This window comes from Mirounga leonina, unplaced genomic scaffold, assembly GCF_011800145.1.
Source record: "Mirounga leonina isolate KUSES-001 unplaced genomic scaffold, KU_Mleo_1.0 Mir_53, whole genome shotgun sequence".
NCBI lineage: Eukaryota > Metazoa > Chordata > Mammalia > Carnivora > Phocidae > Mirounga > Mirounga leonina.
The window spans coordinates 79,166,160-79,310,338 of NW_023270807.1; the positions used below are offsets into that span (position 1 = coordinate 79,166,160).

General features: G+C 38.8%; 2 protein-coding genes across 6 annotated transcripts in view; both read left to right on the forward strand.

The window, feature by feature from the left end:
- HINT3 (histidine triad nucleotide binding protein 3) overlaps positions 1–5,910 on the forward strand; it is an 18,149-nt gene extending 12,239 nt beyond the window's left edge. Inside the window, exons 4-5 of the mRNA XM_034990534.1 lie at positions 1,053–1,179; positions 3,815–5,910. Coding sequence (XP_034846425.1) covers positions 1,053–1,179; positions 3,815–3,847 — 160 coding nt within the window. The 3' untranslated portion in view covers positions 3,848–5,910. The remainder of the gene's footprint in view (positions 1–1,052; positions 1,180–3,814) is intronic.
- A 7,771-nt stretch (positions 5,911–13,681) lies between these two features.
- TRMT11 (tRNA methyltransferase 11 homolog) lies at positions 13,682–68,746 on the forward strand. Of its 5 annotated transcripts, none has more exons than XR_004676527.1 (14): positions 13,850–13,963; positions 19,371–19,436; positions 21,279–21,352; positions 24,500–24,581; positions 24,670–24,762; positions 24,965–25,099; positions 26,072–26,228; positions 35,198–35,278; positions 38,039–38,203; positions 39,774–39,846; positions 39,969–40,100; positions 48,635–48,755; positions 64,845–65,788; positions 68,177–68,260. XR_004676527.1 is itself a non-coding variant. In XM_034990536.1 (14 exons), the coding sequence occupies exons 1-13, from the start codon at positions 13,892–13,894 to the stop codon at positions 51,514–51,516; spliced, it is 1,302 nt and encodes a 433-aa protein (XP_034846427.1). In that variant the 5' UTR covers positions 13,850–13,891; the 3' UTR covers positions 51,517–51,539; positions 68,177–68,246. The 5 variants fall into 5 exon arrangements, 4 of the variants coding, with proteins under 4 accessions (XP_034846426.1, XP_034846427.1, XP_034846428.1 ...); XM_034990536.1 differs by lacking the exon at positions 64,845–65,788 and adding an exon at positions 51,466–51,539 and having other exon boundaries at positions 68,177–68,246; XM_034990535.1 differs by lacking the exon at positions 64,845–65,788 and having other exon boundaries at positions 13,682–13,963; positions 68,177–68,746.
- The last annotated feature ends 75,433 nt before the right edge of the window (positions 68,747–144,179 follow it).

Here is a 144,179-nt window from a genome sequence, read left to right on the forward strand (position 1 = left end):
GAAAACTCAGTCTCTTTTTTCTAGGCAGTGGTGGAAGCTTTTCAATATGTGTCCTGTTTCTGACTCTCCATTGTCAGTCCTGTGTTGCTGCAATAGACCACTTCTCCTACACCCCCTTACACTTCCTCTCACTGTAGTCTTTTTTTTTTTTTTTTTTTTTTAATTGAGACTCACTTCTAGTTTGAGGAGGCAAATATTTCTAGGCTTTAGGCTTGGGTTATTGTTACAAGTGTGCCTTGCTCCACTCAGAATTTCTAAGTGGACTTACAAAACTGTAAACTGATTTTTAAGAGAGAGAATCATATTTAAAAAATTTCTTAGTAGAAATTTGTTAGTAGTCAAAGGAATTCTCTTATAAATGTTTTATAAAGCAGATAATTATTATTATATAACGTATTTTCATTATTAAGCAAGAAATTCGAGTGATGATAAAGTTTTTTTTAATAATGATATAAATAATCTCACTATGGAAAGATGGGTTGGTAAGGAAATGACTACTTTATTAAAGGAGAAGGCACACCATCTACTGGCTATGTCTTGGAATAAAGGAACCCTTCTACTTGAGTGTCATGTAATTTTTTTTAAAAGAAAAGGGTGGAATTTATGCCAAACATAGTACACAACCAACAACTTTATGCCTCAGCTGTACAGTCTAAAAGTTAAAGGTCCCAGGAGTGCCCTGTAATTTTTTTTAAAGGATTCATTGCAGAGCCATATCTTAGGAGAATTAAAGGTTAAAATTGATAAGGACTGAGGTGATAAAACATAATGCCAACTCAGAATTGATAAAGGTTTACCGAGACATTATACGCTCTTAAGCCCTTCCTTGATGAAGAGTTTGTTACTGTGAACTTCAGCACGAAAAGAGGAGAAAGTGTGTGAATACTGAGAAGTGTATAAAGAAAGCGGTAAAAGTGATGTTTGAGTGGCAGTCTGTCTACCCTAGGTAACCTGTTTTGGATATCTTTAATGGTTATGTGTTTTAACATGAAAAAAAGCTTTAAACTCTTGTAGAACTGACTTGCCAACTATCTGTAACCTTTCTGTTTTAGAATGGGTTTCCACATGCCACCATTCTGTTCCATCTCCCACTTGCACCTTCATGTGCTGGCGCCTGTCGATCAACTTGGCTTCTTATCAAAATTGGTCTATAGAGTGAATTCCTATTGGTTTATCACAGTAAGTGTTATTATTATAGTAGCAGCATACAAAAGTATTTAAAATATTTGTCCTTTTGTTATAGTTCTTTTCTTGGCAACAGTAGGCACTTAACAGCTTTCATAGGCTTGATCCTCTCTTTTAATGTACTGCTCACACATATCCAAAGTAATATTTTTAGCTTAAGGGATTTTCCAGGGTATCAGATCTGTAGGAAGAGAAGTTATGGCTATGTCTTTCCATTGTAAGCAGAGGATATGATATAGAAGAACCATGGAATTAGCAGTTCAGAACCCAGAGTCCGATCTACATTGAAATTGTGGCTCAGTTACTTGAGGTCCCATGTGCAAGTTACTTAAATGTTTTAAGGACCAAATTCTTTATCTATTACCTGCCTATAAGGAATACTGCCCACCTGTAGGGTTGATAAGAGGATTGATAACATAATTTACATATAAAGCACTTAAAACTGTACCTTGCAAATAGTAAGTACTAGTAAATATTACCTCCTGCCTCTGTTATCATTCCCAACATTATTGTAGAAATTGAATTTCTGTAATTTTCTAGTTTAGAAAAGGGCTGCCTTGGTAACATTAACTGTCAGATCTGAGGTTGAAGCCATTGAGCCTAAAAAATTACAGAATTCTGCTTTGCTAGGGCAAAAGTAGAATAGAATTCAAGCTGATTACAGGCCTGTTGCCTGACAGTCAAGCCTTGGTTATTAAGTGACTGTCCTTCCAGGGCCACTTGCCTAGTAATTTACCAGTCCCTATGTGTCCATGAGGGTAAGGAGACTTATAGTTGCTATTTTAAAATAATCACTGAATTACAAATTAAATAATTGCTGTTAATGCATATCATTATTATAGTCATGGTACCCAAGAAATTAAAAAGCATGATTTCTAGAAACTTCATATTTCAAACTTAGTATCCCTCTCTTCAACTTGTCCAGATGATTTTATTTAATTTAAAAATAATTTAAGATATTTATGTGTGTGTGTTCTAAATAAAAATTAGTAGAGTATTCGATAGGGCAGTTGGTGTGGTCTCTAAAAAATCAATGTGATTAAAAAAGGGATTTCCTTTGTATTTCTAATTTTCTTATTTGTATTCTAATAAGAATTAGAATTTGTATTTCTAATTTTTTTTGTATTTCTTATTTGTATTTCTAATTTTCTACATGCTCCATGCTTTTATAATAAAGTAAGGAAAAATACATTTTTTTGTAATTTTTTTTTTTTTAAGATTTTATTTATTTATTTGACAGAGAGAGACACAGCAAGAGACGGAACACAAGCAGGGGGAGTGGGAGAAGGAGAAGCAGGCTTCCCGCTGAGCAGGGAGCCCGATGCGGGGCTCGATCCCAGGACCCTGGGATCATGACCTGAGCCAAAGGCAGACGCTTAACGACTGAGCCACCCAGGCGCCCTTTTGTAATATTTTTAACTGTATTTCCTTACATGACTTTTTAGTTAGAAAAAAAAATGAATGAACAAAGTTATAAGATCTGTTAATGGTTCATTCTGTGAATCTGAACTCTCCTTAGATCTGTCAGCATATATTATGAGACTTTGAAAAAAATCAAGATAAAGATACTAAGATTTAGGGCGCCTGGGTGGCTCAGTTGGTTAGGCGACTGCCTTCGGCTCAGGTCATGATCCTGGAGTCCCTGGATCGAGTTCCGCATCGGGCTCCCTGCTCGGCGGGGAGTCTGCTTCTCCCTCTGACCCTCCCCCCTCTCATGTGCTCTCTCTCTCATTCTCTCTCTCTCAAATAAATAAATTTAAAAAATCTTTAAAAAAAAGATACTAAGATTTATTTCAAAATCTCTTATATAAAGTTTCAGATAGAGAAAAGTATTTGAAATAATAACTAGAAGACTTTGGTTTACTTTTTAATTTTTTTAATAGATTTTATTTTTTAGGGCACTTTTAGGCTCACAGCAAGATTGAATGGAGAGTACAGAGAGTTCCCATATACCCTCTATCACCCATACACTCACTGTCTCCCACTATGGACATCCTACACCACAGTGATAACGTTTGTTATAATCCATGAAATTACAGTAACACATCATTTTTACCCAAAGTTCATGATTCACACTAGGGTTTATTCTTGGTGTTCTGTATTTTATCGGTTTGGACAAATGTGTAGTAACATGTATCCAACATTATAGTATAATAAAATCCTCTGTGCTTTACCTAGTCACGTCTCCTTCTTCCTTAATTCCTGGTAACCACTGATCTCTTTAATGCCTCCACAGTTTTGCCTTTTCCAGAATGTCATATGGTTGGAACAATACAGCATGTAGCCTTTTCAGATTGGCTTCTTTCACTTAGTAATATGCATTTAAGGTTCCTCCACATCTAGTTTACTTTGTAAAATGTTAGTATTATATTTATTTTCCTTTTCTTATTGAAGCTTTTTAAAGCAATGTGGATAAAAATCTGCCTATTATATACAATGTGGAATACCTTTACTATAGTTTATAAAACTATTATATTGAGAAATTTTTTATAAGATATATTTTAGGAACAGAATATGTAATAGCCAGCTCTTCTGCTTTGACTTAATATAATAGGAATACCAGTAGAATTATTTCATATAGGCTCTAATAACTAGAATTTAAAAATACGTTGTGTTTTCAAAATTACAGGCCGATTGTTTGATTGAAAAACTAAGAACATGAAAATGTCAACAGTGGAAGATTCTCCTAATCTTGGCTCAACATAAACTAATATTTTGGTCCTTTTGAAGTCTGATTACAGTTGTAAGGTTCATTAGGTTTTATGAGAGGCTATTCCTGGCTAGCCTTAAATCTTTTCTGAATGTCTGTTTCCTGAGATATGTGATACAATCCCATGGATACTTCGTCATTGACTTCTTTGTTTTAATGGTTACTCATTTAAGGTGTAAGATACTATAGGTAAAATTCCATTAAAACAAATCCCATTAATCAGGAAGGGCTATTTTTTTTCAAAGTTTAAATATTTTCATTTCTCCATAGTCTATTATAATAGTGACTTACTCATGAAGAGTAAACTGGTATAGAAACTACTTTATTGGAGCCTTTGTTACTGTGAAGGGGAAAAAGAAATTAACCATTTCTTGACAGTTATATAAGTTTACACACAAAATTTCAAAATGAAGAGTACCATACTACATAGTGATTTCTGTTGTTGATGGAAAGAGTTGTGTATGTGTCACTTTTTACTCAGATTTCGGATGCTGGTTTTCACTTCTTGAAGCCTGACATTTTTGTGATAAATTGTTCCTTAAAGCTATATAATTAATATACATAAGGTAAATTCTAATGGTGAATTTACAAGAACAAGCAATTTGGCAATCCAAGAGAATTCACTGTAATGCCATTTTACCTGTAAGAACATAAATGGGGAAGAAACATAAAATGGTCATAGTAATATATTAAAAACTGGTGGAAATTGTTGTTTTATGGTTTGTATATTGTACCAAAGGAAAGGTAGAATTAAAAAGTGATTAGGCCTGGCTTTTATCATGAAGAAATCCTGATTTGAAAGTAGAGACAGATAAGCTGAGATGAGAAAATTTATTTTAATAGCTCAATGTTAGCATTACTGATATATATCATTTCATTAGACACATTTCCTTAGGGATTGTGCTGATCTACACTAACAATAGTGAATGTGAATGAAGAGTAAGGTACTGAAGCTGATCCTACATTGTGCCAATGTATAGTAACACCCTGTGCATGAATATAAATGAACACAAAGATGAAAGTTAGAAGTAGGCTGAGATGACTAGTTTTCTTTCTTATTTTTGGCATGATATTAAACATAGTTTTAAGCAATGAAATACTTATTACAATGTTTAATTACAACACCTGGGATATTTAGTTACGACATCTGAAATAAACATTTATCCATATAACAAACATTTGCTGAGTCTTTAACATGCGATGATCAGTAAATGTAGGTGAGAAAGAACAGTCTGTCTTCAGATGCTAATACAGGGGTCAGACAAAACCAGCTGCCCTACAGCTTAGTGTGTTAAGTGCTGTGATGTCCACAGAAGAGGCTGTGGAAAGGAACACGATTTTGAGAGCCAGCGGCAGTAGAGCTGAATATTTAAGACTCAGTGTTTGGCAGGCTGACAGTGGGAGTTTAGGCCAAGAGACCCACATGTGCTTCTCCTGAGTTCTGCTTCCGTTATTACTTACTTTACGATTGAAGTGAATGTTCACGTTCCATTTTAGTCACTGGAAGTGGAAGTAGGGGTTTTGGGCTCTCAAAATTAGATTTCCAGGCTTTTTAGCACGGCTTTGTTAAGTAGCTCACTGAGCCACCTACACAGATTAGCAGTTACAAGTTTGTAGAAATCAGCTCAAATATGACCAGCTTTGGAAAAGGAATTTTCAGTATGTACAACATGTTGTACTATGTGAACTTGTAATGATATAACTGACAATATTATGATAATAACATGTAAGGTATTTAAGGAATTCTCAAATGCCTTATGGACCTCTTCAAAAATATGATTAGCCAGTTGATTTAATTTATATAGGTTTATACCCTGTCATAGTTAAGTTTTCCTTCTTACTTGGAAAACCCCTGATCCTCACATTCTTAGCAGAATTTCTCTTTTACTTGTAAAGATTAATAACTTACTACAATTAAAATTCACTCAGCTTTTTCAGTAGAGTATTTGGTAACTCAGTAGCTACCCATAACAGTAGCTAAACACAAAACCAATTCATAACTTATGTTAAAGTAGTATCTAGAGCATTATTCATGCATGTTATGATATTGTTTGTAACTGCAGAATTGTAAAATTAGTGAGTTGTTTCAAACTGTGCTTACTTAGCTAAAAGAAAGCTAAATAAATATGGAAAAATACTGTCTCAAGTTTTGCCTCTCTGGACTGTGTGTGGTGTGTGTGTGTGTACGTGTGTGTAAGACTTTAATTTTTAGAGCAGTTTTAGGTTCACTGCAAAATTGAAGAGACAATATAGAGATTTCCCACATAGCCTCTCTCATTATTAACATTCCCCAGAAGAGCGGTACATTTGTTGCAGTTGATAAACCTATTCCTACGCTGACACATCATAATTACCCAAAGTCCATAGTTTATCTTAGCGCTCACTCTTGGTGTGGCACATTCTATGAGTTTGGGCAAATATATGGTGACATGTATCCATCTTTATAGTATCATGCAGAGTATTTTCACTGCCCTAAAATTCCTCTGTGCTATGTCTGTTCATCCCTACTCCACCAACCCCTGGCAAGCAGTGATCTTTTTACTGACTGTGTAGTTTTGTCTTTTCCAGGATATCATATAATTGGAATCACACAGTAGATAGCTTTTTCAGATTGGCTTCTTTCACTTAGTGATATACATTTAAGGTTTCTCGTCTTTTCATGGTGTGATAGTTCATCTCCTTTTAGTGCTAAATAATATTCCATTGTCTGGATATACTACAGTTTATCCATTCACCTACTGGAGGATACCTTGATTGCTTCCACATTTTGCCAATTATGAATAAAGCTGGTGTATGCAAGTTTTTGTGGGGACATAAATTTTCACTGCCTTTGGGTAAATACCAAGGAACATGATTACTGGGTCACATGGTAAGCATATGTTTAGGTTTTTTTTTCTTAGATTTTATTTATTTATTTGGGAGAGAGAGAGAACACACAAGCAGGGAGGAGGGGCAGAGGGAGAGGGAGAAGCAGGCTCCCTGCACAGCAGGGAGCCTGATGCGGGACTCGATCCCGGAACCCTGGGATCATGACCTGAGCCGAAGGCAGATGCTTAACCAACTGAGCCACCCAGGTGCCCCAGCATATGTTTCGTTTTATAAAAAACTGCCAAACTGTCTTCCAAAGTGGCTATACCATTTTGCATTACCACCAGCAATGAATGAGTATTCCTGTTATTCCACATCCTTGCCAAAATTTGGTGTTGTCAGTGTTTGGGATTTGTCCATTCTACTAAGTGTGCAGTGGGAGCTCATTCCTTTTCTCTGATGACATATAATATGGAGCATGTTTTCATATGGCCATTTACCATCTGTGTATCTTCTTTGGTGAGATGTCTATTAAGGTTGTAGGCCCATTTTTAAACTGATTTGTTTTCTTATTGTTGGGCTCTACACTCAGTACGGAGTCTGCTTGTCCCTCTTCCTCTGCTCCTCCCCCTGCTTGCATGCTCAATCTCTCTCTCAAAGAAATAAAATCTTAAAAAAAAAAAAATCAGATCCTTGTATGATTATTTAAAGACACACAGGTGGGGCACCTGGGTGGCTCAGTTGGTTAAGCGACTGCCTTCGGCTTAGGTCATGATCCTGGAGTCCTGGGATCGAGTCCCATGTCAGGCTCCCTGCTCAGCAGGGACTCTGCCTCTCTCTCTGACCCTCCCTGCTCTCATGCTCTCTATCTCATTCTCTCTCTCAAATAAATAAATAAAATCTTAAAAAAAAAAAAAAAGACACACAGGTGAAGATGGATCCACAATCAACCATCATCCATTAATTAAACCAATCCCCAAGTCAAATATTTTCAGGTAAATGTATTATATTTCCTATTGATGTAAAACAGGCACCTCAAGCTTATTTCCCCCTCCCCTCCCCATTCCTCTCAGTCTTCCCCATCTTTGTTAATGGCAACTGCAAACTTCCAGTTGCTCAGGCCAAAAATCTTGTAGTCATCCTTGACTCCTGTCTCTCATACTTCATATCCGACATCTTAGCAAACCTTATGAGCAGTATTCTCAAAATATATTCAGGATTTGACCACTTCTCCCCACTTGTACTTCTGTCTTCTTGGCCAAATTCTCCTCGTCTCTTGTCTAGATTATTGTAGTTGGCCTTCACACTATCTCTTTTGTCTGTGTCTACCCTCCAGTCTATTCTCAACACATTTGTACATTCAATATGTAGAACATGTATGCCTTGATGTTCTCTTAGCCCACAGTTGCCAAACAATTTGCCCTCAGACACGAGGGACCTGAAACAAAAATCAGTTCATTCCTCTCAGTGCCCAGTGTCTCTCTGCCTTTTTGGACACTCCTCTTCTCTTGCTTTGAACGTTGCTGGAATCACTTGAGTAGCTCCATTCTTCCAGTTGCTTCCTTCTAGCACAGCATCCATCAGAATATTTTCTAAATTATGACCTGGCTATGCAATTTTCTTGCTTGTGAAAACCTGTTTTCCCTCAGAATTACTCACCAGCACGTTCACCTTAATCTCCTGCACTTGTATCCCATTATGCCAACCATTTTTACTATTCCAACTAAACTGAGCACAGCTTTGGAAATCTGTTCATTTTTTAAAGCTGGGTTAAAATGTTATCTCCTCTTCAAAGTCTTCCCTGATACTCCCATCCACAATCACAGCAATATTGTTTCTTTAGCTCTAGTCTGTGAGATTTGATTTTCCCAGCATAGACCTTACACAGTCTAACTGGGAAATAGGGGGATATCTCTTACCACTGGATTTTGACCTTTTTTATGAGCTGGGGGATCTAATTTTTTATCTTGTATCCCCATTGCCTTAGTTCAGTGACTGATTTATATTAGTGGTCAATAAAGATTTTATTTTAATTTCTGAGTCCCTTAAAATGTTACCATAACAAACCAAAATCTAATTGAGCACCATGATAACCCTAATTCCAACTACTTTCAATCTAAAAATCAGGAGTATAACCTAGACGTCTGTTGAATCTCCATCACCTTATGTTCTTCGTGGCAGTATACATGACCACTCTAACTTAGGTGTAAAACCTCTTTGAGTTTCAGAAGAATTCACCCACACCAAGCATTTCAAGCATTTAATAACCAAACTTGTTGGGCAACAGTAAAATAGCACCTAGTTCCTGCCATCTTTCCAACTCTCTTTTTCTCTACTTCTTCTCCCTTTGCCTTTAGAACATGTTTCTCCTCTTTTTGCATTAGAATTTTTAAAATTCTCTGTAAAGCCTTTCTTCTAGCCAACATGCGTGGCCCATAGGAAATCCTAACTTAAGTAGGCTATTCTAGATATTTTCTCAGCTAAGATTTTCTTGAGATTCTCAATCTAGCTGGTAAGAGAGGAATATTTTCTTCTTGTTACACCTTCTGCTGAGAAACATATTTGCAGCATTTTGCCAGTTTATCATATAAGTTCTCTCTCCAAGCATGGGTAAGAGGAAGGCAAACGTGCTATTTATCTGTGGTATTGGTACTCAAAGTCTATCTATCCATACTCCTCTCTCCCAGGCAATGATTCTCAAACCTCAGTGTGCATCAGAACCACCTGGTGGGCCTGTTTAAAACAGACTGCTGGATCCCACCCTGAGTTTCTGATTCAGCAGGTTTGGGGATAGGCAGGACTTTGCATTTCTAAGTGGTTCCCAGGTGATGATGTTGCTGATAGCTGCCATCAAATTAACAACTGACGTGTTTTTAAAAATATGTTTAGGCCACACCCCAAATTAAATTCAAATCCCCAGGGATAGATTTTAGGCCTCAAATTTTTAAAAATTCCTCGGGTAATTTCAACGTGCAACCAAGTTTTAAGAATCTGTGCCCTGTAGGATTGAGTAAAACTCCTCCTATGGCCCTGTTAAAGTAGTTCTGAGGAAGATGCCTTTTAGGGATTTGAGACCATTTATTTTATATGTAATAATTTTTCCCCCTGGAAGCAAATAAGATCAAGAGCTGGTGATTACTGGGAATTATGCTTAAATAAGAATCTGTGGGTCCCTTCCTAGAAGGTAAGTTGCACACTTACTTTGGGACTGTTAATACTTGCATGTTGCCAAAAGCCTTCCTTTGTTTAGAAGTCGTTTACTTACATTTTAGGAAGGAAAGAAGAAAGGGAGAGTAGGAAGTGGAAAGCAGGGAAGGAGGAAGGACAAAAGATTTGGCTCAAATGTGGCAAATGCACTGTGAACTTACATCACCTCTGCTTCACGAGTTCTGCCCAAGAGAAGTAATAAATGGGGTCCCATTCAAAAATGCGCAAAGCTGGGTGACTGGGTGGCTTCAGATGGCTAAGCATCTGCCTTTGGCTCAGGTCATGATCCCGGGGTCCTGGGATTGAGTTCCGCATCAGGCTCCCTGCTCAGTGCAGAGCCTGCTTCTCCCTCTCCCTCTGCCATTCCCTCTACTTGTGCTCTTCTATCTCTCTGTCAAATAAATAAATAAAATCTTAAAAAAAAAAAAAAGGGCACAAAGCCACATAATTTACAAAGCTGAAGCCTGGAGCAGTGTGGATGATATCCAGGTCTTGTTTGGCCTTGTATTTGGAGTGGAATAAAAGTAGAATGAAAGATTTTTTGGTATCTTATGATCTCGAGCTCATGCAAACAAAAGAATTAAATTAAGTACCAGCCCAAGGAAGGAAGGCATCCCTAATTTTGGTAGGCCCTAGGTTAGGCTCCTTTTGGAAAACTGTTTCTATTTCAGCCAGTTGCTAAGATATGGTGAGAGTTGTTCTCTAGCCTAGCTCAATCAGGCTGCCATATTACCTCTGTCTGGAAATGTATGGCTTTTGATTATTTGAATTTTCGCAGCATTAGAGTTTAAGGATGGCCAGGACAGAAGGCTGAATCTCCAGCCCATTTTCCTTCACATTTTTTCTATGCACAGAACCTACTTCACAGGAAGCAAATTAATAGGTCTAGTTTATAACTAGGATTTCAGGTTTGTTTGGGGGGAATTTTTTGACCAGAGGACAAGCTCTACTTTTCTCCACTTCTGGAGATCTTGAGTCATATTTAAATCAACTGCAGCTGCTTAAGTTTGAACTGGTGCCGTATCCTATCTTGTTCAATTTTGTTTCCTGAGAGCCCCCAGTGTTTGTTCTCTCTTCTCCTCTTCCTGGATTATCTTCATTTAGATTGAGGATACTGGAGACCCTTCTGGCATTTCATGAAATTAGAAGTTGGTCAAGAATGCTTACCATAGTGAAGTCCCCATAGTTGTTATATAACTTGTTCCAATAAAACTTTATTCTCCAAACTGTTCAAAAGCCCCTTGTTTTTTACTCATTGCAAAAATCTTCTAGTCTTGGGACACCTGGGTGGCTCAGTCAGTTAAGCTTATGCCTTCGGCTCATATCATGATCCTAGGGTCCTGCGATCGAGTCCACGTTGGACTCCTTGCTCAGCGGGGAGGCTGCTTCTCCCTCTGCCTGCCACTCCCCCTGCTTGTGCGTGCTCTCTCTCTAGCAAATAAATAAAATCTTTAAAAAAAAAAACTTCTAGTCTTAATACATATGCAGAGAAGTTTCCTACTTGGTGCACAAATGTCTATGGCTCTCTGTGATACCCAACCCCTTTTCAAATGTTAGATGCTCAGCCTGAGACAGATGCATAGACAGTTTTAACGTTACACATGACTTCTGCTGCTGGGATCTGTTAACTCTCTACTCATTTCCTTTCTTCACTGACCCTGCCCTAATACTCTCAACAGTATAAGGGCCTGTTATAACAGAACTTAAGATTCTCCTACTTTCGGGTCCTAACTATCTAGGAATGATTCTGGTTTTCAGTCATCATCAGGCTAGACCAGAGACTCAAATGCTTACATAATAGTAATCTCACAGGAGGAGCCAAGTTTCTAAGAAGTCTGCCCTGGTGGATGAAGCATGGATGAAGCTTTGGATCAGTTCCCAGAAGATGGACTATGAACTTCCTTGCCCCTTCCAGTACAAATTAAAAAAAACAAAAAACAAAAAACAAAGACAATTGTGAGTCTTTAGATGTTAGTTTAAATACCAACTTTCAAAGTCCATACTCTCTTGCTGCTCCTTAAGGACTTTAGTAAGCTCAAAAACATGGAACAGCTCTGGTGTGACTTCTTCAAAGGCAGTTTAATTGATCTCACAAATAGTTCCACACTAACCCTAATGGCCTGGCCTGTGCAGGGTTAATTTCTACTTCCCCAGACCATGTAACCAACAGTTTGAGATTCTTGATGTACGTGACCTCCTGCTCATTTCTGGAGTGGAGAATCAGTGGGGATTTAGTCATGAACCTTAGCTTTAAGGAAGCTAAGGACGCTCATGTGAAAAATCAGTGAACCTTGAATTTGGGTTCTTGTAGGCCATGTATTCTCATTTGATATCTCTGCACAGCATCCTATTAATCCAGGCATGAAAATCACCACCTCTATGATATCCCCTATAAAGTTACTCCATTAAAATTTAATGTTTGGTAATTCTGACAAGCTTTGGGGATGGGGCATATCAAATACTGCACATCATTCCCCTAATATTTCATTGGTTCTCTGTCCCACCTTGACCTCTCTTTTCATGTTTCATACTCTTACCCCTTTTGAAGCCTTGAGGCCAAGAGACATCTGCTCCTCAGAGACTCACTTTATTGCTTATCTTTTTTTTTTTTTTAAGATTTTATTTATTTATTTGAGAGAGAGAGAATGAGAGACAGAGAGCACGAGAGGGAAGAGGGCAGAGGGAGAAGCAGACCCCCTGCCGAGCAGAGCCTGATGCGGGACTCGATCCCGGGACTCCAGGATCATGACCCGAGCCGAAGGCAGCCGCTTAACCAACTGAGCCACCCAGGCGCCCTTTATTGCTTATCTTAAGTGGACTTAACCAAGATGTCTTCCTAACAGACAGATTGCTTGGAAATTTTACTTTTTTTTTTTTTTTAAAGAGAAGTCTCCTTAAATTCCATTTATTCGCCCCATACAATATGCCAGGTGTTTTATTAAACACTTTATGTACATTATTCCACTTAATCCTAACAGTCCCTTGAGGAAGGCAGTATTACTTCATTTTAGATAAAACTGCTGTCAAAGGAGGCTAAGAAATTTGCTTAAGAGCGCATAGATTGTAAATAGTGGAATTGAGATTTGAACCTAAGATTGACATCACAGCTTATGTTCTTAATCATGGCTATGAAGTATGGAGTTTGTTCCCAGCACATGGTGCTTGGAATATGTAGTACTCTCGTACTTTGTGCAATATTATAGTGGGATGCAAAATAAACTGCTCTCAATAAGGCAAAAGCAGTAATGTATATACATAGACTATGCAAATTTTTAGAATTTATGATATGCTACTTATTTTATGTGCTACAAAATCTGTGCCAGCGTGAATAGTTAGAAGCAATTTCCATCATTGTTTTAATATAGAGTTGGCTGTGGACTGGGCCTGTGAGTCTAACATCACAACCTCCTAATAACTGAGTAAATTATTGAGGACGACATTGTGTTTTCTGTGAGGTACAGAATGAACCGTTCAAGAGCTTATTCTAATTGGCTTAGAAGGCATGTATCCTTGAAAAAGTATTGCAAAAATATAAAAAGTATAATAGATATTAGATGAGTGGCCCAGATTCTCCAAGCTTGGAGTGGCTAGAGAAGTCTGCACGGAAAAGATAAAATTCCAGTCCTGTTTTGAAGAACTAGGATTTGAAGCGTTCTTAGAAAAAGTTGGAAGCACGTTCCTGGTGGGAGGATCGATGGGAACTTGTTTTACCGCAACCTGCTACTGAACACAACACGCCCCTCACACCAGCTACTTGTACTTCCGCATTTCAACCAGAACGTGCCTCGCAGCGGACGTAGCCCCTCCAGCAGCGTCCCGGCTCAACGTATCCGTGTGAGGAACCCAGGGACAGCACCCGCCTTGCCCAGCTTCCGCTTCCGGTCGTTCAGGCTCCGCCTCAGCGGAAAAGGCTGTGTGCGGGAGGGGGGAGAAGAGGTGGGAAACTGCTCGCGCCGCGCAGGCGCACCGTAGGCGGCCGCAATGGCGCTGTCGTGCACCCTGAATAGGTATCTGCTGCTCATGGCGCAAGAGCACCTGGAGTTCCGCCTACCGGTGAGCCCGCACTGCCCTCCGCAACTTCTTGACGGGAGAGGACGGCACGGTGGGGGCTGGTGTGCGGGCGGCGGAGATCTCAGCTTCAGCAAGCAGGGATCGGGTGTGTGTGCTTGTCGGGGATATCACGCGTCCCCAGTCCCTCGGTCCCTGGGAAGGATCCGAGCTCGGCCGAGGGTGTGTGAGAGAGAAGTCCAAGACAGACTCTCACAGACTTGCCAAGCATTTTCATTCATTCTTCTGCCCATGCATCAGGTATTGGAGTTAGGCAGGTGAATATGACCCGTCCTCTCTCTCCAGGAACTCTTGTCTAGCGGAGAATAGAGACAGCCAACAGAAATGCTCAGTGCCGTGTTTTAAGTGGCAAATATGCAGGTCATACCCCGTGGAGGAGGGTGGGATTGCTGGTGGTGGTGGTAGGTGGCAAGGGTTAGATGATGGAGAAGTTGGGAAAAGTGTTTCATTCATTCAAGAAACATTTTCAGAGTACTTGTAATTACATGTGCTGGACGCTGGGGATATGGAGATGGCAAAGACTGTTTCTGTCTTCAGGGAGCTTACTATTTAGGCTAGGGTCCGAGCAGATGTATAAACATTAAGAAATAACATTTGTAAGTGCAATGGTAGATGCGTAGGGAAAAAGGAGAGCATAGAAGGGGAATCTAATCCACCTGAGGGGGTGAGGGATGTTGGCCTTTAAGATCGCTTGCATGAGGATATGACACTTGAACAGTAACTAAAGTATGAGTAGGAGTTAGCCAGGCCAAGGATATAAATAAATTAGAATTATAATTCAGTATTACTGGATTATGAAATATGTAGCTGAGTGACAAGAAGAGAGCAGGAGAGGTAGATAGGGGCCAGAAAATGCAAAGCCTTGAATACTCTGGAAGGGAAGAGAAAATGTATTTAGCTTGTAAGGGAAATTTACTGAAAGAGTTTTAAGCAAAGAAGATTTTTCCTTAAAAATCACTTTGGCAGCGATAATGAGGATAGATTTGAGAGGAATAAGTCTGCAATCAGAGGCCAGTTAGGAGCCTGTTGGAATAGTCTTGTTAGTAGATTAAGAAGGCCTGAATTAGGGTAGGGGTAAAAGAATGGGATAGACTGGGAAAATATTTAGGTGATGAAATCATCAGGACCTGATGATCGAATATGGGGGGAACAGGGGCCAGTCAAGGATGACTCCTGGGGTGCATATAGGCGCATCTCCATTTAAAATGTAGAGCACAGGCAGATGAAAGATTTAAATTTTGGTTATTATGAATTTGATGTGTTTGTGTAATATCAAGTGGAGATGGGTGGGGGGGCAGTGAATATAGGAGTATGCATGGAGTAGGATAGAGTGGTCTGGACTGGTAATAAATGTTTTGGAAGCTTCTGCATTTGAACTAGGAGAGAAAGTGAAATTATTCAGAGAAAGCATAGTATCGAAAGAATGGTGGGCCAAATACAGGAGCTTGGAAGCATTGGTACTAGGGGGAAGTGAGAAAAGAGGAGGTAATAAGGAGGATTGGCAAGTGTCAGAATAGAAAACCTTTGGGGGCACAGAAATGAGGAGGGTAAAGTTTTAGGAATTTTGCTATAACTGTTGTGTAGAGTTTTGGAGTGGGGTAGTAAGCTAGATTGCTTGATTTAATGGTCACTGGAAAATGAGGAAGGGGAGATAGACTGCTCTTAACTAGAGCATAAGAAGGGAAAGTAAGAGATTGGTTAACAGTTTGAGGGAGGCCTAGGGTCAGGCAAAGTTAAGAGGCTGAAGAGAAGGGGAGAATGGATATAAGGGCATGGTGGGAGGTGTTGGCCTTTCACTAGAAGGGGAGAGTGGGTAGAGGAGAGTTAGGCTGGATGTGGGGTAGCTGCCCGAGGGTCTGTTTTCTAGGTTATGAATGAGTCAAGGTTGTTTTTTTGAGAGATCAGGGACCAAGCAGTTGAGTGGAGAAATTGGGAAAAATAATTAAATTTGAAATAGTCATTGAGAGCAAAAGAGGGAGCTGACAAGTTAAAAATTGAGAACACAGGTATTAGAGCAATGCTGGAAACCCAGCTGAGGGTGATCATGTATTTGTAATTGTGCTGAGATTCTCCGATTTTTTTCAGTTGTGTGCAATTCACTGGCCTCAGGAGTTATGAAGGAAGACTGTGGCGTTGATTCAGGATTAATGTTTTGCTGAGCAGGTGCATTGGCAAGATAGGGGTGTAAGGGCATAGAGTGTCAAGGAGGAAGTAATATTTTAATGGATCTTAATTGATAAAGAGCTGTTTTGTGGGTAAAGAGGACTGGAAAGCCCACTTCAGTGAGAAACAAAAGCAAGTGTAAAGGCATGGAAGGAGTTGATTATGGTGTTTTGGGGTGTGGGATGTGTGGGGAGTGAGGATGAAGTAATGGGCAGTGGGGCTAGAGAGGTGGGTAGGATCAGAGTTTGAAATGTTTTGAAACCATTGCAAGGAATTTGGATTTTATTTTAGATTTAATGGGGAGCCATTGACTCTTCTTAAGTCAGGAAGTTACCATTTTTTTTCTTTTTAAACCAGTGGGTGACTAGTAATCATTTGTGTTTTAGAGGGAGAATTCTGGAATACAAGAGAAAGGATACTGGAGTGGAAACAAGCCAAGGAGGGTGTGTGCCTCTAGTCCGGCAGTGCGGTGTGAATGGAGTGGCTAGGCTGCAGTCTTCAGAATAACATCCCTAATACTTGGACATTTTACCTGTTTCTTCTTCTTAAATTATTCTTAGTGTTTACCCTGGTGCCAGTTTAATCTCCCAAAAAGCTCAGTTCTCTTTTACACCCTCATTGTCCCGAGGCTGAAACTTCTTAGTCTGGCATTAGCCCACCATTGCATGGTTCTTTGCTCTGTCTCCTCCCACCTCCCACCTCATTCCGTGAATGACGCCCTCAGTTTTCATGCTTTGGCCTGTGCTGCCTTCTGCCTAGTTGGGTCTTCCCTATTCCAGTCTTCATTCTATTGATTTTACATAGTCAATATTCATTGAGATTTATCTCAATTTATTGGGCTTATTTTTTTACTTGATTCTTTTTCAACTCTGCAATTTCCTTTTTAATGGGTTTTTAGTCTTTGCCAAAATTCTTATGTCTTTTATCCCCTTCAGTATAGAAAGCATAGTTAAGTATGACAAACTGTAGAAAGCACACATATTAAATATGATAAAAGAAGTCCTGTGGGCCTGTTGTTTTTGTGTATTGTTTCTCTTGGGTCTTTTTCCTATGTGTTATGGCTTATTTTTTAAACCTACACTAGATATATTTGGAAAGTTATTTGAAGAAATAACATGAGGCCTCGGGTGATATAAATCCTCTTGAAGTAGGATCATTAATGATCTAGGATGACTTGAACTCATTTCCAGGTATTAAGTTTTGTTTCCGTTCTGATTCATACATGTTCCTCTGGTATGTAGCTTTTGGGGATCCCAGTCCAAACTGGGTGGTTTATCAAGCCATCTTTCTTTTCCATGGATGGCCCAATATTCTTTTTTTTTTTTTTGATTATTTATTTATTTGAAAGAGAATGAGAGAGAGAGAGAGACAGAGAGCACGTGCACATGAGATGGGGGAGGGTCAGAGGGAGAAGCCGACTCCCTGCCGAGCAGGGAGCCCGATGTGGGACTCGATCTCAGGACTCCAGGATCATGACCTGAGACGAAGGCAGTCGCTCAACCAACTGAGCCACCCAGGCGCCCCTGGCCCAATATTCTTTTTGTTCCTCTAGCTCCATTAAGCTGTCAAAAGGACCATCCACCCTCACAGCTGCTTTTGGAATTGGTAAATACCCTGGGAAGCAAGTGGCTGCACCTTGGGATTTCTGGCTTCTCCTGAAGTTTGGTTTGGTAATTCTTGTAATTGCTCCAAGCATTCAAGCAGATGCCAGGTTTTTCTAGTTCTCAGCAGAAGGCTCAATCTGCATTACCTAGTTTGCCATCGCTATAAGTGGAAGTCCTCTTTCATCTATGCAGGTTCTCTCTGTATTCCAGGTCTTAAGTCAGTTTCCATGAAAACTTTTCTTCTGAAACTGAGGTAATCTTTTCTTCCTTGAACTCTAATATAATACCTTTTTTGCTTTTACTTCTTTAAGAGCACTCACTGTTTTACAGCTCACATTTCAGTTACTAGGTTGAATGTTTTGTTCTATTAGACCATAAGCTCCCTGAAGATAAATATGTATTTATCTTTACATAGCTCACTGCCTTGTACATATTAGTTTCTTAGTTAAGTATTGAGAGGATCCCTTTGGGGAAGGCAATCGAGAGGACAGTCTACACTTTTGAGTCCATCTACTGTTTTAGAACTGCTAAGCAGGAAAACTGTAATGAGTAGCTGCCTTTATGATTTAAAATGAGAGATTAGAAATATAATGTGGTACTGTTTTACCTTTGTAGAGTTAATCAGGGCCAGTTTTAGTTGGTGCCTGCCTTATTGTACTAGAGTTTAGACACCTGGGTTTCATTGCTAGCTCTGAAACAATCTAAATGGATGAAAAATTGAGTGGCTAAAAGAACTGAAAAGCTCACGTGAATTAACGCACGAGGCCTGCCCCAGATCACGTGACCGTTTCGGTTACCGTCAGTATTTACTGATCATGCAAGTTTTTGGTCTGTCCATATAATTCAACTGAATTTAGCCCCTTGTAAATCCAAGGATTAAAAAGAAAAGATTTGTTGCCCTTCTCCTAGTTGGGATGAAAGGGGATTGGAGGCACCCAGCAGAGGGTACCTATCTCTGGGTTACCTCCTCCATAAGACCTACAGAGAGGAGTGGGATTCTACCTGCTTTATGTTATTTGAGGAGACAGAATTTGTTAACAGTATATATTGTAAAATTTGTATCGTCTTCTTGTATTTATCAGTACAAAGTGATTGCTTCATAGAATATAATATTATCTGAACAGATTTCAACTTTGCATTCCTGATGTTTTTAAAGTAGCTATTGTGTTCTCTTTCTAGTTCTCTAACTTCATCCAGAAAGAAGAGGTTAACTTACTATAACTTCTGTTTAATAAATCCACAGTGATGCTTCCTGGTTAATCACTTATTTCTTGTCTAAACATCCTCAACTTACCTGTTTAATAATTCATTTTATTTTTATTGATCAGTTGTCAGATTTACTAATCTATAGTTTTTGTCATCCATTTTTTCCCAAAATCAGGGCATTTTCTGAGCAAGTCTTTTGGCAGCCTTCTTGTGTAAAATTTCTCAGAAATTACTTAACTGTGGTTGTGACTGTAAAATTTTTTCAGAACCTAGAGTTGTAACTTGTCGGGTGTTGAAATTTAAATGCCTCAGGTAGGTTACTTGCCCACTCTTAAAAAAATCTTATTATACTATATCTGTTAGTAGACTTTGAATTCCCTGTGTTAAAATATGTTCTTTCTGTAATATTTTCAATGTAGGAAATAAAGTCTTTGCTTTCACTTTTTGGAGGTCAGCTCATCAGTAGTCAGGAAACTTATGGAAAGGTAAGTTGAATTTATATTTTTCATTAGACTATGTGTAGTATATTTATAAGTAGAATCTTCGGGAAGAGAAAAATGGCAAATCTTAAATTTATATTTGTGTGGTTACTTGTTTCTGTTTCTCGGGGCAATTGAATAAAAAGGTTATTTTTGGAAAAAAGTTGTGGTTTTGGAATGTCATTTATTTCCAGTGTTCAATTAGTGTACTAGTTTTAATTTTTAACTCAACACTTGCACCACAATTGGTATCTGTCCCTTAATTGAAAAAAAGGGCTGTTTTGTGTTGATGAGGTATGATTAGAATTAAAATTTAGAATTTAGTGGAATTTCAGACTTACATTGGGAATTATTTAAGCATTTGAAATTGCAGATGTGTAAGATTATGAATTTATGAACTTTGTATTTTGTATTTGACAGTTTATCAGTGTATTAGAGAAGTTTGGGAAGTAGAAAAAGTCATTCATAATTCTTCTTCCTTCATGTGACTTATAATTTGAGGGTACTGCCTTCCAGTCTTTTTCATATACTTTTTTTTCCCTTTAGTTCTAATACTACTTATGAACTTCTTCAGTCTCTTTTTCACTTGATAATATTAATATAGGCACATGTTGCTACATAGCCTTCATCACTAACAGGGTTGTATAATAATTTCTATTGATTAGTTCTATCATTATTTATCTAATGATCTCATTTCCTTCAGATTGCTTTTAAATTTTTCTAAAAAAAAATAATACTGAGATAACCATCTTTTTTCTGTTTGGATTATTTTGAAATTTTCTTTAGAGTAGTGTAAATAATGGAAGAAGAAAGACTCACAGGGAGGATTTCTTCCAGAAGATGAGAGAACTTAGTTGAAACAAGTCTGCTAAGGTTGGACTTGGACTCCTAATTGACTTTCATATACTGAGGGAGGAGAAAAAGAGGGAGAGTATAGATATAATTGGTTGAGGATGATGAACTGAGGTCAGGGTTCTGTTTTGTTTTTCTGTATTCTGGCAAGGGGCTATCTGGGTGGAGAAGAAAAGTTCCTGTAACAGGGGTGCCTGGGTGGCTTAGTCAGTTAAGCGACCAACTCTTGATTTCTGCTCAGGTCATGATCTCAGGGTTGGCAGATTGAGCCCCAAGTCTAGTTCCGCACTCAGTGTGGAGCTTGCTTAAGTCTCTCTCTCTCTCCTCCCACACCCATGCACACCTCTGCATGCTCTGTCTCTCAAAATAAGATAAGATAAAATAAATTGTAAAAAAGTGCCTATAATCTTGATGGTTGAGACAGAGGATTGGTAAACACCTCTGATGCACCTGAAACTTTTTCCTTAGATAAAATAATAAAAACTAATGATAATATAATATACCCTATTATTTTCCATCATAGTTATTTCAAAGAGTTCCTTTTCTACCCCTCAGGTGGCCACAACTACCTAAAAAAAGAGGGATCATTCCAAGAAATACATTACTTAGAAGTTAAAATAGCTGTATTATCAAGAATGATTATTAATAATAAAAAATTCTGAGATTATACTTTGGGGTAAAATATGCATTAATTATTTTGGTCAAAATACACAAGGCAGTCAATACAAAATTAATCTTAAGATTAACCTTATATTTGCTGATATTTGCATTTATGGTCATTTATAAAAGTGTTCTGATGTTGTACTCTATTATCCTAACAGGTTACCTATTAAAATTATTTTTTTTACTATTGGAGCAATTTTTATTTTGGTTAGAGTCAGATCAGGTATTCTTACATAAAAGTAACAAATAGGAATCTCTCCTTATTGACTTCTTGAATGGAAGCATATGAGGCCGTAAAACCAGTTACAAGTTGTATATTGTTATTTTTTTCAGTCTCCTTTTTGGATTCTTAGCATTCCCTCTGAAGATATTGCCAGAAACTTAATGAAACGAACAGTGTGTGCCAAGTAAGAGAAACTTACAGTGTTTTCCTGTAGATTATATACTGTACTTCTCATACTACTCTGTCCTTGTATATTGGCGGAGAATTAGAAGGGCTTAGTTGTTGTGGGGAGCTCACTTTAGCTTGCAGATACATGAATTTGCCACTGGGTGGTGGTGGTAGAACAGGGAGTTCTCTGCTGAAACTGAGGGTGAGGGAATCTTAGTGGTGAAATGCATAAACACTTCTTTTGGGGTAATTTTTTTAAACTTCTATATTAAGCAGGATTATGGTATAAGATGTAAATGCTGTTATTACATAGGATAAATGCCACATTTAATTATAACCAAAGTATTGAAAATCTAAAGATGTTTTTGTAGAGGGCTTTAGTTGGATGAGCAGATATGTGTGAAATGACAAAAAGTGCAGACTGCCATGAAATATGTTTTGCTGTTTTGTTAGAGAATGAAGTCCTGATTATCATATCTTGTGTGGATTACTGTAATGATGCTGTTCATAGTTTATCCTACCTGTTTTCTAGATTTTATCATTGCTATCTTTTTTTCATTTCTTCCTTCTTTCCCTCCCTCCTTTCTTTCTAATCTTTTAAGTTGAAACTTGCTAATGGGTTTCACTCTTCAGCAAAAATGACTATCAGACAGAAATATAACCGAAAAAAAAAGTCTCTTGAATAATCATTACTTTTGATTAGTGTATTAAAATTTATGGCTCTAAGAGTTGTTTGATTTCAGCAGATAAGGCTTATTAGGTTTAAAATAGCTATTTGAGGACCAAGAACTTGTACACTTCCTTCAAACCTCGTATCTTTTCCTACATTTGCTTAATGGTATAATTAATAATTATGTAATGATTGTATAATATTATATAATTTCCTTGACTACTTTTTATTTTCTGTATATTTTGAATAGCTTAGGTTGGGTATACTGTCAGTGATAGCTAAGTAAGGGTGGTATTACTGTAGAGGTCCTCTGTCTATAAATTTAATAGAAAGCAAAGGCGGAATTCATTTTCAAATGATAAAACTCACAGTCCTAATTGTAGCATTAATTGTTTTGGAAATAAAATAGACTATTATAAGCATGGATTGAAAAGTAACTTAAAATTTTTTTTGTGGTAGACTAGGGACTGAAAGTTAATTTTGTTTTGTTGATTTATCTTTAAAATGGAATATCTTCAGCATACCACAAAAAGAGTGAAAAATATAATAAACCCCTACGTATCTACCTTGTTAGATCTCAACATTTTGAGATACTTGCCACAGTTGTCTTTAAAAAAAAAAAAAGTGGTTTACAGAAACCGTTGACTCTGTGCACCTTTCCCAATTCTGTTCCCCTCCGTCCCCAAAGGATAGTTTCTTAAAGAATTTTTGTCAAAAAAATTTCGTTATTACTTCCATAATCATTAAAATATTTGAGATTATTGTTGATTTTATATTAAGTTGATATCCATGCTTATTTATATAGCACCTATGAGAAATGTGACAGCCTATATAAGCTTTATAATCTCTAAATTATGGATCATAATAGTTAAGTCATATATATGAAAACTTTACTCTGAAAATCTAAATCATAAAAGATATTATTATAAATTAATGTTCCAATTATAGCTGAAGTTTTTGGTGTTGTATGCCTAATCTTTATTTTGACTATTTAAAATATAAATTTATTAATATATAAATTTCTGAAAAAGAGGATATGGAGTCATATTTTGTTGATTCTAGGTTATCATTACAAGCATTAGTTCCTATGTTATACTGTATAATAGTTCGTTAGGGATAATTATGATCCGTTAAACTGCCTTTCCCTGAATGGCCTGGGATTTCTCTTTTCTTTTTTCTTTTTTTTTAATTTTTGAGAAGCACTATATTATAGTGCATGTAGTCATGTGTGTCGTCTGGAGTCTGATGGATTGGAATTCTAGCTTCATTAATTACTATATGACCTGAAAGAGTCATTTTATCTCATTGTGCCTCAGTTTCCTCATTGGTTCAATTGGTGATGATACTGGAAGCTACCTCATAGGGCTCTTATGAGGAACAATTATGAATCCATATTAAATGGCTTAGAATAGTCCCTTGTACTTTGGTTATATAAAGTGTTAGCTTTTATTATTTTTGTTTTTTAAGGTTTTCCTTTTCCAGAGGTTGAGTTATATATGCTTTCCCTCAGCTTAAGCTTCCAGGAGTCTTCTCCCTTAGGTTTCATGAAGGCAGTGAGCTTTGTTCTGTTGTGTCTTAGTGCCTAGAATAATTTCTGGTATATAGTAATACTTAATAAATATTTGTTGAATAAATGAATTCATCAAGCTTATTATAATTTCTAAACATTAAGAAAAAATCCTGAATACATGGAATTTGGGGACATCTATTTTGAATAATTGTGTTTGTTGCTTTTTACTCTTTGTATATTTGTATAGCTGAGGTCACCCCTTTAGTGATGGCTAAATAAGAGTAGGATTACTATAAAGGCCCTTTTTCAATAAATTCAGTAGAAAGGAGAGGAAGATTTTCAAAGGATAATATTCTCAATCCTAATGGCAGCATTAATTACATTTATAAAGTAGTTTGAATTTAGATGCACAAAACTATGCTACTATGTAGATTTGAGTTCCATTATAATGAATTCTTGTTTATAATGAAATTTGCTTGTAATTGTTTAAATGTTCCTTGAAATTGGTGGAAGCTTGAGGATTTTTTTTATAGTAAGAATTTTCTTTTTTTATAGTGGTTAGAAAAGTAACTAACAGCTACTAAATGTAGTAAGTAATAGCTAAATATTAATTGTAACATTTTTAGCTGGTCATTTTTGTTTTATGGAGAAGACAGTGGAAAAATTGGATTTGCAGCAGCTTGTCACCCATTTTACTAAAATAAATGATGTTACTGCATCATTTGTATTCTAGTATAAAAATATAATAATGAAGACTTGGAAAAGTCTTGACTTACGTTAAATTTCCTTCTGTGTAAAGTTAAACTTCTCTGTGATTTGGACTTATGTTTATTTTTAGGACACATTTCTCATTTATAGCTTAGAAAATATAGGCAATAATTGTGTAAGTGGAATAAGAATAAAGGACTAGGGAAGTAATTGTTACATATTACTGCATGAACTGGTTTCGTTACTGAGGTTAGTACTGATCATTTATTTTCTAGGTCCATATTTGAACTGTGGGGTCATGGAAAATCTCCGGAGGAGCTGTATAATTCTCTTAAAAACTACCCTGTGGAGCAGATGGTGCGTAGTGAAATGTGTTTTTTATAGGTATATCTACAGATACTGTAGAATTATGAAGCTTAAAATAATTTATTTGCTTTCATTTTAGGTTCCATTTCTGCATTCAGATTCTACATATAAAATAAGGATTCACACATTTAATAAAACCTTGACACAAGAAGAAAAAGTCAAACGAATAGGTGTAAGTGAATTTAGCAAACATGAAAAAACCTGTGAGAATAACGTGGTCTGCTGCTGTTGATACGGAATAATTCGCGATTCTGTTCAGTGTTTATTTGGTAGCCCTAATGCTGATACCAAACTTACAAGAGAGGTATTGTTATATAAGCCCTGTTTTTCCTTTAACATTCTGATGGGACATGAGAATCGCTTTTATTTTTTAGGCACTTGAGTTTCTGCCATTTGAAGGGAAAGTGAATTTAAAGAAGCCACAGCATATATTCTCTGTTTTGGAGGATTATGGTTTGGACCCAAACTGCATCCCTGAGAATCCACATAATATTTATTTTGGTAGATGGGTAAGCAAGTGTTCTTTTTACCGATTTCAGGTTGTTTCTTTAAAAGTTTAAGGTTAGGGCGCCTGGGTGGCTCTGTAATTAAGCGTCTGCCTTCGGCTCAGGTCATGATCCCAGGGTCCTGGGATCGAGCCCCGCATTGGGCTCCCTGCTCAGCGGGAAGCCTGCTTCTCCCTCTCCCCTCCCCCTGCTTGTGTTCCTGCTCTCGCTGTCTCTGTCTGTCAAATAAATAAATAAATAAATAAATAAATAAATAAATAAATAAATCTTAAAAAAAAAAAGTTTAATGTTAGACCTTTGTATAGGACTCTTTATATGTAGAATTCTAAGACAACTGAAGACTCAGAATTACTGTATGAATTAAAATGAGTGAAAATACGTGGTTCTGTGTTTTGTTTTGTTTGTTTTTCCAGAGATTCCTGGGAAGTGCAAGAGGCTTGCTAGATAATAGGGCCTAGGTAGGAGGTGGTGTACCAGGAAAAAAATAACATAAGACTTGTCAGAAAGTCTGGATTGCTTTTTAAGCAGAGAAAAGGCAGAGTGCTGTGGTAGTTGAGGGATCTAATTTGTGGAGTTCTTGAATCTGAGCTCATATTCTGAAAAGAAATAAAATTATTGCAGAGCAGTCCTGCTCACTTCCCTAAGGGTAATGGAAGCTGGGCTTATGTTACAGGTTATTGTTTTTAGGAGAAAAAAGAGGTGGGTAGAGTTTACTCACCACCAACCTCTGGAATTATTGCATTCAAATTCAATTCAAATTTAATTTGAAAGGTCACAATAAATTACAACACGCTAAAAAAAATACAAGGTATTTGTCCATAATTACCTCAATCACATTTTTTTTTAAAGGAACAAGTTTAGAGCAATGGTAAGTGGAAAGATGTTTTTATCATCAAGATACTCTGGTTTTATTGTGAATGGTTATCTTCAATCTGTTTTATACAGTTAAACTAATTTGAAGAATCTCTCATCTAGATTGCAGATGGACAGAGAGAGCTTATTGAGTCATACAGTGTCAAAAAGAGACACTTTATTGGAAATACAAGCATGGATGCTGGTTTATCATTTATCATGGCCAACCATGGAAAAGTGAAAGAAAATGATATAGTCTTTGATCCATTTGTTGGAACAGGTATTTTTATTTAACTGTTAAACTAGTGCATAGGTGTTACTTGTTTATATTAGTCAAGGTCATAGTAATGTTTTTGCTAGAAGATTAGTAAATTTGTACAGAATAATCTTAATTATCATGAGATAGTGGCTAAGAGACAACCACATATTTGTGTAATAGCCCAGTATGCAATACTTGTGCCACTTCAAGAATGATACGATTTAATTTTGTGGGCTTTTTCCCCAAGTAAACCACTAGGTGGAGGGGCATACCATACATTGCAATACTGTGTACTGTGGAAATGTTGTAAAGCTATACAGTTTATTTAAATAGGAAAACTTGGGTGGAAAAAAGGCTTGAGTGACAAGGTAAAAAAAACATGTTCATCATTTAACATTGATAACCATATACTTACATGGAAAAAAATGGGTAATATGTCTGATCTTTGATTTGGTTTGTAGAGGTTTATAAGTTAAGTGTGAAGATAAGGAAAGTGATGTAATTATCAACGGGCTAGAGCCTGGCTGCTGAGGCTGCAGTCTGTGTTTGTACACACTTGATTAGATGTCCTTGTAATTAACTTTGTGTAGAAGTCCTAAAATTCCACGTTTACCTCCTCTGATTCCATGAAGACATTTTCCTGCTTTGCCCCATTTTTTGCTGGATCTTACTCATACCTAGGGAGCATATTTAGGTTTGTCTGGCTAAATTAATTGTGATTCAGATTGTGTTGGAACAAATTGTGTTTGTGGTTGGAGTTTCTCCCTGTAGCTGTCCTTACCCATCAGAAACTTGGGAAGCAGCGTTGCCACAATAACTAACACTGTTGAACTAAAAAGAAAAAAACTTCCTGAGGAGATTATGGCACAGAGAGAGGTTATGTGACTTGGCCAAGGTTATACAGTGTGTAAATTTCATGAGATTCAAACTCAAGCAGTCTAACTCCAGAGCTCCTGCTCTTAACTACTATGCTAGAGCTGTCTCTTTCTGCATTAGGATCTGTCGGCCAGCTGTTATACCATATACTAACTTGAGGAATGTGACCACATGTGATTAGGAAGAAATAGTCAGAAATAGTCAGTCAGTCAAAAGACTTCTGATTGTTGGAATGATTTTCTGTGTTTGTTGTTGAATTAATCTGCTAGTGAGTTTCTCTTCTCCCACTCCACCAGTGTCTCCATATATCCCACACCCAATATTCGACCTATTTGTTTCTTTCCTATCCTCCTTATCCTTAGTGCCTCCTGCAACTTTTTAAACTTTTATTGGAAATAATGCCAAACTTATAGTTAAGATACAAGAATAAAAATAGAACAGAGAACACTTGCATGTACTTGACTCAGATTAAACTTGTTAACATTTGGCCTCATTTACTTTATCATTTGTTTTCTTTTTATGTTTATTTACATAATTTTGTTTTCTTTACCATTTGAAAGTAGGTTGCATCCATCCCGTCCCTTTACCTCTCAAATACTTCAATATATATATCTTAAGAATGAGGATATTCCCTTATATAACCACAGTACAGTTTTCAATGTTAGCAAATGTACTATTAATACAATACTTTAATGTTCATATGACATTTTTGTTAATTGACCCACTGATGTCCTTTATACCATCTTTTTTTCCTTTCCAGTCTAGCATCAAGTATTGTATTTTGTCATTGATGTTTCTTTGATTCATTTGATATGGAACAAGTCCACAGTCTTTCTTTTTCTTTTATGAAATTTGCACTTTTGGAGAACACTGTCCCTCCTCTCTTTATTTTTTATTCAGAATGTACCTCATTTGGGTCATTTATTTCCGCATGATTAGATTCAGGTTATACATTCCTGGCTGGACTACTACAACAGTGATTTTGTGTCCTCCTCAGGGCATCTGCATAATGGTTATCTGCCCCTCATTGGTAATATTCATTTTGATCAGCTGGTTAAGGTGGTGGGTGATTTTTCCATTGCATGATTGCTATTTTTTCCTCATTGCAGTTAATAGGCAGTCTGTGGGAAGACTAAGCAGGATGTAAATATCCTGTTCTGCATCTAAATTCCCCTTCAGCCCTGTCAAGTTCTCAGGTTTGGCATTCATTGATGATTCTTGCCTGAACCAGTCTTCACTTTGGTCACAAAGGGATGATTTTCCAATAATAGTACTCCCTCCACAATTACCACTTGACACTCATTCTATTATAACCAAGAGCCCTTTTTTCTCTCCTATGTATTTATTATCAATATAAGCTTGTGAATTCCCCCTTTTTTCCCCTGAGTGGTCTATAATTCATTACTTAATTATTTGTTGCTCAAATTGTCCCACGTTTGCCAAGTGGAGCCCTTTCGCACTGGATCTGTCTTTGTGACCTGTTCCTGTCTTTTATTTTTGAGGACTTTCTTACTTTCTCGCTCATCTTTTACCTGCCCAAACCCTGGAATCAGTCATTTCTCCAAGGAACCATTGTTTCTTTAGTGGGGAATGGTATTAGAGACCAAGATCTGGGTGCTAGGTATCTTTATTTCTCGACCCTTTCAGCAGATAAGCTAGGACATTTATGTGCATATGTGCACAATATGCATGTAAATGTGAATGCACGTACACATATCCCTATATATGTACTGTGTGCACATGCATGTGGATATACACAGATATTGTAGAAATTGTGAATTTTCATATATACTACAAATTCTAGTCTATCCTGACAGATTTTGTTCTTGCTTATCCCCATTCCATTTTTACATGTGCCTTCTTCCACATTGAGAATCCTGTTTTCCTTAACCATCTACGCATTTATTCTTTTGCTCATTCCTATAATACCTTTAAAATAGTTTCAAAATTGCTTTGCACTTACCACCAAAAGGAAAGCAAAACAATACAAAAACTCTATTAAAAGGATATGTTTTAAGGCTATGTATTGAGTTCTCTACCCCACCTAAAGGGCAATAAAGTCAAATATGTCAAATATTGTGCTTTCTTCTTTTTCCCCCTCATTTAAAAATCAGTTCAGAGTTCATTTTTTTCAGTTTGCCTTCAGTTTTAGACTTTTACCTCCTTCCATCCTCGTTGATATATTTTTAAATATGTAGAAGATCAGTTTGCTTCCAAAAGTCAACTGTACAAGAGGTATACTTAAACAAATATCACTCCTTTCCATATCGCTTCCATCCTCCTCCCCCATCCCTTTTCAATAACCAGCTTCTTTTTTAGTTGATTCTTCTTGTTTGTGTTTTTTTTGTAGTGATAGGCAGATATATGTACATTTTATTTCTACTTCTTTCTTACACCACTTTGCTTTTCTCACTTAATAGTTTTTCCTGAAAATCCACTTTCTGTTAATTCATAGGTATTGTCTTCATTCTTTTTATAGTTGTAGTCCATGGGTGTATATACTATAATTTATTCAAACAGTCTCCTATACTTGGACATGGGTAGTGTCCAGTATTTTAGAGTTACAAATAATGCCTGCAATGGATAATCTTTTGTATATATACTTGCATAACATTGGAGATACGGCTCTAGGGTAAATTCTTAAAAGTAGAATTGCTGGTTGAAGAATGTAGGTATATTGTTAAACCTTGCTTTACCAGGAGAGTTTATTGTCAAGGTTTTGAAATGTTGCCAGTCTGTTGGATGAAAACATTATCTCAGTGTAGTGTTATTTTGTATTTCTCTTATTATAAGTGAAGTCTAATAACCTTTTATATATATATATTTAACATATAATGTATTTATTTCAGGGGTACAGGTCTGTGATTCATGAGTCTTGTGTAATACCCAGTGCTCATTACAACATACTCTCCCCAGTGTCCATTACCCAGTTAACCCATCCTCCCACCCCCCTCCCCGCCAGCAACCACCAGTTTGTTTCCTATGATTAAGAGTCTGTTATGGTTTAAGAGTCTCCCTCTCTGGTTTCATCTTGTTTCATTTTTTTCTTCTCTTCCCCTATGATCCTCTGCCTTGTTTCTTAAATTCTGCATATCAGTGAGGTCATATGATAATTGTCTTTCTCTGATCGACTTATTTTGTTTAGCATAATACCCTCTAGTTCCATCCACATCGTTGCAACCTTTTATATTTTAAGGGCCATTTTAATAATTTTTTTGGAAATATTTTTCATGTCTTTTGCCCATTTTTATGTAGACATTTCTTTATTTTTGGAAGTACTTTGTATGTTAGGGAATTAGCTCTCCCTCTCTTCCTTTTTTTTTTAATGTATGTGAAGATGTGTACATATGTATATTACATGTGTGCATATGTGTGTATATATGTATATATACACATAAAAAAACAAATATTTCCTCCCAGTTTGCCATTTAGTTTTTGACTTTGCAAACAGTTGCTTTTTGCCATGCAAAAGTTTTCCCTACATCTAAGTTATAGAGGTATCTAGCTATGTTATTCTTCTAGTACGTTTATAGTTTTAGTTTTGTTTCCTTTCGATCTCGGTCTGTTTGGAGTTTTTTTTTTTTAATTATTATTATTTTTTATTATGCTCAATTAGCCAGCATATAGTACATCATTAGTTTTTGATGTAGTGTTCCAACGATTCATCAGTTGCGTCTAATACCCAGTGCTCATCACCACACATGCCCTCCTTAATATCCATCACCCAGTTGCCCCATCCTCCCACCCCCCTCCCTTCTGTAGCCCTCAGTTTGGTTCCTGGAGTCCAGAGTCTCTCATGGTTTGTCTCCCTCTCTGATTTCTTATATGCTGTGAGGAATGGATCTATAATTTCTCTTTTTACCAAATGCTGAACCTTTTATTAATCCTTAATTTGTTCTTGGACTTTAAAAATTTTTTCTGTGAAGTGAGAATTCTTTGATAAACATACAGGTACATAATCTTAATATGTACACATACATGTAGACAAGACTATAAAGTCTAAAAATAGAGTTCCTAGCATAGGTAAAATTTCTTTCCCTTGATGTATATGAGGTTGGTTGTATTATGAAATGCTAACTGCCACAGCAATCAAAATATTGATAACCTTCAGTGTGAGTAAAGGGCAAGGAGGCTTGCCCCTAATTTGCTTTAGAGCAGCTCCTTAGAGTGGGTAGTAGATCATGGTCTTGTGACTGTTTACGTAGGACAATTAATTGAAAATTGCTAAGAAGAAGATCTTTGCAAAGATGCTGCTAAAATATATTTTTATAATTTGTAGTTTAAGCATAGCTTTAGAACTTTAGTTTTTGGTGCTTTTGTTTTGAGATTGGTGATATAATTGTGAATAGACACAATTTTAATGTATGGTTTGTCCTTTTTCTTGGGCCTTTTGTCTCACTGATGGGTAGTACCTTCTGAAGGATTGGGGAAGTACTAACCTTGTGCCCTCCTCCATGGCCATAGTTTTTCAACAAATATTTTTGATAGTATTTTTTCCTTGTTTCCTTTTCTAATATTTAAAAACAAAGTCAAGTATATCCAATCCTTTTCCATTTTAAAGGCACAAAATTGAAGTATATTAGTTTCCCAAATGTTTTATCCACTGACTTCTCATGACCTGTGATTTTCTCAAGGTTATAGGATAGAGTAGAAAGCTTCTGGGACACTGAGAGGAGAGATGTAATCTTTTCCTGCCTAAATGCCTTTCCTTTTTCTTTAGACAGTCTGCTATTGTCTAGAATGACATTATGAGCTGTAGAAACATAACTTTCCTTTCCATTTTAGTGAATACATTGGTTTTCATTTTAATAAGATTTTTTAAAAAGTTGCTTATCTCCATTTTTTTTTCCGAGGGAGAAGATACCTATCATTGGGCCAGCTCTAAGTAGTTAGGAAGTCCTAGTGTTCTAATATGAGCATGGCTAAAGGATTGATGAACATGATATGTTGAATACCTATAATGGTACAGGCCTGCCTATGATATACAAGAGTTGTGAATGGTGTGCAACTCTTATTGAATGTGCAGCTTTACTTAATTTAATAACAAATTTTACTTCTGTTTATCTAATTGGTAAGCTAAGTGTATATTTATTTCAGTTGGTGCTGACCCCAAAGGAGAGAGAATGGTATAGAGAAAAGAACAAATAGAGTGAGTTTTAAATCCTTAATCTATTAGTTATTATGTCACTTTGGGCAACATTCTCAACTTGTCTGGGCCTCAGTTCCAGCATTGATAAAATGGTAATAGTAATATATTGTGAGGATTAAGTGAGGTAATATATGTATATGAAATTCTTAGGAAGTTGCCTGACACATGGTAGACATTCTGTAGACTGTAATGAATATCATTATTATTTTGTTAGGAACTTAGATGCCTTTTTGGTGAAAGATGTTAGATATAGCCAATATTGAATGGTGATGATGAACAATTTGGCAATGAACTCATTTTCTAGTCCCTTCTTTGGCTGATTTCCAAGATACTCATAATTTGCAACTGTTGGCAAATTGTGACAGCAGGCAAGGAAATCGAGGGTTAAAATTGTAAACATCTAATTCTTTGTTTATAATGAAAATAATTGGTACAAGTAGACACATAGCCAGTTGCTGTAGGTAGCTGTGATATGATTTTATGACAGAGGTCCATAGATATTCCTTTTCTTCTTCCCCTCTCTAAAGTGAGTCAGCTATTTTAGTAATTGAGGATATATCCAGGAGACCATTATACACTCCTTGGCTGATTCTACCTTTAGATGAGCCATAGTGTAAGGAAAAGAGTGCGGCTCCTTTTGAATTTTACCATCGCAGAATGATAGACAAAGGTGTCAGGTGTTGGGAAACTGACTGTGCTGGTCCTGGGAGGAGACTGTGGGGGAGGAAAAGAGGCAATTAGGAGAGAGATAATTGATCTCTGTAGGTCTGTGGAATAGTTTCTGCTTCCTTCCCATTTTTGTCCACAACTCTTTGTAGTCTCCTTTTCCTGAGTTTCATAGTTTATCTGGTAATATTTCTATTACAGTATCCTTTTGCTCAGGCCGCTAGTGTAACTTACCTGAGTTCATTTGGAAAAAGGATAAAGTAGATACAGTAGTCCATTTTTCCTCCTTTTGTCCTCTCCTTTCAGCAAAACCAAAGCCCACTCTCTCATTTCTACACTTCTGTAAGGCTTTTCACTTAAATCTCTAATGATGAAAATCACAAATTAGTTTCTATATTGTAAATAAATTCCACTTATTGTGTCCTTTTGCCTATAAGATATTGCCCTAACCTTAAAGTGGTTACTATTTAAGTAAGGAGAAATTAGAACACTGAGTTTGTGGTATTTGTACACTTGATAGCATAAGAAATTGGGTGAGTCACATTACCTGCCCCTTACCACTTCACCCCTCCTTTATCACCTCTTCTTCCACCAGATTCAGGGAAACTCCAACTGAGGTATAACTAAATGCAAAAAATGCTTCAATTTAATTGAGAAAACAACTAGATGATTAACAGCGATTAGCCAGTGATCAGTTCAGAAAAGCTAATTTATAATGACTTTATTTAAAACTTTGAAAGCTTAAAGGGGACAAAGTTAACTAACAGATGTAGTCTAACAGATTATTCATCTCCTTTCAGCAGTGTACTCTAAATTGGGTCTTCTCAAAACTCATTCTAACCAAATGGATAAGGTTCTGTTTAAGGAAGCACAGGAAAGCTTTTCTGTTCCCCTTGACAACTAGTTCTTCTAGGTGAGTATCTGCCTTAATTGGCAGAATTGTAGTAATTCCTCGTAATTTGGGTGAAGTGATTTTGTGAGTATTCCAAGTCATCACAATACAGTATCTTTCTTAAATATGGATGGTTCCATTTATAGAACAAGACTAATAGGGTCTTACTTAGCTTCCCTCTCACACAAATGCTTCTTGAAGTTAGTATGAGGGAACTTAGGTTTTGGTTTCTGCTGTACTTTTTTTAGTCCTCCATTCTCTTCTTCATGGACTCCAGTAGTAATAGTCAGTTACAGTATTTTTCACAAAGTCTATTTATTTAAGTGCATGTTCCCAGACTGTGTTTTAAATGGCTATGGAAGGAATACTATTAATTTATAGCTCTTGGCCCTCTGGAGGCACTACCCATCTTAATTTTAGAGATTACCTTTGAGAAGGATATAAGGGAAAATATATAGTTATTTTCCCTTGTCTGAGTCTGTGCATAGTTTGAGAATAAATTTCTGATGTCCGTTTGACTGACAGACCTTTCTATGGTATAGCTATTAGGACTAAGAGCATTTTAATTTGGATGAATAAAAAAAGTAAAGTTCAATGGAAAGCACAATTATTAAAATAACTTTGTGATTTTTTCCTTAAACAATTTAAAAATATTATTACCTTTTATTTTAAAGGGTTTTATTAAATTTTAAATATTTATTAGGACTTTTCTTTGTATGTGAGCTGGGCACAGCTACCAAGTTCCTTCATCCAGTCAGACTGTATTGGGACTTTTGTTCTTACTTCGATCACAGCACTAAGTAAACAGAAAAGTCATTGTATTATTTTTGTGTATGCTTAATAATAGTTATTCAGAAATTCATATTTACAGTTTAAAATAAGAGGTAATTGCTTCGCTGGTTACAGGAATAACTATTTCTTGTCCTAATATTTTAATTTTTGTACGGATTAATGTCTTACATATTAATTATGCCCTCTTAAGTTATTTGAAACTCAGGCTTCCATGGGAATTGAGCCCAGTTGTCAGAATTTATTTATTGCTAACTCTTTTTCATAGTAGCTTTATATGCTCATTTGTAAGTAAGGAGCAAGATGCTTTGTATAGACCTCTCAAAATCAGATGAAAATGTCTAAATATACATTATTTTGATTAAAAAAAAGTTATTTTCCTGTTTAAAGTCGTGATGCTAGTACATACATTAATTCCTTACATTGTGACCAATGTAGTGAGCACAGCTTAGGGGTTTAATTCTGAGGCCTGCAAAATATGGTCAGGACCAGTGTTACTACTCTCTGGTACTCTGCCTACAGCTAGTTTATAAGACTTTGGATCAGATTAAAGAGAGGAAGAAACAAGAGTCTGGGACTTTCTGGTTAACAGACCATAACTGTGTGATTTTTTTTCAGGTGGCCTTCTGATAGCGTCTGCTCATTTTGGTGCATATGTATATGGGACAGACATAGACTACAATACAGTTCATGGCTTGGGTGAGTAGAGGTTCTAGACTGTTACAGTCTTTGTTCTTGTACCAGGTGTGCCTTCGAAATAATTAAATGGGTTTATGTGGCATTATGCATCTTTCTTTAGTGTTAAGATACAAAGTTGTGATAAAATGTAGTTTTATCTATTCTTACAAACAATAAGATTCGTCGGATATCTGCTTTTTACAAAGTGATTCAGTATGTGCACGGTGATCTCCTGGGGGAACACAAAGATGAAAAAGAAAAAGCTCTCCCCACAGTCTTAGTAACAGAGATTTTTAAAAAGTTGGCAAACTCCAAGGTTGTGAACTTTAGGCCTGGGAAGGAAGTAGGAGAGGGACTAGCCATCTTCCAATAAGCATGTCCATGTTAATAAAACACATATACGGTTTCTATTTAAAGATTATCACCATTTTTTATTCATAATCATATGTTGCATGAATACTGGATTAATTTTTAGTCCTTGAGTACCATATTGTTTTTAATTACATAACCAACCAAAATCACCATTTTTTATTCATAATCATATGTTGCATGAATACTGGATTAATTTTTAGTCCTTGAGTACCATATTGTTTTTAATTACATAACCAACCAAAATATCTTTGAAGCAGTTAAAGTGACAGTAACTTAGAAGATTCTGCATTAGACTCAGGTTAACTCAAGACAAACATTTGCTTGTTTTGGAGGCAATTTTGGAAACTATTTTAAAATCTAGACACTTTGCTAATGATACATGATTGGATGGAATTGAATCAAACCGAAGAAAGTATTTCCATATACCTGAATGGTACTAAAAATGTCAAGTTTCATTGATGATTTTGAAATTCTGTTTATGGTGGTATTCCATTATTGTAACTAGAATCAGCCCTTTGAACACCCTTCTTCTTTTTACCACCCAGTTTTTCTCAAGTTATTGTATTGGTGAGAATTTATTATACCTTTTTTTTTTTTTCCTGAAACAATCTGACATACTGTGCTTGATGACTTCTCTTTTTTCCTACCTTGACTCTAAGGAATTTAGTAATATTTATCATAAGGAGAATTGGTTATATTTTAGCAAGTTCAACCTAAATGGGCTAAGCAGAAAAAGATATTCTTGGGAATATGTTAGAGCAAAGTACTAAGAAGAATTATTCCAGTTTGCTTTTAGTAGAAGCAGTATGTTTGCTTTAAGGAGATTGTCCTATATAATTTATTAGAATTCTTATTTATGAAAGTTATGTTATAACCTTTCAGTCTACTTGGGTAAAATTCTGATTGAGGTAGAATTTTCTCAGAGCTTTTCCAAGATGCTGTTAAATATGCCCTCTGTTTCATATGCTTGTAATTTCTTTCTGTACTCTCAAATATTCTCAAAAATCTCCTGTTTTAAAAATACAAAACCTTTCCTATCAATCCTATAGGGACCCTCTAACTGCCACTTTGTTTTCCTTTCCTTTTGCCAAAGTGCATCTTGCAAACTAATATTGCTGTCTCTTCATCTCTCACTGTCTTCTGTCCATTATCTTCTAGCTTCCATGCCTGCTGAAAACTCTTAGTAGGGCCACAAATCTATAGCATTTGGCAGTGTTGACCTTCGTAAAGCCTCCCTTGGTTTCCTGGACCGTGGCCTCATTGGTACTTTTACTTTCTTGGCTTTCCATCTCCATCTTCTTAAGGCCCTGTGGATTTCTTTGACCTGTGCTGACATGTTGCTTTTTTCCAGGCATCTCTCTTTGACCACTTCTCTCACAATGCATGTTATGCAGAGTCATGTCATTCTTCTTTTGATTTTTTAAGTTTCGTTTTTATTGTGAAGTAGATCAAGATACAGAAGAGTATATAAAAATAGAATAATTATAGAAGAAAACATGTAACTGCCACCTAGGTTAATAAAAAATGTCATTCATTCTCATGGATTTAACTTAAGTGCATATCTGATATCTCCTCGGTATATATATTCTGGCCTCTACCCACTGAATAGCTCTTTCTGAATGTTCTATAGGTAGCTGACCAGCATGATCTCATATCTCATTTTTTCCCCTAAGCTTGTTTTTCCTCTTGGTTTCTCTGATTTTTTTTTTTTTTTTGAGAGAAGGCAGGTAGGGGCAGAGGGGGAGAGAGAATTTAAGCAGGCTCCATGCTAAGCGTGGAGCCCAGTGGTGGGCTTGATCTCACATCCCTGAGATCATGACCTGAGCTGAAATCAAGAGTTGGATGCTTGACCAACTGAGCTACCCAGGCACCCTGGTTTCTCTGATCTTAATCAACGGTCTCCTAAACCAGAACTTTTGAACTTCTTCCTTCAACTCCCACTTTAACTTTTCATCTGTAATGTCTCCATTTGGCCTCCTCTCTCCATGGTCATAACACTCCTTCATTTCCCAAGTTAGCTCTCTTCATTTCTGTTTCATTTATTTGATTCATCCCAATTTTATATGGGGCTATTTGCTCTTGGAGGAAAGGGGCCATGTTCTATACAGCTTTGTATCTTACTTGTATATGCTTTCAATTCGGTATGTGTTGAATGAGTGTTTAAGGCAGTTTTACTTGAAAGGTGACAGAACAAGATCAGTTAGTACATTTTACTATTCAAAATATATTTTTGTAGTAAGTTGAAATAAAAATAACTGTGTAAATAAAGTAATGATTTTAAATGAAATCAAGTTTTATTTGAGTAAATGTAGGTTTAGATGAGTTAAACATTATTTTAGCTAAACAATAAGAAATAAGAATGCTCTATTTGATTTAGTAGTTTCTGTATTCCTTTTTCTTTCCCTTTAGGAAAGGCTAGTAGGAAAAACCAGAAATGGAGAGGACCAGATGAAAACATTAGGGCAAATCTTCGTCAATATGGTTTAGAGAAGTATTACCTTGATGTCCTGGTTTCAGATGCATCTAAACCTTCCTGGAGGAAGGGCACATATTTTGATGCAATCATCACTGATCGTAAGTTTATTTTTATACAAAAGTAAGAGTAGGATTAGTTTCCTGAAGTCATTTACATTTAAAGTAGAAAATCTATCAACACACAGAAAAATGCCAGCTTGTTTTAGTATTCTCCCCCTGCCCCCAGACTTCTTCACATAGTGAGAAGGAAAAAATTGTGAATATAAGGCAGGACACCAATTCAACTAAGTAGTTAAGAGTTTACTGTTTTGGTTTTTTAAATTATATATGTTAATCTGTCTTTCCTTTTTCTCTTCAGTTTATTTTTGGAGCATATATTTGTTTTAAATTTTTAACTATAATTGGTTATTAGTATACCAACTGGAGCCAAAATGTCATTTGCAATTAATGTCAGATGTCAAAGAAGAGAGTTTTAATTTTTTTTACAGATTTATTTATTTGAGAAAGCATGTGCCCGCCCCTTCTTCCCCCCACCATGAGTGGGGAGAGGGGCAGACGGAGAGAATCTTCAAGCAGACTACCCACTGAGCATGGAGCCCAACATGGGGCTCAGTCCCACAACCATGATATCATGACCTGAGCTGAAACCAAGAGTCGGACGCTCAACTGATTGAGCCACCCAGGTGCCCCAAAGAAGAGAGTTTTAGATATCACATAATTCTCCATGTGTAAGCTTTGGTGTTTTGTTTTGTTTTTTTGTAGCACGTGTTTTCACTGACAGCCCCTTTCTAGAGTTACAAGAAATTTGGGATTTTTTGAGCCTATAGGCTTGTGAACCCACTGAGCTTCAGGAATGTGAATGAGAACTTGTTTTCCTGTGCCCCATGAGTTCTGGGCTTTGCAGGCATCCTATCTAAGAATAGCTCAGCCTTTTCTACCATATTTTGCAGTAAGTCTGTAAATAGTGGCAAGTGTATCTCAACCGTTCCATCTTAGCTCACTTCAGTTCTTTGGTAACTCAGGTGGTTTCAGACCTAACAAAAGAAAAATTATCAAGGCATTACACTGTCAGTTTGAATCTACTTTATAAAAATTGGGTGACTTTTTATTAACAATCCAATTTATTGTTTGTTCTCATTCTGTATGTATATTTATATAAAGTATAATTTTTTTTAATCCATTGAGAGTGAGTTGGATACACTATGGTCTTTTACCCCTATACTTCAGTGTGTACAATAGAGATAGTCTCTTAGGTAGCCAGAGTACAGTTAACATTTTCAATAAGTCAATGCAATAGTTTAATTTTGTCATCCACTTTTGTCAGTCACCCAGTAATATCCCTTTATTTCTTTGTTTTTCCCTCTGGGACAGTATCCAATCTGGCGTCAGGTATTACATTTGGTAATATCTCTTTTAGTTTGTCACACTGTCACAGCCTTTCTCTGTCTTTTTATGACATTGGCATTTTTCAAGAACATGGTGGCCTGTTGTCCCTCCCAGTGTTTTAAATAGAATGTTCCTTGTGTTATGCATTCTCGGCTGGAATATTTCACAGGTGGCGATGTGTTCCTCTCCAAGTGTCCCATCTGGAGGCCCATGATATCCATCTACACCTAACTGGTGATGAGGTGACTTTTGACTCTCCACATTATTTGTGTTTTCTGTCTAGCTCCATATGGTATCAGAGAATCTACAAGAAGAACAGGTTCTCAGAAGGAAATACCAAAGGGAATGGAAAAATGGTAAGTGAAAGTTAAATATGATATGTTACTATTTTGAGAAGAAGCATGTTGTTCTTTTTAATTAGCTGTTTAACAGTCTTAAGGTTTTTCACTGATTTTGAAATTTTGTTTTCTTTTTCTAGTCCAGAAAGCCATGTTCCTGTTTCCTTGAGTTATCATCTGAGTGATATGTTCTTTGACCTGTTAAACTTTGCAGCTGAGACCCTCGTGTTAGGTGGAAGACTAGTCTATTGGTTACCAGTGTACACACCAGAGTATGTAATGTTAACTAATTTTATTTTTAATTTCACTTTTGTTATGGTATTTGTAAATCTAACGTTTTTTCCCTATTTTTAATTGGATTCAGGGTAAATATCTTGGTGTTTAATGTTTATAATAGTCTTTGTTTACCTACATATGTGTATAAAACAGGCCCCTTCCTCTTATTGATTGAATTGCTTTGACCTTTTTATTTTACATCAGGAGTTGGCAAACTATAGCCTGTGGGCCAGATATGGTCCTCACCTGTTTTTATAAGGCACTTGAGCTAAGATGGGTTGAGCTAAGATGGTTTTTTACATTTTTAAATAGTCGTTAAAAAGAACAAAACAAAGAACATGTGACAGAAATATATGAATTTAGTTGAGGGATTCATCTGCTCCAAGCTAGCTTTAACATATATTGGCTATTATGATCGCCTTAAATGCAATAAATCTTTTTTAAAAGCTAACACCAAAATAAAAGCTGTGCTTGTATTTAAAGCCCTGATTATTTTCCACATTGTTGGTTTGGGTTTTATTATTCAGTAATTATTAATTATAAGCAGAGCTGTGTACATCAACAATGAAACACAAGATGTCTTGAATAAGACAGGATCTTTAAATTTGAAAGAAAATTTAATATCAAGCTCAAAATTTGGCTGTTTCTCTAATCTGCCATAGTAATCTTTTTAAAAATTGTTTTAGTTCCTATATTTACTATACATAATTGTACAGAAAGCATTTTAAAACAGTGTTACTATCTTTACAAAATGGGGATGGTCCTCAGCAGTTGGAAGCTGTGCTGTTTTTTGTTTTATAAATGTTGTGTTGGAAGTTACCACGGCCTGACTTTAGTCACGCATTTGTTTATCAGCTGATAAGAGTGTACGCATTCATGCCCAGGCTCCTTAATACTGGCCTTATGTTTTGCTACTAGTGATAATCTCATTTAATCTTTTCACTTTAGAAATAAGGAAAATAAATTCCAAGGAGTGAAGTGACTTGTCTACAGTTAATAGCTAGCTAGCTGTTTGGTTTCCTTATTCCTGTGGCTGTGTTCACTTAATTCAGCAGTCTGCCAGATCTCAGGTGCCTGGTATGTGAAGTGATAGATGGAGTTTTACTAATATTTTTGGAGAAGATCACTTTTGTTTGTTTCTATACAAAAATGGTTCCTGCCTTAGACAAGCTGAATTCCAGCAGCAAGCTTACTGTTTTTTTTAAGATTTATTTATTTGAGAGAGAAAGTGTGCACGTACACACGTGCATGCAGAGTGGGGAAGGGGTCGAGGAGAGGGAGAGAGAGAATCCCAGGCAGACTCCCCACTGAGCTTGCAGCCTGATGCAGGGCTGGACCCCATGACCCCAAGATCACTGAGCCGAAACCAAGAGTTGGACACTCAACCAACTGAGCCTCCCAGGTGTCCCCCTACCCTGTTTTTTTAATTAAAGATTTATTTATTTATTTGAGAGAGAAAGAGAAGCTTACTGTTTTAACTCAAGTTTCAGGACTAAATTTTTAAAAAATTTACTTTGAGGTAATTTCAGACTTACCTAAAAGTTTCAAATGTAACACGAAAAACTCTCCTCATCCAGATTTTCCAACTATTAATATACACGTATTGTATCTTCTTTCCTTACCCATTACATTAATCACATACCCATTATCAATTCATCTTTTTTGGAACTATTTGTGAAGTTGCAGATAATGATTCCCCATAACCCCTACATACTTCATTATATTTCTCAGAAATAAGAACATTCTTGTCAAACCACAATCAACCCTCTAAGTTTGGAAATCAGCATTGATAACACTGCTGTCCATTTTATGGACCCTATTCAAATTTTACCAGTAGCGGTCCATCTGAGAAAATGTGCTCTATTAACCCATCATGTCGTTCTCCTCCAGTCTGGAATATGTCTCCATTCTTTTCTTATCTTTTGTGTCGTTGACAGTTTTGTAGAGTATATGGCTTATGTTAAAGGTTGACCTTCAATCAGGGTCCATCTGATGTTTTTGTTTTTGTTTTTTTTAGAGAGGGAGGTGGCAAGGAGGGTCAGAGAGAAAATTGATGTTTCTTTTATGACCAGATTTAGGTAGTGCCCTTGGTAGGAACACCACAAAAATTATACTGTGTTTTTCATGCATTGCATCATGGGGCACATGGAGTTAACCCCTACTAGCGATCTGAAACTTGATCATCTGATCATTTTGTTCTCTGTTAGGGTTCTCCACTGTGAGCCATCATTTTCTCCTTTGATTAGTATTTCATGGGGGAGATATCCCAAGATTACATCAGTATCTTGTTCTTCATCAAATCACTATTCACATTGACAACTCCATTGTTGACAACCACTACAATGATGGCTTTTGTGTTCCATTATTCCTTCTGCATTTGTAAGTTGGCATCCTACTGTAAGGAAGAGTTTTCCCTTCTTTCCCCATTTGTTTACAAATTTTCCCCATTTGTTTACAAATTTATTAATTTATTTTGCTATGGAATCATGGATGCTTATATTATTCATTGGGTTGTAATTCATTACTGTCACTATTGCTCAAATTGTCTCAGATTTGATCAGTGGGAGTCAATTTGAGGTGGTTCCTCTGTCCTTTTGAAATATCCCCATTAGTTTTTGTGTACTTCTTATTTTTTGGCATTTCTGACTGTCCACTATTTTGTACTTTATTATTTAATTATAATTAAAGTTGAATGTACTTAAGAATATCTTTCGTAGTTCTTTTGTTTTTTTCCTTTCTCTTTATACAAAATTAAATTGGAGGTACTTTTAAGTATTTTTTTTTTTTAAAGATTTTTTATTTATTTATTTATTTATTTGAGACAGAGAGAATGAGAGAGAGAGAGAGCACATGAGAGGGGGGAGGGTCAGAGGCAGAAGCAGGCTCCCTGCCGAGCAGGGAGCCCGATGCGGGACTCGATCCCGGGACTCCAGGATCATGACCTGAGCCGAAGGCAGTTGCTTAACCAACTGAGCCACCCAGGCGCCCTACTTTTAAGTATTTTTAATATTTCTAAAGATCTTACAAAATGGACACTGGATATTTTTTCAGTGACTTCTTGATTTTAATAATTTTCAACAAGGGAAAATTTCCAAATGCATATTATCAGAGGGATATTTTAGAAGTAGAGAAGGGATACATGTTTTTACCACCTTTTTTACCTTAGATGTTTACAAAGGGAAAGATTTCGTCCAGGTATGTGGCTAACGCACACATGGGAAGACTATGATATTTACTTCCCTGACTTCATCCCTGGAGAAAGTTATGTCCACGTCCTCTGATGTTCATTACTAGACTTCTGTTTTTCCTTCCCTTTTTTTTTTTTTTTTGTTTATACTTTTATTTGCATTTATTTTATGCAGAATTTACTCCTAGGCAGTAAATTTTTGTTTCTGCAGTTTCTTCTGGGGTATCTTTTTCTTCTGTGCAACCTCCTCTTCTGGTTTAGAAACAGTCTACTCTTTTCCAGTCAGGATCCTCTCAGGGTGGCAGGAAGAGCTCACGTATAGGTTAATCTGACCATGAGCCCTGTACGTTCTATGTCACATCTTGGGGGCTTTGTTCACCTGGATGTGCTTAATGACCAGAAAATCTACATCCAGACCCTTAAATTTGGCATTACTCTCTGCATTTGTAAGCATGTGCAGTAAAAATTCAGCACTCTTTTTGGGCCACCAACTCTTCGGCCCGGGCACACCTACCACCTCCACCAGTGTAGAGATAAAATGGCTTCTGCAGTGTGACAGCCTTCAGATACTTGGTGGCTTTTCAGATATGCATTGCCTTGACGGCGTGGGCAGTTTCATTTGTGTTCTTAAAGTGAACGCGAAGATTTGAACCTCTTGATTTGCATGATTTTGTAGGGTTTTTCTGGGTCAAGTGAATAGCAAACCATTTTTCAGAGGTCACCTCAGGGCAGTTATAAGAAGAATATGGTCTCCTTCCCTTTAGCTTAAGGTGATTTTATTAATGAAGTATTAATTATTATTACTCTTAACTTATTAATGAACTTAGTGTTCATTAGGAAATGAATTATTTTCACTTCTGTATTGTATGTCATACAAAATCTTTGTTCTTTTGAAATAGCACAATATTATTAGGAATTTAAGACCAAAATCATCTGCAAAAGTTTGAAATAATGTTCTTGCTTCTGAATTAAACAATTTAGAATTAGTTTGATTATGTTGTATTAAAAATATGGCTTTTTGTTGAACTAAGAATGAAGATTTCATTTTAAAATTATACATTAGCACAGCTCAATTTTAAAACTTTTTTACTTTTGGTGTTGTAAATAAGGCTTTTAGTCCTACTACTGAATTTATTTATTCAAACAAATTCTGTTACTCGATTCAAGTTTAAAAATAAGAATTATAGGAGCACCTGGGTGGCTCAGTCAGGTAAGTGTCTGCCTTCGGCCCAGGTCATGATCTCCAGATCCTGGGATTATGCCCTGCATCAGGCTTCCTGCTCAGCGGGGAGTCGGCTTCTCCCTCTCCCTCTGCCTCTCTCCCTGCTCATGCTCTCTGTCTGTATCTCTGTCTCAAATGAATAAATAAAATCTTTTAAAAAAATAAGAATTACATATTATAATCAAGTTCAGGTATTCTTTAAACCCAGGGCATTTTGAAAAGGGTAAGACATAATAAAAATAAAGTATTATCTAAAAGCTTAGTTATTTATGAAGAATTGTCAGAGCTGATAATTGAAAAAGGATTTTCTGTTTGGTAATTTAAATTGCAGTGAAGAAATTGCTACTCAACAAACTTGCTGTATTTCCTCGAATATAGATTTTCCCCACTCTTGTGTATTGGATTTTTTGCCAGTATCAAGATGCTCTGTACACTTTGTATCTTTTCACCTTTATTTATTCTGTCCCCATTGCTTGATAAACCATTTCTTCTTTCCTCAGCTGATAAAATTCTAGTCATCTTTCAAGACCTGGCTTAACTGTCACCACCTCTATGAACTTTTCCAACCCTTCTCAGCAGAATTAATCTTTCATCTGTGCTGTCATAGTAGTTTATTCTTATCACTCATAGAGACTGACCACATAAAATTACTGTAAGCTGTTGGTATTTATGGGTTTATTATTCAGTTTTAGCTACTTGCAAGTGACCCTGAAGGTCTGTGTGATAGTCATTTGGATGGCATAAATTCAACTCACGTGTGTTTGATGTTACAGGAATTGCTAAGCTACTGAGTGCAGCTGTCTGCTCAGACTTTATGTATCCATAGTGTTCTTTTCTCATTTGCATTAGACACAGATAACTCTCTTGAGGTGATTAGAAACTGCATTTCTTTGTGAAAGGTGTTCTTTAATAGAAATCCCACTGCTACTGCTTGTGATAAAAACGTTGACAAAGTAAAGAAGCTTAATAAAGTATGCCCCAGTGTAGGATTTGGGGGGTACATTTTTTTTTCAATTCTATTGAGAAATAATTGACATACCTCACTGTATAAGTTTAAGGTGTATATAGTATGATGGTTTGATTTACCTAGGGAATAAACTTTAGTAAAGTGAATTTTGGAGTAGCTCAGAGCAGTGAAAGAACATGTTTTTCTTTTTTCTTTTTTTTAATGTTCAGTTAGCCAACATATAGTACATCATTAGTTTTTGATATAGTGTTCAACGATTCGTTAATTGCGTGTAAAACCCAGTGCTCATGTTTTTCATCTCTTAACTAGGAAACAAGAAAAAGTGATCCTTTGAACTGTTTTCAGTGAGTGCTCTAATTAGTGCAAAATCTGTTTCTCAAATGGGAGGTGAAATTCTAGTGACACTTGGAAATAGCTTGAGGCGTGAAGGTTCATAGGAAAATGAGTGTCAAAATTGATTCGTGGAAAAGCTAGGGGTCTATGCGCACAGTTTTGCTTTTTAAAAAATGATGTAATATAATTTGTATATCATGCAAGTCACCTTTTTACAGTTTACAACTCCATGGTATTTAGTATATCCACAAAGTTGTACAACCATTACCACTTTCTAATTCTGGAACATTTTTGTCACCCCAAAAGAAACCCCATACACATAAGCATTCACCACCACTTCTGCCCCTGGCAGCCACTTATCTGTCTCTGTGGATTTTCCTATTGTGGCTGATTTAGGTTTTAAATAGATTGTTTGGATTGTAGGGCTATAGTAATAAAAATGAAATTAAGGTAGCATACCATATTATCATAATGACCCAGGCGTGGTACAGATTTATGGCTTCTATTTTTAACAGTTTGCAAATAGTATATTGCAGTATGTTTGTATGAAATATATTAGGACACATATAGTAAAGAATTTTTTGTTAACTGATATTTTAAAATTCTTAGCATGGTGTTTTGGGAGTATACTGCTAAATTGATTGGTTCTAGTATAATAGGGCAGTGGTTAAAAACAAGCCTGTTAATGATAATGATTACCCAAATGATGTTCTTTTCATGCTTGAACTCAAAGATCAAGCTGAAAAGGTAATCTAAAACAAAAATTTGTTTTTCTGCTCTTAAGCCAAATGCCTGGTGACTCCATTTCAGCAGCTTAGCATGATTTGGGTCATCAGTATCAATTAAAATTGTATTGGTTTTGTACTTTTAGATTTGATTTGTAAATTTGTTTTGGTTTTATAGTTATATAAGGGATATAAGCATATGAACTTTATATCTCTTTAAACGTAACGTAAAATATCTTTACATTACATTTTAATAATACTTTAAGTCAAGTCTGCCAGGAAATAAGATTTTTTTTTTTCCTTTAAAACAAGGGTACATAACTAAGTTTGACAAATACTATTTCATACATCCACAAACTCTGCTTTTTCAAGCTTAAGGTCAAGGCTGTTCTTTCTGTTAACCATGGTGTAGAATGTATTCCTTCATATCGTAAATGCTTCGTGTGAAGATTCCAGATTTGATGTCAACTAATGTTACGAGAAATACCAACATTTCTGACTATATAGTGAACATTAGAGAATTGTTAGATCAGGCGAAAACTGAAATGGTCATTCATTACTTAATGGAAAGCCCTAAGGAAGGATGCAGAGAATGACTTCAAGAGAATTCCTTCCACTGATAATACAGTGGAGGTGCATTGTGAATGTTGCCTGGTAAGTGGGTGATGAAGGTTTTGAGCATGTGGTTGAGGTAATGAGGGAGAGCTCACTGAAGGTCAGAGGGGCTAGAGAAGTCAGTAAAAGAGTGGCCGTGAAAACCATGTTGACGCATTGGAACAGGCTAGCTGAGATGGTGGTCCTTTACAGGTGAAGTGCTGATTGGCACCTTTCCCAGTTTGGACCAGAGCTTTAAAATTTCCCATGTGATAAATGTTTGTGGAGACTATCTAGAAAGGTATCAAGATTTGCAAAGGAAAAATAAAAACTGGCAATCTACAGTGTTCTTAGTGGTACCCATACCTAGTGAGACCCCTCCGCTGCTGTTCTTCAGCATTCTGCTCCATAGCCGTTTCCCCCTCATCTGTCACCTGTTTCTTCTACCAGGAGTGATGCCAACAACCTGTCAGATGTCAGGTTCTGAACTCCTGCACCCTGAGTGTCCTGCTTTCGAGATGTCCTCTCCATTCACATAGTATGTGTGCTGCGTAGCAGCAGTCACCCCTGCTCATGATCGTGGCTTTGATTTTATTTCATGGTTAAGGTGACCATGGAGCGCTTATTTTTATTGGTAGTTTATTTGAATAATCTAACCTTAGTCCTGTATATACAAAGTTAATAGAAGTCTTAAGATGTCATTAAAATTTTGCAGGGACACTTCATTTTATAGGGCAAGTATATGCTGAGTGGACATTATTCTTTGGGAATTTATAAAAAATCTCCACATGAATCAGTCCCTCATGAATGTCAGGGGGTTGTTGTAGAATATATTTCTGTCTTACGTGCTCTTCTGGAATCCTTTAGGATAGAGTCATTGTCTTGTATTTTTGTGGTTTAAACGCTTGGTATTCTTCCATAAAACATATTCTCAGTCTACAGGTAAAATAAACTACTTTTTTTTTTGGATGTGGTAATATTGAAATACTTTGCTTTTTAAAAATATAGATTGCTGTGAATTGTGTAAGACTGATGAATCACAGACCTGTACCTCTGAAACAAATAATACATTATATATTTAAAAAAAAAAGTAGGAAGGGAAAAATGAAGGGGGGCAAATCGGAGGGGGAGACAAACCATGAAAGACTATGGACTCTGAGAAACAAACTGAGAGTTTTAGAGGGGAGGGGGGTGGGCAGATGGGTTAGCCAGTTGATGGGTATTAAGGAGGGCATGTACTGAATGGAGCACTGGGTGTTATACGCAAACAATGAATCATGGAACACTATATCAAAAACTAATGATGTATGGTGATTAACATAACATAATAAAATAAAAAAAAATACAGATTGTTTATGGATTGTCTGGACAGTTAGCCTATGTGAAATAAAATGGAACAGCATGTAGTGGGGGGATGTCCTTACCACATTGGATAACTCTGTGATGATCCTGTGTGGTCTTTGCGTGTGAGTGTTCCTAAAAGTCAGCTGTTCTTTCTTCAGATACACTGAAGAGATGGTACCCTGGCACCCTTGCCTGAAACTTATTAGCAACTGTGAGCAGAAGCTTTCCAGTCACACATCAAGGCGCTTGATAACAATGGAAAAGGTGAAGAAATTTGAGGTAAATTATCCTAGTATTTTTTGGATAAATTCTGGAAGAATCCAACGATTTTTTTAGTTTTCTTGTAATGGAGTTTGGAATTGTTAGTCCTTGATTTTTAAAAAGTTACCGAATTCAGGAAGAGGCAGAAGTTCAAGAGGTTTGTGGGATTTGGTGGAATTTAGAGGGTAGGGGTTCGATATAGAAGTTGAATAGCAGAATAGAAATAGAAGTTGACCTTAACTTCTCATCTTTGCCACTAGAGCAGTTAAAAAAAAACCCCACTTAATTAAACAACTGTTGTTTAATTAGCAATCTGCTAGTTACCATTTTGTCTCCAAAAGCAAGACCTGCTCGATTACAGACTATTCTGAAGAGAAAATGTCACTTTATATAATGGAAAAAGTAATTTGCTGTTATCTGTTAGGGCCCAACACCTGTTCTCTCTCTCTCTCTCTTTCTCTAATACACACACACATACACACACACACACTTCTTGAGAAGAACAAAACATCTGTTATTTCATATCCAGATGAGAATTGATATGAAAAATGCCTCATAATGGAGCTTAATTAAATCTGCAGAATGCTCCTTGGGCTATACTTATCTGGATTGACAACCATAGCTTTCCCAAATTCACTAAACTTGAGTAAGCCCCATCTATGTTTTTGATCTGTAGGGTAAGCAGAAAAGAACAGAGTGTTACTGCCTGAAGATTTTGTCATACTCATCTCCACATTTGATTTTTTTTCATCTAATTCATAGTTTAAGGATTCTTTCACAGTAATGAAAACTAATATTTATATAGTGCTTTTTGAATATATTATTATATATTTCTTGTTTTTGTCCTTTTAGTTTTCATTTGCTATCTGTCTCTTAGATTTTATCACCATATACCTGGTTTGTGCTGATCATCTCCTAAATTATCTTTTTTCCATTTTTCACACCTCTAGTTCTTAATTGTTAAATGACTCTTCCTAACTTCTTTATGCCAAAACTTTAGTGACTCCTTTTCATTACCAAATAAGATTCAATGTGACATAAACTCTCTTCAGTAATCAGGCTCCAGTATCAGGGCATTTCAGAAAGCGTAAGCCGTTTATGCATATAAATAGTTGATCTGTGTTCACTCAGGGGTGGTTGTGTAGGTGTGTATGTATTTGTGTTTTATATACAGGTATATGTGATAGAATTAACATAAGTGGTTGTCATTTTTAAAACAAGTTTATATTCAAACAATATCCTTGGGGTGGCATCTTGTACTCATATTTATATCATAATTATTCTGTATGTTCTTGAAACTTTTAGACTTATATTTAAAAAATATATTAATATTAAACAGTTATTTTATTTTATTTTTTTTTAAAGATTTTATTTATTTATTTATTCATGAGAGACACAGAGAGAGAGAGAGAGAGAGGCAGAGGGAGAAGCAGGCTTCCCACGGAGCAGGGAGCCCGATGCAGGACTCGATCCCAGGACCCTGGGATCATGACCTGAGCTGAAGGCAGATGCTTAACCATCTGAGCCACCCAGGCGCCCCTTAAACAGTTATTTTGCTGTATAGTAACACCTTGCTTTTCTTCAAATTGTGTTACTGGGCTTTGGTGCTCACATTTTATAGCAGACTGGTCATTTAATTGTTGTTTTTTGGAAATCAGAACCTGTTCCAAGGATGATGATCTACTATTAAATATTTAAAACATTAAGAAGATTCAGAAATTCTAAAAGAGGGGTTTCCAAGTTGTTTGACACAATGACAATCTTCTGAAGTGACAATTTTGGCCGGACAACATTTATTTGGATATACAGTAGAAGTCCTCTTAACTAACCTCCATTTCAAATTCAGTTGATTAACTAGTACTGGCCATTTTTGTTCTAAAACACCAATACTTATGCCTATAACATGTCAGATACTTCCAGCTGTTGACTTGCTTGATCTCTACTATGTCTGTACACTTCTGTACCTACCAGCTGAATTGTCTGTTTGCCATGAATCAGTTGTGTTTGTTTTGTGAACTGTTTAAGTCAGTTATATTTGGTATGGTAATTATGTAGTCTAACTAAATGCTAGTTAGACCAGTGAAATGTGAGTGTGAGAATAAAGTTGTTGCACTTAGAAAAGCTAAGTGCAATACTTCAGAAAGATAGGATGAAGTGAGTTGCGAAGAAAGACTCTTGGACTGGGAATGGGTGAGATGACTATAAAGGGTTGGAAAAAAGTTAGCCCATTCTAGGTTTCCCTACCCAGATTGCTTTTAAGAGTCTTTAAGTTCGGGCGCCTGGGTGGCTCAGTTGGTTAAGCGACTGCCTTCGGCTCAGGTCATGATCCTGGAGTCCTGGGATCGAGTCCCGCATCGGGCTTCCTGCTCGGCAGGGGGTCTGCTTCTCCCTCTGACCCTCTTCCCTCTCGTGCTCTCTGTCTCTCATTCTCTCTCTCAAATAAATAAATAAAATCTTTAAAAAAAAAAAAAGAGTCTTTAAGTTCTTGCATCATTTTACAGAAGCCAAAACTGAAAATCTTTATAGGTCCTGATTCTGTATCAAAAGATTGATAAATGAATATTCGGTTTTTTAAGTTAAGATGTTCAGCATATTTACAAAACGTTTTCATTTTTTCCTGCTTTTACTGACTTTTTCAATTAACTAACTGTAGTATTAGTCTGTTTGGGCTACTATAGCAGAATACCACAGACTGAGTGACTTAAATAACAAGTTTATTTTCTTATAGTTCAGGAGGCTGGAAGTCCAAGGTCAAGGTGCCAGCAGGTTTGGTTTCTGATGAGACCTCTTGCTGGATTGCAGGTAGCCACCTTCTTGCTATGTCCTCTGTATGCACATACTCTTGGTTCTCTCTCTGCTTACAGGGACATCAGTCCTATTAGATTAGAGCCCCACCCTTATGATTTCATTTAACTTTAATCATCTCCTTTAAGGCTCAGTCTTCAAGTACAGTCATATTGTGGGTTAGGGCTTCAGTATATGAATTTTGGGGGGACACAATTCAGTCCATATCACTAACAATTACCAACATCTATCACAATGAATAAGAGGCCTCTGTTGCATGTTAAAGTATGCTTTTTTCATGCTCTTCCAGTCAGTTACTTCTCATGTATATGTTTGTCTTTTAGTATTTTGAGGGAAGTAAGGCATATAATAATTTAAATTAGTAACACTGAAGGTCTTAGAAGTCACAGCACTTAATGTAATTATTTGAGTTAGTAATAACATTTATGTGCCAGGCACATGAGTAATACATGTAAAAAATAGAAATAGTACCTGTAGATTTTATAATTGTAAGTCTTGATATTAGAAAGTAGAATGAATGACATCAGTATTCTTTATTTTGTGGCCTCCATAAGTAGTACTTGCACCATATGATGGTTATGATGGCTTGAAACACTGTTCAGAAGAAAATATAGAGAAAGTACTCTAATAATGGGGGCCACATAATAAACCAGTCATTTCTATCTTAGTGGCAAAATTGAGACCTGTTGTCATTTTGCATTTGCTTTCCTTTAAGTTTAATTTATTTAAGAAAATCTTTTTTTTTCCAGTACTCTTTCCAGATTTATAATATTTCTGTAGGCGTCTATTTGATACTTGGGAGAAGAAGTAGAGAATGATCTAAGGATGTTTCTGACAATTTTCTTCTACATAAAAATGCTAACTAAGGGCACTCACCTTAGATGTTTTTAAACCTTGAAAGGCAGTGTTAATTTTTGTTTTTATTATTTTACTTTTGTCCTTTCAAATTGATTTAAAAAACAGGAAAAAGCCTAGTGCTCAAATAATTTTTTGAAAGTCTTCACTTTATAAGATCAAATTTAATCAGTGAGTTTTAACTAGTATGCAGTGTACTATAACTGAAAATACTTTGTCACGTTAAATTAGTCATGTTTGGTTTTGAATTAATCACTTCATTTCTACCTTCTGTTTGTATGGAGAGGACTGTATATAATTGCAGCAAGATCCTAGTCCTTTATAATTCAAGTGATGACATAAAATTGTCAAACAGTTCTCATACGCGTCTAACAAATTACCCTCGGTCTTGTTCAGCGTTGTTGACTTTGGCAATGGAAGACTATTAATTGTAGATTTTTACACTCTTGTGTACTGTCTTTCTGCATTTTTGGTTTGTCACTTGTTAGGTTTAACTTCAGTATAACTTCTGGCCCACTTGATACATTGTTATAAAGTGTTCTCCCTCTCCCCTTTTAGAATGTAAACTTAAGTTATAAATGAGAAAACTGTCTAAAGAATGTAGGTGTATTGTAAAATTTTGTCTTTTCATTATTGCTGTAGTTTTTAGACTTGCTTGTTGAGCATTAGTAGTAAAGAAGAAAATTTTTGCTACCCATATTAATGAAAATACCTGATAAGAGAAGCCATTAGTCCCTGTTGATACAGTCTGAAAGAGAAGGGAATGATTTATGCTACTTATTGTTTACAGAGCTTTCATACCCATCTGATCATGTTATTTTGCTAATTTTAGAGACTAGGAAGTAGCTGAGTTGAGACGAAAACTTTTCTTTGTACTTGAAATTCTTTGACCTTTTTTATGCATCATATTGCCTCTTTGCCAAGACAGTTTCTGCTTTTGGAACATGCCAGGGTTAAAAGGCAAATATTCTTGAGTGGCATATTTCTAGTTTCTTCTAAAGATCGTTTTTCGTCATTGTTCATGGGGCCATGGTGGAATGTGATTTGTTTTACTAGAATTCATTTTTCCTGTTGATACAACATGTGGTTGACGCTGATGTATATATATTTGTGGTCACAGTGGTTACTTCTGTAAAACATTTTTCTCATATAAAGTTCATTGGGAAAAAATTCCAATTTCCAGAGTTGTCCAGAACAGACCAGAATATGAATGTAATAGTTACATCTTCAGTGAAAATTGCCTAAAACAGTACCTTGTCAACCTTTTCCAGTGGTATACTTGGACAGATGAAAGAGTATCCAAAGTATTCATTTTTGAAACTTCCTTAAAATCTTTTTAAACATTCATGCAGCTTTTAAAGTCTATTCTATAGTATGTTTAAGTGTAAAAAAAAAAAAGTATCTTAAGTTGCCGTTGCACTAAATGAGCCATCATGTGCCCTGTTTGTTTTGTGACTTGTTTACCTGACATGCTGTGATTTGAGAAGTACTGAAGTAAAGGTAAGTTGAATTCTAGGTATTATATGGACACTAATTTAGACTAAATTTACATTATGTGAGCTAGTCAATATAGTTCAGATGATTTAAAATAGGGAATATTGGGAGGTCATAGTGGCAGGTGATGAGAATTAATGTTAATTTTTAAAATTTTGGATTGAATAAAGAGTCCACTATCACAAAGCTGATGAACAGTGCTTCGTTAATCAGAATGGCAGGTGTCCAAAACTGAGGGATTTGACTTATGGACCAGGAGATTTTGAAGCTATGGAGAGAGAAACAACCATTAACATTGTAACATGTTCTAAATGACGAAGGGAGAGAAGAGACACCAAGGTCTCTTGTTTGAGAAAATGACTCACGGATGACTTGAAGTAGAAGAAATTAGTCTTTGTGATAAGTAGATTACATGTTAGAATGATAGTTGTGTTGCTAGTCATGACCTGATGATTTGCTGACATAATGCTTGTGCCTATTTCATTATACTTTATCCGTTCTCAGGATTAATGCTGTAACTTGTTTTGGCAGCTATATGAATTAAAGGTGGTTCTCCGTGGCTGACCTTTCTTTCTGAAATATTTTGTTTTTTGCCTATTTTGCCAGGACAGTGGATATTTTCCTTTCGATTAGAGCTATGAAGGATTAGAGATAAGGTGTGAAGATTTCAGTCATAGAATGTGCCCGTGGGAAGGAGACATTGCTTCATTTATCAGTGAGAAAAATAAGACCGGGTGATACTAAGTAAGAACATGGTAATTAGATATGAACTTTAATGGAGGTCCTAATACAGTAAAGTATTCATTACCATCCAAATGTGTATGTATGAGAGAGAGAAAGGCCAAGAAGGACTGAGATCTTGCCATTTGCGATGACGTGGATGGAACTGGAGGGTATTATGTTAAGTGAAATAAGTAAATCAGAGAAGGACATGTATCATATGACCTCACTGATATGAGGAATTCTTAATCTCAGGAAACAAACTGAGGGTTGCTGAAATGGTGGGGGGTGAGAGGGATGGGGTGGCTGGGTGATAGACATTGGGGAGGGTATGTGCTATGGTGAGCTCTGTGAATTGTGCAAGACTGTTGAATCACAGATTTGTACTTCTGAAACAAATAATACATTATATGTTAAAAAAAAAAGCAGGAGGGGAAGAATGAAGGGGGGGAAATTGGAGGGGGAGACGAACCATGAGAGACGATGGACTCTGAAAAACAAACTGAGGGTTCTAGGGGAGGGGGGTGGGAGGACGGGTTAGCCTGGTGATGGGTATTAAAGAGGGCACGTTCTGCATGGAGCACTGGGTGTTATGCACAAACAATGAATCATGGAACACTTCATCTAAAACTAATAATGTAATGTATGGGGATTAACATAAGAATAAAATTTAAAAAAATTTAAAAATTATTTTGTATAGTAAGTCAGAAGGAAACTATTTGTATTATCTATAAATTATGTTTTGACTTGAGATCTTTGAAAAAGGCTTTTAAGAGTAGATGGAAGCCGGGGCGCCTGGGTGGCTCAGTCGTTAAGCGTCTGCCTTCGGCTCAGGTCATGGTCCCAGGGTCCTGGGATCGAGCCCCGCATCGGGCTCCCTGCTCAGCGGGAAGCCTGCTTCTCCCTCTCCCACTCCCCCTGCTTGTGTTCCTTCTCTCGCTGTGTCTCTCTCTGTCAAATAAATAAATAAAATCTTAAAAAAAAAAAAGTAGATGGAAGCTTGGTGATGCTGCATATCATGTTGAATTAAGTTTAAAGGATTATGTCATCTACTTATCTCATGTTATCTTTTTCTGAATGGCTTGCTTTAGTTGTAATTGGTATTTTTCCTTGAATTTAAATCTTAAAGGGTCATCATTTGACTTTTATACATATGCAACGAAATGATTTTGCCAAACTGGATATTTTGTTAATACTGTCATGATGGTTTTAAATTATTGTTTCTGGTAAACCAAGAAAAAGCAAAAGTTTATCCCCTGCCTACTCCAGGGAGGTAATCATTTAAGATACTTGGATTCTAGTATATATCTCTTTCATTTGCAGGAAAAATGCAGTTCTCCGAAGGTAGAGAGCATCTGTCATTATGCTGTAGCTGTAATGATCATATTTTCAAGCTATGATAGTAAAGCAGTCTTTAACATACTCATATTATAGCATCTTAGAATCTTTATATTGCAAAATATAAAGTTTGATCTGGGAGTCCCAAGGTATGAATGGTTTAGGGAAATGGGAAGTTTATGTGTGGAGTCTGCATGATCCTCTGGAACTTCTTTTAAAGTTCTTAAATGGCCGATTTTCTACTTGCTATTTTTTTTTTCTTATGATACGGTTAACTTAGAATTATCTCTCTAGTGTTTTTCAAATTCAGCCATGAATATATATGCTTCTTCCCCGCTCCATGCCCCACCAGGAATACAACCATGAGATTTTTAAACATATATTTTTTTGCCTAAAACATATGTACAGTTTAATGAATAATTATAAAGTGAACATCTCTGTAACCACCACCGAGGTTAGGATTAAAGCACCCCAGAAGCACCCCTTTTGGTGGCTATTTCTGATCATAAACACCTCTTCCTGTTGGTGTAACCACTAATCTGACTGTTACGGTAATCACTTTCTTGCTTTCCATTGTAGTAGTATCGCTATTGAATTGATCTGTAAGCAAATTAATTTTGCTTATTTTTGATCTTTATATAAATGTATTTTTATATTTCTTTTAATGGACTGTGACAGTTTAAAAAAGTCAACTAGGAGAGTAGTCTCCAAATTAAAGCAAAATAAAATTAAAGTCTACATCATAGACTGTGCATGCCAGTGCATATCTTGGTCTATTATTCATCCTTTGCTACTTATTAATTAATTAAATATATGGATATAATAACTAATAAGTTGTCATTTCATTTTTATCTGGTGTGTCAACTCTGTATTCTTTTAATATTTGAGATTAAATTTTGAATTTTATAAAGTTAATGTATTTTTAGTGGAGAGCATGTAGAAAGTACTTACAGTTCTATATCGTCATGATAGCATGAATATCCATGATGGTCTTTTTACAGTTAGAAAGAAATTACGTGCTGAGTGCCTGATGTCAAAGTTGCATCACTAAATGTTACTCATTTTCAGAACTCAATGAAGATTTTAATAAATATTAAAATATTTTAATAGACTTCAGGTAACTTAATACCTTGCAGAGAAATGAAATTTTTAAAAAAGTACAGATTATATATGAATACCTAATTTAGGGATAAATATTTCCAATCTTACCTTGTTCCCATTAAGAATAATGCTAGAGATTTCTCTTAATAGTATTGGATGCCGGACTTTTGACCTGCTTGTCCTTGGTTTGGAAATGGCCTAGTGCTGTTTATAGTGTATAACTTTAGCACAAGTGGTTTCTATAGCTACTGTCCAGTACCAGATGTAGAACAGTGGGAGGCTTTGATAAGGGGAGCAGGATTTTTAAACAAAAGCTGGACATGGGTAATTACCCTGACGCTGAACTGAGGCCCCTTACATTCAGCACTGTCATTTACCTTTCATTTCACTCTCTGCTGATTACAAGAAAGAGAATGTACCCACTGTTTTTCTCTTCCATCTCTTTGCCTTCTTCCTCTCACCTTATGTAAGAGTGTATATCATAGCTTTAATCCGTTTCAAGAATACAGGAGTGAGTCTTTCTTGACAAAGTTAGATGAACATTGTTAGTTTAGTGGTTTTCACTTATCATAGAATAAGTTTCATAAGCCATTTGTACTCCGTTGTTTGCAATGAAACTGCTGTTTTGTATAAACTACTGTCACTCTGAGAATATAAATGACTTCAGGTTAATAGTGAGGTAGAAGAAATCATTATCTCATTATCAGGAACTGTCAGTAAGTAAAAAAGGATAACTTAAACCTGATGCATAATTATAATAGAAGTCATTTGGATTTCTTATGAATGGCTATAGACTTCTACAGCTTCATCCCCAAACTGACACTTTTCTAGGGGATATCCCTTGTTTTTAAATGGTAATTTTATACATTGATGATTAGCCTCAGGTATTTTCATCAAAGTTTGCGGGATTCTCTAAAAGTGACTTTTTGGCAGTAAAAGGACACAGTGAGAGAGAACTTTGGCTTTAGTCAGAATGTGGATGGAGGTGGTATGAGAGGTGAAGCAGGGGGTTGTTTATAGTAGAGGATGGGATTGGGGGGGGATCCAGTCTGTAGTAGAGGATGGGGTGGGGGCAAGGAAGTTGAGGAAACTCATACCCGATGACTCCCTTTTTCTCTGTAAAGAAGGTTGTTAAGTTTTTGCTGGGGGTGAATAAACATATTAAGATAAGGTCTTGAGGACAGGTGAAATTTTATAAAAGGTGCTATGAGAAATGAGAAACAAAACTGTGTCTTTTAATGATTTTTACATTCACATACTTCTCATATTTTTGTATGTTTTCTTTCCCTGACTTGATTACATGTTCCCTGGGGGGAAGGCCCTGGCTTTCATCACTCAGCATGTGTTTATGGGACCATTTGTGTAAGGTGATGAGGTTAAACTGAGTAAGTCATATTCCTTATCCTTAGAGACCTTGCATAGTAAGAGAAATGGTCACTGAACCCGTTTCAGCCTCATGTGTTTGGTTCTGTAGTGATCTTTGCAAGGTGCTATGTGAACACCAGAGAGCATCTACCTGAGAAAATGGTGCTCAAGTCAAGAGAGGAAGCCAGTATTTTGAGCAAAGGTACAGAGGCCTGAGAGGGATTGTGGAGCATTCAGGGACCCCTAGACATTTTAGCACGAATGAAATACTAAGTATTTGGCAGGGGTGGGGGGAATGGTTGGAAGCGAAGTTGAACCCCAAAGAATGCCTACTCTTGGAGGTCTTTACATACCAAAGAACTTTAAGTTTATCTTTTTGGTGATGGCAAGCCATGAGGGTTATTAGTGAGGAGAGTGGCAGAAGTTGGTGTTTAACTGAGGGTTTCAGAGGAGAGGGTGGTGGGGGGATTGGTTAGCCCGGTGATGGGTATTAAGGAGGGCACGTATTGCATGGAGCACTGGATGTTATATGCAAACAATGAATCATGGAATACCACATCAAAAACTAATGATGTAATGTATGGTGATTAACATAACATAATAATAATAATAATAATAATAATAAACGAAATTGGTGTTTTATGCAGGCAAGTTTGAATTGTGGAAAGATACCTGTGGTACCAGTGTGGGGGCTCCTGGCATGGTCATGCAAAGATGAGGAAGCTGTAAACTAAGAAAGGTAGAATTGGAGATTGTAGAGGAGTTAATAGAATTGAGAGTTTTTGGGGAGGTAGACATGACAGGACTTGATGACTGATTGGATAATTGGGCTGAGGGTGACAGGAGTTAAGATAACTTCCAGAAATCTGACTTGAGATAATTGAGTGGATGATTGGTTTTTTGCGTATGTTTTTCTCCTTTCCCCCCTCCTTCTGAAGCACGTGGGGCAGCGCTGCTTTCCGGGGCTACTGCTCTTGCAGTCTCCCAGCTGCTTTCCCTGCTCCTGCACTTTCTCCTGCATTATATTTTTCTACACAGTAGCCAGAGTATCTTTAAGAATGTACATAGGTAAGCTCTTACCTGTGATCTCATGGCACATTGGTAGTGCATCTGACTCCAGAATGTAAATAGATATCGAAGCTCCTCTGCTTAAAGTCATCAAGGACTTTCCGTGGAATTTAGAATGAAATGCAGAATCTTTCACATAAGCTTCAAGGCCAGCCTGGTCTATTTCTGGCCTGTCTCTCCCATTTCATTGTGTGTCACCTTTGCTTTTGTTGTGACTGAGTTTTAGCCACACTGGCCTGTCTTCAGTTCCCTGAGTGTACTTCTCTCTAGTCTCAGAGTCTTCTCACGTTGTGTTTCCTCTCGTGTTCCCTACAGTGTTTTCTCCCACTCTCTTTCTATAAGTTTAATTCCTCTTTTAGTTCTCGGATAAATTACTTCTTAGGGAAGCCTTTTTTGTCCATACGCTTCACCCCATCTCGCTAGCTGTCTCATATGCTTATGCTAACCCTTTCTTCCCAGTGTTTAATCACAGTAAGTATATGTTTGGGTATATATTCTTTAATGTCTGTCTTCTCCTTGCATATAAGCCCTGTAAATTCACAGATCTTGACGGTTTTGCTCAACTCAGTAAATACTTATGGAATGAATAGTAACTGTTCAGGGATAATTTGGGGCCCTTGGGAATAAAAATAATCAAATTCAACAATATTTAAATCATCTATTTGAAGGAAGAGTAGGAACAGATAGTTATAGCTCACTAAAAGTTTTCTGTTTGAGAGTACATAGAATTTTGTCATTACCCTGACATCGCTCTTCAAAAATCAGTATTACAAAAACGTTTGAGTCCCAGGATACCTAGGCCTCATTTCTAATGAGAAGCAAACCGAAAAGGTAGCTGAATCACCATATTGTGGAAAATCATAACACCTCCCCTCTGTTTAAGGAGGAGATGATAACAAAGAGTGGCAAGTTTCTGGGAGAAAGCAGTAATTAGAAGGATAGTTTTACCTAAGTGGAGTTCTCAATGAAGAATCTTTAGTTCCTTTAAAGTCTGAGCAGTTTATGATGCCCAGTTTGAGAAACACTCTTTATGTTCGTATTCTCACGGTGTAATTCAGGGTGTCATTAGTTCCATCCAACGTATCTGCTTCAAATGTTACTGCAAAACATACAGTTTTGTTTCTTTTCTTGAAAATTTATTCCCATTGAGATTAAAAATTATTAAATTATAAGTGGCTGAAGTACTTTCCTTTTAATTTTAATGACTTTTCTTTTTCTTACCTTTTTGATGTGTAGAGTTGTAAAAAGAATTAATTTGAATAAGGATTAACTTGAACAAAGTCTAGTTTATGTACTTTTTCTTTCTTTGATTAGAGAATAATTTGCAGTTCTAGGTTAGACATGGATGACAGTGATATACTTTAGAGTCACCAAGGTGGGTTTGTATTTGTATATTTCCACATCATTCTTTAAAAAATGAAATGGTGTAAATAAGTGCTAATGTTTCCTGAAGGAAGATGGCCATCCTGCCCATGCTGGTGCTCTTTGCCTCTAGATATGTTTACAGCAAACAGGACTCAAAAACAGTGAGGGACTGACTGTCAGATGTAGTCAGCTGTCCTTTAAACGATCATTAACCCACATCAGGAAATACCATAAAGAAGGATTTATCTACTTCAGCCAGCAGAGGGCAGTGTACACATAAAAGTACACTACCAATTGTAAGACTTCCTTTGGTTTCTTTGGCAAATGTGTTAAAATTCCTCAAGTGGTTTATGTTTAGAATTAGCAGTACTGATAGGACAGGAAATTGGCTGGGTGGGACAGTGGTTAAAGGGGTTCTGTCTAAAAGCTTGGATCAGAAATATGTGCTACCATAATGTTGCTGTTCTATGAGGAATGTCCTCTGTCAAACTCCATTTTGAATGACCAAATAATTTATCATGTGGGAAGTTAACTCTTTAACTATTGTTTCGATATAATTTCTACAAAAAAAAGAAGTTTGGTGGAAAAAGCATGGGTTTCAAAGTCTGATCTAGGCCATAATTCTGCAAATGCTACTTATTGGCTGTGTGATCTGTGGCAGATTACTTAAACTTGTTCAGTTTCCATTTCCTTACCTGCAAAATTTACATAATGATCTGCTAGGAAAAGATGCAGAATATAATTGACCTTTGTAAAACACATAGTTGTAAATATAAGTTGCTTTCTTGAATCAGAACTCGTTATTTCTTGTCACATTTATGCTGTTTATCTAATGAGGTTAAGTGATAGGTTTGAAAGCAGTATAATTCCATTATATAGCCATCTGAGGCTAATACAAATTTTCCTGAAGAAACTCTGTTATAAAAAAATGGTATGGGGGCACCTGGGTGGCTCAGTTGGTTAAGCGACTGCCTTCGGCTCAGGTCATGATCCTGGAGTCCCAGGATCGAGTCCCGCATCGGGCTCCCTGCTCGGCAGGGAGTCTGCTTCTCCCTCTGACGCTCCTCCCTCTCATGCTCTCCGTCTCTCATTCTCTCTCTCAAATAAATAAATAAAATCTTTAAAAAAAAAAAAAAATGGTATGTTCAATAAGGGGTTCATATCCAAAATATGTAAAGAACTTACAAAGCTCAACACCAGAAAAAAAGCAACCTGATTAAAAAATGGACAGAGGACCTGAATAGACATTTTCCAAAGAAGACATGCAGATGGCCCACAGACACATGAAGAGATACTCAACATCACTAATCATCAGGGAAATACAAATCAAAACCACAATGAGATGTCACCTCACACCAGTCAGAATGGCTAGTATCAAAATGACAAGAAGTAGCAAATGTTGGCAAGGATGTGGAGAAACAGGAACCCTGTTGGTGGGAATGTAAATTGGTGCAACCACTGTGGAAAACAGTATGGAAAACAGTAATTTTCCTCACAAAATTAAAAATAGGAATACCATATGATCCAGTAATTCCTCTACTGGATATTTACCCAAAGAGATCAAAAACATGAATTCGAAAAGATATATGCAACCCTATGTTTATTGCAGCATTATTCACAATTGCCTAGACATAGAAACAACCCAAGAGTCCAGCAATCGATGAATGAATAAAGAAGATCTGGTGTATATATACAAGGAAATACTATGCAGCCATAAAAAAGGATGCTTTTTTTTTTTTTTTTTTTTTTGCCATTTGTGACAATATGGTTGGACCTAGAGGGTATTATGCTAAGTGAAATCAGAGAAAGGTAAACACTATATGATTTCACTTAGCTGTGGAATCTAAAAAACAAGTGAACAAACAAACTGACTCTTAAATACAGAGAACAAACTGGTGGTTACCAGAGGGGAAGTGGGTGGGTAGGGGGGGATGAGCAAAATAGGTAAAGGGGATTAAGAGGTACAAACTTCCAGTTATAAAATAAATGGGTGATGGCAATGAAGATATGTGCAGCACAGGGAGTATAGTCAATAATACTGTCGTGTGTGGTGACTGATGGTGATAGACACTTATTGTGGTGAGCATTGAGTAATGTATAAAATTATTGAATCACTGTGTTGTACACCTGAAACTAATATAACACTGTATATTCACTATACTTCAGTAATAAAATTTTTTAAGTGGCAAGTGTCTAAGAAATAGTATAATCAATAATCTTAATATTTTATTCATAGCTCCTTAACTACTAACATGCTCCAAAATTTAACTGGTGGCTATGAAATTTGGGATAGTCTGTAATCATTCATTGCCATAGTTTACTCTCTGGGCATTTCCTAATTCTTTGTGTGTGTTTATTTTCCATGAAATATTTTCTTGCTTACTAGAAATTGGCAGAACTCAGGTCTTAGGATACATAGATGATACAATGACTGATAGTGATAGATTTGAAAGTGTTAAGGAAACCAGCAGTCAAACACTGGGGCAAGCTTGAGTAATGAGGGACATCAAGGGTTATGTTGCTTGAGGATACTCTTCTCCTTTTAGGTAAACACTTTGGTCTTTGAGATATGGAGTTGGAAAAAAAAATCTGCAGATATTCTTGGTTGAGATGGGCAGGGAATGTGAATAGAGAGGAGTCATGAAAAGGTGATGAAAAATATGTAGAGTTGAATATCATCATCTCAAGTGTGAGCCCTGATAAACTGAAGATAGGATGAAAGAGAGAAAAAAGAAAAAGTTATCAAGTTTGCCATTTTCTTCAGCATCAAGGTAACATAAATTCTGAACAGTTGCAAATAGTAGATTTCATATGGAAGGGGTATATTTTAAATGCGTATTGTTCATAGGTGTATGATATTTACATGTATGGCATGTATGTAATAATGTTTGATAGACTACAGATAATAGTAATGTTTCATGTGGAACATTTTATGAACCATGATGTTTCCACTTAGATGAAATTGGTAGCTGACATTCCTGGAGTGTCTTGCTTACCCTGAAGCAGGACTTAATGCTGCGAGGTAATGGAGCAGCTCTTGCCAGATCTCTGACTGCACAAGAGATTTGGAGCTTTTAGGTTTTCCAGGAGTTTTTGTTATGAATGTCTTACTTCATAATCAGCCTTGTAGAAGAAGGCATTCCAGCACAGGACCCAAATACATACCTCACACTGATTATTCTGTACTCCCTGAGAGATGGATAAAATAGGAATGTTTTTCCTCCCAGAGGTTGCGTCTCTAAGGTTATAGCCTTTCCTAACTTTTTCCAGGAGCATATATTTCTCTGCCTCTAGATCCCTGTACCACTGAACACTTGGTCTGGTAGGGGCTTATCTTGCTTTTAGTCTATTCTGAGGAAGTCTTGAGGTCTGAACTACTCAGATAAATATACCATAGTAGTACATGTTTTCTTTTTCTTTTTATTAAGGTTTTATTTATTTGAGAGAGAGCGCAATAGAGAGAGCATGAACAGGGTGGAAAGGCAGAGGGAGAGGGAGAAGCAGACTCCCTACCGAGCAGGGAGCACGACGCGGGGCTCGATCTCAGGATGCCAGGATCATGACCTAGCCGAAGGCAGACACTTAACTGACTGAGCCACCCAGGTGCCCCGGTAGTACATGTTTTCTTGATAACCATTTTTAGCATAGGTCTTAATTATTACTTTTGGGTTTTCCAGGCTCCTGCTGTTCATTTCCAGTCTCTTACTCTGATCATCATATTCTCTGCTTTTTATCACCAGTTTGTCCTCTTTATGTCCTTTAGGTCAAAGACAAGCTATTTTGTTAAGCTGTCTCTTTGGTCTATGAGGAAGCCTATCTCCCATTGTGTTTCAGCTTTTGTATCCTACCTCTGCTTCCCCGGGTGAGCTGTGTATTGGCAGCATAGGTGGTCTAGACCCACTAGCAACTGAGCCTGAGTCGGTCTCCAGCCCGTCCTCAGCTGTCTTACTCTAAGCCTGCATGCTGGAATCTCTCTTCTCTTCTTCACCACTGCAGCTCCAGAACATTCCCTGAAGTAGTCCACAGTGCATTTCGAGATAGAGGTGATCATGCATGGCCTGGAAGCGGCACAGGGAGAAGAGAAGACAGAAGGCAGAGCTGGGAAGGACCTCATGTTGTGATTCCTCCTGTGTGGGAGAGGAAACGGAGAGGACATTCAGCAAACTGATGTGCAGTTAAATCTAACTCCCAGACAGTAAGGGGAAAGCCTCAGAATTGGGGAGAGTTTGAACCCATTTGGATTTTAGCCATCAATGCTGGCATGTTAGATTTGCATTTGAACAAGTTGAGTTTGGTCTCAGCAAGGAAAATAGACTGGAGAGGGAGCCACTGAAGGCATGGCAACTGGCCATTTAGGGGAAGAAGGCAAGGAGAGACACGGAAGCTGAAACTCTAGTACCGGCATTGTGGGCGAAGAGAAGTGGATTTGAGACATTTAGGATGCAGAATGGAAGATTTGAGGTCTGACTCCATGTGAGAGGAAAAGGGCGAGGCATTTGACCCAGGCTTCTGATTTCGATGACGAGGTGGAGCATGAGGCACGGAGCTGTGAGGAGAAGTGGAGCAGCAGGAGCGATGTCGGCATCTGGACAGAGCTCTAAAATATAACCGAGTAACGACATTTCTGCCAGGATTAAGCTAACGTAGCTCAGGAAGTGGACACGTTTTCTGGAGATCTTATTTGGTATAAGGACCGAAGTTAGAATACCTGGAGGAACAGACGATGGCATATCCCTTCCTTTCGGCTGACTCTTCAGTCAGACTTCTGGTGCAGTTGAAATGCGCAAGCCAAGGTTAAATGCTGGATTGTTCGATATTGCTGCTGTCCCAGGAACAGTCCTGAGATGTGGACCAGACTGGAGTCCTCCTCTGAAGTCGACGGTACTCCTAGGATTATGGTATCCCTCAGGCATCCTTGTGGCTCCCTCGATGTCCTCCTGGTATAAAAGTTTTGTGTCATTGAAATAATCCTCCTAGTTGCTAGAACGAAGTTAATAGTACTTCTGATCCAGTTCTGTTGCTTTGTGGGTAGGCAGCTCAGCTATCAAAGCCTTAGTTTATTACCTGGATCCCCAGAGATACTCCTTGAGTTGAGGAAAAAGCTCTTGTGGAGAAACCCTCATTAGTTGCAGTTAAGAGTATGGTATCAGGGGCCAAATAGGCCTGTGTTTAAATCCTGGCTCTGTCACTCACCAGCTGTGCTCTCTTGGGCCTGTACTCTTTAATTCCTCATCTGTAAGGGACGCTAGTAGTGTACTTATCTCTTAGAGCTGATGAGTTTCCCTAAAACATTTGTATAGTTTTTGGCCCATAATAAATACCTAGTAAATGCCATCTTTCACTTGGTATTCTTTAATCATATACCTACAGGTTGATCAGATAAGATTTATCTTTTATCTTTTGGAAATTATATAGCCTGAAGTTAGTAACCATTGGCATGTTTTCATGTGTTTGCAGGAGTATATAATACACTTAGTGTCATAAAATTTAGGTAGTACTTTTTAGATTCAATACTCTACCTTTATTCTCATGGTTTATTTTTTTAATGGCGTGATTGTAAGAAGCAATACGGCATGAAGGTTAAGAGCTCAGTCTCTGGAGATGTATTTGTATCTTGGCTTTTTTACTCAAGAGTTGTGTGACCGTGGACAAGTTAGTTAACCTTTCTGTGCCTCAGTTTCCTCATCTGTAAAGTGGAGACAATTATAGTGCTGTTCTTAAACTGTCATTGTAAGGGTTGAATGAGTCCATGTATATAAAGTACTGGAACAGTGCCTGGTATGTATGTAGCCCTATACCTGTTATTGGGTCATATAGTTAAAGTGCTCAGGCATGGTAGTTTTTCTCCTTGTGCCAAGAAAATGGATGTTGTTACTTCTTACAGTCTCTAGGGTAGTATTTTTCTTTTCATTAATTCCCTTACTGAGCTTGCTGAGGTACTCATCAAATGAGGAGCTAGCAGGCACAGCAGGAGTATGGGAAAGGGGTTCCAGTCCGAGGTGGTGGGCTGACAACGCAGGTTGTCCTTTGTTCTTCCTGAGACCATGAAAAAGATAATAAACTCACAAGAGAACGAAGCCTTCACAGCAGAGAGAGCAAGAGAGATGAACCAACAAAATTCCTAGGAACGGAAGGTAGAATCCTATGGATAAGTGAAATGGAACGCAGCCCGCAGCACGGAATGGCAGAAGGGGGCCACAAGGAAGGCCTTTTTTCTTTTTTTGTAATGAATCAGGAAATCTGGGCAGGTTTAATAATTTGGGTTTTGTGTGATTTTTTTTTTTTTTTTTAAACTGGCAAAATAGTTTCTGAATAAACAGATCAGTCAACGTAATTTTATTTTGGCTACACCTGGGCTTTTATTAAGTATTAGATATGAGGAAAAGGACAAAGATACTCATCTCATACAGGAATAAGGAAAAATGTAAAAAATATTTTGAAGATTGTTGTATTCGAGATAATATTTGTAGATACCATTTTGATGCTGAAACCAGGATAAAAAATTAGACTTTGTATTTTCTAATTGTCTTTACATTTGTTCTCAAAATCACATCAATTTACGTACAGTAGAATCTGAATTTACAGAAGTATGTAGGAAGTGAGATTTTATTTCTGATTAGATTTATTTTCACACTTTGCGATGGCTAGTGAAATTGGATGAGAAGCTGATTAGCCGTCAATTTTCTAAGGTGAAGTAGAACATTCTAACTCAGATTTATATTTCCAGTGCCGAACATCAGTCTGAGCCCTAGTCCTTCCCTGTCTCTTAATGTCTAAAGTGGAAATCACTTGTTTAGCCTCTTCATCTACTCTGGTTACTTAAAGTTGCCAGGAATATTTTATTTCATGAACTGAATATGGATATACCTCCAAACAGTTTTGTCTGTATAACATCATACAAATGCAATCACTTGTTAAATATCTTTGGAGTAGAAGCTTCCTTGTGTGATGATTCTTACAGTTACAGGTGATTTCGGTTTGTGCTAAACTGTGAATCTGAAGATGCATGTTGTTGTCTCGACTTGTGTTGCCCAGGTTGGTTCTCTTTGCCCTTTCTGGATCTCTGTTTTCCCAGCAAAAAATATTTGTTCTCTCTGTGCAGAGGATTGTTGTGTGAATCACACGAGGTGAAGCAGATGAAAACACTTTTGGATACTCAAGCATGATACAGATATAGAGCAGTGGTGTATTTCTAATTCAGATAATGAAGAAAAACAAACATGCACCAGAGGGCGGGATTTTGCTTAAAGTAAATGACTGCTTTGGTTTCCAGCTAACTAAAGAAATAACTCAAACATCTTTGTTTTCTATATTTTCCAACCAACCAGAACCGGGACCAGTATTCACATCTGTTAAGTGATCACTTTCTCCCGTACCAAGGTCATAATTCCTTCCGTGAGAAATATTTCAGTGGCGTTACAAAAAGAATTGCCAAGGAAGAGAAATCTAGCCAAGAGTGAAAATTAAGATTTTGACAATGGAAAGAGTAAGGATTTAACAGAAAAGACATCTGGATGTGAACTTCCATGTATGATACAGATAACATATACTCTTTTAAATAATTTTATATAACGAAATAAATGCTCCAAAGTAAATTGAACAATTCTTTTACAATTAGCTTTGTTTTATAGATTATTTTGTTGTATGTGGTCTTTGGAACCTTATTTAATTTATATTTGTACTTTCAAGTATTATGGAAATTGAAAACAGTTATATTTTTGGTAATTAATTTGCAAGGGGAACTGATATTATTGACTTTTAAAACAGATACCTGTCGATACGTTATAAGCAGTGAACTAACCATGGTTAAGAATTTATTCATTCAGTAGGTTCATTTATTTGGTTTCTGATTGTAATTGATTTATAGTGCTAATAAAGCTTACTGAGGATTCCTAAAACTGTGTTGTATTCGCTGCTTTTCAGGGGGGAGGTGATAAAGGAAATGGACTTTTATTTATAAATTCCAGACTAGTATGTAATGACAGTGATAATGGTAAGGAGGAGAAAGGCGAGGACCTGGCAACCTGAAAAGCTCCCCAACTCCTTGAGGCCTGTCCACATCTGAAGCTCGGCTGTACCTTGGACTTGCTGCTGCATTCCTAGACATTGACTGTCGGTCAAGTTAACTACCCACAATTTTTGGTTTAGAAAGTAACCGATAGTTAAGAGCAGTAACAACAACACAAGTCCTTGATGGTTCCCTAACGGTATTAAGCCTAATCAGAGCTCTTTGAAATAGAAGCTATATTTTTCTTGAAGGAGAAACTTTGCTGAGTCTACATTGTGTCCATCATGAAAATATCTTGTTTGAAAACCACTCTACCCATTAATTCAGGATGCTAATAGCTTTCCTGCCCTCGGTGGTCAAATGTACCTCAGCAGGGTGGCAGTAAACGGATCCTCTCCTTCTAACCATAGCCTATTTTTATTTATGCTATTATTATTATTTTAGTGTTACTGCTGGCTTTTATGGACTTCCAATTTGAATCTGCATGGCTTAAGACTTCCAAAAGACCTGCCCAAGCAGAGAGAGAGGAGAGAGAGAGAGAGAGAGAGAGAGAGAGAGGAAGCTATCTGCGTAGTTCTCTCTCCTTTTCTTGTCCTGCAACCCTGCATCTCAGCAGCTGATCTCAAACATTTCAGTGATTGTTTTGTTTGGGTTTCTGGATGTGATTTGTGGTACACTGGGGGAAAGCTAAAAGTATTCAAGCATAATTTATTTTCAGTATTTCTGTTATTAAACCATCTTATTTAAAATTTTCTGAGGTTATATGGAGGGTGAGTTTGCAACTCTGTAGCTGACTAAATTTGGAATATGAGATTTTAGCCTTGCCCTGTTTTGTTTTTTGCTTATCACAAAAATTAGTCCAAATAGTTCTGGAAAAGTTACAACGTTAATTTTAGTCACTTTGTCCTTAAAAATTATCTAATATTTAAAAAAATATTTCACATTATTTCTTATTACTACCAGCTGAGGTCTTCTGATTTTTAATTCTTCATCATCTCTATCATCATGTTCAGTCTCCTATTCTTGAACTATCACTAGGTAGGCTCAGAGTGTAAATGTGTGTAGTTATTTTGAGTAGTTATATATTGGTACTCAGAAGTGAAAAGGAAACCTGGTCACTTTCAACCAATTTTTGTTTTAGAGCAGAGGTCTCAACTCCTCTTATTCTAAAAAAAAGACTTCATTTTCTGGCATCAGGATCTTATTACTTTCTGTATAAGTTATAGCAGATCATTTCCAGAGTGTTATGGTTGTATGTGTGTTCCTCATGCACTTACCAGGAGAGTATCCCCTAGCAAAGTGCCTGCCTTTTGGATAGTCCTGTAGTATGAATTTATAGTATAATCTGTGTGAACCCTAGGTGGTCTGTTAGCTGGCCTATTTCATGTATATAATATGACAAAATCTATCATTTTGTTTCTGGCATATATTAAATACCCATAAAATCCAGATGGGTACCTTGGTGTTTCATCAGAAGTAACTTTTTTCCTATCCATTCTGGTGGGGATTTGTTTTTGCTATGATAGCTGAGAGGAAATAGTGGAGTGGATGGTCTTTGGTGTGTTTAGCCAGAGTGGCCAGCAGATTAAAAAAAAAAAAAAAATTAAAACCTGCTACAAGTTTCTCAGCCACTTCCCGCCCATGGTGACCCAGGTTTTGGCCAGCTCACCACTAACTTCCTTATGACTAATTCTTTAAATACAAAGATTGAGCAATAAAACATTTCAAACTCTTTAAATTCTGGGAGGTAAGTCAGTGTTACCACTATTTCCTTGTGGAGAAAACTCACTTAAAATTTGAGATTCCCTTCATATTTAAGAAAAATGGTGATTACAACTAGAAAGAACCTTATTTCAAGTTTGTTGGGACAGTCGAGTATGAGTTAACATACCAGATGCATTGTAGTGAATGTGTTTATATTATTGGATGAAAAATGTGCTTTAGAAGTTTGAGACTTAGAAACAGCTTTTGAGGTAATATGTTTTATACTCTTATAATTAAATTAAAGAAGCAGGGGTTTGACTTTTTTTTTTTTAAAGCATCAGGAAATTAGATATTAAGGTTGTATTATCTAGATGCCAATATAAGCAAATCTGGCTCTTGAATCAAAGGCCTCAGTTGTTTTGAGTTAGGAGAACTGCTGACATCCTATGCTGGAAGTATTATCAGGTATTGATAATCCAAAGAAATATGGAATTAAATATAATGTTTATGTGTTGGAAATTGAATGTGACATTTTTTTGGGAAATGATCTTTCTACACCATTTTAGTCTCCCTAAAAAAGCACAGTGGAAGTAAGCTGATGTTAATGGTTCTACTAGAAAAAAAAAATTCTTTGTAGCTAAAGCAGGGCATAAGTAAATAAAGTCATTAATGGAGTATAGGGGTGGAAATGGAGGTGGGTGTTGCTGAGAAAATTGATGACTTCATTGTTGATTTTCCTGTTTGACCAAAAGGGAATAAATTATAGCAGAATAAGGACTTTGGCTCTTTTTACAAGAGCATGGTTTTGCTCCATTATAAAGTTATTTAGAAAACTAAACACTTGTAAGAATCTTTATTCTTAGAAGGATTGTATTCATAGAATAAGTGAAGTCTACTTTCATTTCCAGCTCACCCACTCCCATTTTTCTCAGATATTTATCAAGTAGTGTGGTTTGTAATCCAAACAAAAAAAAAATGCCTTAATCCAGAACATACACATGGACACAATAACACTAGACTGATGATGTTTGTACTTTACTAAAACATTGAGATCTTCTCTAAAACAGAGTGGTTTGAGAACATAAGGTCTAGAGTGTAAAGAATTATAATGGAATGATAAACATATCTGTGATTCTATCTAGCCATAGAATCATAGAGACAGCACATTCCTGTCTATCCTTTGGGGTGAAAAAGCTTACTAGGGAACCTGACCCTATTTCCTTAACAGAGGCCTGCCTCAGGATGTTCATATGTTTCACTGTGTGGAATAAGCAAATTGACGTTTAGACATAACTGAGACCAACCTGGAATTTGGCTCTTACCCCTTCCTTCATAAGCCATTGAAGACAGGCTCTTAGGGGAATGGAGGCTAAATTGTCATGGCAGTTTCTTAAGAAGCCTGGGTCATGGAACAAAATGGAGCTTAATAGATGAATGTTAAGATAAGCCAGGCTCACTTTCTGTAACTGCCAGCCTTATTTCTTGGGATATTAGGAGGTACTCAGTGTATTTTTGTCCTAGAATTTGAATGTTCTTACTAAGATAATATTGCAGTGATGCCAAACTGAATTGCTTAAAAAGGAATCTGCTTTGACCTCTACGCCTTTAAAATCTCTCCTTTAATCAAGCCTTCCTGACTCTCTCCTGAGGGCTTATTGGAAGAACTCTTATTTTGTCTAACATCCAGCGGTGAAGATTAGCGGGGCTTATGTGTGAAGTTAGTCAAATTAAGAGGAAAAAAAAAAAAAAGGCTGTGGAGAAAATTAGAATTGAAACCTCTAAATGGTGCTTGAGTTGGGTTTTGATGGACTGTACAAATATTTTATCTAATGTGTTATAAGTTTGTGAGGTGGATCAGATGATCAAAACCAGTATTGGTAAGCTTTAGAAATCTGTGAAAGCTCCTTAAATATGTATTTATTTATTTGTAAATCATGGCTGGAGTATCTCACACAAGTCTGAGTGCTGCCAGCACAAACATCGAAACTTTCTTTTTTTGCATTATCTTATTTTTCTACAACTTACACCTATGGGGAAACAATTCTCCATAGATATCTTGCATTTCTGTATATTTAAGGAGGTACCGACACTCTGCACCCTAGACTGCCTTTCTGGGGATGTGGGCACACCACTGAAAGATAGAGTGTCTCCACCTCCTTTGCCCACGGCTCCCCCTTCTGTAAAAACTATTAGCAAACTACTGTGCTTTTGCCAAAGTTGAACACCTGAGCCATCCGACCTCCTGTTTCCATTGTGGAGGAGATGAAACAGACTCATAACTGTCAAGGTGAGAAGGGCCCAACAAGCCTCATTTGTCAGATGGAATTGGTATATTCAAAAGTGCAGCTGGCTTCACCCCAGTGGCAACTTGGATTAACATGAAAAAGTGGCAGCTACTTGGGGCAAACTTTATCTCTCATACCGTTGCCCAAGACAAAGGCACTGGCTCAATGGCATCTTTGGTTCATAAAGGTTACATTTCGGGGCTTTAAAAATACATTTAGGTTGTTGCATTTAGGAGATTCCTTCAACTCTGCCTCTTTCTCTGTGGATTGGCTATACGATAGCCCAGTGGTCTTCAGAGGGCTGCTATGGCTGTTTCTCTCAGTGCCAGATATCAGCAATGGGAATGGAGGTGGTTGGCCAGGTCGCGGGCAGAACGCAAAGCTATTCTCATAGCTCCAGCCAATACCCTCCTTGCTGAGCCTTGTTATATTTTTATCGACTCTTAGGCTACTACTAGTGTGACCTATGGTTTGGTCTGTCGCTTGGAAAATTAGAGATTGGCAGATTAAAGACACCCTCCTTAGGGGCTACAAATAGTGGACACAGATTGTGGCTGCTGACAGAACGGTCTAGGTCATTCTCTGATGAGACCAACTAGAATAAAACAATTGAGCTGGCATCCGCCAAATTGCTCTCACTGTTGCCTGGACCCGTCATTGTCTCAAACACAGCGGCACATCCACCATTATAGACAGGACACAAAATGAAGGACAGTATTTCTGATGCAGAGCTACCAGACTTGTGACTCCTGCCAAAAGTTGACCTGGTTGCCTTGCGGTTTAGGAGACCACTCTGCATGGGGTGTTGTCCAGCGTGCTCCTGGCAGATTGATTACTTCGGATCTTTGCCCCACTCAGAGAGCTATTGGTTGTGCATCACTGTTGTTGACACTTTCTCAGGTTACAGTGTTGCTGTTCCAGTCCAATCAGTTGACTCCAGCCACACTACTTTAGCCCTTGAAAGTAATCTGTGTCAAGTGTTTGGCTTTTTGGGCCATTTGATATGACAATGGTATTATACCTTTTATTGCAAAAGCCACTCAACCATGGGCTGATAGTCAAAGTATCTGATAGACTTTCCATGCTCCTTACCATCCACAGGCATCTGGAATTTTTGAGCTTTGGAAATTTTCTCTACATTTGTTCTGTTTTTTTCTCTGGCAGTCCTTTACCAAGCCTTCTCAGAAAGGCTCAGTACATTGCTCCAAAGTTAGCTCTGAATAGTGCAGTGTTTTGTCCTTTGTCAGACACCAAAGTCTTAACTGGTAGGTTTTAAACTCAGAGACAACTGGTGACCACTAGCTTGAGTCTCAGGCAGGGAAAATTTTTTACAACCAACACCAAAGAGGGAGCTGCAGCAATCTAGTCCGAAAGGACTCCTCTTCCTGGTTAAAGCAAGAAAATAAAAATTCTAGCTGATTTATTGCCCTTAATTTTCTTCTTTACATTTTCCTCTAGATCCCAGAAAATGTTTTTTAAAAACTCCAAATTTTCTACTTTATTTTAGTGGTAACTGCTGTTCTCTGTACAAGTTGTATGTGTTACTCTACTTTTCCTGTTCTCTATATTGTAAGGCCGGTCTGCTGCTGACTGGCTGATGCCAAGGCATAGAAGGAGCATGGTGTGTAGGGGAGCTTCATGCAGTTCAGAGTCACTGAAGTATGAACTGGGAACCAGCAAAGTAAGGCTGGAGAATGTGGCAGGAGGATTTCTGATTGCCCCCTCCCCTCCCGCCATGCTGGGGGAGCACGGGGAATTACCTCAGTATTTTCAGGGAGAACATGGCGGCATGATCAGGTTTGGTCTGACTGTCACTCCGGTGGTAGTGGTTTGGAATGGAGGAAGATAGATTTAGAAGCCAGAATGTTAGTCAGGATGTTGATGCGGTCATCCACGTTAGAGATGTAAAGGTCACTGCTAGAACAGTGGTAGTCAGGATTGATTGGAGAATATTTAGAAAGCGAAATGAGCAAGTCCTGGTAATTGATTGGGTACAGGGATGAGGAGTAAAGGATGATGTCCAGGGTTCCAGTTGGGTGACTCAGTGGATGGCATGATACAGACTGGAACAGAAAATGGTGGAAAGAGGATGTGCATAGGTTTGGCCATCCTAAACAGGAGGAGCCTATTGAACAGGCCTGGAGAACTGCCGGGCAGGCTGTTGAGGATGCGAGACCAAAGCCGGACAGTGATCGCACATGTGAGGAGTAGCAGATCCCTGTAGGGGACAAAAAAGCACTTGAGTTAAGATACACTGCACAGCTCCAAAGTTCATTCTGTCGCATTTCCTCCCTCGGCATGATATGTTGTTTAGCAAAGAGAATTGGCACGACCCAATGCTCATGAGACTGGATCAGGCAATTCCAAGTTTATTACAAGAGATTTCTTCTCAAATTACTAATGAGATGAAGTTACTCTGTTGTGTTACTTGAAGCTCTAGAGAACAGGATTGGCTTGGGGGTGATGTACTTCTGCCCGAACTGGATGGGTGGATGTACTCCATTTGTTGTATAAGTTAGCGTGTTACATCATAAAGTTAGGACTTAAAGAAACTGACAGGCTGTTGTTAGTTGCCTCGAAGAAAAACCTGCTAACGAAATACCCAGGCTACTACCGTTTGGACTCAGGATGTGGAAAAGAAAAACTCAGAGTTTTTTCTCTCTTCTCCTTATCCTTTAAAATTAAAAATACTTCCCCTTCCTTTCTCTTATTTAAGTAACTACATAATAGCTTTTGGGCAGCGACATAAAAATTACAGGGTAGGCCAGAATATGGGGAAAATTTTAATTAAATTGGGGGTTTTGTTTGTTTTTTCATTTATTAAAAAATGTTGAGCCAAAAATCCCAATTTCCCCCTACCCCTTTTTATATGTACTTAATGCATTTGGCAGAGTTCATGACAAAACCTCTTTCCAGCTGTGGACCCACCAAAAGCCTTTTCTGAAGCTCCTACTAATTTGGAGTAAACTGACTGGTTGAAAGCCCCACACACAAATCCTGCCAGGAAATGTCATGAGGTCCCTTGACATTTAATTCTACAAACAGTCTTATCTTTTAGAGCAAAATAAATAAAAATGAATAAAAATTTATTTTTTTTATTTTGCCTTTGTTAGCTTGTTTTCACTTAGTTTCAGAGAAACAGATCAAGAACCTGAAAACAACAGAACTTCATTTTGCCTTCAGTCTGGTGTTTTTGAACCCAAAGAGAAGACCTTTCATGACACTACGTGGGTTCCCAAGGAAAGAAGAAAGACCAGTACTATGTAATGAATTAGGCTTCTGGGAGGAGACATGGCACCTTTCCACTAGCTGTAAGTGGTCCAGGAGCCTTCCACAACAGGTGATCTCACCTAGTGTGTCAGAGTGAAGGGCTAGACTTTGAAGCCTATCAAATTGATCTCTGTGTACTTCATTGCCATTCTCAACAATGACATTCTCCACAGCTTATAGTCCAGGGGCTAGGGGTGGTGGTAAGCAAAGAGGTAAGGAGTTAATTAAAATAGAGGTCATTCTTTTCAGAGGGTAAGCCCAGGGTGAGTATAAGAGGAACTTAATCACTTCTAACAGCATTGGATGTATGAATCATGTGTTTCTGATATTTTGACTTTTGGAGGCTTGCTGACCCTGGGGGGGCGGCTCGTCCTAGGGCCAGCCAATTCTTAGAGGTAGTAAGGGACTCCCTCCATGGGTACCTGTCATGTGCAAATCAAACAGTCCAGAGACTACCACCTCCTTTCTGTCCTTCTACTCTGGCCTACAGTTTCCCGGTCCTAGTCACTCAAGAGACAGGTATCAGGCAACTACAGACAGGCACTACACCCCAGAGCCCCCTGAAACTTCAGACTAGCCAATCCCAAACCTGCTTACCCAGCCTTGCCCATCCTTGCCTGTAGGAACTCCAGCAAAGGCTCCTGCCCACATTTTCTCTTTGCTCCCTTCTGTCTCCTGACTAACCCTGTGTGGTCCTGCATGGCAGGGCATGCCCTCTACTTTTGCAAACTTCAAGGACCAAACTATCTTTTTGGTGGCAATTGTCTTCCGATCTGTGGGTCTCACCATACCTGAATAATCATAAAATCTACATTTAAAACATAGGGGTGGGAGAGGATTGGGTGAAGGAAGACTTCTGAGAGAGGATGACATGTAAGTAGACTCCTGAGGAAGGAGTAGAAGTTGCCAGATGATGTCAGGTGGTGAGAGAGGGAGGGGGTTCCAGGCAGAAGGGTTAGCATCTGAAAAAAGCACATTTAGATACAGTTCAAGTAGTTCACATGCCTGCTGCTAAGTGTATTGGATGAGGAGAAGAAATGAAGCTCAAGAGGAAATGAGGGCCAGATCATAAAGGGCTTCTGTGCCGTGCTATAGAGTCTGGACTTAAACATAGGAGAATCTCCCTCCCCATGACGTCCATCCCTTATGAGGACGTCAGGACTCTTTAGGAAGTTTTAGCTTCTGACAAAATGGTGCCCTCTGGCTGAAGTACTTGACTTGCTTGAGAAAGGGGTCCTGTGGTGACGAGTTTTGTAGCTTTGCCCCTGTTCTAGGGTCTGTTTTCTTCTCTTGGTTCTGGGTCTCAGTTAATGACTGAGTTGGGTGAGCCACATACTTAATGCTGCCTGGGTGTTAGTTTTCTCATCTCAAAGCCTTCCTGAGTTCCCAGTTACGCTGCGTGAGAGACTTCCCAGATAAATGCAACAGAAACCTCCCTGACCCTGACTGACAGATACTTGCTCCAGAGCCAGGAAGGCCTCTGGAACAAGTTGGCCTCGTGCAATGACAGAGATGATTTTTATTGATTTCACTCCTCACGCAGTGCTGACGGTATAGGCCTGCAGAAGAGCAAGCTGACGAAAATAACGATTGTGGGTTGCCAACTCATGTTTGTCCTTATTTCCAAGGACAAACACAAGCCCTGTCTCCAGGAGCTACTTCTCTACTACAAGACAAATGAGCTGTTGAAGGGTCATGATTTTGAAATGCTAGCAATATACATAAAGGATATTTTACTGATCAACCTCAAGGAATCGGTCATAAAAAAAAAAATGATTCAAACACTGTTGCTTATTTCAGAATTTTGTGCTGGGGTCCATTGTCCTTCTGAGACACAGAGTGTTCCCTGAAGGAGAGTTGCTCAGACCGCCTGCACGTCGCTTTTACATGTCCTTGAAGTAGCAAGAGCATCAGCTTTTCTTTTCTTTTTGGAATCACCATATTCTTTTTTTTTTTTTTTTAAGATTTTATTTATTTATTTGAGAGAGAAAGAGCGAACATGCCTGCCCCTGAGGGAGTGGCAGGAAGAGAGAGAATCTCAAGTAGACTGCCTGCTGAGCTCGGAGCCCAACATGGGGCTGGATCTCACAACCCTGAGATCAGACCTGAGCATAAACCAAGAGTTGGAGGCTTAACCGACTGAGCCACCCAGGCAGCCCTGGTTTACTGTATTCTGATGACCTTTTAAAAACCCATCAATAATGAGGATGAGAGGGAGGGAAGGATGGAATGCCTGTAGCCCTTCTTTGTCTTCTGTCCTCTCTGACCCTCTACCTCTATCATTCCCTGCTTGTCTCTCCTTCAGCATTTCCTGCATACCTGAAATAGGCCCACTACCATGGACACAAAGATGATACAAGGTGTGTTTCTTAGGCTGAAAATCTACACACAGTCTTTGGTTAAACTAATTTTTGTTAAATTATGAAAACAAATCATACTTATTCTGAGTCCCCATCTCTGATACTTAAAAAAAAAAAAAATCAAAATGTCAAACAAAAACAAGACTGTACCACTTCAATATACTGTTCTCTGGGTGACATACTAGTGAGGTGGAAAATGGTGCGGAGGCAGGGTGAGGGGCTGTAATCAGTCTTAAAAGAACTGAAAAATTTTCTTCTTTAGTGCGTCTTATTTCTTTTCATGTCTCAACCATTTTCTTTAAATGTTCATGTTTCCGCCTCTGAAGTTCTACAGCCATCTTTTTCATGCTTCCTCTATAAAGCTCTACAGTCCTTTTTAAAATTTTTTAATTTAAATTTTGTGACTAGGCAATAAATTTGCATGGCTTAAAATTCAAAGTAGTTCAAAGGGGTATACCCAGTGACAAGTTTCCTCCTCCCTCCCCTTTCCCTCCCAGTGGGTCCCTCAGCTGCCCAGATCCCTGCCCTAGAGATAACCACCGTCACAGACGGCTTAGCTCATTGTCAAACAACATAGGATAGTCCAACTGTGAAGCCGCAGTGGAGCAATGGCAAGAACAAAGGACCAGGAGTTAGAGGGTGCATCCCAGCCCTATTGGGACAGCTCTTGATTCATTTGTGTCTATTTCTCACTGTTAACATAAAAAATAATAGCAATGTTTCCTTAGCTATCTCCCCTACAATGAGAATCCATTAAGATGATGTGTATGAATGCATTTTGAAAAACTGTTCCCTATGGGAAGAGAAAACCCAGAACCTAAAGCTAAACCCATCAAGCACGTTTGTCATGGGAAGGACTTGAATGGTTCAGGATATTGCCTGAGAAACTCTTTCATTTGATTTCAAAGCTTCCAGTGAAGAGATGTATGTGGGCAGGCTACTGGGCCCAATAGGGAAGGATAAAAGGTGGATTTATTTCCTGTCAGTTTTCAAATCCTATCTTGAGTTCTCCCATCCCCTAGCGGAAGGGGTGGCCTCTCTTAGATGCGTAACTAAGCAAAGAATGTGACTCCTTTTGTAGCTGCTGATCTGCCACCTTTGGGGTCATCTGAGGCTTATTTCCTGGGCTGCTCTATGCCTTTCTGGTTCTTAGAGTGGTTTCCAATCAAGGAAAGCTATGGTCAAGGCTACTTTGAAAAATGTGTGAGTAGGGAGAAAATACAGTCTGCCCAGGGACTGTTACCTCAGGATTGATGTTGACATCCTCCCTGAGGCGAAGTTTGCCATTTACTTCAGAGGAAGTTGTCCTTTGGGAAGGAATGTAGACTCCCTGTGCAGTTAAATGTGGTGTGTGAAGGGGAACTAGCCTGATAGCCTGGGGCCGGAGCCCTTGTTTATCCACAGAAGATAGGAAGCAAGGAGTAGAGATAAGGCCGGCTTTCCCTGTGTGTGCCTGCACCTGGCCCCGGAAAGGCCGTGTCTAGTGCAGATAGGAACTAAGGGGCGGCCTGCCGAGCCTTGCACGGTGTCAAATAGAGAGCCCTGCAGTAACGTGGAAGGGAGTGGTGTCCTCTGGTCGGTGAACTCTGGTGCAATTTATCAAAGGAATCCTAAGCTTATGCCTTTTGTAGGCCCTTCCTTTTTAAAGAGACAATTCATTAATTTGCAGAGACTCAATAAATGATAAACTTGTGAGCATTGTTTTTCCTTTATAAAGCAGCTTAAGCAAAGCCCTAGGATGCCTGGGAGAGTATCCAAACTGGCAAGCCTTTGCTGCCTCCTTGCTCCCTTTTCCCTCTTCTTCATTCCTCGGGGACAAGTAGATGTCACTCTACAGGTAGCTGATCTAGTGGTGTCTATGGTCGTCTTGACCTTTGGATGCTGGGAGTTGAAGTCTTCTGTCTGAGGTTATCTTTGAAGTTACTTATCTTCCATGGATCAGGGAAAAATCAGGTACATTTCAAGGAGCATGTTTTAGTGAATTATAGTGGGATGTCTGGGTGGAGACACTGATTTGTTGCTCTATCAGGGAATCTTTGGAGAAGTTTGTAGTCCTCCACTGACTGGAAGGGATTGGTGGCTTTTTGGTCAGTGTTAAATATAAATCAGAGCTCTGAACACTGTATTTCTACGAGGAATTATAGTGAATGATGAACCAAACAGGCTTGGTTAAACAAGTTGCTTAAAATGCCCAGACACCAGGAGCTTTGTAATAGGTTTGGCAGTAATTAAAATAGTTAAAATGCTTCTGTCTAGGCAGCAATTAGTTTTCAGGAAAAACATGGAAAATGTGTCATTTACACCATTGCCTTTATTCAGTCAGACCCACGGTCTGTATTTGAGATGGTTTTAGCTTTTTGACAGCAATGGAACTCAAGGAACCTGGGTCAAGACCTAGTGGCCTAAGAGATTACCTCCTTATTGCCTTGGTTGTCTTCAAAGTCTTTCTGCAAGAACATCTTTGCTATAGGGCAGGTGGGGATTGAGAGGCTTAGCTGGGCAGCTCCATCTCCCCAGTGGTATTTCAAAAGGATAGAACTAATGCAGATGGCTGGCTGGCTGGATTTTGTGACTCAAGGAGCTTGCCTTATTCCCTTATACTTTGCTGGATGTATGAGCTCTTTGCACCTGCACTCTGCTCTCTGTTGGTACTACTGTTGTCTCCCCGTCAATGGCAGAAGATGGGGCAGAGAACAGGTCTACTCCAAATTGGGTTAGTTACTAGATTTCAAAGTTTCTGTTTACTTCTAAGACTGTGGACCCAGAAGGATCCCAGAGGGGGTGTAAGCCTAGAGTATATCACACTGTTCAGGGTGCTCATCTTTATTCTCTTAATAAATTTTGGACCAGGAATCATGTGGCTAAAGTTAGTATCCATGACAGCTCTTATAAATGGTAGGAAAAACAGTTAGTGAATAGAAGTCAAGGCTGGGAGTAAGGGGATTCAGTGATCTACACTACTGATAACAATTACGAGTATATACTAAATATTTAATAGGCTGACATTGTGATAAATGTTTTTTACATAATACCTAATCTTCATAACCATTCTATGTCCTAGAATTATATCCATTTTACAGATAAGGAAACTGAAATTCACAGAGACAAGCAAGTTGAGCAGTTTAGTGGTGAGTAATGTTAGAGGTCGGGTTTGAGCCTACCTCTGACTGATGAGATCTGCATTTCTGACGGTTACTCTACTGCCAATGGCCTTCAGCTCTTGGAGGTTTCTTCTGGGTTTCTCCAGGATAAGGCCTCTGGCCCATTCCTCTTGGCGTTCTTAGCGCCTAATCGTAGTGTCTGGTTGTGTGGCATTAAATCCTCTTCTCACGAAACTATAAGGCCTCCACTGGCACAGAACTACACATTGTCATGGGCAAAGACAGCTCTTCAGAATATTCAGAAAATTTATTGGGAGGAAAGGAAGGGGGAAAAAAATGATGGTCAATGGAAATGTAGGCGGCAGTGGTTTGTGCTGACAGTAGTGTTTTCATGAGCCCTCCGCTCACCAGGATTCTAGTGAAGATGATCCTACAAGGACCACCAGGAACCAGAGAAAGATTATGGAAACCCTATGGATTTATTTCAAATGCATTATAACTCTTACTCTGTCTGAGCAGATTTTGTTTTCTTCTCCCTTTCTTAATGCTGTAGACCCAACCTAGACCTGGTTGCAGGATTTTTATTATATTTCTTGGGTCAAGAACTCAAATTTAAAAATTGAAGAATTGTTTGCCCCTAAGGGTTAGCTACTCTATTACCTACAGGCTCTAAAAATAATGCTTTGCCTCAGAACCTGACATCTGCTGTTTCTGTTTTACTTTTATCTTATCACTGGCTCTCCAGCTCAAGCTGTCCACCAAGGGAAGTGAAATGCCAGAGGGGGCGTGTGCAGTGCCCCCACCTCTCCTTCAGGCAAGGAAGGCCAAGTGAGCTCTGAGAACACGTTGACTCTGTGTCTCTACAGAGAGAGAATAGGCCATTCACTTCATGATCCATCACTCAGTACATCTGTGACAAGGTGCAGATAACAGCACCTCAGAGCACCCAGAGGCTCTGAGGTGGCCCTACTTACAGGATGTGGCCAGTCACTGCTGGGGGTGAGGACAAGGCCTGGGCTCTGTCCAGAAAGCATACAACAGATTCATTTCAAAGTTTTCCCTTTTTCTTTTGATTGGGAAATAAATCCTCCAACTCTGATGACAGACAATGACCCATTTTAAGGGCTGAGGGTAAGTCAGTATATTAGATTTCTGAGGAGAGCAGCATTTTGAGAATGCAACATAGACCGCTTGTCTGCTTTCAGATCAGAGGACTAAGGCATCGTTTGTGTAGTTCCTATGCTCAGGGGCATGGGTCACTTGGTGTTTTAGTCTGTTTGGGCTCTTAGAACAGAATAGCGTAGACTGGGTAGCTTAAAACCAACAGACATTTATCTTTGATAGTTATGGAGGCCGAGAAATTCAAGATCAAGATGATGGCAGATTTGGTGTCTGGTGAGAGTCTGCATCCTGATTTATAGATGGTTCTCTTCTTGGGCCAAAGGAGCTCTCTACGACCTCTTTTAGAAGGGCAGGAATCCCATTCATGAGGCTCCAACCTCATGACCTAATTACCTCCCAAAGACCCCACCTCCATTAATACCATGGTGGGGGGGGATATTAATGGATTTCAACATATGAATTTTAGGGGGACACAAACATTCTGTCCACTGCATGTATATAAAACCAACAAGGCCCATTTTAGTGGGCGGTTTTAATCTTCTTCCTCATCAGATCTTTCTAAAAATGGCCCAAAGAGTCGCCTCGTGTTACTAGAATTCCTGGCGAGAAGTGCAGTGTCTGAATGAGGGACTGCGTGATAAGAGAGGACAATCCTGGGCGTGGGTGATCTGTAAGGTAGGGGGAGGCTCAGTTCTTTGCTAGTTTGCTGTTCGTCAGCATTGCCCCAGAAACTGTTAGAAATGCCCAACCTCAGGCCCCGCACCAGACTTGCTGAATCAGAATCTGCATCTTAACACAGGCCCCAACTGATTAATAGGGACATTAATATTTGATAAGCGCTGCCCCAACTCAAAACACGTTTCCATTAATATCACACAGGTTACAACTGTTGTCTGCTAGCAGGGAAGCAAGATGACTCAAGTCATTAACATAGTTCTTCAGCTTTTGTTATCAAGATTAATCATTTGTTTATTTAAATTGAAATGGCCTGCTTTCTCTGAATCCAGTTATTGTGTATCAGTAAATCACAAGCTGCTTTTTTTCTTCTACATACTTCATAGTTCTCAGAATGAACTAAAGTTCAGTCAGTTCTTTCAGGCCCTGATGCCCGTTGCCAGTTCAGTCTGACATTTGAATATGTCGGTGTCCCTCTTTGTGTCAATAACCAGTGTGTAGCCACGACCCTGTCGGAAGGCAGTGGCTTTGTGGGCAGCTGTTGGTTTTGCCTGGTCCAACCCCTATTTCCTTCTCATTTTGTAACAGCATCTTTCTTGTCAGAGGTTTGCAGGCTGGTGGGGCTGTCAGTGAAGGTCCTCTCCCTTCTAATGGCCAGGGGTTGGCATGTGACCACGGCAGGACCAACGGGACGTGCTCTGACTGTGAGGCCAGAGCTCATTTACTCTATCGTAGTAGCTGCAAGGACCATTGCTGCCCAGATCCCAGAGCTTCTGGATTGCTGTCCTGCCCGAGGCCTATTCCATATTCTTATAGAGTCTGGTTTTATTTGTCCAAGGTAGCCAGAGTTTCTTTCTGTTGATTCAATCCAAAGAACCCCAGCTGAGCAAAGGAATCTAAATATGGTTCATGTTGTAGAAAACCGATTTGGGTCTTTTTTTTTTTAAGATTTTATTTATTGATTTGAGAGAAAAAGAGTGTGCGTGCATGAGTGGGGGGAGGGGCAGAGGCAGAGGGAGAAGCAGACACCCCGCTGAGTGGGGAGCCCAATGCAGACTCAGTTCCAGGGCCCTGAGATCATGCTCTGAGCCAAAGGCAGACACTTAACCAACTGAGCCACCTAGGTACCCCCCAGTTTTGGTCTTAATGAGGAGGGCAGGCACTCATGAATCTCCACAACCTTCCACTGTGTTTCATTGGCTGGATTGTGTCTATAGCCAAGTATAAAACATTTTAAGGTTTTCAGATGTTATTTGTAATTTTTCTTCCTTATCTTGCTGTACTTTATTATATATATGTATATCTGTAAAAAGTCTAACATTGATCAATTATTACCAGGATACAGGTAGTCAATACTTTTGTGGCAACTTCAACATTAACCTCAGTATGTTTTTTAGTTTTTAAAGTTATGACTTTGGTCTTCAGATCCTCTTAGTGCATCTTAAGCGAGTTAAAATTTAGCCCCAGGACAAGAAAGAACACATGTATAGCTTATCAACCTCTCATATGGAAAACAGTAGTGTTAGTACAGACCGATCCACTTAATGACCATCAGAAGATATTACTTAGTTGGCAGCTTTCAGAGACTCTATAAAAATTCACATACCTTTCTTAATGAATTTCTTAATTTTATTAGTGAACAGAAAGGTCTGAAGGTAATAGAGACTGATCAAATGAATAAATAATATTGCCTTATAAGAAATCAATTGAATCAAGTCCAGGGCATAATTAACAATATAGCTCCTATTTTTAAAATGACATTGGAAAAAAAAATGGAAGTGGGTTCTGGCACAACACTGGTTGATTTAATGTCCTAAATAAGTAATCAGTACCTTTCAACCATTAAAAAATATTGTAGATTAATATTTAATGGACATGTATTCATAATAGAGAAATAAAGGGTGAGTACCATGTGACTACATTTTATCTGTTATTTATGGTAATATTACTTATACATGGAAGTATTCTTATGTCTTACAATGGTCATTTCTGGGTAGTTTTATTTTTTTCTTACTTTATTGATTTGTTTTATTTTCATTCCTGCTATGTGTTTTTTTTTTTTAATTTTCTATTAAAACATGTTTTGCTTTTATAACATGAGAAGAGGAGAAGGTTATTTTTAGTTAAAAATAAATTAGAGTCTCAGTGGACTTTGTGTGTAAATTAATATGGGAAAATTTGTCAAGGACTAGATATCTAGACTAAACCTTGTTATACCATGTAGAAATACTAAATTTCCCTGAGAATGCAGGAAAAGTCCTGTTAGCTTTTATTTTTTATTAACCAAACTCAATGGAACTTAAATTAAGAAAATATTTCTTTAACAGTTCTGTTTAATTTTATAAAAATGTCCTGCAGTCAGGGATTTAAAAAAAAAGAATAAATTGAACTTGTGTTGTAATAGACATTTCTGTTTTCTAGACCAGAGCTGCTCAAATTTTAATGTGCAGATGAGTCCCCGGGGGATCTTGTGAAAATGCAGATGGGTCTGGGATGAGGCCTGAGATTCTGTATTTCCATCATGCTTCCAGGTGGAGCTGGATGCTGCTGGTCTGTGGACTATGCTTGGAGTGGCAATGGTCTCTAGACAGAAATTTTCATTCTTATTGACATCAGAAATCACTCTGAGCCAAGGAAAAAGTAAACAATCTCTAAGCAAAAGCTTTTACAGCCCAGGGCAGAAAGTTGGGAGGCCTGGAGCCTTCTGGGTCTGGAACTTGAATGTTGCATCAGAGAGGGACTGAGGTCAGAGATGCAGGCATAGGAGTGAGGGCTGGAATGTTAGATCAGAACATAGGCAGGTGGGCTGAGGAGGAACCACGGGAGGAGGGAGGCCATCTTACCGACATGGCTGTTCCTCACCATATTATTTGCTATAATCTTCCTGAAGACGCCATTGCTGGTCTCCTTCACCCAGTGGGTTAGAAAGGGATAAATATTGGCAGCCTCTGGAGAGGATACTTTGAGAGAAGTTGTGGCCTGTGAGCATGAAGGGAGGGAAAAGGCGGAGCGAGGTCTGAATGTTGGTGCTGGCTCCTGAGTTAAAGGGGTCAAATGGTGGAGAGAGACAGGGACCTTGCAACAATTTGGGATCCTAGGTCTCTAGTGGTGTTTGAAAATCTACTTGTATGCCAACTGACACCTAGATTAAACCAGAGCTCTGTGGACCCCTTTTAAGAACATGTGAACAATTCCAGAAGGATTAGTACTTTCTCTGCTCAAATGGAAATTAGAATACCTTTAATACACTGCTGCCAGAGTAGCCGAAAGCCATGGGCTTCGGGATTGATGTTGTGTAGGGAAATTGAGGCAGAAACTATTAGATTTCATTTCCCAATTGACTTGCCTTCTGCAGGTGGAAAGGCAGACTCATAAGAAAGAATTGATTTGCTTCCAAGATACAATAAAAGCTGCAATTAAAGATTAGAAACAATCTTTTGAAACTGTGTATTTAATAAACTGTGACAATTTCTGACAGATAATAATACTCAATAAACCATAAAGTGCAAATTCTATTTTGAGAGCAAACACTAGGTCAGAAACATAGTTCCTGCAGGCCAAAAAATCACGTAAGTTAGGAGGTCCAGTGGTTTCAGTCCCATCGTTTTTTTTAGGGTGGTGGGAGGGGCAGAGGGAAAGAGCATCTTAAGCAGGCTCCACACCCAGCACAGAGCCAGAGCACAACCCTGAGATCATGACCTCAGCTGAAACCAAGAGTTGGACGCTTAACTGACGGAGCCAGCTAGGTGCCTCTTAAGTCCCACCTCTTAATCTTCTGTTTAACAGCCTTGTTTTCTGTTTGCTTAGTACCTTCGGTTCAGAGCATGGATATTTAAAAAGGATAATTAGCTAGAACAGAATGTGCTTTTACATTGGAAGTGGACGCTGATCCCGTAAGCAGCCATGGGGCTCCTGCTTTGAGTCTAGGAGCATCTAGTCGTGTGCTGAGATCCTCATCAGCAGAAATGTGCAGTCACCACTTAGACTTAGAGGGTGAGGATTGTTGATACAGACGGAGAAAGCAAAAGGCTAGGGAGAGTAGTTCCCAAAGCCAGAAACCAATGACAACATCCCACTCACAAAAACATGAACAATTTGCCTATGAATAGAGCTCCAGAAAACTGAACAACTGCATCAGGCGCTTCCCGTTTTTTAAATTTTTAAATAAATAGCTCAACAAGATGACCTATTATAAAGGGAATCCGTTAGCCAGACTAGCATAAAGGACCTGGGGAAGCTCCATGGCTCCTCGGAGGTGGAGGCAGGGCAGGGGTAGAGCTGAGGGACTCCCATGGAGCCCTGCCAGTAGGCAGGGTAAAGCACTTCCGGTTAGTGCTGCTTCATTCACTGATAACCACCTTCTCTCCATACATTTGAAGATTCCCAAAGGGAACACTGCATAGCTCACCCTTTAATTCTGGGCAACTGCTGGCTAAACTGTGGTTAGGGCAAACTTGGTTTAATTCCTGATGCCTCACTAATCGTAAAACCTTGAGAAATTGCTTGGTCCTCTCTGGGCCTCGATGTTCTTAACTGTGAAATAGTATTAAGAAAAGTACCCATCTCATAGAGTCATTGTGAGGATTATACAATTAACACATGTAAAGTGCTTAGAACGGTGCCCAACACACTGTTAAGTACTCAATAGATAATAATGGAAATTGTATTATTATTATTATTGTATTATTATTTACATTATTATATTATAAATTATACACTATTATATTACAATTGTATTTAATCACAAATTATTATTAATTATATTAAATTACAGTTATAATCATATTAAATTATATATTGTAATAGTATATATATTAAATATATAATTATATTACATATTAAATTGTAGTTTTATTATTATTTAGCTGTGCAGTTGTGAGCAAATTGCATTATTTCTCTGAAATTGTTCCTTTTATGTACAATGAAGGTAATAGTGCCTATTTCATGAGCTTCTCAGGGGTATAAAGGGATAGATGCGGGCGCCTGGGTGGTTAAGCGTCTGCCTTCCACTCAGGTCATGATCCTGGGGTCCTGGGATTGAGTCCCTCATCAGAAGCCTGCTTCTCCCTTTGCCTCTCTCTCTCTCTTTCTCTGTCTCTCATGAATAAATAAATAAAATCTTAAAAAAAGAAAAAAGGGATAGATGCTGAGACCGGTGCTTGGCCTGTGGATGGGTGGAGCTCGGCTGCTACCGGGCAGAGTTGGGGAGATCCCTTGTGCCTGCCCAGTCATTTGCACTTACATGGGAGTGGGGACTAATTAGGGAAGTGTGGACTCCAGGGAGCCATGATCAAGGTCAGATTGTGAGAGTAGGCGAGCAAGGAAGACCTCTGGGAGAAGTGCACTTTGCAGGCCAGGATCAAGGCTGGCCTCTGCCAGGGTGAGGAAGGGGTCCTCTGGGGCCAGAACTTATTCTCCCCAGCCTTGCTATGAGGGAATCATAGGTCCCGGCTTGAGCCTTTGTGGCCTGAGTATAATCCTGCCATCAAGATACTCCATACTCTTGCCTAGAGATGCTGGAAGCCCTAGGTGAATTGCTAGAGCGGCCTTGAGGGCAGGCAGAGGGCGAGGCACATGGTGCAGCATGGGTGAGGCTTGGTGGGGTGCCCACCCCCTGGACAGCCCACTTGTTGGCCACACTAGCCTGGCAAAATCAAGGGTGCATTGCCTCATGGTGGGAATGTTGGGGTGCTTGAGCAACTCCCTTCACAATTGCATTTTTTAAATTAAAGAAAATACTGTTTTGTAAAATACATCATATAGAGTGAAATGCATAAAACACAAGTATATTGATCAATAAATTATCACAAAGTAAACACGTAACCATCACTTAACTCAAGAGATAGAATCTTGCCCAAACAGGAAGCTCTCCATGTACCACTTTCCCAACACAGTGCCCTCAGTGCCTGGGATATCTAATCAATATCCTAACTTTCAGGAACCACTTCCTTCTTACTGTATAGTTTTACCACTTAAGGGTGCATCTTTAAACATGATGGTTTGTAGCTTCTTTTGCTCAACCTTTTAGTGAGATTTCATCTATATTGTTGCATCTAGCTGAGGTTTGTTCATGTTCTTTGCTGTGTGCATAATACTATAGTTTACAGTATTTATCAATCCTGCTGAGGATGGACATTTAGGTTTTTTACAGTTTGGGGCGTTCTTGAATAATGCTGCTGTGAACATTCTTTTATGGGTCTCCTGGTGATCATTTACATGCATTTGGTTAGGTTTATACCTTGGAGTTGACTTGCTCAATCATAAGGCATGCATATTTTTAACTTTAATAGATTATGTCAGATTATTTTCCCAAGTGGTGGTACCAATTTATATTCCCACCAGGCATGATTAAGAATTTTAATTGCTCCACATTCTCACCAACACAGTAATCTTTAAATTTTAGTCATTTTGGTAGGTGTGTACTAATTTTGTTGTGTTAAAAAATTTAATAACAGTTTTATTGCTCTATAATTCACATACCATAGCAGTCACTCATTTAGAATGTATAATTCAGTGGTTTTTAGTGTATCCATAGAATTGTGTGGCCACCACATATTGTTTGTAATTTTCACTTCCCTGATTCCTAATAGATGACCACCCTTCACGTGTTTGCGGATCATTTGGATTCTTTTGTGACACGTCTTTTTAAGCCTCTGCCTCATTTTTCTATTGGATTGTCCATCTTTCTTTTATTGTTTCATAGGGGTCCTCTGATCTGAGCCTTTCTTCAATTTGTGGCTCTTGTTTAATATTACTGTCTGATAAATAGAAGTTTTCATTAAAATGATTTATGAGAGAGCGAGAGGGAGAGCATGAGCAGGAGAGGGGCAGAGGGAGAGGGAGACACTGAGCAGGGAGCCCGACGTGGGGCTCGATCCCAGGACTTGAGCTGAAATCAAGAGTTGGACGCTTGACCAACTGAGCCATCCAGGCACTCCAGAAGTTTTCATTTGTGTTGTAAATTAAACATTGTTTTCCTTTTTGGTGAGAACTTTATGTGTCCTATTTAAGGAATGCTGTATTTTCCTGCCTCGGGTCATGAAGTTAGTCTCCTGTACTATTTTCTAGAAAGTCTGTTATTTTGCCTTTTACATTTAGATCTCCGATCCACCAAGAAGTGATTTTAGTGTGTGGTGTGAGTTAGGAAGGTCAAGTTTTATGTTTATTCCGTTAGGATATTCAGTTTTCCTAGCACTATTCATCAAAACATCATCTATGTCCCCCTACTCTGCAGTATGACTGCCGGCATAAATCAAGTGTCCGTTTATGCATGGGTCTGTGCTAGGGCTTTCTTTTCTCTTCTGTTGATGTAATTGTATATGTTTGTGCCAATACCACACTGTCTTAATCACTGTAACTTTTAGAATGTGATTTGATATTTGATATCTAGAAAAGCAAGTCATTCTGTCTTTTTTTTTTCTTTTATTCAAAACCATCTTGGCTATCCTTAACTCTTGCATTTCCCTATAAATTTTAAAATCACCTTGTCAAGTCCTACAAAAAGGTCTGCTAGAGGGACGCCTGGGTGGCTCAGTCAGTTAAGCATCTGCCTTCAGCTCAGGTCATGATCCCAGGGTCCTGGGATGGAGTCCACATCAAGATACTCCATACTCTTGCCTAGAGATGCTGGAAGCCCTAGGTGAAGGGCTTGAAGGAGGAGCCTGCTTCTCCCTCTGCCTGCCGCTCCCCCTGCTTATGCACACTCGCTCTCAGTCAAATAAATAAATTAAATCTTTGGGGGGGGGGGAAGTCTGCTAGCATTCTGACTATAAGACTTTCTTCATTTTCTCTCCCCACCCCCCATTTTTTAATGACGTGAATCCCAGAAGAATTATTTCTTCTCACTTTGTGAGAGGTCATATTCAAGTGCCCTACAGCTGTGATGGCCCCAACAGTGGACAGCGGTCCGTGTTGGCTTCTGTAGGAACCAGCCTCTGGACCAGCAGTTGTAGACTTGTCCGAGCTTGAGAGCCATCTGAGTTCCTGACCTAAGGGAAGGACCAGGACTACTTGGGGATATCTGGGGATTCTTGGAAAAGACAAAAGTCTGCTCATTTGGGGAGGGGGAATCTGGAGTCATTTCAATTTAAGGTCCCAAGGTATGTATCCAGAAGCTGAGAAATCCAGTCATTCTGGTTCCATGATGACTGAAAAAGTGAAGGGTTTCTAGTAGTTCCCAAACAAGGCCAAGTCACAGAAGATGCTCATGAGTTACCTTTCTCCCTTCCCTTGTTTGCCCGAACCACCTGTAAGGTGGACACACAGTGGGACTAGGCTATAAACGTTAGGCAGGATGCTAAAGTAGCAGTAGACCAGTGACTTGGTAGTTTGTGATCAGAGAGAGGGAAATCCTTTTGAGCAGATCTGTCCATGACGCCGAAGAGACGAAGATCCTAGCACCCACTAAAATGCCAAATATGTATTAACTGTGCCTTGCTTTACCGTTACTGTTTCTGGGAGAATTCTGAAAATATCCCCAAAGCAATAATCATTTGGGTTTCTCTGGTTCCTACTTAGTTTTCTTTTTCTTAAAGGAAGCAAACTTCTGAGATAAAACAACAAAACTCCAACACTGAATTTTTCCCTAGATGTTCTTGCCGAGGTTAGTTGCTTTAGACCCTTGTCCAAGACCTGCAGTTGGAGACAGCCATGAGCCGTGAAGCTGCGCGTTATCTTACTCCCCTTTGTTAACAGCTTTATGCTGGGAACTCTCCATCTGCTGTTGCCAGTGGGGTGTCTTTGTTCCAGAACCTGTCATCCAGGACCTGCCAGCATTGTCTTCTCTGGTTATTGGAGATTTCTAAGGAGCAGTTTTTCTTTTGTTTTATGGAAGCAGTAACTGTGTATATGAGGAGAGAGATTGACAATAGCGATACCTTTGGTTTCTGTAGATGAAGGATGTTTCTTTCTAGTTTCATTGAAACAAAAAGGTCTGTCAGAATGCCCTGTTAAAATTACCTTAACTTGGGGGCACCTGGATGACTCACTTGGTTAAGCTTCTGACTCTTGATTTCAGCTCAGGTCATGATCTCAGGGTCGAGCCCCACGTCGAGATCTGTGCTGGGTACGGAGCCTGCTTAGGATTCTCTCTCTCCCTCTCCCACTGCCCCCAGTGTGTGCTCTCTCTATATAATAAATAAGTAAAATCTTTTAAAAATTACCTTGATTTTTAAAGAATCAAATAGAGGAGTTAAGATAGAGCTACTTCCCAATTGGTCTCTCTGGGAGGGTTTGGGACAATTAGAGGGTCCTACAAAGCAAGACCACATGAATCAAAATAAAATCAAACACACAGATGACATACTAAGTAGTAGCCATGGGCTCCCTTACCTTTTCTGAGTTCCCTGGATAGAAGCTTAATCAGGAAAGAGAGACTGATCTCTGGGAACAGTGATGGAGATGTACCTCCCATCAGAGGATGAAGGAACTTACACTTCTTTTGCTTTCTCTCTAGGATTCCCATCTCAGAATTAAGAGAATGTTGGTTTCCAGTTTGCTGCCAGTGGTTGGAGGCCAGGGAACTTGGGAAGCATGCAAGGCTTGGCCTAGTTACACAGACACCCTCCTCTCTTGTTTTTTGCCCCCTTTCATGTACCTGTCATGCTCACCTGTTCTCTTTCTCCAAAATTTGAATAGAAAATGACTTTCAGATCTTGCATGCCTCTTAAGGGAGAGTTGTGTGCAAAACCAGATGGGTTCATGAGGTCAGAAACCTAAAATAAAGGAATGAAACCCTAAAGGTAGAATCCCAGGAATCAGCCAATTGGTGGGAGAGTTGAATGGTTTTCTCTTCTTTCCTCCCTTTCCCCTTCCTCCCTTGTTTCCTATAGAAGTGGTAGACTCAGTGCTTGTCTTCCAGGAACTTATATTCTGGTTGGTGACACCATTACACATAAACCAAATTTGAACAACAAAGACAAGAGAACACCACCACCCATTCAACATTTACGTGGACAACGTGCTAAGCATCTTATATGTTTTATCACATTTCATCCTTAAAATGGGTCTGTGATATCAGTAGTATTGTTCACCACATTTTTACAGATAGGGAAACCAAGGCTTGGATTAAGATCTTACCCAACACCACACATCTACTAAGTGGAAGGGTCAAGCTGGTCTGACTCGCACCACTTTTATAATGCAGCCCTACACCGTACCTCACAGGCCATAATAATTTGGACTAGAAGAGAGGGAAATAAAATGCCAGTGAAGGAAGCTTTGTGGGGTTGATAGGGCTTGAAATGGTGAAGGATATATGGAAGAAATGGGTAAATGAGTGTCATTTATGGCCTTAATATGTCCTCAACTCTGATCAGTTCTTTGCCTTCAGAAGCGATAGTCATTCTAATGGCCACAAGTGAGTGTTTGGAGTGTAGTAGTTTTCCACTCTAAGAGAAACTGGTTATCATTAATCACTGCGTGCAGCCTTGTTTCCTCTGGCTTCTTTTGGTTGCTGATAAATTTTTCTAATTAGCTGTAAAAATAATGAAAGTACACGTCATGTTTTAATCATAAGCCACTTGGGCCATTGGCATTCGTGTGACAGCTTGAATTCTTATTTTCCTGTACCAAATTGCTTTGAGTTTATGACATTTTTAGTAGACCTCCTATAAGTCCACAGAGCTCAGGATTGCAAAAGCTATGAATTGTTTTCAGTAACTCAATCACAGAAAAGAAAAGCAAAAAAAAAAAAAAAAAAAGCATTGACACATTGTCAGTGGTTTATTTTCCCATATGTTGGTGGGATATTAAAGATCTTTGAGATCTTTGTGAATAATTCAATGCAGGCCTGGTTCTAAGAATAAAAGCTGGCATACTAATCGGGGGGGGGGGGGTTTTTTTTTTTCCTCTGAAGCTAAAACGAACTCTTCTGAGAGTTGGGGAAAAATATATGGGCTTAGAAGTCACACTCTAACTGGCCTTCAGTATTAAGCTATGGCGTCCAAACAGGTTCAGTACATAATGGCTGCAGCTGGGAAAATCACATCCTAGTGAAAGTTCTCCATGCCATGACATATCGGTGGTTCTCAAACCTCAGCATGTATCAGCTCAGATTGCTGGGCCCCAGGCCACACTTTCTGACTTAGTAGGTCTTGGAAGGGGCCTCAGATTTGTACTGCTGACAAGTTCTCCAGTGGTGCTGGGGCACGTACCAAATTCTGAGAGTCTGACTTCCAGTTCCAGCTCAGTGCTAATCAGCTCTGCAACCTGCACACTTTTTTGGTGTCTTTCCTTGAATCACCCACACCTAGTTTGGTGAAGGTTTAGGAGTCACTTTAAGAACCTAAGAATTAGATGTTATCATTATGATATATCTAATAGTATCTGCTGGGATCTCAGCTAATCAAAATATTTATTTCCTTGTTCCAGTCTGAGTGGGATCAGTTTTGCTTGAGGCATTGGTGGTGACTTTCTGTTTCTGGGGAGCTCTGAAGAAGAACTAATGCTGTTTTTCAGGATGCAATGCATGCCTCTGAGTCGGATCCTCTCATGGATGTAGAAGCCACAACATAGCACAGCGAAGCCTGATGATTACATTCAGCACTTATTTTGAAAAGAAAACACTTTTATTTCTTGTGTTCTTGACTATATATTCCACAGCACCTAATAGAGTGTCTTGAGCTTCGTAGGTGTTCAATAAATGCTTGTTGAGTTGAAATGTTTATTATTTTTAAAAATATTAAACAACACGCTACTGCACAAATGTGGTCCAAATAAGAAATCAAATGACAAGTCAAAATATGAAACATTTAATTTTAATTTGCAGTTGGTGCCAAGAGTTCATCAGTAAAATAGTATCCTTTGAGTAAATAGAAATAATCATAATTTTATACACTTAAATGTGCTTTGGAATTTATACAGAATTGGAGGACAAATTATTGGTCCTCATCAATCTTTGTAAAAGTTGAATGTATTGATAGAGCATTTGATGCTCAGATCATGGGAGATCCTACATGCAGATTAGGGTTCCTCTGACCAGGATTTTTATGAGTCACTTCTGGCCCCATGTCTTTTTGGAAGGATTTTCCCTGTAGCCGTTGATGGTTGGGTCTGAATATAGTTAAAATGGCAGTTTGTATTATAGCAGAAACATTGTAACCCCCGTTGAGTACTAACTCAGAGAGAACTTTGCTTGCTCTGAGCACAGAATGAGTGCTTTTCCTGAGCACTCCTGTTCCATTCTCTTCATGAAGACTACAAAGAGAGATTGAAGCTATTCTTTCTTAAAATACAATCTGAATCACTAGAGTCAGCACACCAAATACGTACTGATAATTTCATTATCTATTTTTAAAAGTCAGGGCAAGTTAGTTTATTTCTTTAGTTAATAAATGAAATCCTCTAATGGGACATTATGAGTGACCCATTTTGTTATCCGTTTCAAATGGGTCCATCAATCATAAAGTCACAACATAAACCACTTTGGAAACATAACTTGCCGGTACTCATTTCATGAAGCTTTTTCTCTTTCTCTAGGCTTCCGCTGCATGTGCTCTTATGCTTCCTATGGGTTACGTGGCACTTAGTCTGTATTACACCATAATTGTCCATTAGCATGCGCTCCATCGGCCTGCATGCTCCTTAAACACAGAGCATGAGTTTCATTCTTTATTATAGGAACATACTATTTATTGAATCAATAAATGATATCTAGGGGCGCCTGGTGGCTCAGTCGTTAAGCATCTGCCTTCGGCTCAGGTCATGATCCCAGGGTTCTGGGATCGAGCCCCACATCAGGCTCCCTGCCCAGCGGGAAGCCTGCTTCTCCCTCTCCCATTCCCCCTGCTTGTGTTCCCTCTCTCACTGTGTCTCTCTCTGTCAAATAAATAAATATCTTTAAAAAAAATAAATGATATCTAGATTTTCCTCATCAAAGTAGACTTCTGGGTTGGGTATGGGAATATATAAGCTAAAATATTCTGAATACTACCTATAGCTAAAAGAAATTATCAAAAGGGCCATTACAATGGAGGGAAAAGATACTAGGGCCTCGGAGTTATCATTTAATTTTTTTGCTATTAGTCTCCTGGGGCAATGTCTGTTTTTGTACAGTTAGTATAAAATATCTTTCATTGATTTAAGAACTGACTTTGTTTTACATACTCTTTACCTCAATCATAGAGAAGATTCATCCAAAATGACAACCTCTCAATTTCATATTACAATGAAACATAGATAAATAGGAACTTTATTAGGTATAATCTTTAATTAACTGGATCCCACCTGAACCAGACTTTAGAGAAAAAAGCAAATGCAAAGAGCAAATAATTAAAGAAGTATTTTCAAGACTGGCTGCCAGAAGAAATCCATAGATCAGTATTCATTCAATCCATTTCTTCATTTATTTAAGTATGTAAAAATAATTGATTTTTTAAATTAAATATATATATATTTAAGATTTTATTTATTTGAGAGAGAGAGACAGAGACAGCGAGAGAGAGCACAAGTGGGGAGGAGAGGGAGAGGCAGGCTCCCCGCAGAGCAGGGAGCCCGACTCCGGACTCGATTCCAGGACCCTGGGATCACGACCCGAGCTGAAGGCAGACGCTCAACCGACTGAGCCACCCAGGTGCCCCAAATAATTGATTTTTATGGTAATGTTCCATCATCAAAAATTTCTTAATTAAGAAAAATAATGGCTGATAACAGAAACAGTACATTTTAGAAAGGCTCTCAATAAAAATTCAAAAAAATCATTTCAATGTAAACAGAACATCCTATTTAGGGAATCAATAAAGTAAGTCTTAAATGCCAATTATGTGCTCTGTATAAAGAAAACACTTACTGTCAACAATCATACAACTCCTTTTCAGTCTCTAATTAAAGGAACTTGCAAATTTCCATGTTAAAGAAGTCAGAGAGTAAATGACTGTGTGAGATCCATAAGTAAGGCTTTCTTTAACTGCTACTTTGAGGTGCTGAGAAATAAGTAATGTATTTGCAGGCTGATTACCTCTAGCAGCTCCAACAGGTCACTCCCCAAGTCTCCGCGACTTGATGTAATACAGTTTGTGTCTTGCTCACAGGGAGTCCAGGTCGGGCTGGAGCGCCCTCCTCCGTCTGGTAGCCAGTCATTTCACTTGAACCACAGAGTCTCCAGGGCCACTGTTGCAAAGGAGGAGGAAGATGTGGAGAAAGCATATGGCCCTTAATTGTCTTGGTCTAGAAGTGACAAATGTCACTGTGGTTTGGTCTGTTGGCCAAGTCTAGTCCCAGGGCCCAAGATACCTGCAGGGGAGGCTGAGACAGACACATGAACATGTGGGTGGTTGGCACGCATTAGCTGCTTCTGCCATGGTCCCCTGGGAAATGACGATTCACCCACCCCCTTGGTCAGTCTGCTTAGCGTGCTCCTGAAGTGGATGGAGTGGGAAGAAACTGCGGACAAGAGGACATATGGAGCAGATACGTACTATCACTTCTGGTAGCAGAATGCACATTTCCTCATGAGAACCATCTGTCTCCCACTTTTGGTTCACATAGTTCTGGCCCGACCTTTCCTTTTCCTCCAGAGCTGGGCATGTGCCCGAGCCTGACAAAGCAGAGCCAGCCGTGAGACAGGAGAGCCCTTCCTTCAGGGCTCCCTCGCTTTAAAGGCTATGGATGCCTAACATGCCAATAGCTGGGCCAGTCTAGTGCCACCAGTGGATGTGTCTGCTTGTCTATGAAGCCAACAAGAGAGACTTTGGAGCCAAGAGAAAACAGAATTTGGATGCCCCTGATAGAACCCCTGGGACAAACAGTGCCAGTTCCTGCCTTGATTTCCCCAGTTATGTAAGCCACGTGTTCCCTGAGTCTGAGTGAGGATGAATTGTGCTTCTGGAACTTGCAACTCAAAGAGAAGAGCTGGCATCCTTATACCCCTTTGTCTTTAAACCCAAATAACGACAAAACTTCAGAATGGCATTCTTACACCCCTTTGTATTTTAACCCAAGTAAGTAACTAGCAGCTACCTAAGAACATGCTGCTAATTGTCATCTCTCCATTTACATCGCAGAATTGTTACTTTTGTAATATAACACCATATAAACAAGGAGTGACTAATTGTCCTATACGCATTTCTTCTAATCCTAGTTCAACTCTTAGTAGTATCTATAATTACCAGTTGGCTGACTGATTACTATCTGGATCACAATGGATTTAATTTTGCCAGGTAATCATTCCCACTTGTAACAAGTCAAATGTTTAAGTCAGCTTCAAGAATATTAAAGGAGAAATACCTCTTCATCCCTGTCACCGCCACAAAAATCAGATTGTCAATAGAATGTTTTGCAAATATCTAAACTAAACCTGAGTTATGATTTTGGCAGCCCTGGAACTGCAAGGATGTAGATCCCACAGGCCAGACCCCAGCTTTGCAGAGTGTGTGGAGGGTTTTGGCCCAATTGCCCTATTTAACCCAACACTTTTGAAAAGATACACAGTAACATTCGGGTGATTCAAACTGTTGTAACCTCAGCATCTAAATCACATATTTGCTTGCTTTCTTTCCAATAGGCTGATTAATTATTTGTCTTTATTTAGTGTTCTGTATCAGAAGCCAAAAGAAATTGAGCAGCTGGGGCCAATTTTTAAATTTAAAACCAACAGAGCATTTGGCTGTCTGACGTGGAACCAAAGGGTTCCTTCTTTAAAGTCGTCATCACCACAGTGTCCAACCTGCTCTGTTCCAGATGTGCAACAGCTGGGCTTTGAGGAGCGTGATTAGGAAATCAAAGGAGACATGTGGACATCCAAAATGCGATAAGGGGCTCCAACCGGTCACTTTCCTTTCTTACGTCGTTTCTTTTATCTGATTCTGTCAAACTTTGCTAGACACCTCTATCTGGAAAGCAGAGTTCCTCCTCTTTTACAAGCAAGGCAACAAATGTAAAGAAAGTTTTATTGTCCATGATAATTAAATGAACTGAATCAGAATCCACATGAAAAATCCTCTAAATCCCTCTCTATAGAATATCTCCAGGTAATAAGGTGAATTCCTCTTATGGACTGGATAGAAAGTGTTACCAGTCCCGGGGGGCGGGGCGGAGGGGAGAAATCAAGTTTCCTCTTAGAAGACATTTCCTTTCTTTGCAGATTGGGGCTATTTTTCTTTCCACATATATAAACATTATTTTCTTCCCTACATTAGACAGAAGATATAACAATTCCGTTGATAATTTCAAATGACAGTGATTGATATATAGGCACCGTTGGCTGGGAAGGGCTACTGTTGAGCTTTAAGTAGGATTCTAGGGGAAAAAGAGGTTGATCTTTTGATTATTAGCCATTAAGACCCTCCTTGTGTGGTTAACACAATCACCTCGTGTCTAAAAAATCCTGAAGTTAACACAAACCAAGTCTGGGATGAAATGAGTTGTCTCAGTTGAATATTAGTGTAATCCTAATGATGGAGCAAGCATCTTTTGCCAAGTCATCAGTGAGTAATTGTTGCGGATACTCTTCATGCTCACGTGGTATTAAGAGAATGGAGGCAGCAGATCAAGTCCCTACCTTGTTCGCAATGTAGTTGGTAAGATAATACTAGCACAGATTAAACAATGGTTACTAGTAAAAGGCAGCAAACCATTAATACTGTATTGTGTGGTATAGACTAAAACTCTCTAGGAGCTCCGAAAACAGACTGCAGGCATGATAAATGACAGCGAGAGTGAGGGATTGTTCTGGGATTTAAGAAAGGTTTAATCACAGACCGTGCACCTCACCCCCTACGTGTGCCTGAAAACACACACCCTTAGTCCCAAGATAGACTGGTTTGGGAATATGGGTAGTTCCGTGCTAATGCGTCGCCCCCACCGAGGGAACGGCATTTGTATCCTACTTACTGTGGCTTTGTTGCATACATGTTATGCTCATTGGAAAGAAGTTTATCCATAATGCATCCCATCCTTCCTTATTCTTACAACAGAGATCTCAGAAAGGTAAGATAGTCACTTTCCTGAGGGAAGCGTAGGACTCAGTGATGGAGAGAGCACTTTGGGATTGTGAGAATTGCCTGTGAAATCAAATTTAGGTAAAAAGATAGCCCAGCAGCCATATGTAAATTGTTCCCTCATGTAGAAACAATAGTGTGCACTGGATAATTCAATAGAAAACATTAGTCATTTATCATCCTTAATTATCAGTCATCTCTAACTGCATCTGGTTTGCATTTTTTATTAGAAAGTTGTTTTTTTTTTTTTTCCCCGAGTTGGACCCGGGCATTTTTTTCTTCTGTTCCTGATTTCATTTTGTTATTCTTTTTAAAATTCCATCACTAATTCCCATGATGGGAGGAGGTTTCTATTTCATAAGGCCCAATAAATCAAGCAGCTCCTCTGTCCTAATGTCGTCCTTCCCGCGCATTTGTCAGAGGCCCTCGATGGCCGAGTTTACTGAAGGTTACGGAGTCAGGCCGCTTTGAAGACAAGCTCGGGCCGCGGCCAGGGGGTGCACACAGCTTCAGCCGACGTGAGGGAGAGCAGCTGCTCCGGAAAGTCAAGAGGCAGAAACTGACCTTGGGACATCTTGAAGTTTGTGTGCGCTTGTCCTGCTCCTCTGGACACTATGTGGTGGCCAGGGTGCATTTCCGTCTCTAGAACGGATGCATAATACTATCCCCTCATAGAGTAGAGGTAACAGCTAATACTGACCAAGAGGTCTCTACACGCTCTGCATGATGCTTTTATGCATTGTCACCATAACCCTTTGAGGGAGGTAAATATTATTATTTATCTCTTCCGGGTGCGCAAACTATGACCTTAGAGAGGTGTAGTTGCTTGTTAATTTCTTAACCGGGGAGTCCCTGGACCATAAAAGTAGAATTAGAATAAATCAGAACCTTGAACCTGTGTGAGGTAGGCCTATGTTACAGTTTCTCCAGGGAGAATCATTTTTACCATGAAAATCCCAGGACAAGGTAGGTAAATTCCTTGTTGTTGTTTTTCTTTTCCCCATGATATTATTTGCGTGTGTGTGTGTTTGTTGTTGGTGGTGATGGTGGTTCTTTTTTTTTTTTTCTTACTGAGATTATAAGTTTATGTCAAGGGCAGCAGGGACATCGTAGTCATCAGAGTGTGTTGCGCCGCACAGATCTTTGGTGGTGGCTACTGATCTCCGTGTCCCTAGGAATGAAAAAATGGGCAGCCTACTAGAGTATTGCTTGATGTATAACATAGAAAAATCCTAGTTCTGGTGGCCAAAAACCTGACTTGAATTGCTACAATGGAGAGAAAGGGACACTTACCAAGTCTCCTGAGCCAAGGCAATTCACAGATTCAGAGCCTCTTGACTGAAGAAAAGACCAGATCCCCCCTGAGGAGGAACCCATTATTGCCTCAAGTAAACGCCATAAATCTTCCTGCTCATCTTTTTTAAAAGGAACCTGCAGCCATCTGATAGAATGTGCACTGTGGAAAAGAAGATACCTAGATCTTTTGGGAATTGCTAGACACTGGTTCTTAATTATGTTAATTCCTATGGCCTAAACTATCCACTGTAGCCCATCTGTTAAAATGGAAGTTTTCAGTGGTCAGGAGACAGATGAAGTCTGAGCCCAAGTTTAATTCACAGTGGGCCCATTTGGTCAATTGAACTATCCTGTGATTATTTTCCCAGTTCCTGAATGTATTAACAGGCAGAATCTCCACATTGGCTCTCTGACCGATGGAGTAAGGGCCGTTATGGTAAGAGGGGCAAAGTGGAGTCTCCTGGAACTTCCCATCCCTATGAATATGGTAAACCAAAAGCAACATCACGTCCGTGGGGGAAATTGCAGAGGTTAGTGCCACTGTCAAAGACATGAAAGGTGCAGAATGATACCTATCACATGCCCATTGAACTCCCCTTTTGGTCTGTGAAGACGGTGCCTGGATCTTGGAGAATGAGCAGGTGGTAACTCCAACTGCAGGTGCTCTCCCAAATATGGTATGTTTCCTGGACCAAATAATACCTTTTACTCCAGACCAGTTTGCAAGGACCGCCAGAAGCAGTTTGCTTTTGTCTGAAAATAGCCAACAGTTATTCACTCATAGACAATAAGACCTTCACACTCTCAAGTCAGGGCCATGCCAATTCTGTTCTCCGCTGGAATGTTGTTTGCAGAGCAATTGATTGTTGTGATGTTGTACAAAACATCACACTGGTCTTCTACATAATATTATGTTGATTGGATCCAATGAGCAGAAAGTAGCAAATCAGATGCCTCAGTAAGAAATATGTAAACAAGAGAGTGGGATGTAAATCCCACAAAACTTCAGGGGCCCACCACCTCAGTGAAGTGTCTAGGAGTTCAATGGTCTGGAGTAAGGTGAAAGAGAATTTCCTGCACCTTGCATCATCTCCCGTGAAAAGAGAGATCCAGTGCTTGGTATGAAGATTTAAAAAATGTTTTCAAGGTCACGTCTACAACATGTGAGTATGTTACTGCTAGCTATGTGCAGAGTTAGCCCAGGATGCTGCCAGTTTTGAATGTTAACCCAATGAAAAGAAGGCTCTGTAGCAAGTCCAGCTTTAGTACCTGCTGCTCTGCCACCTTGCCCTTAGGATCCAGCTGATTCAGTGACAACGCGTGCCCTGCAGATAGGGATGCTGTATGCAACTTCTGGCAAGTAGATCTCTAGGTTGCAAATCTGTGCCTTCCTCTGCAAGTAATTATTCGCTTGAAAACAGCTTCTGGCTTGCTACTGCCTCGTGTAGAGACAGAATGCCGTAGGACACCAAGTGACTGTGTGGCTTGAGCTTCCCATCATGAATTGGTCATTGTCTGACCCACCTCGTCACAAGGTTGGGTGTGTACAGGACAATCTATCGTCAAGTGGAGAGGATGAATAAGAGACTTGGGCAGGTCTAGAAGGTCCTAGTAAGTTGCTCTAGCAGGTGGTTCAGACTCTTTCAAAATGGACTCCTGTTGCATTGCCTCCTCACCCTCAGGTCATTCCTATGATGCCCAGTGGAGTTCTTACAACCAACTGAACAAGGAAGAAAAATCTTGAGCCTCGTTTACAGAAGGTTCTGAATGTTATGCTGATACCACAGAAAATAGACAGCTGCATCATGACAGCCCTACTTAGAGGTGACTATGATATATATACCCACTGTTCTGTTTCTCTGAATCCTGGGTAATACAGTAGACAATGTTATTGTGATGTAATGTATTATATTATCAATGCATACTGTTGTGTATTTTACGGTAATTTCAATATTGTATATTGTAATGTACTATCAATTGTGTATGTAATATACACATGATAATGTAATATGAATTAACCATTCACTATGTGTACTCTTCTTTGAAAGCTTGGTTGCCACCCTGTAGAATCTTGCTCCAAATCGTTATCATGTTCACTTTTTAAATATATATATTTTTTTATTTGAGAGAGAGAGAGAGAAAACACGTGCGTGTGGAGTGGGGGGAGGCAGAGGGGAAGGGAGAGAGAATCTGAAGCTAAAGCGGAGTCCAACGTAGGGCTTGATCTCATGACCGAGAAACCAGAGAGTCTGAGCCACCCGGGTGCCCCTCATGTTCATTTGCTTTTTTCATTTGGAAAATTAGTCTTTAAGCATGTTCTCTATTCTCCCAGATTCTTTAACTATTGTCAGTTTTGACCTACTTTATATCAGGTTTCCCATTGTTCTAGAAATGAACCATGAGACACTAAACTTCATTTTAGTTTTCACCATTTTAGAATTTCATATCCTCTTATTTAGTTTTCCAGTTTTCAATTCAAAGATCACTGCTTTCACCAGATAATGCAGAAGCAGGTGCAAAGATTCACCCTAATCCTTTGATCTTACTTTTCCTTTAACAACTTCCTGTTTTTTTTTGCTGAGCATTGTTTTTGGAAGCCTCAGCTTCTTTAGGAGTTTCATTTTCTGATGTGCTTTCAGTCCTCGACAAACTGATATCCCATTCATCATTTCTCTTGATGAGGCAATCCAGGCACCATTACTGAGTTTATCAATAGTAGTTTCTAACCCTTCCTTCTTCCTGGAGTATTCTCCCTTTTCTCTGACCCCAGTTGACCTAGGTTTAAGTACAAACATCTTTTGCTCTGGGTTATTTCTATGACCCTTTGCAATAGATTTGATCCCTTAAGTGAAGTCCTCTGCTATGTACTTCCATAGTACTCTGTACCTGCCTCTTCTGAATTTTCAGCCACCTTTCATCATTGGCTAAATGTCTTTTTCACTAGCTTACACATTCCTGACACAGAGTACCAGTTAACATATTGTCAGGAAATTCTCTGGACTTCTTAGTTATTCATGAAATGGAAAGTTACCCATTCTTATTTCATAGGAGGGCTAGGACCTTTACCATTTTTCTTGGTTCTTTTGCCATTTCAAATTCCTTTACCTTCTAAACATATCAAACATTAGAAAAATGCTTATGTGAGGCAGCATAACATGTTTAATATGAATGGGGCGCCTGGGTGGCTCAGTCGTTAAGTGTCTGCCTTTGGCTCAGGTCATGATCCCAGGGTCCTGGGATTGAGCCCCATGTCCAGCTCCATGCTCAGTGGGGAGTCTGTTTCTCCCTCTCCCTCTGCCTCTCCCCCACTCGTGCTCAAATAAATAAGTAAAATCTTTAAAAAAAAACCATATTTAATATGAGAAAGGGTGCTCCCTGTAACCCTCAGTATGCCTCAGTGTTTCCTTTACTCATGAAGGCCTACAGCATCAGTATGTTGTAATATGCCGATCCTTGGAACAGTGGAATTCTTCAGTCAGTTGACATCGTGGCTATGTTCAAGGAGATGCCTTCTTGTTTTCTCTGTTCTAGACTCAGAGGTTGAACAAATGGATGAGAAGTGATATCAGAGGTCTATGGTCTTAGTGATTGTGAGAATGTATCCTTAGATCACTCACCTTAAGAGGGTACATTTTCTAGTCTCCAATATCTGTGCTGATTGATTTAAAAGTAACAGATTTAAATTAAGAAATGCTCAATTCAGACATCATACAAATATAACCACAAGTGAAATTTTGCCCACTTTATTCTTGAATTGTGAATGAATTACTTAAACTTCCCATTATTACTTAAGCATATTTATTTAACTTGGTTCTGGGCAAAAATGACTTAAGCCACAAATGAGTGTAAGAGAAGAATGGTTGGTGGCATTGCATCCATGTAGTTGCTAAAGCTAGAAACCCAGATAGCATCCTTGACTGCCTTTCTCCATTCCCATGTCCGTCCTCATCAAAACATTCCATGTATCCTGTCAGTTCTACTTCCAGCGGATTCTCCAATGCATCCCTTTGTTAACATATGAATTTCTACCACTGTGGTCCATAGTCTCCTTATTTCTTACTCAGATTACTGCATCTACTTCATCTCTACTCCTTGTCCTCACTCTTTTGCATGGTAAGGCAGATCATGCATCTCTTACTTAAAGTGCTCCAGTGATTCCACATTGTCTATAGGGTTAGGCTTGTACTTTTTGACTCCACATTCTAGATCTTCCAGACTTAGCCTTCAGTCTTATTGTGGGTCACTTCTTCCATACACTATCTTCATGAAATCTCTTGACTTTAGGTCATGTATAAACTGCTTCCTCTGTCTGCAGTGACCTTACTCTCTTCTTTGTGCAGCTAAAATCCTTTGTTGTTACTATAGTAGAGGCACCACTTGGGGTTGGGATTGCTCTCCCTGTGAGCTTGCCATAGCTCCCTGTGCTTACCTTCATCATGGCATTATTCACATTGTGTTTTAGCTCTCTTTATTTTTTCTCTCTCCTCTCCACTTCCCAAAGAATTATAAATTACCTAGAGACAGGAGCTGAGACTTCCTTGTGCCTAGCCTGGTGCCTGACACAGAGAGGATGTTTCCGTAAACAGTCGTTGAATGAATAAATTAATGAATAAAAGGAAGAGAGTAAACATCCAAAAGTTTCCTACTCCTTATTAGTTCACAAACCTAGTCAAGTTAGTAGTTTAACAATTATAAGCTGTCACAAGTTCTGTGAAGGAGCTCACTTTTGTTCTAACTGAATACACTGTTCTTCAAAGACACAAATGGCATTAAATGTTTTGTAAATGAACTCACTGGGGTGCAAGAAGGAATATTATATTGGAAAACATTAAACAACCTGAAACAAAAAGCAGATCATTTCCCAACCACAAATTAAAGAAGAAAAAATCCTCAACCAATATTAAAATCTACTTTAAATATTGCCAACATTTTAAAGAGAAAACATAACCAAATCCAGAGACCAAGACTGTAGAATGAAGACAAATGATAAACTAAAGAACATTAGCCAAGAAAATAAAATATCAGGAAACCCATTTGGGCAATGAATGAAAATGAAATAAATTTAAGAGTTTAAAAATGTCTCATTTCTACAGGCTTGCTTCATCGTTTTTGGTTTTGTTTTTCCCTGTAAGCTGATCTCAGAGACTTTCCTTTGTAGAAGGAGCCTGTGGCTGTCATTTTATCATGGCACGTGTTCACATACTACACAAGCACTGAATTATGAAGCAGAGTCTCCTGGGAGGCCAAGGGCAGGCTGGACATCCTTTTAAACTAGGTCATGATAAATTGGCCCAGCCAGAAAGATGAGTTGAAAACTGGATTCTTCCCAGCATACATCCCCCAAAAGAAGTGCTGAAATTCCTTCTTCTCTGTTTTTACAAGTCTGACCAGTTTGAGACTTGTCTCAGTTTCTCCCAGCTTCATCCAAGCACTCCCCAAGATTCAGCCACTGTGCCCATTTCTCCTGATCTTTGTAAGACCTTTAGATTCAGACTATTCAATTGTTGATATTATTGTATTATAGTTATCACTGATTATGTTTTTGTGCGTAAATATTGGCTCCCTAATGAGATTATTCCCTCTGCCAACAACTATCCTTGACTTCCAAAACATATTCCCGATAGTTACTAACACAATGTACAGTGCACATAGCAAGCACTCAGTGAACGTTACAGTTACACTGAATTAAACAAAAGATACTTTATGACAGAGATGATTTTCCCCTTGCAAAATTATTAACAGAAACAAAAATCAGAATGTGACCATTTTAAGTGTCCCTGTACATACCAAGTATTTTCTTTTCTCTCTTTCTCGTTTTCCAGATTACAAATGGGCATGATGCCACTCCAGTGGTTTTCAATCCTCTATGCATATGTGAATCACGTGAGGAATTGAAAAAATGCAGATGCCAGGGCTGCTACTGAGACCAATTTAGGCAGAAAACACAAGGGAGTGTAAAAGGATCCCCAGGTGATTTTAATAGCCAGGGTTGGAAAGCACGTGCTATCCCATCAACGGTTGCATCAGTCAATCCACAGTGCTACTCCGTCCAGGTATCCGGGGAAGCTGCTTCTGGGGGCTTCTTCTAAGTAGTAAGTATGCCTTGCTGTTCATGAGCTTTTCAGCTTCCCAAATATCCCAATATCCCCTTCCTTGGGTACTTTTAGTTCACTCATCTATTTATAATAAACCATATGGCAACTTTTAACTAGAGAATACAATGGGAGAATCCAAGTCCAAGAAGTTTAGGTTGCTTCTCTATGCTTACAGGAAAGAGAATTGGCTCTCTTTGCTAGAAAAATCAAACCCCAAACCATTTTCATCTGAAACCCATATTATTTTTCATATCTAAAATAGCTAGTTTTTTTTCCTCAAGAATGAGAATTCTTAATTATTTGGACAATTGCATAAACTACTAGTTTTGCTTGCATGTATAGACCAATATCGTATTGTTTTGTTCTTATTTTTAAATTATTTATTGAGCTCTCCCTACATGCCAGACTCTCTGCAAAGCTCTTTACATATAATCTGATTTAATGATCAGATTATCCATTTGAGACATGTGCTTGTATAACACCTGTTTTATACATAAGGAGATTCAGGCTCAAGAAGATAAAAAAAACTTACCCAGAATCACATAGCTACTGAGAAACAAAGGTAGGAATCAAACCCAGATCCGTGCAAGTCAAAGCTTTTAACCTTCACACTGCGTTCCAGGAATAACTTCTACCACCTGATGCTGCTGAGTAAAACCCTAAATGAAATCCTTAACCTGAAATCCAAGGGTGATGGAAAAGACATAAATTGCAGTGGGTTTCCTCTTCATTTAAGTTCAGCTGTAAGTCATTTATGAATTTATGTCTACTGTCTACTGTAATTGTGTTTGTAACTTTCCACTAGAATGTGTTTTGGATGATCTTGTAACATTTCAAAGAAAATTCGTGGGATCTTTTTTTTTCCATATTAAAAGATGGGGAAGGGCAGCAATGTGGCTTTAATGCATGGTTTATTTATTATAAGGAAATTATAGAATATAGTCAGTCACACAACTCTTCCATGTTGAATTCTATTGATAGTTCAACTCCCAGTTCTGTAGCAGTTCCATGCTGTGCTGTTTCAGCTTCTGTGAATGCTCATGCTGTCTGCTCTACCTACTTGTCCCACCACCCCATGAGCAGTCATGTCTACTGGTCACATTCCAGCCAATCTTTTAAGATGCTCAAGCATTTTTCCCCTTGTTGAACAGTTTTCACTACCCCTGTCTCCTCTCTACCCTGGGGCACTAAATAACTTTTTTCCTTTGTCTCCCCACTTCAGGCTGTACCTTATGACTTGCTTGGTGACAGTTTCTTTAGTTCTCGTGGTGATCCTTTCTCACCTGCCCCTCCTCTGCGGTGGGAAGCTTCTTTGGGGCAGGGCTCCTTCTTGATCCTGTATCCCCAGTGCTTAGAACATAGCATGTGCTCAGTAGACGGATGATTGAATTTTTGAATGAATTATTAAACAAATTGGAATTTACCTGACAGACCATGCTGTGAACGTTGAGCAAAATGTTCATCCTCATCTGATTAGATCTCTATTCCATTTGAAAACCTGTCACCCTCCGAGTTTTTTAAGAGAAGTATAGATATGTAAATAAGCCCATTTACTGTTAAACAAAGATAAAGGCTTCTGTGAAAGCAGTTAGTTGATTTTCAGTGCCATTGGGAACTGTGTATGTATGTCTGTGTATGAATGTAAGTCTCATGTAGACAGTTTATCTCTCTTGAAATTTTGATATTCTATGTAATATTAAAATTTAATATACCAAGACATTCTAATATCACTGTTTACTCTAGTACATAAGATTGGTTTATCCTGATGTTCATCTGTGGGATGTCTGTGACTAAAATAACCATTTTGGGAAAGAATTAATCCATACATGTGGGGTATAGGTGTTAGTTTGTTAATATGTGTTGGGGTTAATGTAGAGCATGAAGTCATCCATAAAGCCTGGCTTGCTAAAATGTAACACAGAGGCTGCTAGGGGCAGGGAAGTTTTCGGAGAAGAGCGTGGGCCTTTGGAATGCCCAGGCCTGCGTGACCACTCTGCTATTGGAATGCTGCAGGGAGTTGCCTTCCCCGAAACTTTCTTAGCTCAAACAGTCAGCCAGCCTGTGATCTAAGAGATGTGTGCATTGTCCCTTAGGCTATGTTTAGCAGAACTCTTAGAACACGCAGATTAGCATATCGTATCTTTCCTATAAACAGATCCTTGTAGTTCCAGTAAGACTCCTGGTCACACATCACATGCTTGAGAAACAGTGATAAGGATTTGTGATTATCCTGAAGGACCCAACGAAGGCAGGAGCAAAGAAGAGCAAAGGGTCTTCGGCTCTGAGCGTTGACCCCCTTGCTTTCTCCTCTCTTTCTCAGCAAAGTTGGGAGTCATCTTTCATCCGTTGGTACAGGGATTGCTGGCCATTCCTGGCAAATATGGGAAACAGCATCACAATGTAGCCTCATTCCTGAAAGCTTTTCTTTGAAACAGATTTGTTCTCTCATACTGAAGAGAAATATTTTGGGGCAATGTCTGTTGGGTGCATGGGGTCAGGTCCCATTTGCCTGGCACTGTGTAGGTCAACCCTGAAGGACATGGCGACCTCGAGTGGCAATTATTTATATAAAAGCCTAAGGAGCACTAGTTACCTTCTCTTGTGTTGAAATGGTGAAACTCAGTTATCTCTCGTCTAAAGAATGTTGTGCATCTTGACACACACTGATTGCTTTCCTTTAGTATTTTCTGGCCTTAAAATAACCATATGGAAATTCATTCAATTTGTTGAGATCTTTTCAATTTGCTCAAATTCTAGCTTCTTACCTTGTTAATACATATCCGTGTGTTTACCCAGAAGAGAGGAGTTAAAAATAACTCATCACCTACCTTTATGAGTCTTAAGAAACATTTATATGCCATCGTATGACTTCAAAATTTAAGAAGCTGTGCAAGAAATATGAAATGGCCAATTAAAGTGTTATTCAGGTGATTCAGGTTTAGTCTAATAAAAACTTTATTTAGTATGATTAATCATAATTACTTGCTCATAGTGGTTGAATTCTCTGTGTAGATTTAGTTTTAGTTTTAGTTTTAATTTTAAATCAAGTACCACACCTGGTTTTCTAACTTTGTTAGAAGGGGGAGCTGGAGAGCATAGCAAATACAGTTTGGAGCTTTTTGCTCTTCTCGGTGGTTGGTCCATATGTTTGTTTATTTCTTTATTTTTGTTCTGATATTTAGAGTCACGGCAACTGTGAATGCTGGCATTTGTCTTGGTGATTTCTAGAAGTTTCTGAATCATTGACCAATCCAATGGTCCTGCTTCCAAAGATTTATTAGCTAGCGGATCAACTGGATACAGGAATTCTTACAAATAAGTAAAAATGACACTCTTAAGTTGTGACTCAAAGTATGTGAGCTCTGCCAATCTTGTTGGAGCCAAATGACACAGTTCTAGAAATGATGCAGAATTTCTAAGTTTATCTCAAAGTATTCTGAGCCCTTCACTCAAATCTCTTACGTGTTAGAGTTTGTGTAAAAAGGAATCTTATATTTTAACCCGCCCCATGAACTGTTTCTTACTTATGAAATATTTTCCACATTGCTTATTTAATGGAGGTGGGAAGAAGGAGATATTTTCCTAGGAAGGTATTAAATTATTTCCTTACAAGTCCAAGTATAATTTTGAGAGTCTTATAAGTTATCTTCACATTTAGTCGATCATAAATCTGAGTTTTGTGGGTAAAATAAAAACACACAGCAAATTAGTAATTTCTCCTAACATGTTGACTCCATCACATTGGTTCGTTTGAACTTCAGACACCCAAGAGGCAGAAGAATACACTTGACTCTAATTGATTTCTATACTAGCTTTTCTACTTCACCGCACACTCTCTGCATGCTATTTATTTGGAATGTTAAGATAAATTGACTATGAAGATAATTAACTGCAATGTAAGTATGTAGGATGAGAAGTTTGCAGACTGGTAGAGGGGACTGGTAATTGCTTCTTCTTATGACTATAATAGGGTTTCAGACAAACTAGGGGTGATGCTGCTTCAGTCTTTAGTACACTGGCCAAGATTGTTTCATTTGGTACCCTAGTTCAGATAATAGGACATATTTTTGTCCAGGTCCTGGCTGATCAATTGGATGCTGGAACTTGCTCAAGAACTCAGAAACAGAAAATAAGATTAACTCTCTTAGGGAATTAATTATGGAATTAGCACATGTTAGTGGGACAGTACGCTCAGTCAGGCACTTGGATAGCATAAGGCCTATATGACATATATATCTCCTAAAACTAATAAGTTCATTTAGCAAGTTTGTAGAACATAAAGTCAGTATATAAAAATAAATTATGTTTCTAAATATTAGCGCTGAATAATTGCAAATTTTCTGAGTTAGCAGACTTATCCAAGATGCTTCACTTGGCTCTATAGAGTTTTTCCAAAGTATCATGTAAGCAGTAGGAGGACTGAATGCTTTCTGAAACTATATTCTTGAGCTGACTTTTGGCGGTATGTTCTTGAGCAGTTGGTTCTTGATTCATGGTTATCTAAGCCTAGTGGTGTAATGGAAAAAGTGATTGTATACATGGGACATCAGCAAACAAAATAGTAGAGCTATCTTATTGAACTCGGCCCTGACTACTTTTTTTTTTTTGGTGACATATACCTGGGAGTGACTAGTCTCATATCCATAGCGATTTAATTTTGTTTGTGTTTCTTAGAGTAATAAAATCTCATCTGTCATTTTGAACATGGTAGTGTCCTTAAATCCTGTGTGGAGTTAGAAACTTTGTCAAAGAAAAGCAGATGTCCAGTAGGATGGAGAGGGATGTTCCTTTAGAAAGGAAATTTTCTCCTTTAAAATTGTTGCTTTAAATTTTCTCCTTTAAAATTTTATTCTCCATATAAAATGTTATATGGGACTATTTTATATATGGCAAATTTACATGTCAGTGTCAACATAGTCTCAAGGAACTTTAAAACTACCGCTCTGGTTACCTAGATTTGATACTCGTGATTTTGCCATTGAGACATAGAAAACCTCTGGTCTGTTGTGTCTTCCAAAAGGCTTTGTGCCCAAACCTGGGGACATAATAGGCACGCCAGAGGAAAGGCTATTCCCTGGTTGGTGGGCATGGAGAATGCCAGGGATCTCATCCAGCCCTGGCTGGGGTTTAAATGTAGAAAGAAACAAGACAATGGTCCCTTTTTTTAGTTTTTAATTAGTATGTGTGAGCTGAATGTTCAAGAACATTCTTGGGGTGAATACCGTAGGTCACATTAACCGTGGTCTATTTTCTACTTAGTTAATAACAAGGATATTATAGAGTCTTTTCAAAGAACTCTCACATGTGTCTCCTCTGCCAGTACATTCTGCCTTATTTTACCCTCACGGTGACTTTGTAAGGCAGGTAGAGATCTGCTTTTAGTGAAAGAAGCCTGGACGAAGAATCGGATATAGATACTAGTAACTATTTTCATGGCCTTAATTTTCTCGTGTTTAAAATAAGATGATTCTGGGATGGTGGCGGGCGCAGCTGCCGAAGATGGTCTGGACGGTCCTGGGAGCGGCTGGGCTTGGAGGAACCTGGGAGGCGGCAGCAGCATCATAACCACAAAGTGGGGTCTCAATCCAGGGCTGACCGGCTTTCAAAACATTCCTACTGGTTGGATCTCTGGCTCTTCATCCTCTTTGAAGTGGTGGTGTTTATCTTTGGGTATCTTTTACCATGAATGGGTTGCCTGATGTCTAGATTAAGAAGTTGGCTCCAGGAGTGGATTCTGAAAATGACTACAGACTTCTTGAACAAAGAAGACAGGGTTGTGCAACAGAATTTCAAACTCCGAGGGACTTTTTTTTTCCATTTTTACATACTCTTGTTACTCCTTTTGGGAACTGTATTAAATGGGTAATGATCTCACCCATTCATAGCTAAGTTCTTAAAACTAGACTCTTTGATTCATGTTTAAAAACTTTTCGAACATCTGATGGCTTTACAGGGGCTGAATACTAAAGCATTTATACATAAAGGTTTAATGTATTCATTAAGAAATATGGTAATGTCTTGCCTTTAACATTTTAAGGGCTAGCCAGGGTTTAGTATGATGCAAAACTGTGGTGAAATATTAAGGTGAAGTATTTAAAAATAAATTACTCAAGAACAAGGGAAGGATTTGGAGAAAAAGGGAGTTAAGAACTATACAGAAAATGCAGGCCCACAATGTATTGGCTGTAAGTCCCAGTTTAATTTTTAGATTAAGTGGGCCTCTGTTATGGTTGCCAGATTGATACAATCTCAGAGAAAGTATATAATATCCAACATTGGAAATCTAGTATGCATGTCCTCTTACCTGGATGCTTCTCCTCGCTTCCTTTTAAGTTCTTGAACTCCCCTAAAATAGGACTGTGTCTGAAACCTATTTTTTATTATTGTGGTTGCATTAAGAATACTTGTGGCCAGAACATGTTTGTTTGCTTTGTTTTTATAATGTCTGTACCTTAAATACTTCAGCAAAGTCATTTCAACAGATATTTAAGCACTTATTCTGGGCCAGGTACAGTAGTGAGCAAAAAAGACAAAAATCCTTGCCTTCATGGAGCTTACATTCTTCTATTTATTTAAATGTTAGTTCTAGGAGTGATCAGCTAGTGTTTAATCAGAAAGGTCACACTCCCAAAGCAGCTACTAAAAGCCCTTCTGAAGCTATTCCTATTATATAACAGATACTCCTTTAGGTAACAGATGTTAGAAATGGGCTCTTGTTGAAATTGGTGACCTTTAATACATGTGAACTGCCTAAATATTTTGAGGATATTCCCCTCCCTTAGAAACAGGGCATAGATCTGGTAAACTCTACACCCTCTTCCTTTTAGAATGGCATTTAGAGTGAAATCTGGGACTGATTTTGGAAGGTTTTAATTGCCTATTGCAGACTACAAGGTAAAAATTATGCCTCCAGGTCTTGTTGCTTCTGCCTGGAGAGAACCTTTGATGCAAAGGTTGGTGCATCTAAAGAAACACAAAATTGGAATTTCATGAGTATACCAAACAATATGAACTGTCTTTCTGCAGCTTGCTAATAATTTTGTCCAATAAATGTTTATTGTATAGCTAAAAAAAAAAAGAAAAGAAAAGAAGAAGAAAGAAAGATGATTCTGGGGCTCAGTTGGTTAAGCATCTGCCTTCAGCTCAGGTCATGATCTCAGGGTCCTGGTATCGAGCCCACATTGGGCTCCCTGATCAGCAGGAGTCTGCTTCTCCCTCTCCCTCTGCCCACCCCTCCCAGCTTGTGCTCTCTGCTCTCTCTCAAATAAATAAATAAAATCTTAAAAAAAAACAAAGATGATTCTAACTAACCGTAACCCTAACTCATTATTTTCACTCTACATAAATTCATAAAAACACAGAGAGGTCAAGTTATTTCTTCAAGATCACACTTTTCCAGGTAGTTAGGGCTGGCTCTAAGCTTATAGAATTCGCCTCTAGATTTTAAGGACAGCATGCTTAGAATGTCACATACTAGTAATATTTGGAATTGGATACTAATAATAATCAGCATTTGTTGGATGAGAGTGGCCCTCCAATGTGGTCATTTAAACATCAAGTCTTTGCTGAGGAGTACAGACCTGGAAACTAATCTCTTCAGTTATATTGTCTACTGAAGATTGATGAAGAGTTGAATTATTTGCAGGAACTTGTCAAAGTTTCAAACATAGTCTAAGGGAGAGGAAGCTGTGGCCACACTAGTCGTTGTGGGAGATAATGTCCTAGAATGGAGTTGACTGCATAATTCCGTAATTGCTGGATGACCGTGTTCATTAGGAATATTTGATTCCCTTGCTTTTTTTCTCTTTGTTTGCCATGTAACCTTCTGACACCAACTTGGCTTTCAGTGTAGACTCACTTTATTCAGTCGGCAAACATTTTTTGAAGATCATTTTGAAGATGCCAAGTGCTAGGTTTATACATTCAGAGTTGAGAAATGTGGTCTCTATTCTTGTCCTTGTGGGGTTCATGGTCCAGTGGGGGTTGGGGAAGGGGAGAGAAACCAAATATCAAAAATAATTTGAGTGGGATACCTGCTACAACAGAGATATGAATGTATTATAATGGGAACAACTAAGTCTTCTGGGCCCAGGTTTAAGTGGGCAAGAGGAAAGAATCAGGAAATTTTTCACATGGGAGAAGACACTTAATCTAAGTCTTGCAGTATAAGGAGATAAGGGGAGAACTTTCTAATTGTTCTCAGCCATTTGTTAAGGCATGGAGGCATATGAAAGCATGGCTTATTGAGGAAAGAACTGCAGATTTTGTGTGATTGGAGATTGGTTTTTGGGGGGTTAAGGGCAGGCACGTGAGAGAGAAGAGATAAAACTGGAGTCAAGCTGACATCAAACATTGAGTGACTTTGATAAACAGGCCAAGTTTTTTTTTTTGTACAAAATGATGAGCCAGCAAAGAGAGAAGAGTTTGCCATGTGTAACCAGTAAAAAAAATTCTGGTTCTCTTTGAAATTAACTCTTGACTGCAGAGTAGAGTATTTTATTTTTTGGTGTAGTCTTTCTTTGGGGCCAGTAGACCTATAGAATTCTAGGTTCATTGGCAACTAACCTGATATGTCAGTGAAATTGGTAAAGTGGTATTCTAGCTTGCCAGTCTGTCCATTTTAAGTCTTATTAGTTTCAGTCTTCTCTGGGGCCTGATCAGTTCTGTATAATCCCAGAAAACTGTATTTTCTGTATCTACACAATGGAATACCGTTCTGTGGATCCCTTTATGATGTTACCTACATCTGTAATCAGCTCCTCTCCAACTCTCAGTTGGCAGCAGATTGAAGTTAGACTCCAGATCCTCTCAGTCCTAGCCAATTGCTTACATCATTAGATCATGCTCTCCCTGATTTCAAAAGCCTGGATAAATTAGATTTTAATTTCTTTCTCATGAGAATCAAATACTTTAGGTAGCATGATAATAATAGACATTAGGGCAATGATGCTGTTTTTGTGGCTTTGTCTTTAAACCTCTGTAAATCGGAATGGGTTTTCTTCATCTTTGTATTCTCCCATCATGCCTAGAATGGTCTTATGCATGTGGTTGGAGCTTAGTACCTGTTCACCGAATGATGACTTCACAATCATATTTCTCCTATAAATAATTTTTGTGTTGTATCTGGAATCTGTCTCTTGCTATCTTGCATTAGCCATTAATACGAAATTGATTTAAGTTGATCCAACTTTCTTGGAGAATTTCCTTAAAAAGAGGCTTGTTATAGCAGAGCTATGAAAGGCTAAAATTTGGAGAACAGAATTCAAGGCAGTGAGTCACTGCTGCAGATATAAGCTTGGGGTTTACAACCACAGTCAATGGCTGGAATCATTTATAATTACAGGGAATGTTACTTGTTTCATCAGACTTTTCCAACTTGCAGACTTTTTTTTCCCCTCTCAAACAATATAAAACTTTTCTTTGATGTTAATGTATCTGTAAAACAAAAGATGACTAGATACAGAAATGAATGGGTTTATATTTTCCCCAAAATGTGTGATTTGATGATGATGGCTGTGAAATGGCAGATTGTTCTCATGGTGTTAGGGGAAAAGTTATTAACCTCAGGGTTCTAATAGGATACCTGGATTGGAAAATGACTTTCCTTCTTGGGAAGGTAACCTCCCTGCCTCAGCCTCTGTTTTTGTTAGCACTGTTGGTGTCCCACCAGCTACTAAGCAATAAATAATGCTTACTTCACAGGATCTACATTTTATATCAAGAAGGCCTTATAGTAATAAGTGTTAATTATTTTAAATAATACTCATGGAAAGCAAACTTCCAGAGAATACAGTGTGCCAAGCTGATGAATAAAAGAGGCGCTTTATATCATTTTAGCTTTCCTTACCTTAGGGCAATAGTATATAATGGTGCTTGTCTGAGAAATGTGACATAGTTTTTATTTTACTGCATGCATATTGAGTGTGAAACTTTCTTTTTATGGTTTCTGAAGCATGATTCAGGAAGCTTTCTTTCTTTCTTTCTTCTTTCTTTCTATATCCTGGTGTTCTTCAACTTTTTAATCAATTGAAATAAAAATAATCTGAACTTGAACCAAGATTTCTTCATCTCATCTTTACTTCTTTTGCCTCTAGAGATTTAGTTGGCTTATGAAGACTAAAATTTGTTTAAACTCCTTATTTCTGAACTTTTTCTTTTCTTTGCATTTCAGTATGTGTGTGTTCTTGGGGCAAAGACTTGGGGGGCGGGTGTGGGCAGTAAGGAGAGGAAGTGGAAAAAAGCACTTAAAAATGCCTCTTACCCTCTTAAAGAAACATCTCCAAACTCTTTGTTTATTCTTATGGTAAGTGGTTTTACAAAGTGCTGGGTAGGATAATTTCCCTGAAATTTTCCCTGGATTTTAATGACCTGAAGAATTATTCAAAATTTCTTCCAGAGCACTAAATGGAAGGGCGTGTGGTCTAGTCTGGAGTTCCCTCACTGCTTTTCTGGATGGGTCATGCTTCTAGACTCAGCTGGCCACCCCAAAGAAGACGTTCTTGTTTGCTCTCATTGAGGAGCCACATAGCTCTCTTCTCCCCACAGCCTCCCCTGCCCTCGAACCTATAATTTGAGGTAATTGGCTATTGAATTTGGTGTCCACTTTCTCTCCATCTGCTCCCTTCCATGTCTTTGCTGCTGCCTTATTTCCTCAGTCAGGTGCCACACAGCCGTCCGGACAAGTGCTCCTCCCAGCCCTATAGCGAGTGCTCTCTACAAAGCCTCCTGTCAATCCCACACACGCCAAACTTCCTCACCCTCATTGCAATTTGTCTTCTCCTTGTCTCAGGTGCTATTTACATTCAGAACAATTATTCAGTATGAATCATATATATTTCTCTTAGATGTATTTGCCTTTTAATTAAGTGTATGCATGATGGTAATGCAAGTAAGTGAATGGTGGTTACCTGGGGTTCTACAAAGGTCTGAGCTTCTTAAAAGTGTGCCTTCTATCACTCCATGGAGGCCACAGCTGCTGTATAACTCTTTTTACAACCCTGCCCCAACCTACTTCTCTCCCCAGTAGCAATTCTATGTCTTTTCTCCCTGACATGGTTGCAGTGACCTCTTGCCTTTGTCCTTCTTGCTAGAAGTCTTCAAAACAAGATTGGAAGGGTTAGGGCATCATACGTTGGAAAATGGTTAATAGTTAATAGAAGCCTGCTAAGGAATATTAATATCTATCTGTCAGTCCTTCACTCTAGTGACCACTTGAGGATCAGTTTCCCTACTTGTCTAATGGGCCTACACAAACAGAAGCCGATAGCATTTTGCTTTCATGTGCCAGTAGTTTAAGAAGTTTCCAAAAAGTGTTTTTTTTTTTTTTTAAAGAATGGGTAAGAAATCATGGGTTTAAAATGCTGACTGACTTAGAAAATGTAGGTGTTCAACATACATAAATTCCGCAAACATGTACTGAGTACCAGGTATGTGCCAGACACAGTTGGTATAGAAAGAAATTAGGCAGCTGCTCACATAAGATTAAATCCACCGAGGAGTGGCTTTCCAATCTCCCTCATTTGGGAGTCACTTCTCATTGCTAGAAACTTGGTGGCATCCTTAAGTTGTTGATAGTTAGCTTCTACCATTTGATTGCCCTTCAGGAATATATTGCTTTTGTGTATACTACATCAAATGTGTTGTGGTTTGAATTCAGGAGGGAAAATTTCCCCCGACTTCAGTAGAGCTATTCTCTTTAATGCAGTGTTAATACTATACTTCTTAGCTTATACTTGCACATTTTCTATATCCAATCACATCACCTGTTCAGCAAAATTCTGTCTAGATGTCTTGCTCTGCATATCCCCTGTTAAGATGAAAATAAATTTTATGCAATACTCAAAATTTGTCCACATACTTGTGTATTGATATGAGAGCTAATAGATACAGATAACTGACTTTTCTTTTTCTTTTTTTTTTTTAAGAATTTTATTTATTTGACAGAGAGAGCACAAGCAGAGGGAGAGAGAGAGAGCTCCTGCTGAGCAAGGAGCCCGATGTGGGACTCGATCCCAGGACCCTGGGATCATGACCCAGGCCGAAGGCAGCCGCTTAACCAACTGAGCCACCAACTGGCGTCCCGATAACTGACTTTTCTGCATATTGACTTAATGCTGAGATCTTCCAGATAATTTTGATTAATTTCATGGATGGCAAGATGGATCCGTGTACTTTCCTGATAAGAATAGCAGTTAGAATGTACTGAAGTCAACTGGGCAGGTCTTATAGGCAGTATCTCATTTAATCCTATGCCATTCCTATGAGGATGGTTCCATTTATTTTTCATATTTTGCATTTGAGGAAAAAGAAACAGATTAAGTAATAATGATAAGTCAAACTTAGCAGATATATTTGGAAATGTTAGAAAAATCAGATTCTTCTTGGGCATCTGAGACATGATTAGTGTACAATAAGGGATTTTCTTGGGGGGATATATTTTGAGAAGAAAGAAGAAAATGAAACACTTTAAGGATTATGAAATCCTCCCCCAAATCCTTGCAACACTGAGTGAAAAATGAAGGGGGTAGGGATTAGACCTTAGTAAAACAACTGTAGATATTATTAAATCTTTCTTCACTTTGAAATACTGTGCTTGTCTGACTATGAAGCAACCCGCAGTATGAGGCCATTTTCCATTTTTCCAATGAGAAGATAATAAAAGTTTTGTGGCCAATTTGGTTACATCAACCCTTTTAGGGATAAATGAAACAGGTGATTGGTACCTATAATATAATGTGATTGATTAGTTTTCTATGCACATTTGAAATACAGTAACATTAATTTTAGAATCAGTTATTTATATAAAGTAATATACAAAATAGTATATTGATTTAGAAGTACCTCTTTTTTCCACCCTTACATTTCATGAAACAATTCTGCTTAAATGCGTCACATAAATCTTTGACCTTTGTGTCTTTTTTATCACTAGAAGAGTTTTTTAATCACCTATCAAATTTCCCTAAACAATAGCATCTTTACCTCTGCCTTACTACTTGAGTTATAACATTGTTTGATTTTGTGTATGATGCTGACACCGAAACTGATATTCTATTTGTAATTTTTGCATTATATCCAATTACACTAAACTTATTTTCAGAAGGCCTGCTTATAATGCTAAATCTGTATTAAGTTCCTTTGCCTCCTATCTCCTTTTTTTTTTTTTAAATCAGTTCTTTCAGGTGACCTCTAGAAACATCATCTGATATAATTTCAGTCAGTATTACTTTGTTGTCCAAACTAAAACAATTGAGGAAGTGCCCTGTAATTAAGAGACTTTGTGAAGACTTCAGTATGCAGTGATTCTTCCATTTCGGAAGAATGGTTTTAGAGGAAAAACAAAAGTTTCGTTTATATTTACGTGTATATTAAAGTTTCCAGAATTTTCACTTCTGAAGCATAACCACAGTGACTTACAGATATAAAATGATGTGGAAACTTTGTATCAGGTCTAAAGGATCCGATAATGTCTGTATGATACAATATTTTATTTTAAGCTCTTTGCTTACAGTGAAGACACCAAGGCTAAAGATAAGATAACAGAGTTGCTTGGGTAAGAGTAGTGGATGAAATAGGTACATGGAGCATCCAGCCTGAATGCAAAATATGTCGTCAAAAAGGAGGCACAGAAGTTGTCCTTTCTAATTCTACCTGAAAATCCTGATGTGAATAGACTTCGTTCTTCATGTGAGCCCACCATAGACCTTCTGTTTCATACTTCTTTGTTTGCACATGATGCCAAAAACAAAAATGCAAGGGGAAGCAGCATAATTCACCCATCTGAGGTAAGCAAGAGGCCTGATCTCTGCCCGTGAAGACTGGGCCCCACTGTGGCATGATCTGGGAGGTAGCTAGGGAAATGTCGGAGTCAAATGGGCTCTCTTCTTTGGTAAAGATTTCGCAGCTTCAAATTCGACACTTTGAAGGCTCAATGTGTGCCTGACACTTTAGTAGGTATTGGATGCTGGTGGTGGTAGATTTGGCTTGACACACAAAAACAAAAATTGCTCTTCCAGGTTTCAAGGAGCTTATGGCCTAGAAGGGGAACAGATCTCAAGATCTGAGCTATGATAGCAGTTTCTAATTCCTGCTCTCCAGGAAAAGAGTAGGGAAGATAATTAGGCTTCTGGCTTCAAGTGGAGGCACTTCAAGGAGGGAAGACAGACCAGGTAGCTACTCTGGGAAAGAGGCGATAGGGACGGTGGTGCATGGGTAGCTCCAGAATTAAGGAAAGAAGTGGAATAGGGTTCTCTTGTTTTGGGTTGTTGTTTTCTTTATTTTTTGGTTTTTAATCCCAGAGATTGAAAAGGAAAGCAATCGGACTTCTGAGGTGGTCTTTGAGATTGGAAAGAAAGAGGTGATTGTGGGCCCTGTAAGGTCTGGACATCTGCACCAGTCTGGGCATGGAGCTTGTTGGGCACTAGGGATTGGAAGGGACTTCCTGAGCATGTACCTGGCAGGTTTGAGCAGCCTGGGTGGAGTGGAGCGCTAAGGGAATAGTGGGCTGGCAGTAGTCCTTCCTTTCCAGAGGCCAAGCCAATCTATAGCACTTTTTGCAAGCTTCGGATTCAAGTGAGGTGACCTCCCTCTTTGGTTTAAGCCTCTTGGGTGTTGTCTGATGGTACGGGGGAAGGAAAACTGGAAGACCAAGCCGGTATAAGATTCTTGAGTTAGTTTTAGTTAATATTTGATGAAATAAGAGACAGGATCACATTTGTACCCCACCTATTTTGAGCATTTCAAATCAATTCCATTTTATGGATTAGGGGTAAGATTCTGATTTGCTCAATGCCACATGACTAGTAAGTCACAGTGCTGAGATTTCCATAGCTGTAACTGGATCTCCTAGTCAGTCTCATTTCTTCTTATCCATCACTTTTCTTTCTTTTTGATATTATTGTCTGTATGTCTTTGTGCCCTAAGTCATTACTGTCTCCCATTTGATTTTGGAAAGCTTATTTTTATTTTTATTTTTTTAATTAACATATAATGTATTATTTGTTTCAGGGGTGCAGGTCTGTGATTCACCAGTCTTACACAATTCACAGTGCTCACCATAGCACATACCCTCCCCAGTGTCCATCACCCAGCCACCCCATCCCTCCCACCCCCCACCACTCCAGCAACCCTCAGTTTGTTTCCTGAGATTAAGAGTCTCTTATGGTTTGTCTCCCTCTCTGGTTTCGTCTTGTTTCATTTTTCCCTCCCTTCCCCTGTGATCCTCTGTCTTGTTTCTCAAATTCCTCATATCAATGAGATCATATGATACTTGTCTTTCTCTGATTGACTTATTTCGCTTAGCATAATACCCTCTAGTTCCATCCACGTCGTTGCAAATGGCAAGATTTCATTTTTTGATGGCTGTATAATATTCCATTGTGTGTGTATCTGTGTGTGTGTGTGTGTGTGTATTCCACATCTTCTTTATCCATTCATCTGTTGATGGACATCTAGGCTCTTTTGATTTTGGAAAGCTTTCTTGTGGCAGGTGACAGAAACACAATTTGAACAAGCTTACGTAAAAAAAAAATATGTATATATATATATGGAATTTGCTATATAGGGGTGGTGCCATATGTGGGGTACTTCACATATTATGAGGGCAAGAAGGTGGCTAAACCTCGGGAACACTGTCCCAATCATCTGTGACCAGGCTGAACTAATACTGTCTAACATGGCGGCTCCCACAGCACCAGTGAAGTCTCAGCTGGGGGCTGGGGGGGTAGGAGAGGGGAAGTGAGGTGACAGTTCCCAGAGGTGTGCTCTTTGGTAGACAAAAAAATGTTTACTACAGTTAATAATGATTTTGAATTTAATTATAATGTATACTCCACTTACAAAATGGTTCAATGAAGCTAATAATAAGAAAAATATTTTCTAAGACTATATACATTACATGATTTTATTTTAAATCATAACTACTTGCTGTCAAGCAGCAGGTATGCCTGTTCACATTCTATGGATGAGGAAACTGATGTGCAGAGAGGTTACACAGTTTGCTCAAGGACACACAGCTGGTAAGTTACGGGGATGGAACGCAAGCCTTTTCTACCATATCTTCCTCCTAGCGACTTCAGTTTTTAAAAGAAATCAGCTCTGGGGGCACCTGAGTGACTTAGTCAGTTAAGCCTCTGACTCTTGGTCTTGGCTCAGGTCATGATCTCATGGGTCCTGGGATGGAGCCCTGCCTTGGACTCCACGCTCAGCAGGGAGTCTGCTTGAGATTCTCTGTTTCTGCCCCTCCTCCCGCTTGAGTCCTCTCTTTCTCTCTTTCAAATAAATAAATAAAGTCTTTAAAATAAATCAACTCTGTTGTTCGGTCTTTTTCATTTATTCGAAGGAAACAACATTCTGGATTAATTTTAAGTAAAAGCAGCCTGAAGGCACGCTGAATTTTCAGACTTGGACAGCTGATCATCTGATGGAGATATAGTGTTTCCATTTCTCTTTTGGTTGGGAGAAAAGCCATTCTCCATGCTCCTCTTTTCTTTTGATTTTCTATTGGCATCTCTGCTTCCCTCCATACTTTTCAGCATTCAAGCCAGATGCCAACTGTCTGTGTGTAGACACATTGCTTCTCAAATATACCAAGATGCCAGATGTATGTGTAATATTTGACCATATGTGGATATTCCAGTAAACTCCTGGCAACTTACGTTCCTGAACAGCAGGAAGACCATAAATTCCATCAGCTAACCAGAAGACTCACATATGTCTCATTTATAAATATCCAATAGATGTAATGCATTCTAAATTTGACCTTTTAGTATGATAGAGATGTTGTATGCTCTCCCCATTGAGGCAGTGGCAAATTGCAAATATACAAATTGATGGTATCTCTTCAGCTTATTGCTGTTATTATTGTTCACAGCAGTTGGTTACTGTGAAGAAACTTGTAAACAAGAACCATTTCTCAAGATGGATCCTGAAAGAAAAGAAGTATGTATAAATAGTAGGTAACGGTTATGTTTAAAAAAAAAAAAAGTTGAACCACCTATACTAACTGACCTAGGAAAATCTCTTGAGGGAATTAAATTCTGGAACCTCAAGCAAAACATTTCAAGGGTATCAGAAGAGAGGCTAGAATTTTGAGACATATTTCCACATACTCCTTCTGTCTGCCCTCCAGCCTCCTGAGATGCTGGCCTAATCCTCATTAAAAAAGCCAAAACACAAACCGAAACCACTTCAGGAGGATCTACTATATGCCAAGCTTTGTTTTGGTGAGATGGTGAGAGTTAAGAGGATGAAACAGCTGGGTCTTTGTCCTCAGGTCACTCATGGGGTAGTACAGGGAATCTCCATGGTCATCAACATACCTAAGAAAGCAAGCCAGGAAGCAGGAGTGGAAGGCAACATTTCTTTGGAATGGCCCAGTGCTGGGAGAGAAGTTAAGACTCTTAGCTTGCCTCTGAGCTGGCCAAAGGATCTGGCAAACAGGGAGCTCTCTGTAGAACCACCATCTCGGGGCGCCTGGGTGGCTCAGTCGTTAAGCGCCTGCCTTCGGCTCAGGTCATGATTCCAGGGTCCTGGGATCGAGCCCCGCCTCGGGCTCCCTGCTCAGCAGGAAGCCTGCTTCTCCCTCTCCCACTCCCCCTGCTTGTGTTCCCTCTCTAGCTGTGTCTCTCTCTGTCAAATAAATAAATAAAATCTTTAAAAAAAAAAAAAAAAGAACCACCATCTCTTCTAGCAAGAACTAATAGTCGCATTGGTAATAATAAGAGCAGACATTTATCAGGGGCTTACATATGCCAAGCACTTTAATTCTTTTTCTCATTTGACTTTCAAAACCACCTAATGAGGAAGGATACCATTTTTATTCCTATATTACAGTAGAGGGAACTGAGTTTAGAAGATAAAATAACTTGTTGGGGCGCCTAGGTGGCTCAGATGGTTAAGCGTCTGCCTTCAGCTCAGGTCATGATCCCAGGGTCCTGGGATCGAGTCCCGCATCGGGCTCCCTGCTCAGTGGGGAGCCTGCTTCTCTCTCTGCCTCTGCCTCTCTCTCTCTCTCTGACTTTCATGAATAAATAAATAAAACATTTTTAAAAAAAAGAAGATAAAATAATTTGCCAAGGTCATGTAATTGTAGGGTCATAAATGTTTGATCCACAGAGAATTGCATTTTCATTTACAGAGATTGGGGTGTGTGAACTATTCTCCAACGGAGGTGTACTTGTGTCACAAGTGTGTTACTCCTTGTCTCTGCCAAAGCAAGCCCTATCCATCCTGCAGGAACTGTGAGACGGGCTCTATTTCCATCATAAACTCTCCTGGGACCCTGTCAACTTTCTTCCCACAGTGCACCTGGAGCACTTATGTGTCCCTCATTTACTTGGCAGTTGATCATGAACTGCCCTAGCTAACTCTCACTTATCACACAATATTGTGGGTTTTTTTTTTTAAGATTTTATTTATTTATTTGACAGAGAGAGACACAGCGAGAGGGGGAACACAAGCAGGGAGAGTGGGAGAGGGAGAAGCAGGCTTCCCACTGAGCAGGGAGCCTGATGCGGGGCTCGATCCTAGGACTCTGGGATCATGACCTGAGCCGAAGGCAGACGCTTAATGACTGAGCCACCCAGGTGCCCCTATCACATAATACTGTTTAACTCTGTTTAATCCTCCTATACATAATGTAAAATTCTTCATGTTGGTGGATTTGTCTTAGAGGTTAAGAATAAGTCTTCTATAGCATCCATTGCAGGGCACATTATGATCAATTTTTTGCAAATATTTATTTGAATTAAAGTGGTATTGATTATCTATTGCAGCTTAAAATGAAACACATATTATCATTTCTGTGGGTCAGGAGTTGGACAGGTCTTAACTGGGTCATCTGCAAAGTTGTAATTGAGGTGTCAGCTGGGGCTCCATTCTCATCTGGAGGCCCGAGTGGTGATGAATCTGTTTCCAAGCTCACTCAGGTTGTTGGCAGAAGTCAGTTTCTTGTGATTATAAAAGTGAGGGCTCCAGCTTCTTGTTGGCTATCAGATGGAGGCTGCTCTCAGCTCCTAGAGGCCACCCCCAGTTCCATGCTATATAGTTCTCTCTCACAGACCGTCTTCCAAAATTGCAGCTTCCTTCCTTAAAGTCAACAACACAGGATCTCTAGAATGAGTCTGTGAGTAATGTGGAATCACCTTTGCCATAGTCTATTAGTTAAAAACAAGGTACACATTCTGCTTACTTTCAAGGAGATAGAATTCTACAAGGCCTTGACCAACAAGAGTCAGGATCATGAGGAGACCACCTTAGAGTCTATCCACCACAAAGAGAAAAGCAGGAAATGCACAAATGTTTAACGCTTTATCAAATTCATTCAGCAGATCAGTAATAGTACTTGAAATAGAATTCAGAAACCTGATTCTGATCTTTTTGTCCTAATTAATAAATCATCACCATCAATAGTGAGATAGCCTTGGCTACACAGCTAGTTCTTGCTAGGGGAGATGGAGGCCAGGGATATATCAGCTAGGGTGTGTGTTGAGGGAGATAACTTGCTATGAATTGTCACTGTCCAAAGTGGTGTGGTCAGTTCAAACTGAGTTGAGATGCAAGGCCATCTAGTCAAGAGTGGGTGGCAAAGACCTGGTATATTAGGTTTGGGATTCTTCAGTTCCTCAGAGAGAGAAGTTGGAAAGGTCCAGGTTGTTTGTCAGGACCCCAGCCTGAAAGGCAGAGGTAGAGCTTAGTGGGGGATTCAGTTGCTAGCAGGAAGCTGAGATGGAGCTGCAGCAATGAAGAATGGACTAGTGTGCAGGTGGGGTTGAGGTCAGATTGTGACTCAGTGCACCCATCCCTCACTCACTGGAATAGCATTTGCTACATGTGTGGGCAGAGGAGAGGCACCAAATGTTCTCCCTGAGGAAATCCTCACTGAAGAAAGGGACTGAAAATTATCTCAAGAAATCGAGGCTCTGATTCCATATTGATCAAATTTATGAGAAGCAATACATATTTACATTTTGTTCTTTTCTGAATGAAAGGCACATTTCCTTAATTATTTTTAGTAAGATTTTTCTTTTTCTATCTTCTTTTCTCTTCTCCCCCTATTCTTGAAATAACTTTAGCTTTCATTAGAATCGTTAGATTTCTTTCTAGTTATTCTTTTATCTTTGAAACCTAATGATAAAGATATAATTCTGTCAATTGAACAAATTGGATCAAATATGCTTTTCTGCATATTGCTTATTTATTATACAACTTCCTATGCCTTTTAAAATAACACATGTTTTATGGGGTCTTTCTCTCATGACTCATTTTTGGAGCTGATCCGAGAAGGAGTTATTCTCCAGACATGGCACCATTGACCCTCATTTTGAATTACATTTTTTTATTTATTTTTAAAAAGATATTTCATTCACAGAATCCCCACTGAGATTTTTATTGTGGAAAATTAGGGCCCGTAAATCATTCCCCTCAGAAAACTATAAATTTTATACAATTGAAACATTCCATGGACTGAGCTTGGCACTTTGATGAAATCACTCCTTTGCTTCTCATAATTTATGAGCTTCCCCCATTCTCCTCCCTCCTGCTCCATCATCACCTTGCCCTCCCAGCAAGGGGGTGGGGTGGTGGTATCGTGCCTTTAAATTGCTCACCAGGGTTTATTGAGTATAATTTGTGAGTGAATTTATTTGAATCCACAATATTGCAACTTATTCAAAATTATGAACAATAAAACCTTTCATTTTCTTCTGGCAGGCAAAGGGACATGGGTTGATTACACAGGAGGTGGCTCAGCATGATGCACTGGGGAAGAACAATGTCCCTGGAGCCAGATGACATGGGTTAGAGCCTCGGATCTGCCAGTGGTTTCCTGTGAGCCCCAGGCCGCAGTTCCCTAACCTGTAGGGTCAGATGGGTAATCTTGGAGGTTCCTGTGAGCCCCAGGCCTCAGTTCCCTCACTTGTAGGGTCAGATGGGTAATCTTGAAGGTTCCTCTTGCACATTCTGATTCTATGGATTGAAGATGGTTCTTAGCATGTTGCTTCTTTTAAAGGGTAATTAGGAAACTGACAGGATATATCTCAAAGGTGTAATGTGCTATTTTGGACATAGGCAGTTAATTTTAATTTTTAGGGGAAAGGAGAGAAAACACAATAGTAGTAAAAAACACAAAGCAGTCCTGATTTTTGTCTGGTAGGTTTGCACTGGATTGTGAGGTCTTGGAAACCAGGGAGTGTGTTTTATTTAACTTGGAAACCCTGATTCCTAGTATAGAACCTAATACCTGGGTTTCTGATAAAAGCATTGAATGAATACAGAGAATCCAAAGGTGTGTTCCCCCATAATTCAAGTGCCCAGAACAGTGCCACACACATAGTAGGTGCTTAATACATATTTGATGAATTTCTAAGAAATGGCTTACTTGCCATCATTGGAATATTAGAATTTCCCTGTGTCCATTCACTGTCCAGTTGACATCTTTATTTTTGTATCCCAGTATTTTTTCCTCACTAGAATCCCAGAAATTGCTAGCTTTATGACATCACTAGTACTCAGTCTTAGAAAAAGTTTTGCTGCTGGAGGAACAGGCCAGAATTAGAAGATGGGGGCTATGGCAAATTGGCTTAGCTTGAGCTCTGGAATGAGACCTGGGCTCTACATCTTACAAGCACTTAAAAGACCTTGGGTGGAATATTCCCCTCCCCCGAAGCTCCACTCTCTTTATCTGTTCAATGAGGGGTCATACTTTCCTTAACTCCTAGGGAAGAAGTGAGGATTCAAAGAGGTCATCCATGTCAACTGCTTAGCCCAGGGCTGGCATAGAATAAATATTCAAATAATGGTAGCTATGACTTATTTTAATTATGCTTAGCCATATTGGTGTATACATCAGTAATTGCAATGTTTTTTTACTTTTGTGTTAAAATTCAGATTCTGTTGTGGCAATGTAACTATTGTCCTATGTAAAATTTATTATAGTTTTATCCTGTTTCTTTAGCTCTTCAGGGCATATTTTGAGTTCCTTGCTTTAAAAGAAAAGTGTGTCACTGATACTTAGTAAAGAACCTCACCACGTTGGCTATCTTATTACTCCGAAATACAGTTTTTGCGATTCTAGGCTTTTAGGAACGAATGAGAATATAGTGCTGTATAAGGAGGGTCTGGTATCTCTTTTTTTTCCACAAGATGGAAAACTTCCTTCCTGGCAGTTGTCAGATATGACTTTGCCCACATGTGATTGTAATACAACACAGTACTATTTAACCAAGACTGTCACCAGGGTCAGAATGCAAACAGTCTGAAGTATTCGAAAATCAAGGTGAAGTCAGTTTCCTTTTCTTTGATCTGTTTGCAGGATACCCTGGCAAGGGATGAACTGGATTATGTGGTTTGGAACTATTTACCCCCTAAATACTAAAAAATGTAAATAAGCAATGAAGTTTGGGGTGACAGAAGATCTAAAGTGATGGCCACCCAGCCCTTGCTGGTAAAATATGGCTCACTTAATGACATTTCAGTCCTAAATCACTTCACTGCAGGCGAGTTTGCTGCTGGCGGGCAGTGGGGTGGGGGGTGTTGCACAAAAACATTCCTTCGGGACCTTTTAAAAAGGCTGAATAAGCAAAGTATCCTGTGTGACAACACTCCAAATATCAAGGGGTGGTTCAGGTACACGTATTCTTGCCTGTGGCTCTAGGCCCAATAACCTTTTCCTCATAGAGATAGATTCTCTGGATAGAAAACAAATCTCTTTCCAAGTTGGAGAACTTTATCAGATTTATCTCTCATTGTCAGATCAGCATGCAGGAAACAAATGAGGTCTGCAGCATGATTCAAATTAGAAGGAGAGCAATTTACAGTGCTCACTGGCTTCTCGTAAACCTTATTAATGTTTGGCATGGGGTGCCAAGGAGCCATAAAGAATCGTCCTGTTGAACATTCATATCTGCTTAGTCTCTTATTATATGTCCTCAACGCAGCATTTTAAATAATGGCAGCCAGAGCATCTTGTGAACAGGAAATGAGAAAGTTACACATGTTTTTGTCTCATGATCAAATATTCTTCCCTATCTTTTTAAAGTCTCCCACTGGGAGGCAAAGAACCGTTTTTTGCGTTTCATTTTTCCTTAAGCTGTTGCCTGTAATTCCCACTTTGTTTTAGATTTGTCACAGTCCTAAAATGGAATTAAGTTGCTTATTTTTGCTCATGTCTTCTATTATTTTGAACTTGGGACATTTCTTAATTCAGTCATGGCTATACAGTTGCTTGAATTCACATTTCCCTTTGAATTCTAGCTCATGGCGTCCTAATGATGTGAACACATGCATGGATAGTGCCAACTTATTTATTTATTAGATTTCAGTTTTCTTTTTTTTTTTTTTAAGATTTTATTTATTTATTTGACAGAGAGAGACACAGCGAGAGAGGGAACACAAGCAGGGGGAGTGGGAGAGGGAGAAGCAGGCCTCCCGCAGCGCGGAGAGCCCGATGCGGGGCTCGATCCCAGGACCCCGGGATCATGACCTGAGCCGAAGGCAGACGCTTAACGACTGAGCCACCCAGGCGCCCCTAGATTTCAGTTTTCTTATTTCTTTAAGGTTCTCAATATATTTGACCAATAAGACTAATAGCTGACATTTGTTGAATGCTTCCTGGGTGGCAGACACCTTACATTTTTATTTTATCCAATCATTGTAATAACATCATATGGTAAGCACTATTATCACCTTTATTGTAGAGATGAAAAGAAGATTTGCCCTGGGACTCACTGCTAACTGAACAGAAGAGCTGGGAATCTCATCCCGGCAACCTGCTTTAACCCCTGGACTGCTGTCTCTCCAACATTGACTTACGGTTCATTGAACGTGATGCCTTCGATAGCATGAGTGTAACAGAAGAGACAGGAAGAGGACGGGAAGAAAGAAGGTTCAATGTAGAAAGAGGCATAACATGGAAGAGGATCTTAGTCACACAATTGGCTCTTGATGAATTGAATTGAATTGGCTTCTTAGGTACCTTGTTAATAGGAAGTGATGTGGGGTGGGCCACCCAGGCATTCTGAGAATTGGAAAAGGATGATCTTTCATGACAGAAGATTACAGATTTTTTTTTTTTGTAATTTTTTATTTTGAAATAACTTATACCCTGAAAGAAGTTACAGAAAAGTACAAAGAACTCCCATATGCCTCCACCCGGACTTCCCTGCTCATTAACATTTTACCACATTTTTGGGGGGTCATTTTTCTCTCTCAATAGATACTCATATTTTCTGGGCCATTTGGAAATAAATTGCAGACACAGTGGTCCTTTGGTGTTCATTTTCTTTCTTTTTTTGGGGTGTTCATTTTCTAAGAATAAGTAAATTCTCTTACATAATTGCATTATAATCATTACCTTCAGAAAATTCACACTGATTCAGTGCCGATATCTTATCTACAGATTTTATTTATATTTCACCAGTCACCCCAATAAAAATATTTTGGGAGACCTATTCAGGGACCCATCTAGGATCACATGTTGCATTGAGTTGTCGCTTCTCTGTAGTTTCTTAGTCTGCAACAGTTCCTGTCTTTGTCTTTTTTTCGTTTTGACATTTTTTAGAGTATAGGCCAGCTGTGTTATAAACGTTCAGTTTGTGTTTGCGGTTTCCTCGAAGCTATACACTTTGGGCAGGAATAACACTGAAGCGGTCTTGTGTTCTCAGTGAATCATGTCAGGAGGCAGGCGGTGCTAATCTGTTTCATTGCTCCTAATATTAACAAATTTCTCTACCATAAAGTTACAGTGTTTCAGTGGATTAAAGTTAAATTTCATTTAGACGCCAGGTGCCTGGGAATTTGGTTCAAAGCAGGTCCATCACCCCAGCAACTTTGAGTATTTGGGAAGAGCTAGCTTCCTGACCTGTAAGCCCCAGGGCCAGAGCAGTGGGCAGTGATGGTAACCGATGTCTTATCTCTATCACCAGAATCTACAAGTAATCATTACCTTTGTACTTAGGAAAATGTCTTGATATTTGGCAAAACTTTAATGAGATAAATGGAATATCAAAATACTTTTATGTCAAAACAAAATAATGATTTTTTAAAAAGATTTTATTTATTGGAGAGAGAGAGAGAGAGAGCATGAGAGGGGAGAGGGTAAGAGGGAGAAGCAGACTCCCTGCCAAGCAGAGAGCCCGATGTGGGACTCGATCCCTGGACTCCGGGATCATGACCTCAGCCGAAGGCACTCACTTAACCACTAAGCCACCCAGGTGCCCCAAAATAATGATTTTTATCATTGATCAGATTATGGTGAGCAGAGCCATTTCGAGAGCAATTGCTTTTGGGGTGGGAATGGAGGGTGTAGTCAAATTAGCTTTGTGCCGTTGTTGGAAAGGAGGTAGATGGCCTCATACCTGGTCTGGAGGCCCAATTCTCTGCAGTAGGACTGGGCCAGGTTGGAAGGGCTGGCACCTGAAGTTGCATCTTTCCCCTCGAGGGGATGGATGGTATTATTTGTGAACATTTGGTGATTACACTAAATGGTGGCGGAGGCATGTGTCCAGGGAGCAGGCAGTTGGATTCACCCTCAGTTCACCAGTGTGTGTGTGTGTCAGTTCACACGTGCGTGCATGCACTTGGATGTTCTATGTGTGTTACGGGGACATGGGGGTGTGTGTGAGTGGGAGTAGTGCAATAGAGAAGAAATTTAGAAGAGGAAATACGGGTGAGGACCCAGTCATAAAAGGCTTGGCCATTAAGCAGGTGCACGGACTGGTCCTCTAGCCCAGGGGATCAGAAGATTACAGAGTTGGAGTATAAGACCAGGTCTGGGCTGGTACCAAGACCACACTGGTACCAAGTGTGACTTGAAGGAGGTTCTTGTGAGTGAGGCCAGAGAACTAGTGAAATTTTTAGCCTAAAATCTGGACTGATCTTAGAGGTTGAGGAAGAGAACCAAAGAATTCCAGCTGGGGGAGAAGCAGGGCACAGGATCTGTAGACCAAGCTTGACCAGCTTATGCTGTTAAAAACCTGAGGTCCATTCATAATTAGCAGTGATGCAATCAACATGGACAGTTATACTCAACCCCATCCAAGCCGCATTCACCTTAGGGTCGCATTATTATTTGGGGAGGTGAAAAGTGCCCTCTTCCAAAGTTGTTCTTCAATCATATATCACTGTTGGGTCTGAGAAGCATATAGCATGATTTGATCTGGGCTCCATACCCTTCTAAGAAATAACTTAAGACTGAGAAATATGGTTTCCTTTCCATATAGGTGGGTGAGTTGGGTGGATGAGAAAGGAGAAAATCAGAATGTTCAGTAAAATAGGTATTGGTAGGGGTGCCTGGGTGGCTCAGTCGGTTAAGTGTCTGCCTTTGGCTCAGGTCATGGTCCCAGGGTCCTTGGATTGAGTCCCACGTCAGACTCCCTGCTCAGCGTGGAGCCTGCTTCTCCCTTTCCTCCCCACTCATGGTCTCTGTTGCTATTTCTGTCTCTTTCTCTCAAATAAATAAAATCTTTAAAAAATATAGGTATTGTTAAAGCACTGTGTCAGAATAGGATTTTTTACAAAATAATTGCCTTTAAAAATCATCACCTATTCTTACCCTCTGTAATTCTGTTCCCTTTCAGCTTCCTATTGTAATCCCTTTCTCTTCCCATGACATTTCCCATTTGTTTAATTTAAGCAATGTTCCTAGAATTCATAGCAATGAGGTGTTGTATAAACATACAATGGGGCAGAATGGAAACCCTTCCTATGGTAACAGAAACCATAGAAATGTGTGTGTGTGTGTGTGTGTGTGTGTAAAGCTGTTTAAAGGTCAAAGCTTTGCAAAGCTCATGCAATTGGGAAAATGAAGTGTTTCATTGTGATCACATTGCTATTTGAGTCTATTGTTTTTGTCATCATGATTTAACATTTACTGCATGTCTGTGGTCCCCCGGACAGACCCTGGAATTAGAAGTCAACTCTGCTTAGTGGATTTATGCTTGAAATTAGATAGCAAAGCCACAAAATGGAAAAAGATAATACTTCCAAAACAGAAATATTGACTAATGCATTCCCAGAAAATTAGGTAGGTAAGGAGAAAATGAGTTTGACCCAGGCGGTGAGGAATGAAGAAAGTGTGAAAAGACTTATGTGTCTAGCTTAGGGATGGTTTGCAGCCATTTCCAAGAACCCTGGGAGGGACCATGGAGGCTGCATGATCTAACACTTTAATCCTCCTCTGCCACAGTGCAGACCCCATGGGGAGGAATCTTGATGAGGAAACTCCCCGTCTTGGATAATAATAACAAGAGACCCTCTGTGTAGGCAAATTTTCAGGTGGAAGTTTTACTCTACCACTTGCATAACCAATGCAACAAATAATCAAATCCTCAAGCTTTGAAGGAAACTCTGAGGGGATTTTTCTTTTAAGGATGTAAAGGTCATTCAAAAATAAAGATGTAATTTCTTAGAATAAGTTTTTTTTCCCTCCCCTTCACATGTGTCCCAGATCATCCCTCTTTTCCCTACCTTGGATACCCCCTACACTTTTTAATATTGAATGTCTCAATAACAAAAGTAAGCTGCAGGTTATTTATGGAAACTGCACAATATTAACTTTGCTAATTACATGGTTGCTCACTTTCCCAGGATCAGATCGCCTCCCATTTGTTTCCAACTGCTGTGGCCACCATGTGTTTATGAGTAAGACAGAAATAATAAACAGCAGGTTTCCAAAGTAATCACGTGTTATTGCTGCAGCTTACACAGGGAGTTTGCCATCTGGGTTCAAGGGCACATCATCCCAAGATAGAGTGGGCTTTCCCCATCACCCGCCCATGTGACCATTTGGGAAATTTTGAACAGAATCTTTTTTAAAGATTTTATTTATTTATTTGACAGAGAGTGACACAGAAAGAGAAGGAACACAAGCAGGGGGAGTGGGAGAGGGAGAAGTGGACTTCCTGTGGAGCAGGGAGCCTGATGTGGGGCTCTATCCCAGGACCCTGGGATCATGACCTGAGCCGAAGGCAAACGCTTAACGATTGAGCCACCCAGGTGTCCCATTGAACAGAATTTTGAGGCCAAAGTCACCCAAGTTCAGACTGATACCTGGTACAGCAACTTCTAAGTATATGAGATTTTGTGCAAATAACTTCTCTGTGTCTTGGTTCTCTGTATATAAATTAGGGATAATGAGTCCTAATTTCTGGCGTGGCTCTGAATCTTAAAGTAGGTGATAACGAGATGGTACTTGGCATGGGGTCAGTTGCTACTGAATGATGGTTCTTAGTTTCTTTCCACTCCATTTCATGCTCTTCTAAACTCCTAAATACTAAGGTGAGAAGGCATAAAAGATGGCATTCATACCAGGCTTGCTATAAATCCAGAATAGAAAGCTCCAACTAGGCCATATTCTGCTAGGGGATTTGCTGTGTTATGGGAGCTTCTTTCTGCCCAGTGTTAACCTATCCTCTGGTCTCTCCTTGGTTAGTGAGCTGGTGCCTCCACCTGCTTTTTGGAGAACTGGGCTATTTGCTGGATCCCTGAACTGGGTTTGAATAAACTCATGTTATTCAGCAACCCTTTAAAAATTGGTATTTATTTATTTATTTATTTATTTAAAGATTTTTATTTATTTGACAGAGAGAGACACAGCGAGAGAGGGAACACAAGCAGGGGGAGGGGGAGAGGGAGAAGCAGGCTTCCCGCGGAGCAGGGAGCCTGATGTGGGGCTCAATCCCAGGACCCCGGGATCATGACCCGAGCCAAAGGCAGATGCTTAATGACTGAGCCACCCAGGCGTCCCATAAAAATTGGTATTTATTAGGAATGGCAGGAGTGATCAGTCCCTCTATGTGAAATAATTCCTGTGGTTACATCAACTACTTAGGTCCCTGCATCTATAAATTCTTTCTGTCCCCCCCCCTTTTTTTTCAAGGGTTTACTACTTGGATGCTGTTTCACCTCAAACAGCCAGTTCTGCTCTGACATAGTGAAGATATGGAGCTTCCCTCAACTGACATGGCTTGGCTAGATGCCAGCCAAGAGTTCCTCCAGGATATTTTGGCTATGGGATAAGTTACAGATAGTCTGGCCTTGCTATCTTCAGTGATCATTTGTTGTAGTAATAATAACAATCACAGGGTACATAATTGGTTGTCTAAAAACATGAACTTTATTAATTATCCTACATTTCTGCTTGACTTCTGGCAACTCCTTCTAGACTCTATTTCTTAGCATGCCCTCATCTGTCATTTCTACCACAAATCCTCTACTGCTCTCTAGCTACCCACTTCCCTCTATATCACTGTGTTTCTCTGAGCCCCTGGCTTTTGCTATGATTTTTCGCTAAACTCGAGATTTAATGCCCTTCTCAGTGGTGAGGAAGAGAAACTGAATCATGGGTGTCTCTCTGCGTCTTCGGTTTTTCTATGTCTGCTATAGCCCGGAGAGCCAATTCCTGAGCTAGGTTGTGTGTTTCTAGACTACTGAATCAATTCCATACACCATTGTTGAACTTAGGACCTGACAAACCGGTCAGGCTGTTGGGCTGGTGGCTGGAGACCCAGGTGAAACCCTGTCCCTGCCCTCTGGGGGCTCCCATTCCATCTGGAAGCTAAGCATCTCAACAAACAGCCATGGTACAATGTGCTAAGTGCTAGAACTAAAGTATAAACACGGTGGCTTTTGGGGTGTGATGTTGCCTTGTCTGTACCTGAAGCAAGCTGTAGTATTTTGACTTCTTCTAGAGGAACGATTTATCTTTGTGTGCCCAGGCAGTCCCAGTTTATTTCGAGGGCCCTCTTTCACTTCTGGTGTTTCTGCTTGGATAATAAATTGCATAGTTCCTTTTTGCAAATCAAAGACCCATATATGAAGTTCGTTTGATCTGGGGACAATTACATTTCAATTTATCGAGAATTTTTGTGTTGCTGGCTTTGCATGAGTGGTTGAGGCAGTGAAATAGGATCCTGATCTGGTTCCCCTTCTCATCAGCAGTAGTGCTTGTACTTTTTCAGATCACATCAAATGTAGGGTGACAATCCTTTGCTCTAGCCCATTTGCATTTTTTAGTAAATAAGCTCAACAATAGTATGAGTTATTAAAATTGAGTTTCCTCAATCATTTGAATTTTAAAGTAACTCCCCAAAGGAGTTGACTAAATATCTGGGGAAAAAAAAAAAAGATCCAGACCCGAATTTGATTATTCTAAGTCTCCTATACCACTCTGTCTTGGCGGATGGTAGGGAGAATTGCTGACAATTATTCTTCATAGTTTAGCTTCATGTTGAAGGTGGAAGCAAATGCTGATCATGAAGAAATCTAGATCTGAAATTCTCTGTGATTCCAAAGAATGTAAGTTCAAGTTAGCATATGCACGAGAGCTTGTATTGATTTTATAGTCAAAATAGAATTCATTCATTTATTCATTCTTCCATCCATCTGTTGAATAAACAAAATCCACACCTATTGGGTGTTATGTGCCAGACAATCTATGAGGCACACAAGATACAATGAGGATTTATGCAGACATATCTCTGCTCCCAAGGAACTTGCAGAGGTTGAACCTCTACAAGTGATTTTAATTTCATCCACCTGATGTTCAGTAGGACCTAGATCCATTTGTTAACTTAAAACGGAATATGGATGGCTACCTGTAACCCTACGATCTGATTGGAAAAGCAAAACGAAACAAACAATGACAATAAAGGCTTTCAAAATCTGTGTCACCGGAAAAAGCAAGGAATAGGAGAAAAATCACTAAAAATGAATTCAGAAAATGTAGATTCTAGTCAAAACACCACCCCTTATTAACTCTGTAACCGTGGGTGTGTCACTTAGCCTCTCTGAACCTTCATTTCCCATTCTATATTGCAAAATGTAAGTTTAATACATGTTGTGTCCACCCCACAGATGAACTCTTTAGAGCCTGGAAATTCCCCAACTCTTCTGTTCAGGTTGGCTTTCTGGAAAAGTGTTTTATTCTTAGAGGATTTGATTATTGAGTTATCTTTATATTCTGCTGCTGTCAGTAGATTTACCATAAATGTTTCCTGAGAGTCTCTCTCTTGAAGAGATTCAGACCCCAGTTAAGTTCAACCCAATTAAAAATAGAACCCTGAGATGCAGCCGTTGTAGCACCTCTTAAACCTCTTCAAATAACATTGGACGACTAAGTGCCTGCTACTGTGCAGATAGTACCCACGGAACCAGCAGCAGGCCCTCTCAGAACATGATAACACTCTAAGTGGCTGTCAGTCCTCAGTAATTTCGAGTAGTTCGGGGGATGCTACCTTATCTTCTGAGAGTTCTAAATGTTCCTGGTAGGAAAAAAAAATGCACATCCTTTATTAAAAAAAAAAAAAAAAATCCCACTGCCCACAACAAAATCCTCCAAAACAATACAGAGCAAACAGAGATGCACAGGCTTAATGAAGCCTATCATCAGAGTGGAGTAGATAGCTGTGGTCATGGGGATGTCCGGGAGGTTTGGGGTACAAGGCCGGTGAAGCAATTACGATTAAAAAATGAACACTGATTCCCCGGGAGATGGAAGAAATTTACTTCCTTTCTTCCTGTTTCTTAAAGAAATGACCAACTTTCAAATATATGGCTCAAAAATTGAATTTGGCTCTCATGGACTGTTTTCTGACTTTGTTTCTTATTTTCTTTCGATTCTTTAAGGAGAGTTTGAAAACGTTCCTTAGCCTCTCCCTAATAGAAATTTCGACTATTAAGAAATTACCAAATGAAAAATTATAGAAAGTACTTTGTATATAAGACAAAGCTCAGAGGAAGATCTTGTTATCATATTTCAACAGCTATTCACTGGGGGGACATCTTTTTCCCCTTTCTAAATTGCATGTATCACTATTCATTAATAAGCAGAATGACAACTATTTAGACTGCCAGGTCTCTTTATAAACATTTTCTTAGGTGGGTGGGATTTTTATACACTTTCCCAAAGGGCCAAGTTGACAGAAATGGACTTTTGCTTTATTTCTACAGAGCTCTAGGGTCAAAATCCCTAGGTCAAAATATATGTTATTCACTTCCTACATTTGGTTGTGTGATCTCTCTGAAGGCTGGCCCAAGAGAGTCCTTTCTGATGAGACTTTCAGCATAGCCATTAGTCACGAGATAAGCATGTGACTCTGGGCCCTTTGCAAAATGAAAGCTCCCCAATGAGAGTCTTGTCCTTTACAGTAAGAACAGGACCAATTTTCCTCAGAAGCTCATGGCTGCCTGCATGGTGTGATTTGAGAAATCTTAAGCCTTTTGTCCCAGATATTTTCCCTGTTGAGCCCTACATTTTCACTAACAGTGTATCACTCCTGTGGGTGAAATCTTTCCAGGCCATTCTCTTTAAAATGTGGCCATAGCTCTGGGAAAGGTCCTAATACTTTGGTGTGTTTGACTTTATAAGATCCTTTTTCCTTTGACAAAAGAAACAGAGTAGGATAAGAAGACTAGGTAACTGGCAGGGAAAGGGTATTAAAAAAAGAAAAATGGTGCGCATAATGGAAGATGAAGTGCCAATGTGCCAATGAGAGTCCACTTGGTTTCACTTATGAGTACGGATTCAATGTGTCTATGCACTGTGTTAGCTTTTGGAATGTTCCCATGAGCCTCCAGCTGAGTGTAAATGGAGAATATCTTTCTGGGAAACAAATTGGAAATATTTATCAAGGCGATGAAGAGTTCTTTTATAGAGAGAGCCAATACTTCAATTGTGGGATTTTATCCTAAAACAATAATCAGCGATGAGCAAATTTGGACCCAAAGATGTTCATTGGGACATTATTTATGATTGTAAAAATAATGGAACAAGTTAAATGTTTATTAATAGGAGAATTAATACTGTGGGAATGAATTTATGCTATAAAAGTGACTAAAACAGTATACAAAATATACTAATAATATGATCTCAAGCATATAAAATATGTATGTATAGATAAAAAAATAGAATTTTAATTAGTGGTTGTCAGTAAATGGTTATTTGTCTTTATTCCTTTATATATTTTCCAATTTTCCACAGCGGTCATTTATTACATTTAGATACAGAAAAAAAGTTATTAAAAAATTCATCCAAGAGCAAATGTTTGGATAAAGGTTATAAGACTAAAATATGCGTGTCCTCTGAGGAGGTGGACTATTTCTGTTTAGCAATTTCTCAGTGGATAATTAAAGATCTGTCAGACTTTTCCTTATGTATGGGTCTTTTATAGTCAAGGGCTTTAATTCTACATAAAGATGTCTACAAAGGATGAAATTTGGCACCTGATGTTTGTTTTTGGATAGGATTGTAGCTTGCTGTGTCCAAATCTGAGATAAAAACAAGTTGGATGGAGTTTAGCATAGGGAGGTGTGTTCTAAGCCTTTCCCTTAGAATTGGACAGTGGCAGCCACATGCAGGAGTCAGGGGAAGCCTTGGTATAAGTCCCTTTTAGCACAAAGGTACATGTAACAGTTCTGTCTCCTCTCTGGACACAGACCTGGGTCATCAAACTCTTTTTCCTAAGTTTGGTTTGCTTTCCATGTTATAGCTGACATATCTGAAGAAGAGAGATCTGAACTCACTGTCTTGGTACCATTTTCCTGGTCTTTCCTCCACCGGGAATGCATTCCCCACTCATGTTCTTTTGGCCCATGTTAAGTGGAAGCTGCTCCTCAAAGCCTCTACTGCTGCTCCCAGTGAGGGTGATCTCCCCCTCTTTGAACCTCCATGGTGCACACACCTATGGTATTTTTTATGCCCCCTATTAGGTTGCCAATTTATTTATTTTATTTATTTATTTTTTAAATATTTTATTTATTTATTTGAGAGAGAGAGAATGAGAGACAGAGAGCACGAGAGGGAAGAGGGCAGAGGGAGAAGCAGACCCCCTGCTGAGCAGGGAGCCCGATGCGGGACTCGATCCCGGGACTCCAGGATCATGACCTGAGCCGAAGGCAGTCGCTTAACCAACTGAGCCACCCAGGCGCCCAGGTTGCCAGTTTCTTAAGCCCAAGGGCTGCTATGTCTTTTATCCCCCATGTCTTGCCCATGTGGGCAGAACTGAGCTTATTTATTTAATGAATCATGTGTTAATTTGGCTGGCTCATAGTCTGCCTCCCTTTCTTCATGCAACTTAGATATGATTCCCATCATTTAGCTCAGAAAGAGCACTACAAGTAAGGTAACAGTAAATTTTTCAAAACTTCTCAATGGGGTAACTTTCTGGAGTGAACTATTTACAGATGGAAAACATAGAACACAGAACTACAAACTACTCATGGTTTAAATTCCCTGGGCTCTCCACCATGGTTTATTTAACGTTAGTAGTATGAAAGAACCATGTGGGCTTTAGTGTTAGAGAGAACTGCCACTAATCCTTGAATCTAACCTTGATACTTACTGGCAGTGGGATTTTGGGTAAATGATTTCTCTTCTCCATGCCTCAGTTTCCTCATTTTTAATATGTGGAATTATTTAATGGTTGTCTCCCAACATCGTTGTGAGGATTATATGAAATGATGTATGAAAGCACTTAACATAGTGTTTGCACACAGATTTAAGTCTCTGGGCTCATGAGGACAGAAGATCCATCATGTCCTGGACAATTTATGCCCTCTGAGAAAGCCAGGGCCAAGCACCCCAGACTTTGAAGGGCAGTATCTACTTAATTTCTGGTCTGTTGCTCTGAACTCACTGATCTGTTCATGTAACACAATCCGCCAAACAGTGGCTCCTTTGAAAATTTTGAGGGAACACTGAGCTGGATTACTGAATAAATTTCTGCAGTAAAAGCTTATTTGGATATAAGTATATAATCTATGAATCTTTTACATACTCAAAGCAGGAGAGTTTAGTGGGTTACAGAGCTGCATTGCTTGGGTTAAAAATCCTCTGCTATACTTAATCTTTGTTTCCGAGAGAGGTTCTTATTTAAACTTGGAATGATGATAATGATAATGATACTAATAATAACAATAATAGTAATATCTGCCCTATAGGGCTGTTTTGAGCAGCTTATGAAAATAAGCTTACCTCTGCCAAGCGCTTATAACAGTGCCTGGCACATAGTAGGCAGTCGAACAAAGCTAGCAACTCCTAGTAAAGTGATTTAATAGGTGGAGCTCTTCAAGGAGCATGTGGAGCCAAGTATTCCAGCAATGAAGTGAAGCTCTTATTGTAGTCCTGACGCCATCTTTGTGGGGAGGAATGGAGCACAGTCTTTGGAGACTTGTGCCTCGCAGTGGTTTGGATTTGTTAACAGCACTAGTCAAGGAGCAGAGTGTGCTGAAAAAAATTGCCAGACGCCAAACGAGATAAGGAGCGTCCTGTGAGCAGTGACAGACTTGAACACTCCCAGCAAATGGACAAGGGAAATGATGGCCTTGCCTAAGTAATCTTGTCCTTCAACTTTGACACCACTGATTTTTTTTTTTTTTCAAATGCCGCATGCCGCTGACCGTATAAATAAACACAGGAACTTCCTGATAAGGGAACGTCTTTATTTTCTGATGTAATTTCTACCTCTGTTCACAACATGGGTATTTGATATGGTAGAAATGAAATGGTGTGCCTGAGTGGGTACTCTAATAATAATTAGATGATCTGATATTAAGAAATAAATGAAATGTGTACTTTATTCTGGTTCTATGATCTATTAGATTCTTTTCTTCTTTCTTTCCTTATGTTTCGTCTCTTTTGTCCTCCTTCCAGTTTTTTTTAAACTTAACCTTCTAATCGTTTGATTGAATATCTATTTCAGCTATAATAGTTTATAATTTGACAGATGATTTAACAGGTTTTTTTAAATTTTCCTCTGCTCCCTGCCCTGTCTCTTCTTTCTTGGCTTTTTGTTTGTTTGTTTCTGCCTTTTGTGTTAGGTGTCCTCAAATGTCTGGTGAACCTAGGTTTATTCATAATTATCAGTGAGGCACGAAAAAGGTATTGGCATTGTACTTCACAGAAGATTAACAAGGAGGTAAGTCACATTTCTCATGGGATGGGGTCCCCCAAATATCTGAATCTTAGTTCTCTCTTGGGTCCATCGGTTTCTCTGGGAGGATTTTAGAGCATGTGGGAGGTATAAGGTCAGATGCCAGTGTTCTCAGAGCCGAATGTGGGAGTCTCACTGCTCAGTCTGCAGACTTTCACTGAATTGCCCTCTTTTTTTAGGCCAGGTATGATAGCTTGCAGTAACAGTGCCAGTTCTTCTTATCTCCCCGTATGCCCTTTGCTGTAGATCTCTGCATTTCCTCTCACCAAAGAGTAGAGTCTTGTTCTCCAAGAGTTAAATCTGGGTTGCTTTGTTACTTACTTTGGGCAATAGGATATGGCAGAATAGACAGTGTGTCAATTCCAAGCCTTGGACTTCAAAAGCCTTGTGCATTTTGGCCTGTTCTCTCATACCTGTCAGTGGCATGAGAACATTTTGAACTCTACTGCTGGAAGCAAGAGGCTATGGATCAGAATGGAGCCCCCTAGTCACCCTAGCCAAAGTGAGCCAACCATTCTCCCAACACACAAGCATCTCCAGCTAACTCCTTATTCATAAGC

Bases quoted from the DNA above. Each gene is read 5' to 3' on its own strand.
- TRMT11 (XM_034990535.1), top strand. From the start codon at position 13,892: ATGGCGCTGTCGTGCACCCTGAATAGGTATCTGCTGCTCATGGCGCAA. The intron at 19,437-21,278 runs GTAAGTTGAATT...TATTTTTTTCAG, and splicing joins GTCAGGAAACTTATGGAAAG to TCTCCTTTTTGGATTCTTAG. The intron at 39,847-39,968 runs GTAAGTGAAAGT...TTCTTTTTCTAG, and splicing joins CCAAAGGGAATGGAAAAATG to TCCAGAAAGCCATGTTCCTG.